Raw genomic sequence first — 144,179 nt, 5'->3', positions numbered from 1 at the left:
AATGTTATGGCATGAATTCAGCATTACAGTATTACACAGAGCAGTTATACTGTCCTAAAGATCCCCTGTGCTGATTGTCCCCAGCCCCCACTTCTTCCCACTAAACCACTGACCCTTTCGTCATCTCTGCAGTTTTGCCTTTTCAGACTGTCTGTTCTGGTTTGGATATAAAGTGTTCACCCCAAAGACTAATGTGCTGAAGGCTTGGTATCCAGTATTGAGTAGTTGGTGCATGAAAGTGCTGACCTCATCAGTAGACCAATCCACCGGCAAGGGCATAGCTAAATGGGTTTGGTAGTTCCTTTTCCCCTATGACAAAAAGCCTGACAGACGCAACTCCAGGGAGGAAGGATTTATTCTGCCTTCCAGTTTCAGGTACTATGGATCCATCAAGGTGGGGAGGCATGCTGCAGGAGCCTTTGAAGATTTGCTACATCAAGTAGGATCAGGAAGGGGCAACACCCCCAAAGCCTACTCCAGGGACCCACTTCTTCCAGCTAGCTTCCACATAATGTAGGCACTGTAAGCTGAGATCATTCAATGTTTAAACACAGGAGCCTATGGCCATGTTTCATATTCAGACCATGACCATACTTGAAGGGTGGACGGTGAAACTAGAACCTTCTCCATTCTTTTGCTTTCTGATTGACCCAAGAAGAGTCTAGTAGTTACTTTTATCATTGTTGTAACAAAATGCCTGACCAAAACAACATATGGTAAGGCTTTCTTTTGGCTCACAGCTCAAGGGCAGAGATGTTAGCAGAGAAGTCATGGAGGCAAAGAGATGAATTCTGATGATCAGCTTGCTTCCTCATTTTTATTCAGCTCAGGCCCCTGAAATGGTGCCATTCACATTGGGGTCAGGGTATGCAGACTTACCTCATTTAACTCAATCTTGAAACATCCTTCAGAGATTTGTCTCCTAGGTGATTCTAAATCCTAGCAAGCTGACAGTCAAGAGTAACCACCGCAGCAGCCATGCTCTTCTACTTGCTGTCTTTGATGCAAGGCAAGTGAGACCTCTTGGGAAGCTGCTGGTTCCATTGGTTGAGCAACTTGGAAACATAAAAAAATATAGTCCTGGCATAGACCTTGATCAATGTCTGACAGGTCCTCTGGGGAGATTAATTTCATGCATATTTACAAAGTTCCTCAGAAGTGAATTCTGATTGCCTGTAGCAGAAAGCAACTGGAAATGCATCCTTATACTGAAATTACCTTTTTATTTCTCTTTTTGTTCCCCAGTACCACAAACTAACTAAACCTCAAGAGGAACTCAGTGAAGCAGACAGTGAAGCAAGAAAAATACCCAAAAGTGCAACTACACAGATGTAATTACTATTAACATTTTGATTACCATTTATTCATGCATGGTATTGCACTATAAATAATTTGTAAAACTGTAGGCTTTATTATTACTTAGTACTACTTAACACTTCCTTCCTTGTTCCCACCTAATTCAGTTCCGTATGTCTTTTACTATTCTTCATGCTCACATAGTCACAGTGACAGCTGCACACACATGAATCATAAGTCAGGTTGCCCTGGAATTATATGTGCTAGTGATTACTGTGCTTATGTATCCCCATAATCTTTTGTCATGACCATATAGGATGGTGAGGCAACTCTCTGGGGCAGCTTTCTTCATGAGGCAGCTCAGCTGTTCAGCAGCTTGAAGGAAAAGTTCCATCATCTCTCTACCCAGGCTTATACTCTGTGTAGGGCAAAGAAGAAAAAGGACAGAATAGCCAGAGGTGTTTCCTTTCAGAACATTTTTGGCATAGATATACTAAAGGCATTGATGTCTCTGACAGAAGAAAGAGATAGTGCCTGAGAGACTGGCTTGTCTGAAGTTATAAAGCTGGCATGTGGGAGACAAAGCTTCCAAAGGACAGAGGCTTTCTCAGTTCTTTTTAAAGCCAAGATTGACACTTAAATAACTTAGCACATCCCTCCAAGCTCTGAAGTGTAGTCTCTCAAACTCAATCTACTCTAGAAGGGGAAAAGAATAGATGGCATGTCACACCATGGAACATTCCTTGAATAGTTCCACCAGGTAAACACATTTTTTCCTAATACAAATCTGCTGGGGAAAAATTATCTTTTTGAACAGTGATCAAGAGCTGTGGCTAAAATCAGAGGCCGATCCGTTACAATTAAGTCTTATAAAAAGCTGTGCTTCCAAGCTGTGGGTGGCATCATGGAAACAAAGGTGATGCTGGAGGTGTTTGTCCCCATCAGAGTTGTGGGCAGCCTGTGCTCTCAAGCTCACCCAAAATGGCTTTAGTAGAAAACCATTGTCTTTTCTTGTGGACTTATATGTGCATTTTGGAGTAGATACATGTAGTTATCTCTATTTTATTTTTTTGATAACAAGTCTAACAGAAAAAAAAACAATTGGAACTAAGTATGTTTCTTCCACAGTCTCAAATCCAAAGACTAAGGAAAGCTGTTCATAGAATGCTAAGTCTATTTGGCACTACACATGCTTGGTTCAGATTAAGTCAGAAAACTGCTGTTTGCTAAAATGTAAGACTGAAGAAATATTGTTATCAAACTCACCCTTATTTTGAAAATATATGTGTGTGTGTGTGTGTGTGTGTGTGTGTGTGTGTGTGTATGAGCTTTCCTGTGGATGCATGAGCACAGAAGTATGCATGTCACAGCATGTGTGTCAAAGATAACTTTCAGGAGTGAGTTCTCTCCTTTTACTGTGGATTTTGGGGATCAAACTCAGGCCATCAGCATCGTTTAGGATGTACTTCTGCCTGCTGAGCCATCTTGCTGGTCCTTGAAAGAATTTTTGTGCCAGAATATCTCATCCAAACCTGTTTCTCAAGCATGGCATCCTCCTTGTAATTAATTCTCAGGATTACAGTTCAGTCCTGTGGCATTTTTGGCTATTAGAATATGTAACCTGGTGATTGCCAATCGTGATTTATACACAACTGAAGCTGAAGATTTTTACTAAAAATATGAAAACAAAGTATTTTTCCCCAGATGGATGTCTGTTTTAAGAACCAGAGTAACCCATGCTCATGGATCAGAATTCATACTGTGAAAGTTGCTATCCTAACAAAAACAATTTACATATTCAAAGCAACATCAGTTAGAATTCCAATGTTATTCTTCAGAGAAATGGAAAAAATAATCTTAAAATTTTTATGGAAAAGGAAAAGACCCTGGGTAGCTAAAACAATCTTGAGCAAAGAGAGTACTTTTCTGTTGATGTGATGGAATACCTCAACAAAAGGCAACTGCATGAACAAGCTGCTGAAACTGCGGTCCAAATAAGTCAGGCTCCACTCAGACGTGGTAACAGAAATTCATCCATGTGGCACACGGTTAGGTTTTTCACACTAACAAACCTACTCTCAGTACTGTTTTCTGCATTGGTTGGAGTTCACCCATATGGTATGAAATTTTCATCTTCTCTAATGTGTTGCTTACACTTCCCAAGTGAAATGTTTCCATTTGAGTCCTTGTCTTTGTGTTTGCTTCTGAGAGCATGCCAGACTCAGTAATATCAGGGTTGCTAGATACTTGGAAGACATAGCTCACAAGTGTGCATGTGCTAACTGCTCAGTGAATGCCAACCCACCTCTATTTTATACTCGAGAACACTGAGGGGCAGGAGAGGTAAGATACTTACCCAAGCTTACCCAAACAATAGATGTTTTTTCCAGGATGCCACTATAATCTACCTGCATAACAACTGGTCCACTGCCTGTATGGAGCTTCTTGATTTAGGCACTGTTGATATTTCAGGCCAGAAAATTGATTTTTGTGGGTGCTTCCCTGGGCAATGTGGGATTTCAACCTGCAGCCTGGCTGCTAGGCAATAGATGCTGATAGTAGCCCAGTCCGTTGTGGAGTAGCGTTTTTTTGTACGCTGTGAATATGTGTCACTCTGATTGGTTTATAAAAGCTAACTGGCCAATAGCTAGGCAGGATTTACTGGGCAGAGAGAATGTTGGGAAGAATAAGGTGGAGTCACCAGCCAGAGACAGAGGAAGCAGGAAAGCAACATGGACAGTACAGAGTAACGGTGATAAAGCCACAGGTAAAAAGTAAATGATAGAAATGGGCTAATTTAAGTTATAAGAGCTCGTTAAAAACAAGCCTAAGCTTTCATAATAAGCCATTTTTTTGTGTCTGCAGCCAAAATAATTTTGTCTACACCTGTACAATAATGTGACAATCAAACACACCTCTACAAATTGTTCAGTGTCCTCTGAGGGGAGAATGGATTCCTATGAGCACCAGAGGTGACAGTCAGGTTCTGTCAGAAAAACCAGTGAAAATCAAGACATTTGTGCTGAGGGAGAGACTCAAGTGACGTGCCCAGAGGCCCTGGCTCAGCCTGTCACCCTTCAGTGTCTTCTGACTCCAGATCTGTCCCACTTTCCATTTTGTCGTACTTCTCAAGAACAGCTGTTCTGAGCAGTGCTTGTTAGAAAGTTCTTTCCTATTGAGCCCAAAGCCGAGCCTGGGACCTTACCTCATCAGAGCACCCTGTGGAGTCCTAATCCTTCATGGGCTGGCACTTGAAATCATGTGTGTCCCAGTCATGTCCCTGGGGCCCCTGCAGACCCCTGGAACACCAAGGTTCAAGCTCAAAAAACAGCTAACTACACCTGTCAGGGGGTCAGGGATGATTCTTGGTCTGAGAATTCAAACCTCTGGGCTCCTTTTCAAGCCTCTGAGCAAGCCTTGCCAGGGATTTTAAGGCTTCTAGAGATTTCTGACATAGTTTCCTTTGGTCCTGTGTTTAGGAACCTCTGATCTAAGTCATTCGAGATCCAGGAAAAGGTGTGATTTAGTTCTTAAAACAGCTACTGAGGCTTTAGAAAAGACTATTACAAACAAACCCTGAGGTGGCAGACATGCCCCAATCCAAACTTTTTCTTCAGTTAAAAAAAAAAACAAGAAAAAAAAAACCAAGTAAACAAACCCCTACTCTATGTAGCTTCAAAAGTTTATGTAAAAAAAGTATAGATGACATTGTAAAAATAAAATGCTAGCTAGATTGTTCTTTTCTTGGTAGTATATTTAATTTTCCTCTTCGTCCCCTTTTCTTTATGTTGAAGCTTTTAGAATGAATGTTTTATTTACATTACATGCATTGCAGGCACTTTTAAAATTTACAAGCTAAACAAGTGCTCTCCCTCTGAGCAACTGCTAACCCTTTATTTTTACTTTGAAATAAAGTGTCATAAATTGCTCAGGTTGGCCTCTGACTTTGGATCTTCTTTTCTTCAACCAGATTACAGATGTGTGATACCGTGTAATCTATTTTCCAAAGTTTCCTATATCTTTTAAACCAAACTGTGATGATCATGCTGATAGTTTTCTCAGAGATGAAGGAAACTGGTAGAAAGAAGTGTAAGAAACAAAGGTGCAGTCAGAGAACTAGATTCACTGAGAGGAAGAGACCATTCGACTGATAAGAGTTGAGAAAACAGCACCACGACTCTCAAGCCACAAGAAAGAAGATCCAGAATGCATGGGACCCCAACAACCCAGTGAAGGATCAGAGAAAGTAACAGAGTAAATAGTGATGATGGTGGCAGAGTAATGAGTACTAAGGTTGGATAGGAAAGTAAACATTGGTTTTTCTGTGTACCCAAGTTAAATCACTGTTTACTCTGGGTAATTCATTAAGTCCCATCTGCCTGCAGCTTTACTTTTCATGACCTGGATTCTATTTTAAGAGTTACTGAGCTTCCTCTTTGAGCAGGGGTTTCCTTTCCTCCTCTCCATAGACTTTTCCAGGAGGAGTCTTTCTAAAGTTCGATTCCTTCTGTTCCCACCCCAAACACTCTGCATACAGGTTTAAACCTTTAACCGTCATTCCTTCTTATGGGTAGATGTTCTTTCTTCCTGGAAAACTTTCCTTTCTTCTGGGCAGTGGCTCCTGTTGTTCTTGGCTGCTAGGTTCAGCATCTTGGGCAGCCTGGCGGCAGGGCAGGAATGCCTCTTGAACCACAAGGAGTGTTTGCAGGACCCTGTGAAATCCCAATCCCCCAAACTACACTTATTTTTAATTAAATTTCTTTTAGGTTAGTTACAAAGTACTGAGTTTCATTATGGAATTTACATCCATATGTGCCACACTGTTCCTACTCATTCCTCTCTCCACTGACCTGTTTCCTTCTAGAACTGAAACAGACATCTCCATTTCACACTGCCCTCAGCAACAGGACACCACAGAGCGAGTCTCTGTTTAGACATTATGGATCTTTGGGGGACATTCCATTTCATGTTGCAAGGGCTCTATGTGTGCTGGATGGGACAGGAGAGCGAGGGGGAGTGTCTAGAAATGTGTCTGTGAATATTCTGGGTAATGATACCATAAATAACTTGAACTCCCACTGGCTGGCTTTTGGTCATAAAGAGCTTATCATTTCAAGTGCAGTCCTATATAAAAAACACTGGGGACTGGCGGCCATGCAAACTGAGATCTCTGTTTCATAAGGTAAAGGCATGTTTTAACTGACAGTCTGAAAAGGTTTTGAGGGTTTGGAAGGCACTAACCAGGAATGCAATGCTTTAAGAAAGATCTTGGATAACAAATACTAATATATGTCAAACTAATATCAGACTCTAAGTAGGTAATAGTAATTGTACAAGATTTTTTTTTTAACTCACAGCTGTTTTTGGCAAAATGAATTTTTCCTGTTCTCCCTCCCCTGCATGTGAAATAAAGAAGTGTCTTAGATTACATGTGTGGCATCCCATGGTGGCAGACAGGCACTTTGTTACAGGGCTATATTGCATGCCTATTCCATAGTCCAGGAGGTGGTAACAGCAGTGGGAACTGCATGTATGAGAGGGTTCGCTGGACTACAGCTCTCAGTCCTCCAGCCCCATGTGGTAGGTCTCACAATTAGCTGCATTTTCAATGCACTTGTGCGCAGCAGGGCCAACATTCTAACACAGGCTTCTCACTACACCAAGGATGCTTTTGAACCACACAATAATCAGTCTGCTACTTTTAAAAGGTGAAACCATTCACTTCCTGAAGTCATTGCAAAGCTGAAATATTAAAAACGAAGACAAGGTCTGCAAAGGGAAGGATGTCCCTGTGAGGCATAAGGGTGGACAGTCTTGGCTAGCTTGTTAAACTTGAGAATTGAGGGAATTACTTAATGACTTGGCCTAAGAGAAGATGAAAATGCCACATCACACCCCTGTGATCTCCTTTCTTTGAAATCCTTTTGCAGAGAGACTCCAGGGTGTCACAGCCTCTTCAGATGTAGTTATAATTGTTGTATGGCTGGAGCGCCTCTGGGACACACTGCTCATTTACGGGCTAGAGTGGCTGAATGTAAGCATGTTCAGTAGTGGTGCCTGGTCACCACCCTCAGTAGCTGAAACAGCAGGGTGGGGCAGACCTTGAGCATGGCAATAAACTCAGGATAGTAAATGCAGATAATGAAAACCACAAAAGCTTGTTAGAAAAAAAAAAAAAGACTACAGTGTGGACTTAACATACACTAAGCATTGGGCATCATTTCAGGAAAGCCACAGGGGAACCAGGCAGCCTCCTGGACATAGTGTGGACTGCAGCTCCATGTCTACTCCAACTTCTGGCTCCGTCATTGACCAACTTCTCCTCTGTCTTGGGTTCTCAACACTAACATTGTCTTAACTGGACTGACCACTGGCTTGGTGCATGTAAGCCAAGTGCTCTACTGCTCAGTTACATCTCAAACTCTTCATTTTGAGACAAGTCTCTCTATGCTGCCAGGTTGGCCTTAAACTTGTGATCCGTTTCCTTTTGCCTTGGCCTCCCAGGGGCTGGGACAGCAATGGGAGTATTGTGATTTTGAAGCTGATAAATGAACACTCCCCGTGCTAGTTCTGTTTCTGTCTTATCACACTAACCTCCAAATGGCAGTGACGGCTTTGTCACTCAGCAAACATCAAGTGCCCTGTATCTTTCAGGTTCAATAGGCCTGTGGCTTTTGTGCCTATCAGTGCAACAACAATTCTCTTGTTGCAAATCAGGGTGTTAAAGAGATGGCAAGTACTGGAAGTGGGGAGCCAGATCAGTCTCCTAGCTAGAGTGCAGTGCTTTCCACAGTGTTCCAACACAGCCTCAGAGTCTCATTCAAGCTGGGTTTCTTATCCATGCTTCCTTTAACCCACAGTTCACAAGTGTCCCAATGGCACCCAATGTTGGACAGGCTTTCTTCACTGGAACTCTGTTCCAAAAGTTATTTGAAATAATTAAAACTTCAGAACTTAGTGATGAGCTACTCAGTACTGGGTTGTGACAAGAAATGGCAGCATTTACTCTCAGGTGCACCTGCTGTGGTTTACATTTCTTCTTGAGCATAGGGGCCTCCTCTCACCCCACAAAACCAGCTCCTTGGGTGGCCGCTTTATTCACCCTGAGGCACCAAGCTGAAAAGCAGAGGTTCTTCTCAACTTAGCAGATGGTAAGGTGACAGCACTACCTTCTGGGACCTTGTAAGGCTGAGTTTGAAGTGCCCTTTCCCTCTCCGCAGATTCTGGCTATGGACCAGTGTCTCCCCACAGCACAACAGCCTCTGTGTCCAGGGACTCCACAGGAGGATGGCTTTGCAGGACCCTCTGTAGGTAAGAACTTACAGCATTTCCTAGCCACAAGAATTTTCATTTCTTCTAAGCTCTAAGTTTCTTTAAACTGTATTAGGGAGTAGTGAAGAAATATCTTTATACAAACAATTATCTTCTATTTTTCATTGTTAACTTGTCACTTCCACAATGTTTTATCTTTTGCACAGGTCTGAGAGTATCGTATGATTGAAACAAGAGCAAAGGAAAATTCAGATTTGTTTTTGTTTTCCACCCAGATGCATTTTTTTTGGCAAATTTCTCCAATGGTGGATGCTTTTCAGGGGTATTTTCACCTTAGAGCCATGTGGAGGTTTAGGATTACACCTGGGCATGGATTCAGAAGCAAATAAATAATAGACATAACAAAGATGTCCTGAGAGCCATTTAAAACAACAATTTAAAGTGGTAAAAATATGCTTTACTTCTGCTAAAGAGTGATATTTTTTCCATATTGTTTTCATAAAATATAACTGTCTCTAAAATAATCTGGTATTTAAAGTGATCCAATAGTTAAAGTGTAATACAGATATTTTTCTCTTTATAGACCTTCAGGGGATCTTACATAAAACTATATGCTCATAAGCATCTTAACTCAAGTTCTGGAGATCTGATGCCTTCTATGGCCTCTGCAGATACTGTATCAAACCCTGTACCCACATGGTACACAGACATATCTGCATACACCAAAGCAAAATACCCATATACATGAAATAATAAAGTGGAATAACTACTTAAATCTCACCTTTAGTCATGGTATGCAGTCACTGTGACCCATGCGTTTCATGTAACTTTCATCTCCTCTGTCACTAGAGCACACACCACCCACCTGGGTGGGTATATTTATACAGGGTCTCTTCCTCTCTGCAGGGACTGGAAGTGAAACATTCCCCATTGTGTTCCTTGGCCTTCTATTTGTGAGAACCAGATTCAGCATCAGCTCACAGTCCTGTGGTAGGAACCTAGGACCTTATCAGTCATTCATATAGATGGGGCTTATTTGTCAGAACACTGAGAGCTGTGGGTCTGTCCCCGTGCAGCTCTAGAGTGGAGAGGATGCCTCCAGGACTGAGTTGGCTCTTGATGAACAGGATCCTGAAAGCTCAGTTGAAGCTTAGCTTTGGGTCACTGAATTCATTTCTCTTTTGAGTGGTGGAAATCAGAACCGTCTGCTTGTTAACAACCATGAGATCATCAGAGGAACCAAAGGCTTCCCCTGCGTTAATTTATAAATGACTCAATCACTCTCACTGTGATCAGAACCTGTCCCTAATATATCCTACATTAATACCATCATAAAATACAACAAACTTCTAGGAAATAAAATGAAAATGTATAAAGGCACATAACCTATGAGCCCTAGTTTATTTTTAAAATTCTATGCAACAGTCACTATCACCTGAAGTCACTGTTAAGCCCTGCCCTGAAGGAAGCTACCACTGAATAGGGTTCTTTCTAAACTCATCTCCTTCTTGAGTGGCTGCTCTGACAGACATCAAATGTTCACTGATTGTTTTCTCATCGATTTCCCAGAGCCCAGATTTTATCGCTCTGTCAAAATCTAGTCATATCCCAGGACATGAAGACAAAGGCCATGAATGTTCCTTCTACTCCAAAACAGAATCCCCATTCTTGGTACCACTTTAGTCCTTGGCTAACAATGATTGGTGGGTCATGAGCTCAACATCCTCATCCTCCTTCCATTTTGCCTCACTGCTCTTTTTAAACTCTGGAAAACCTGTGAAGATTTGTGACTACATGATACCAGCCCAGTGGAGTGCTCTCTTCCTCGTTTTATAGGACATTTGAGAACTGCTAACATGCTTCATGGGGCTAAAGGAGTATTTAAAGCAGTTGTAATTTAATATCTGGAGTTCAGCTAATAGCCTCCCCAGGCTTGGAGAACTGGTTCAACACTGGTTAGCCTGGGCCTTTTAAGGGGGTAGTTGTGGATTTAAGAGAACATGCTCCTGCCAATATGTGAAAATACCTCATCACTCCAATGTGGTGATAATCTTGCTTGTACACATAAAGCCTGTCTGAGAGATCAGAGAGAAGGAGCAAACCACCACACCTTACCTTCTTAGTGTCTTAGCAGACAAGAGAGTAAGTTCCTTGTTTCTCCCTGCTTATATCTTGTTTTCGCCCAGCTACCTCACTTCCCCACTGTCTGTACAAGACCTCCAGACCTCTATGATTAGCTAGTAGCAACCTCCATTCTCTGACCCTCAGACAGGCTTTATTTGTACAAGCAAGATATCACCACACATTCCCCTTTTGTCTAAAAATTTAAAAAAAGGTTATAAGGTTATACCCGAGACCTAAAAAATAGCCAGATGTGTGTTTATCTAGCTTCTCCAAGTTCAGAAAGCTCACTCAGGCCACATTGCATATAACCAGGTAACACTGCTTTCTTTTGGTGGCAAAAGACAGGTCTTCTCTTCTGTCCCCTCCTCAGGAAAGACCAGGGGTATCCTTTGTCATTTTGCCATATTATTTATTAAAGTGTTACATGTGAATTCCAGTCCCCCTCACCCCATATAATTCAGTTTTGTGTTCTATCTAGTTATAGGTGATGATGGTTGCCTTCCCCTTAGAGAAAGTTTCGTCTGTTTTCATCATACTGAGGCCTATCTGATTTTTGTGCTTCACAGAGTCTGACAGGATAGAGTCATCTCTTCATAGTATCCAGAAATTTGTTCCTACAGACTATGCCAGCTACACACAAGAGCATTATCAGTTTGCAGGCAAGAAGATCATCATCCAAGAATCCATTGAGAACTATGGCACGGTGGTGTGGCCAGGGGTGAGAGCTGCTACTTTTATTTGTGGTCAGGCTTTCTGGAGATAAAAGTTATTTGTACATCTGTGTTGTCTAGGACAACATGTGTCTTCTCACCTCTGTGCTTTTCCGACCGATGAGTAACAGTAACACTACCCCGAGGGGTTTGGGTTATGTTTGGGCTCTGCAGACACAAAACGTTTCTTCCAGCAGCACTGGCTTTAAGCAACATCCTCCTCTCCATTTCCTGTGCCTTCCTCCTCCTCTTGCCCCCTGCCCATCCTTTCTCTTCCTTCTCATCATGACAAATGAGTGTGCCATCACTGAACTACACACACACCCCAGCCCTATACAACATTTACTGAAATATTTTCAAGTGACATAAGTAGACCACATTGGAAATGTCATGTAAAACTGATACAACTAGCCGGGAGGTGGTGGCGCATGCCTTTAATCCCAGCACTCGGGAGGCAGAGGCAGGTGGATCTCTGTGAGTTCGAGACCAGCCTGGTCTACAAGAGCTAGTTCCAGGACAGGCTCCAAAGCCACAGAGAAACCCTGTCTCAAAAAACCAAAAAAAAAAAAAAAAAACAAAACAAAAAACAAAAAAAAAAAAAAAAAAAAACCAAAAAAACTGATACAACTATGACATGAAAAAAGTTAAGAATTTATAGTTTAGAATTTGCAATAGGCACCTTTGGGGTCCCCTCATTCTCAGCCATTCATTAATCTCAGACTTTATTTCACAAGGCAAATGGCAGACACTGCAAAGGAAACATTCAGCAGCCATTTTTCTATCTCTCGCTTCCAATCCTTGTGAAGACAGGACTGAAACAGGGGAAAGGTCATTATTCTCAGGTTGTGTGGTCCTAGGCAGTCATTTGTCCATTTTTCTTTGGTTTCCATGATTTCAATTGTGAACTAATGGTAAGAACGAGTTGCTGACATGGTTGTCAAGATTAATGAGGCACTACACCGAGGCCCACATTAGCTGTAGCTATTGATGCAACATCATTCCTACCTCATAGCTGAGAAAACAAAGGCTCAGGAAGTTCAGAGGCTTGGTAAACCTTAACCCTGGGGTGCTCTGGGGTCCAGTATTACCGATCTTCCTAATGCCAGCCTGTCCAGAAGATTAGAAAGGGACCACAGCAGAAATTTTCAGACCTATGGAGTTATATTGAGATCTTATTGAAAGGCAGATTTTGATTGAAAACTGGCTAGGGGAAGGAAGGTTATGACTATATTTCTTAAAAACTGTCTAATATCACATATGACATGGTACAGAAACTCTCAGCTTGGAAGCCATGATGGCTCTGTGGAGCAATGAACAGACATGAAGAGGGTCCCACAGGACTCTCCAGGTATCCTGGGTATTGGTAATAAGTGGGAGGAGCCAGGGCTTCTGGTCTGGGGGCTCTTTTAGGATTTACACATGGGTATGATTTCCTTCCAGCAAAGGTCTTTTCCCTAACCCGAAGTTTGAAAACACCACACCCCCGTTTCCTTTCTTATTACATCAAACAGGTAACTATAGTGTTGGTAAATATTAGGAAAAGAAAGGCCTCAGCCTGTTGTGCACCAAACTGGCCTCTCTTGGGATCTCTAAGTGGGAAAATGGTACTTCTTGTGTGCTTTATGGTGCAGCTGTCCATGAAAAGAAGTTACTTCAGGGTTCACTTGGAAGGATAGAATTGGGGGTTTGAAATGTCAAAATGACACTTACTGGAGGGCAAAGTGTCCTCAGAGGAGGCTGGCTTCAGCCATCGTCACAAGATTGCAGAGTGTGTTTTGGGGATCACTCTAGGTGATAATACTGAAGGTCCAAACAACAACAACTTTTTGCCAACAACAACCCCCTTCTTTGCCTTGGTGCTGTTTGACATCTAGTACTCTCACCTGGATGGCCACCTGCATCTTTCTTCAGCTGGCGCATCTCTCCCTGCATGAGGAAGGGTGGACTGACTTCCCAGTGGCCTCTATCCCTCCCTGTCCCACTTGTATGCCTTACCTATGCCATATAAAACACAGTACTTTGTAACTGGTTTACATGTCTTAGGCCTGCCACCAGAGTACCTTTGACAGCATAAATAACAGCTATTATCTCTGCAGATATCTGTTCAACAGGAACACAGATGCAAAGAAGTGAAGAGAGTTATTGTGCTATTCACCTTATGAACTTTAATGATGGGAGAAGGAATTCCCTGGCCAATAATTACCTGCCTAGCCCAAATAGAAAGCAGAATGCAAACTATAGAACTCAAATGGTTTTCATCTCCTTGTCCACACTGCAGGCCTGGCCTGAGTATATGGGTTTGTTTCTCTCTTGCACATACTTTTAACATTTTAGTCTTCCCCAGGGCATTGCTGACACTTCATTGAGAAATGTGTGCGTGATTCTCTCTCTCTCTCTCTCTCTCTCTCTCCCTTTGTCTCTCTGTGTCTGTCTGTCTGTCTGTCTGTCTGTCTGTCTGTCTGTCTGTCTGTCTGTCTGTCCTGGGGCTCATTAAGTAGGCCAGGCTGGCTTTAAACTTGCAGGGATCCTCCTGCCTCTGTCTCCTGAGTGTTGGGAATAAATGTGTGTGCTACCATGCCCAACTAACACAAGCAACTTTATGTGTGCGTGTGTGTGTGTGTGTGTGTGTGTGTGTGTGTGTGTGTGTGAGAGAGAGAGAGAGAGAGAGAGAGAGAGAGAGAGAGAGAGAGAGAGAGAGAGAGAATCAATGAGCTATTATATCTCATTATAGAAAAGTTTGGGGAGGTAGAAACAAAGACTAAATAATTAAAAGGACATTTGATGTCATTCACAAAAACTAATTTGCTAGCTTATATTATAGTCCAGACTGGCATCATTTGGGCTGATCTAGATAGACATGCAGACCCAGACCACAGCAGCTAAGCATCTGCATCTTCTCTGAACACTTTGAGAAGTACTATTCTGACAGTGTTTACCAGCTAAGGGGAGGAAGGCAGGGAGGGACCCCAAACTGGCCAGTTGGTCCAATGTAACAGTCCTAATTAATCTGAATTTTGATGAAAGAGCTGAGATAAAGGTGTTCAAATTTATGTAACTTACTTGAAGCACTTGAGACCCCGCATGACAAAGCTGGCAGGGATTGCTATTTTTCAATGAACACTGCCCATCTATTCTAAGAGTGGACCTATCTTTTTCCAACTTTTCCTTCTTTGTCCTTTGAGATCAGTGAGGTCTGACACAGACAACAAAACTAATCTGTTTCTCCAGTTCCTTAGCTAGAATTACAATATTCATGCATAGATGGCTATGACATGAAGTTTTTCTTTCTTTTTGGCTGTAGGAGATAGAATCATCCAGTAGCTTAGGCTGGATCAAGTTCCTCAGTGCTGTGCTCATAGGTCTGAGCCTCAGTATCTGGCTATTTTTGTTCTTACAAAAAACTAAGCTGAAAATAGTTATACCTTAATGTTCAACTACAAGTGTACACTGGTCTGTTTCTGGCTAATGATCCAATTCCCAAATGGAAATGTTGTTAATGTCTTTTAGGCTACAGTTTTGTGCCAATATTTGGAAGACCATGCAGAGGAATTAAATCTCCAAGATGCTAAAATACTTGAAATTGGTGCTGGACCAGGCCTTGTTTCCATTGTGGCCAGTCTTTTAGGTTTGTTTTTTCTTGCTCTCATTTCAAAAAAATCTCTTCTGTGACAATACTCATTTCTTACTAGTAACAGGGTATGCCACAATTTCATTGAATTGCTCCCAAATTTCACATGACAGGCATCATCAATTATTCAGAGATAATAGTCTTGGAGAAGCTAATCAACTACTTTAATTCATTTAGTTTCCATGTAAGGAAGTTGAGACTCCAAAGGTATGAAACTGAATCCCTTTGACATTCATGACTGGGGGTGGAGGTTCAAGTTGGGGTGCTACTGACATCAAATGTGGTATACAGAGAGCACAGGTCAGGACTATAAGAGGAAACTGTCCAGCTTATTAATTTATATCAGTTTTCTCAGCCTATACCAACAAAGGCATGGTTTAGAGATGCAGATGATCACTGTCTTTTGTGTCTCCAGGAAGCATTACCATTTCTCTTTCTTTTAGGAGCTCAAGTCACTGCAACAGATCAGCCTGATGTTTTAGGGAATCTTCAATACAATCTTTTAAAAAACACACTGGAATGCACAGCTCATCTACCTGAAGTGAAAGAACTGGTATGGGGGGAAGACCTGGACCAGAAATTCCCCAAGTCAAACTTTTATTATGATTATATCCTGGCCTCTGATGTAGTCTACCACCACTACTTTCTGGATAAGCTACTCGCTACCATGGTGTACCTTTCCCAGACAGGCACTGTGGTGCTTTGGGCAAACAAATTCAGATTCAGCACTGATTATGACTTTTTAGATAAGTTCAAGCAAGTTTTTGATACCACTCTCATGGCTGAACATTCAGAGTCATCAGTCAAGCTTTTTAAAGGGATTCTAAAATGTGACTGACATGTAAAGAGTCTGTCAAAGTATCAGTGTCTTGTGAGCTATCAGAAGGTACACCATACCATACTGGTATAGCTAGAATAAGTGCAACTCAATACGACAACTTCCCAAGATGATAAAATTGCATGGTCAGTCTAAGTGTCTAGAGAGCAACACAGAAAATGAAAGCAGCCTTGCTAACTTCCCAAGAACCTTAGTTGAGTACTTAATACATTTTACACAAAGAAGTTAATGAACAAGTGGGTTCCTCCTTGTTTCTGCTATAGTGACTGGATTTTACATGTGCCAATGTGCTTTTGTCATAATTACTGAGAACTCTGACAGAGTCTGTGTGGCCCAGGGCAGCTTTAAAATAGATATGCACCTGCCTCAGTCTCCTGATTACAGGTGTGTGCCATGGTGATTGGCATAATGTGGCTAGGACACTCATATGGACTGTAGCAGGGAGAGGATAACACTGATTAAAGCAAAGCAGGGAAACTGCAGGAATGAGGAAACAGGTATCTTAAGAACCTCTCTCAAGGTGTTAGAGAGATGGCTTGGCAGTTAAGAGCACTTGGTATGCAATCATGGGGACTGGAGTGAAGATCTCAGTACCCATATTAGCAAACAACTCTTTAGAGCTCTGAGGGATCAGATCCCTTCTTCTGATCTTCTGCATCACAGGTGCACACACTGACACATACACGTGGACACCCGGACACATAGGTATCTTAGCAAAGACTTCTCTAGAGAACTTACAAGTACTTTACCTCTACTGCATGTGACAATTTCCCATTATACTTCTAGATTGCTTGTTTTTCTCCCCACAAGTTTCTGATTAAAATTCTTGCAACATTAGAAAAGAATGGAATTACTTGTTCTCATAAAACATAAAAATAAAAAATAAGTATCACAGGGCTGGGAGGGGGATCAGTTAGTAATGTGCTTGCCACATAAGTGTGCAGATCTGAACTTAATTCTTGAGAACCATATAAAAAGCTGGGCACAGCACCGTACCCCTGCAATCCTGGTGCCTGGGAGATTGAGACAGGAGGATCCCTCGTGCTTGCTGGATAGCCAGTTTTAGCCTAATTGATGAACTTCAAGTTCAGAGATCTCAGCTCAAAAATAAGGCAGACAGCAATTGAGGAAGACATACTCAGTGTTCACCTCTGGCTTCCCCATAAATGTGCACATACATGAACATGCACACTCCCCCATACACTAAAGTCTTTTTTTTTTTTAAAGGAAAAACAAAATTCTGATTATCATTACACACACACACACACACACACACACACACACACACACACACACGAAATTATGAATCCTCTACTTTCACTGAATAAATAACAACAACAACATTAGCTATACTTCCCTAAAAAGGAAGAAGACTTTTTGCAGTACTCGGCTTCAGAATACAGAAATTATAGGATCAAGTCTCTTAGAAGAAACCATGTAGGAAAGGGCAGAGTGATTTTGGTAACTGCACAATATGTGGCAAACACATTTGTTTGGGAACTCTATAATAAAGTTTTACTTGCTGTTACTTCCCTGTTGAGTATATGTAGGAGAAGTCAATCTGGAAATCACTGGTTTTTCAGTGTGAATTTCACTAATTGATAAAGCCATGGTGGGGGGTCAATGGAACAAATTTCAGTTCAGAAATACACTCCCACATACAGTTAGCCATTTCTGACAAAGGTGCCACAGCCATTCAATGGGAAGGTAGTTTTTTAAGTCATAAACACTCTGTACATAGCCATATAGCAACCCATGAATATTATCCAATTTCACAGGCTAAACAAATAGTAATATAGACTGAAATGTAAGTGCTAATAACTATAAAATTGTAATACAGGGCAAAATCTTTGTAACCTTGGATCAAACAAAAATATCTTAGAAATGATATCTAAAGTACAAGTTAACAATTTAAAAAACTACTCTGTGGCAGGTGTGGTAGCACACACCTTTAATGTGTGCACTTAGCAGGCAGAGGTAGGGGGATCTCCAGCTAGCCTGGTCTACACAGTAAGTTCCAGGTCAGTCAGGATTACATAGTGAGGCACTGCCTAAAACAAACAAACAAATAAATAAAAAGAATTGTGAACTGGACCATACCATCCTCAAAAATCTTTGCTTTTTAAAATGTACTAGCAGAAAATTTACAAAAATTACACCTACATAATATAGGGCTATCAAACTACATAAAGAACTAAAATAACAACACAGTTCAAATGAAAAAAAGTGAACAAAATTTGGAAGATGCTTCACCAAAGAAGTGCCACATGTCTAATAAGCATATTATCTGCTATGGGAATTCAGATTAAAACCACAGAGAGATAATACAACCACTACCCTGATGGGGGAAGTACTTCTGTGTATGTTTTTTTTTTATTGTTGAATAAAATACTGTTTGGCCAATGAGACAGCAAGTAGACGGGACTAGGAGTCAAAGAGGATTCTGGGAAACGTATTAGAGAAGTGCTGATCCAGGCAGGAAGTGACATAGCAAGGAGACTCATATTTAAGCAAAGGAGAAACAGGAAGGGCGCTCTCTTCCCCTCTGCTCCTGCTCCAGCAGCACAATGTGATCCACCAGCAAGGAAGGACACCAACAAGGCGTCCAATAAGTCTTATAAAATATATAGGTTTATGATAGTTAAGACTGAGCTAACAGATGAGAATCCTAGTCATTGGCCAAGCAGCACTGAACCTAATACAAGTTTCTATGTATTCATTTGGGCCTAACTTGGGCAGGCGGCTGGCATAAAGCTCACACGTGGTGGTGGGGCTCAGGTAGCTTTTGGCGGAAAGATTTATCGTAACAGAATGGTGTCAGAAGTGGGATGACTCCATGCCCCAAGGTTCCCAGAGAAAGAGGTAAACCTGCCACCACAGTCTGCCCTGTCGGTTTACTGAGAGGCATCAGAACAGCTTCCATATGCTCGCGCTGTCTCGGCGCTTCTGGAGGTTAGACTCAGCACTTCTGAGATAATAAAGACAGATCCAGATAAAGAAAAACCTCTAAAGGTTTACACTACATTTAAAAATATATGTAGGCTTGTGAGAGAAAAAGTAACAGGAGGAAATAGAATAGCCGGTTATGGTGGCCAATGCCAGTAGGATTTGCTGAAGGAAGCAGAGGCAGGCGGATTTCCACAGAGAAACCCTGTCTCAGAAAAAAAAAGAAATAAAAGGAAGTAAAAGTAGAATAGTAAAAAGCCACCTAGAGATGAAAAATACACAGAGAATCTGGATACAGTATGCCATATTGTTGTCTTTAAATTATTTGATTGCCGAGGAAAGAATTACTGCTACTAAAATACATTTGATTATAAATACTGCTAAATTAATCCAACTTATACATTTTAAAAATGCTTTGACTTCAGAATTTAAGTCTAAGGACAGGCTACTTGGAAAAAAAGTTTTTACTTGTGTTTCCACAGAAAATCAAAAGCTGTGGATTCCTTCCAGACTAATATGGTTTGATCAAGCAAGACACCCTGAAGCTGAGACGATACAGCCTTACAGACTACAAAAACAAGAACTTGGTCAGGTTTCTATGTTTTATTATGATCCTAATGGTATGAACATCGCCCCAATCAGTAGGAAACAGTTTAGAAAGAACGATGCCCATATTCCCAAATATTGTTTATAAAAGTTTGTTTTCATTTAAATGGGGTTAGTTATAAATGATAATACACTGTTAACAGTATATTAATCAGCCATGGAGTGCACCACAGGGCCAGCCTACAGTGTGCATTAAACTCAACTATGGCATTAAGGAAGTCTGAAGAGATTTCAAATTTTGTTATCACTTTGAGAACTGGTAGGAAACTCAAAAGAGTAGTGATAAGAAGCAGGCCATGGTTTCTTTAAGGAACAGGGTAGGAATGGAAACTGACAACAAATGGACAAATGATTTGTTTTAAAAGCAGGTTGTGCTAGGTGCTGGTGACATGGCCCAGGGGATAAACAAGCTTGCCTCTAAACCAGATGACCTGAGTTCAATCTCCAGAATCCACAGGCGGATGAGAATCAACTCCCACAAATTGCCCTTTGACCTCTGTTTATGTGTGTGCACATGCCAAATAAATATGAAAAGCTAAGGAAATTAAAATGGAGCCCAGCTTCTTCTCAAATCCTCTACCTTTGAAGTATATAATATAGAGAAATAAAATTATAGCAATGGGATCCTATCTTTTAAATACCTTCTTGGACTTAGAAATGTATCTTATTTGTATTTTCATACTCCATGCTATTCTGTGAAGACAGAAATATTTTTAGAAAGACTGGGTTAACTACAGTTAGAGTAAGTAGACAAACTGCTTCCTGCTTTACCACAGGGCCACCACAGCTCAACCAGGACACCAGGACCCCATCTCTACAGGATTTCAACTCATTGAAAATCTTTTTTTCCTTTAAACCTCCACTTAGTTTCCCACTGCTGCAAATTTGAAGCAAATCACAGGAAAAACTTCTCATTTGCAAGTTTGGCTGTCCTGGAACTCACTCACTCTGTAGATAAGGCTAGTCACGGACTCACAGAGATCTGCCTGCCTCTGCCTCCTAAGTGCTGGGATTAAAGGTGTACGCCACCACTGCTGCCCAGCTAGCTTTTAAAAAATCAAATAACTTAGCAATACATATGTAGTGTACAAATTTCATTGTCTCATGATATGGCATTTCTAGTATCTCAACAGAGACTCTCAAAGTCTCTTTCTTTCTTTCTTTTTCTTTTCTCTCTCTCTCTCTCTCTCTCTCTCTCTCTCTCTCTCTCTCTCTCTCTCTCTTTCTCTCTCTCTCTCTCTCCCTCGGTCTATTTCTATCTACTTGCTCCCATATATTCTTGTTCTTGTAAAACATACATTCTGATGCCTTAGACTTGGAATCAGCTAGGGCAAGCCCAGACTAAATCAGTCAAGTTAGTTATGTGTTAACACCAATTGCTGCTGGAAGCTGAGTTTTGAGGCAGCCAGTTGAAGGAATCACTGCCAGCATGTGCTGTGTATTAACTTGTCAACTCACCACATGAAACCAAAGGGAATTGTTATAGCTCCTCTCTATCCTGTGCACACTGTGTGTAAGAGTGTGCAGGCTATCCCTCAATGCACTTGGTGTGTGTGGCGTGGCTGTAATGCACACAAACTGCCCTCACTGCAGGACTGCCATTTCATGTATGGACAAAGACTGAAGAAACCATACGGATGCTAGCTGCTCAAGCTCTTCTCACACGAGTGGGGCTTCCAGATGAAATTAAACCAGCACCTTTGGATGCCAGTGAGCAGCTAGTACTTTGTAAGAGCAAAGCTCCTATCATACCACAACTGGTGGATCCAGAGGGTCAAGAGAACAGCTGGAAATTGTGTCAGGGAGAGTACTGTCACCAAGGTTCTCTGATAGAGCAGTACTCACATCTTCCTTCCTTTAGTTACTATGTTCAGAGTCAAGTCTAGTTTATTTACTACTTACTTATTCTTCAAAAAGAAGTTCTGTGCGGGAGGTTTTGGGGAATGCTCTCTTACCCACCTTCGTACATGCAGGCTTCTTACTTTACATCCTACATGCAGAGGATGAAAACACTGGTATTTTCAAGTCCTGGCTTATTGAAAGAACAGAGAAGAAAACATGACACAAAAGCTGCAGTTAATTTGAATAAGCAAATTTTGAATGAAAGCATCAGAGTGCATGGACACAGTGATCAACTGAAGAGCTTTTGCATGTCTGCAGGAAGATTAGACAGCCAGGGCATGTTATCCAGCCTCTGGCCAAATCATTAGGGTAATGGGTACCACAAGTGAGGTTTGAGTCTGTGTGTCTAAGGACAGGGCTGGCCTCTTCAAAGTTAAGAATATGTAGTTCTTGGATGCAGGATGCCGCATTAAGAAGATAGGAAATCCCATGACGACAAACTGCTTATAATTGGAAAGAGGCTCAGGAAGTAATTCCTAGTATACTCTGCAGTTCCAATGTTTCTTTAAGATGTTATCTTTCCCTTTTCCTTCAGTTGTTTTCAGTGAGAAGAGTGTCAGCATGTGCTCAATGACTTTCAGTCAACACCTTATCCTTGCATCTTTTCTTAGTTTGTTTTTTTGTGTGTGTGTTTTTTTTTTTTTTTTTTTTTGGTTTGAGGACATGTTCTAATCTAGAGTTTACTTGAGTTCATCTGTCCTTAAGAAGTACAGTATAATCCAGACAAAAACAGTAGTTGACATGGCAGCACCTTGACTCTCCCAGCTACAGAACTGTATCAGTAACTTTACAAGAACAGGTTCAATGACCATAGCTTACTAATCCCTTCCTGATACTTCAGAAGTAGGGGCAAGACCTAGCTGGTAAGACAGATTCTGAAATTAATAAAAGGAATTTGGAATTTGCCCTCATATTTCAGAGCCTTTCAAGTCTGTTACTGAGCTAAGACTGGATGTAAGTACCTTCATGTGTACAGGTGAAAATACATGTAATGACGTGACAGGCTATGCATGTGCCTATCCATAGATGGATGTTAGACTACAGATTTTGCAGAAACTGCATGAAAAATATCTTAAAGCATATTTGTATTTTTTCATAAGGCTCTAATATTTTTATCAGATAAAATAAAAAGTTACAAATGCCAGGCCGGATTAACTAGTACTTTTTTTTTTTCGTTTGTTTGTTTTTGTTTTTTAGGGACAGGGTTTCTCTGTGTATCTTTGGAACCTATCCTGGCACTTGCTCTGGAGACCAGGCTGGCCTCGAACTCACAGAGATCCACCTGCCTCTGCCTCCCAAGTGCTGGGATTAAAGGCATGCGCTACCCACGCCTGGCAACTAGTATGTTTTTTTATAGCAGTAACCCAAGGGATAAAGATCATATAACACATGTATGCACACACACACTTTTCTATAAGATTAACTACACACTTTTTAATATTATCTACTTCTGTCTATTTTATGGAACCAGAGATGCTAGACAAAAAGATAAAAATACAAAAAGTTAAACATACACAGGACTTAGACACAGGATAAGTATTGGAAATATATTCAAATAATTGCAAACCTGTAAGAAAATTATAAAATACATTACCTTATTTTTTGGCCAATAGACTTAATAAACTGTTCTAATGCCAAATTTGATTTATAAAAAAATTAAGACCAACTTTAAGGAGCTTCAATATTTACTTTTATTATTTATAAAAAAATTAAGGTATCAGAGTGCAAACAGTGTACTGTGCCTGTGGTTTTGCACATTTATTCATGTGGTTTACATGATTTCAAGGTTATGAACATACTGTGTGTATCTTTACAATACCTGATAGATTCAGCTGTCTGACACTGACACATGAAATTTTAACGCATTCTGATGCAGTGTACTTGAGGATACTGAAAAAACAACTTGTCTGTTATGACTCCTTGGTGAAGATTTCTGTAACAGGCGTCCTCCCTCAGCTGCCATGTGTTAATGACACCCTGCCTCCCATTAATTGAGTTTCTCATTAGAAAAAAAAAAGTCTGGAAATGAAGTTCTCTTAATTTTTAGTCAAATAAATAATTTAGCTACCCCTAATGCAGCTTTTTTTAAGGCCTTTATATAATTGGCAAAAGTTGAGCATGTTTTAACCCTTTTGATTTATAAAATAAAAAACAGGATTTAACAGTTTTACAGTTAAAATTCACAGATGAAAACCTTTCATGCATGTGAGCAGCTGCACTCAACTCATAATGCTGGGGCTGGCAGGTAGGATAGGCCCTGCCCTTGCCAAGTGTGGTAGGCAGTAGGAAAACAGCTTGATGTCAGAGGTCTAGATTTACATGTATTAAGCCACACGCCAGTGAGTTCTCTGATAAATACACATAGTTTTAATGATCAGTATTGGATAGTGGATGAAAACATGCATTAGTTAGACTAAAAATGCCACACATTTGTTCACTATAAAATTTTCTTTTTGGAAATTTAAAGTCTTGGTTCTCATTTTAGAATACACAATAATCAGGAGGATACATGATGGGGAGCCAGTTTTCAGTAAAAGATGCACAATGGGTCCATCCAAGTAATTTCATCAGCTATAATAAAACAGAGCATTATAAAGGAGATAGCAGTTCAAAGACGAAAATTCAGAATAATTTAATAATACAGTAGCAACACACAGAGAAAACCTTCCTTCTATTGCCCATCATCCATTAATCCAGCCACCCACTGCTGTCCTTCTTAACAACCAATCCTTTTCAGGAGCACTAGAACATAGAAACAATGACAAGAACTCTACAATGAGTTTTCTTAACCTTGTCAAGATCCAAAGGACTTAAACTCTCTTACCATTTGGACTGACTGATGAAGGTAGACAGAAAACGAGTTGACATAAAAATAATTTCTTTTTATATCTCTAACTCATGAAGAAAGTTCCAACTAGTGTTCCTTAGCACACGTGACATATGATAGGCTAATGAAGATGGAAATCATCTTAGACAAAAAAAATATAAACTCCACAAATCAAACCATCTTAGAACCAAGCCAATACACATTAAGAAGGAATGCTTCCTTCCAAAAGGAAACATTGTCTTCTAGCTAATGAAAGTAATTTATTCATTTTTGACCTTGCTGAAAATATTCAAGGTTAGTAGGTCTCTGAACAGCAGTGAGAATGGCTTAGAAATTTGGATGGCTACCAGTGGTCTCTTACGTATTTATTATAGGGTTCATATGGCTTTAGTAATGCTAACAACTGCCCACAATAAAATACATAATGCTTTATAATGAACATAGGAGTTTTTCCCCAGTGTTTTTGTCACTATGCAACATGGAAATGATACACAGTATAATTCAGACATTACTTACTTGAATACAATTTTTCCAGTTTTCCTTTGTTGGTTTTTCTTCTACAAGTTTAGTTGCAAACTTAAGGCCTCTCCCATACATCTTATTTACTAATGCATGCTTATATGCAAATGTCAAAACCTATAAAATAAAATAAAAATTATCAATGGAGTATTACATTTTAAGGCATATAGCTTTAACAATGAAGTAAGGCTTTCACAGAAGTATAGCCTTCTCTGTGTATAGGTATACATGTATGTGCATGTAGAGGTCAGAGATCAACACAGCATATCTTTCTCAATTTCTCTGTATCTTGTTAAGGCTGATTTGGCTAGACAGATGGGGCCCACAGATCATCCTGCTTCTGCTACACCAGCTCTGGAATTAAGGGTGCATATTATGGTGCTTGGCTTTTTTTACATTGGTGCCAGGAATTGAACTCAGGTCCTCATACTTGTGTGGCAGACAATTTACTGACTGAGCCATCTTCTCAGCCCCTGAAGTCTATAGCTTTTAAGTGGAATAGGTTATATCAGGAGGAAAAAAAGTATCTTTTAAGGACAAGTAGTTACATAAAAGAATATAGGAAGTAAATGATAAGAAGTCATAAACTACTAAAACCCATCATTTCTTTGTGGAAAATAAACCACAGTTAACATATTACAGAAAATAAAGAGTAGAAATAAAAATGGCCACTACAAATCACTAAAATCATAAAGGCTAAGTCTTACATAAACATGCTTCTTCTGTAAACTGATCAGTCAAGCTGTTTCTTTCTACATTTTGCTTGAACTGTGGAGTGTGGGAACCATTCTCAAAGAAAGAAATCCTGTTACACTGATTTGTTCTTTAGGGCTAAGCCAAGTATTAAAAAATGTTTAATTAATAGCACAAACAGGCCAGTATTCTCATCAGTGCCCCTGGTCAGCAGTGTCACTGTGAAGACAGAAGTATGCCTAACAATCTTACAAGAGTTATCACCCTGTTACATTTCTCAAAGACAGACACTAGATTCTTGTTATCTTCATGTTTACAGCAGGAAGTAGTGTTTACCACACAGCAGACCTTCAGTAACAGTTAATAGTTAACAGCAATACCACTGAGGACTTTCCATGAACTTAATACTTACTCAACATCCATGGGTACGTAGCCATTGATCATTGATCTTAACAGGTAAGAAATAGGCACCAATTTCAATAACTTGCCTAAGGTCACTGACAAAAATGGCAAAGGCAGGAGTCAAATTTAATTTCAGGTCTCTTGAATACTACTGAAGCCTTCTGTTCTAAGGAGAACTAGAACCGCACAGGAAGAACTTTTCCTAGTTTTAGTTGCTTTTTTTAAAATTAAAATTTACCATGGTTAATCCTGAGAACCAATGATTGATAACTACAATGGCCTTTTCTGGGTGAGGAGAGAATTCATCTATTTTTCCTTCTAATGGGAGACTAATAAAAAACATACAGTTATATAATCTCTACTGGAGAAAAAAGGGATTTAACATATTTTTTTTAGAAACTACATCTAAAAAAAAAAAAAATCAACTTTGCTTTTGCTTTTCCAAACATTTGTTTAAAACTGGCCTCTAAAAACTAAGATATGTAGAAGTTAGAGTTTTGAGGAAAATGAAGTAATAGCTAAACAACTAAAGAACATTTTACCTTGAAAATTAGCATAAAGATATGCAGGAAGAAATGACAATTTCTAGATAATAACAGATTTTTTCTGGCTTCATATTTAACCGTCTTAAAAGGCTACTACAAATGTCCTCAAAATGTTCTCGAAATGATCATTAAACACTTTAAATCAGGTAGGTTACATGCAAGGTACTTGGGCTAAATGCATCTATTCCGAAGTGGAGCCTTATCTTCTTCCTTTTTGGCAGGCAGAAGACAAGCAGGCCTGAGAGATTACCACCAAGAGCTGTACCAAGACCAACAGCAGATCGGCAAGTTACCTTAGTGTCAAAAAGATCTGTCCACTTTGTAGTTTCCCAAAAGGTTTCTGACAGAGAGTCCAAGGTACTTTCTCCTTCCTCTTCCTTCCCTTCTGCATCTCCGGCTGCTGCCCCATCATGAGGCTGTGTGTGAAGAAGGTGGTCTGCCAGAGCACATCCTTTCCTGCACAGGGCATCTACCAGTGTGGATTTCTGCTTGTCCATATCACTGGAGAGGAAATACATTTTTTTTCATGTCAGTTAAAGGTTTTCCAAGGAATGGAAATGCATTTGAAGTACATGCATTCTTTTTCTCTAAGACTTAGCATGCATAAATTTTGTACATCCACGTATATACGTTTGTGTTACACAACAAATGAGATTCTTATTAGTAACCTTCATAAGCTACTGCAGTACACACAGATGAAATCAGCTGGAGTAACTGTATTTGGTTGAAGCAGAATGCCATTGCAACAGATTTGAAAGACTATTCTGTAGTTGTTCTGTCAGCTACACAACTTTTAATAAGGGCAGTATCTTTTAAGCCTTTACATTAAGATATATAGTAACTACATATTTATCTATATGTAATATACAGAAAGACAAAGTTGATTTATACATATTATCATGTTCATGACTACAAAAATCAAGCTATTACTTCATTTTCCTCAAAACTCTAACTTCTACATATCTTAGTTTTTAGAGGCCAGTTTTAAACAAATGTTTGGAAAAGCAAAAGCAAAGTTGATTTTTTACTGTGAATGCACCAATACCTGCTTTACCACTTTAGCACAGAAATTCATTTATAGTCAAAACAATTCTATGGGACCAGTAAGATGGCTCAGTGAGTACCTGTGCTTGCTACCAAATTATGGGAACCAACACGGTAGAGAGAACTGATTCCTTTAAGTTACCCCCTGACCTCCACAGGTACATCATGACATGTATATAGCCATACAAAACACAAAATAAACCCAAAACCAATTCTATGAATAAGATACTCCTATTCTGCACAGGTGGAAACTGAAGCTCAAAGAGATTCAGGACTTGATCAGGACCTCCAGTCAGGAATAGTAGACGTAGGATTCTAAGCTTAGCAGTCTAGCTCTACAATTATGCTCAGTCTCTAGAGTGAATTGTCTTGTTCTGGGAAGTCATTGGTTTTTCTAAATAAGTTTTGCAGCTGCCTAGGTCCATGCTGGCATAGTCATCCATTACTGTTCAGCACTTGTAACCTCCACTCCAAAGAAGGTTACTTAGTTTATTTGAGGCATTATGTCCAATTTATTTGGGGATGTACATGAAAATAATAATGGCTTAAAAGTGCTGAGACAATGACCACAAGGTAACTATGGGAAAATCTGTTTAACAAGAAGCCCATAGTAAAATGTGTAATGTGTCTACTAGGACTGACAAGAATCAGGAAATAATTACCAATTTAACAATCTGGGCCTCTGGGGCTTATTAGCTCCGCAAACTGAAAGGGAACTAACTTGAACAGCTCCCTGGAAGAATACAGGGGGCATAAAATGCAGGTGCTAACATACTGCTCCAGACTAGGATGTTCTCAGAGGCTTCCAAGCCCATTTGATGCTGTGAGGTCATCTAAGAAGATATCTTCAACATCATCTGCACTGAAAATGAAGCTATGCCTTTAATATACCTTATTTTATTACCAAAACAATATAGTTTCCTTTTTTATTTCTGAACTAACAGTCACAAGTCACACAAACTTATGCCTAACTGTCCTATGGTGTCACTAGACTGGCTTGATAGATAGCTGCATTCCAAGAACTACAAGAATGGGAAGGGAGAGTTTGACCTGGACCAGAGTGCTCACTGTCCACATTCCTCATCTACCCCCTTTACCATTGTCAACTGTCAGCCTGAACCATGATGTGGCAGCGGTGCTCTCTTCCCACCCCTCAAGTTCAGGTCACTTGCTTATTCTATATTCTTTTTGGCAACGGCTTTATTCACAAAGCTCACTACTTGACCTGTACCTTGACAGATAAATTAACGCAGAATTTCATGGGCCATAGGACACCTCACTCATCGGTTCATTTAATGACATAATACTTGGCAAGACTCATTAATTTGGTATCCCACATGTCTGCTTCCCTTAGCATATTATGTTAAAACACAAATATGATTCCTCCAGGTCCCAGTTTTAAATATTTTAAGGAGTTTCTTAACATAAACTTCACATTACAGGCTTTGGGATTCTTTTCAATTTAAATCTAATCTTTGTAATCTTCTGACTCCAGAGAGTGTTTTGCTAATCTCCCGTCTGGACTTCAGGATGATCTGAATTCCACTAGTCATCAAGAGCATCGAAGTTTTAAAGAACTAACCTTCTTTCTTTATGTGAAAGTGCCTGCATTCTGCTTTAGCTACTCCAGACTAAGAACAACAGACTTTTGAGTCCCCTCTTGAGGCATCTACTTTCCTGCCCATTTACTGCACTGTTCTCCCATCACTTTTCAGATGCCTGGTACCATGCTTTTCTGCTCTAGGGCAGCTCTAAGAAATACAAGCATCAACCCCAGCTTGTGAAGGAGACAACAGCTTTGGAACAGACCGAATCATGAGGGCAGTTATTATCACCCATGCCAAACCCAACTTACTGCTTCCAACTATCTAGGAAGGCTCTGGCAGGGGGTACAAAATTCAGAAGGAAGCTGGTACTGACACAGGTACTCTATGCTTGCCAGGAATGGATTAAGTTACCAGCAGGATTCTTTTCTGAAAGTTTCGGCATCTTTTGATGCAACAACCTAATTTTCATGTATATGGAAATAATCTGTTCCTCTCTCCTACCTTAGTACTGATCTGTTCAGGCTGAACACCTGATTAAACTATGAAGCTCTGCCCATTCAGAATACAGTCAAGCTTTCTTCCTATAGGCTTTTAAAATATTAAAAATATTTACTATATCTCATTCTATCTGGTAATTTTTTTGTTGTTATTGTTTTGTTTTTTTGAGACAGGGTTTCACTATACAGACCAGGTTTGCCCAAGCTCACAGAGATCCAACTGTCTTTGCCTTTTTAGTGCTGGGACTAAAGACATACACCCAGCTCTACCTTCCAACATAATCTTTTGCATTAGATTAAGTTTTTTAAATTGGAAAGTCTTGTTAATATCTTAATGTTCTTCTTAATGATAACTTACATATACTTACTCAATAAATATCTTTATGAATGAAAACTGGTTATTCCATTGTAGTCATCATAGCTACATTTCAGGAATGATTTGAATCCTATATTTTAATGCCTAAACAAGAAACTAAAATTCTTATCACATTACCTAGAAAATGCCAGTATCATTTTCAAGATAGCAATTCTGTCTCTGTCTCTCTCTCTTTCGAGACAGGGTCTCACTATGTAGACCTGACTGGCCTTAACTCAGAGAGATCCATGTACCTCTGCCTCTGCATGCTGGGAATAAAGGCATAAAGGCATGTGCCAATACATCTGGCCAAGTAATCTTGCCATCTTTTTTTTTTAAACAAAAGTGACTTAAAAAAAAAAAAAGCAATTTGCATGGAAAAGAGACAAACACTGACTTTAAGGAAGTAGAACTGCAATGCAAACTATCCTGACAATAAACCAAGATCTAGGCAAAAGCAGCAATATGCAAGGCTGCATCTTTTCACTGGGTACAGTTATGAAGGATAGAGAGACAGAGAAAGTAGTGTTTGTTTTCAGGAAGGTCAGCCCTAGAGAAGGGAGTCTCCTGACACTCAAGAGGCACAGAGGCAAGCATCACACCTAGGTAGCTTATATGCCTCCCTTTGGAATAAAAATTAGTCCTGTTCATCCTCTCAAGAAAAGGGCAGTGGGCTGTGGTAGCACATGCCTTTAATCCCACCACTCAGGAGGCAGAGGCAGGCCTGTGAGTTCAAGGCCAGCCTGATATACAAAATAGTTTTGGCAACACATAGAGAAACCATCTCAGCACGCCCACCCCCAAAAAAAAGAAAAAAAAAAAAAAAGAAAAAAAAAAAAAAAAAAAGCCAGGCAGGGGTGGTGCACACCTTTGATCCTAGCACTTGGGAGACAGAGGCAGGTGGATCTCTGTGAATTCGAGGCCAGCCTGGTCTACAAGAGCTAGTTCCAGGACAGCCTCCAAAGCTACAGAGAAACCCTGCCTCGAAAAACCAAAACACCAAACCAAAACCAAACCAAACCAAACCAAACCAAAAACCAAAAAGAAACCATAGGCTTTGGAGGCAGACCTTGATATGAATGTTGCTTTTTCCACTTCCTAGCACAGCACTATAGGCAAGCCATTCATCCTCTGTAAGTTTCACTTTTCTCTCTTCTAAGAGCTGGGCAGAAATGATTCTATTTTACAGTGTCTGCAAGACTAAAGATAAATGCATTTAAAGTGCCCAAAATTCCCTGTACATAATCATCATTTAATGAATAGAAATATACTTTCTAATATTACTAAAATAGCAGGGTACGACTGACTATGAACTACCTATTTTAATAAATTTTATTCCACTTGAAAACTACTGCTTTCATGATGATTCCTAAAGCCCTGTAACAAAACTATTGACTAAAATGTAATGCCAAGAACTTTAGCAGTTTTGCATCCAATATGCTATGTAGAAAAATACAGTGACCGAAAAATTTTAAAGAAAATTATAGTTCTTTTAAGTAGTCAAAATAGTTCTGGTTTACTAGCTACAACTATAAAACAATTAGGTATTTATAACCTCACAAGTTAATGAGCCCGCTGTGTTGAAATAAAACCATACAATATAAGAAAAGCGTACTTTGGGAGAGTTAGTATCAGGTGACAGTGGGAGTTCACAGAAGAGTGAAGAGGCTGAATCCCAGCAGCACCTGAAGCTCCTCCATGCACACAGAGCATCAAGCTTTCTAAACGCCAAACTGTAAACGCTCCTCTGCACTTCTCTCTAATATTAGTGACAAATGTCCTCCATACAACTGGGATGACAAAAATCTTTAACCTAATTTGATTACCTCACAAGGCATCACAAACTAGATTCTATGTTTTTCATACTATTGGTCAATAAATAACTTAGCAGTGAATTCATGAGGTAACACCTTCTCTACCTACCTAGTTCATATAACCTCCAAGGGGTAGCACTGCTTCACCAAAACTATGAAGATAGTCTACCTAGACAATACCTAGTGGTGATAAAGGCAAACTATTTTTCGGATTGTGTTTTAACAGCCTGAAGAAAATTATTATAAAGTTTCTGTGGGAGTATGGAAAAAAAAACACAACTCAATCCTGATTGTATGTATGTTACAAAAAAAAAAAAAACCACCAACAACAACAACAAAAAAAAACGCTCAACACTAGTCCCTAGTTTTTAAGCAAATAACTAAGAAATGAGATGCAAGAAAGATTATTTACTGGTTAGGTACTTTTTTATAGTAGCTGCATCAGGCCTGGGGTCAGTCTTCATTGCAATGTAAACTGCTAGAGCAGTTTGATCGATGTGAGAAATGACAGCATTGGCAGCGTCGACGATTTCATTAAGTCTTTTCATTCGTTCCTGGGTAAGAAATGAAGGAGTATATCAGTCAGTGCGTTAAAGAATTTTCATTTCTATTGTCCCAGCCATAAGACTGTAAGGGCCTTGTAGGGCTAAAGCTCTGTGCTATCTTTTAATCTTTTACAATTACAGTATCCCTGGAAAATGGATTCAGATGTGACAATTCCTAACTTGCACTCTATAGTTCAAAACTGAAAATAAAACAAACACATAAAGTTCACCAAAATGTGGGGTTTTTAAGCAAGGAAAATTCCTTTCTATCACACCATTGATTTTAGAGATAACAATCTCTATTTTATCCCATGCCACATGAAAAAACAGGGAAAAAAAAATCCCCAAGTCCTTATTCACTAGCAAATTCTTTCTAAACAATCACTTAAATGAGAAAGATAGGAGTAAACAAAGATTATAGTCAAGATTCTAACTATGACCACCATGGATGGTTTACTTAGTAGTTGTTTTCTCTTTTGTCAAACTGTTTTTGAGAGGTCTCCGTTAAATACTCTATTCTAGTTCACTCCAAACCTTCATGAGTTTTAACTGACCATAGCTGGCATGCTCCTATTGCCATTAACAGGAATAACAGATGGCCCATGATCCATGTTAGACAATATGGAATTATTATAAAATGTTTCCAGCTGTCCAGGATAACTCATCCTTTAGATTAAGACCAAAAATCAGATGTTATGCTTTTTCCTGTATTACAGTTTTACTAACCAATCAAGTCTCATGGTTTCTACACATACATACTGCCATCATTACTAATACTGAACTTAGTAGTGGCTAACTCTTGTAACTATCTTAACAACATATCCAATTGCAGAAGACTGATTTTCAGTAGACAGGAAAGGAAGACAGAGAGATACACCTTTACTCAAAAATGTAAACTTCAGCTACTATATACAAAATACAAATTATTTTAAAAAATGAGCATATTCAACCTTTTCAGCATCCAATTGGTGAAGCCGTGCAACATACAGAGGAAGGTAAGCAGGGTATGTTTCTTTCAATTCATTGTAAATGTCACTAGAATCGAGCCTAAGAGAAACAAATTAGTGATTTTTTAATTAAAAGCAAGTCTCTGTTAAAAAGAATTTTAAATATTGCTTCAAAGTCCTAGTCATTAAAATATTTTATGATTATTAATAAGGACTAGTTACAGATAATAATCCTATCTGAAAATTACTTAAGAATTCTATAAAATGTCCAGATGAAAGTAGATGTCAACTTGGCTGGAGATACGGCTCAGTTGTTAAGAACTCATACTGCTCTTGCAGAGGACCTGAGTTCAGTTTCTAACACCATGTTAGGCAGTTCACAACTGCGTGCAATACCAGCTCCCAGATACACAATACCTTCTAGTCACCACGGGCACTACTACACTCATGTACAAATCCACTTCCACACATAAATATACCTATAACTAAATATTATATGTATAATATATATTATATTATTATTATATTATATTCTTTCTAATAAAGCCTCAATAGCTTGCTTACCTAGCTATACCTAGACTTATTAAAAATGAGGACAAGATTTCTCTTAAAAAGAAGAAAACATACTTCATAAAGAAGCTCTGGCACCATCTAGAAAATTCCAAACTCTAGTCTTAAATGAAGAGATACACTATGATCCTAAATGGGGAACCTGCATAAAACTATGCCAGTTCTTCCTGATTATATTTATCAAGATAAAAACAATCCAAATTAATATCCAAGTGGCAAATAAGTAATTAGCACTACAGACAAATCATATCAGGAGATTCATTTAAAATATTCAGAATTTCACAGAATATGAACAAAGATTAACAAGATTTTTTTATAGTGAAATGTCTCATTTAAGTCCATTTAATTTACTCTAACAAAACTTAAGCCCTCCAACTTAGTACAAAGAACAAATTAAAGCCTGCTTTCTTCTTTTCTTCCCCCAACGATTATCCAAAAGGAAAACCAGTATTTTCACTTTATATTTAAGTCAATTACAGCTTAATTCCCCCGCAAGAATTATTTCAAGTTTCCATAAAGAGAACAAGCAACCTCTATGAATTCTTTGGATTTTTTCTAAAACACTTCCTGGATTAACATCCTATTCCATTTTTTTTTTTCCTTTTGTTTCTGAACAAAAGTCAGAACATAGTCATCTGGCTTTTTGAATGTTATGCTTAGTTCTCTAACACCATTTGCATCAGCTACATTAAAACTTACATGTTCCACAAGACTGCAAATCCACATTTTAAAAACAAAATGAAGGGCATGAGAGATAGATCAGGATTAAAGTGTAAACCCCCTTGCAGAGGACCTGAGAACAGTTTCTAGCACCCATGTCTGCTGTCTTCTTCACTCATGTACATACAATATAACTAAATATCTTAGCTGTACATTTCAGTAGATTTAGACACACACACACACACACACACACACACACACACACACACACACACACACACCAGTCAACTTAAAAACATTTCCCAAACAAAAAGAAACTAAACCATCTAGGTATCAAAACCTTCTAAGAACTCCTTATTTCCTAACCCTAAGCAATCACTAATCTACAGAGTTTTCTAGACCAGACTTTACAATGGGCATAATCATTTAAGAGGTGGTCTTTTGTGACTAGCTACTTTCATTTAGCATAATGTTTTTAAGTTGTAACATGTAAAGTCTTTTTTTTTTTATAACGTCTGAATACCATTCTTGTATGGATGGATATAATTTATCATTCACCAGCTAATAAGCACAGGTGATTTCTACACTTTGACAATGAATAATACTTCTAAAAATTTCTATGTACAAGTTTCTATATATGTATATATTTTCTTCAGTATGTATGGAAGTAAAATTGTGGGGCAATATAGGAACTTGCCATGTGTGTGTTACCTTATGATGAAAACAATTTCAGAAAAATCTGTAGACATACATGAATCTAGAAAGAATAGGCTAATCAATCAATGTGGCCTCTGAGGCACTCCTGAGACATAAAGAGCAGATGTATGAGGCTTCTGACTGTTACAGAAATGGGAAGCATAGTATAATGTAGGGGAAGCTGTAGCCACGCCTACTTAGGGGCTGGCTACAGGTGTGCCTGACCATGCCCTCGTGACTGTAGCCAGCCCCTAAGTAGGCGTGGCTACAGCTTCCCCTACAGTATAATATATGCATGATAGTACATACTTAAACTGGCAGCATGGTCATTTGCTAAGTAATAGGTGGTGCACATAATTTCTGTGTTATACATTCACAGTGGCAATACTGCAGCTTTATACCAGCACTACCATAGACACTTCAACATTATGGGGACTCTAAACATCATCAAGTTTTAGATCTAATGATCTCAAGGGGTCACTCTTGTGAATACCATCTGTGGCTGATTGAAATCCTATGTGGTGGACAAATGACAGCTTTATCAGAACATTTCTTTGCCTTTACTGTTTTTAGAGTTCACTAAGCAACCTGGATGCATACATTTATGTTTCTCAATATACTGTGAGGCCCCACATTTCCCTGAGGATCTGTTACATCTTTTTAGCCCCACCAATCTCCTTCACTGTATTGGAGAAGACTTGGATTTAAATTTATAGATCCTTTGACTTAGATAAAGTGAGTTCTTTGAAGACATTAGGCTCTGTCATTTTTAAAAACTCTTTAATTTTTAAGTTTTTATTTATGGGTGAGTAAGTGGTTGTGTGGATGTCTTGTCACTTGTACTTAGGTACCCAGAGACCAGAAATGCCCTGGAGTTGGAGTTTCAGGTAGTTGTGAGCTATCCATCATGAATGTTGGGATTCCCACTTGGGTCCATGCTCTTAACTCCTGAGCTTGCTCTCCAGTCCATGAACTGAGGACTTTTAATGGAGGGAGGAGGGCACATGAGGTAGAACAGCAATCAATAGGAATATGTGCAGGATAAGGAATGGTACAGCGATTTTTCTCTTTCTAGGAGGTAAGGCACTTTTCTTACAAAAATCTGAGGGTGCATGTGTGTGAAGAGCCACAGTTCAATCTTAGAGCTATTTCTCAGGCACCAGGTACCTTTTGAGACAAGGTCTCTCACTGAATTTGAAACTTGCTTATTAGGCTAGGTCATCTGGCTGGTAAGTCCTATGAATACACCTGCCTCCACCTTCTCAGTGCTAGCATTACAAGCACGTGACACCATGCCTTTTATTTGTTTGTTTGTTTGTTTGTTTTTTTAAATTTGGGTTCTGGAGACTGAACTCAGGTTTCTCATGCTTGTGAAGTAAGTACTTTATTGAGCTATCTTTCCCACCTACTATTTTTTACAAATATTACTGATCAGAAGCTTCTCTGTTTGCATTTGCCTTTAGAACCACTTCCACAGGTTTTAAGCTTTTTTTTAAACAAAAATTTTCACTAAGTTCACTGGATGGCAGACTAAGGAAGAGGCTTTTCAGGCCCTCATGATAGAAGCTATTATTTGTAACTCTGAAGAAATTGTATTGTATGCTAGTTATAACATCCTAGACTGGTCAAGGGCAGACGTGGTTGACTGATGTCTGGTAAAACACCCTCAGTTTAGACAGGACAGCATATATGAATATGGACTGATCCATAATGGTTTAACCCTTTTGAATTCTATTCACATTATAAAGGTTTTTGTTCCCTCTCAGGCCACATATCCACAAATTTCTGCTAATGAGAACTCCTCCAGAAAACCAGAAGTCAAAGAAAGCAACAATGGAAAGAAAACAAATGATTTAACCACAAAGAATAAAGTGAGTTAAAAGCCAAAGAATAAACTGAGAGAAAGCAGTGGTTAAGTAAGCTTTCATGTTAAAAAAGTTTAATCTGGTAATAAAAGTCTAGCATTCTAATGAAGAATGGGCAAAGGGCATACTCAACTGAAACAATAGCTAATCTCTAAACAGGTCAACTGCCAACAACAGCAGCTTTTTCCATCATGTCTAGATATAACATTCACAGCAGAAACCAATTTTGAGAAACATACCAAGATAACTTATCTAACAGAAATTTTAAAAATATCTCTACTAGACTGAGTGTGCTGGTATGACTATTATTCCAACATCTGTTCAAAATGTTCATAGCAGTATTATTTGTAATAATCAGAATCTGGAAGCAACATAGATGCCCCTCAACAGAAGAATGGATGAAGAAAATGTGGTACATTTACACAATGGAGTACTGCTCAGCTAAAAAAAAAAAAAAAAAAAAAAAAAACAATGAAATCTTGAAATTGGCAAGCAAATGGATGGAACTAGAAGAAACCATTCTGAGTGAGGTAACCCAGTCAAACACATTATGTACACACTAATATATGGATTTTAGACATAGAGCAAAGGATCACCAGTCTACAATCCACACCGCCAGAGGAGCTAGGAAACAAGGAGGACTCTAAGAGAGACATACATGGTGCCCCAGAGAAGGGGAAAGTGCCAAGATCTCCTGAGCAAATTGTGAGCATGGGGGGAAGGGGAGAGGGAGCTAGGAGAATGAGAAGGGGGCAAGAGGAGGAGTGAGGAGGACATGAGGGAGCAGGAAGATTTGAGTTGGGAAAAGAATAGAGGAGAGCAAGATAAGAGATACCATAATATAGGGAGCCATTATAGGTTTAAAGAGAAATCAGGCACTAGGGAAATGTCTGGAGATCTACAAGGATGACACCAACTAACCATCTAAACAGAGGAGAGGCTACCTTAAATGCCGTCCCCTAATAATGAGATTGATGACTAACTTATATGCCATCCTATAGCCTTCATCCAGCAACTGGTGGAAGTAGAAGCAGACACCTTCAGCTAAACCATGAACTGAACTGAAATCCAGTTGCGGAGAAGGAGGACAGATGAGCATAGGGGTCCATACCAGGTTGATGAAAGCCACAGAACAGCTGACCTGAACAAGGGAGAGCTCTTGGTCCCCAGACTGATAGCTGGGAAACCAGCATGGGACTGAATGTGCGTGTCAGAAATCTATGGGATTTCTGAGGCCTCCTGTCTCTTGTAGTAGATTAGTATTTATCCCTAGCATAGGAATGGACTTTGGGAGCTCATTCAACATTGAGGGGATATTCCCTCTCAGCCTAGACACATGGGGGATGGCCTAGGCCCTATCCCAGCCCTATGACAGACTCTGTAGACCCCCTATGGAAGGCCTCACCCTCCTTGGGGAGCAGAAAAGGTATGGGATAGGTAGGGTGTTAGTGGTGGGGCAGGGAGGAGGGGAGGGAGAGGGAACTGGGATTGACATGTAAAACAATTTTGTTTCTAATTTAAATAAAAAAAAACAAAAAAAATTAAAAAGTATATTCACATCATATTCCTGAAAAACCAAGTTTAATTTAAAAAGCCCTGAACTTTCTAATATATTCATCCCCATAATCTTTCTTATTTACTTAAAAAGAATGATAAAATCGATTTTGTCAATATTATCTTAAAAGAGAATAAAAAATGAAAGTCAAAAAAAAAAAAAAAAAAGAAAAGAGAAGAGAGAGACTATTATTCCAGCCTTTGAGAGGTGGAGACAGGATGATCAGTAAGTAATTCAAGGACATTCTTGCCCAACTAGAGAACTGAGACCAGTCTGGGATCAATGAAACACTGTTTCAAAAAATTACAACCAAACAGATAAGAAAACAAAGTTAAAACTGTATTATAGAAAGGGTAATTACAAAATTATACAGAATAGCTATAAACATATACTCTAAATAAATTATTAAATATACTGCATTCATAGGACAGTAAATTATACAGTCACTAAAAACGGAACTTTAAACTATTAAGTGACACAGGAAGTGCCCAACAATAAAATTAACTGGAAAAGTAAGATACATAATCATTCATACCACTACATGCTCAGAGAGAACAGATAACAAAGGCAATGGTGATTTTTTAAGAGAAGAAAAAGTTACTTTCTTTTTTATGCCCTCCAATAAAATTCTCTTCAGGAGAAAATTAAGATAAAAAATTATGTATTATCGAAACTATAATTATAAATTTAGGAGTTTAACAACCTGCAATCCTATCATCAAGTCAACAGTTTAAAGTCTAAACATATACACACAAAAGTATTACTTGAGAAAGACTCAGAGGTTTGAAATCCACTGAAAACAACCTACTTCGTCATCCACTGTATTTTAAGATCTCGCAATGCTTCAGTAAACTCTTCTTTCAAATCTTTCTCCTTTTCTGAATCCTTTTCTTTATCTTTGCTGCCATTCTTCGTCTTTGTTGGTGGAGGAATTAGATAGTAATGAACAGGGATCACATCCTAGGAAGGTGAAAGAAAGCCTTAGGTTCATATCCTTCATTTCACACACTTTAAAATCTTTATAACAGCTGAGAATATTGTAATATAGGTTGTGCCTGAATTGTATTATACCGTATTCCAGATCTGAAGGGTCAAAAAGCATCAAAAATACCAATCCACAATTACTGGATTTCCACCACCCCCCAAACTTTAAAAGCTTTTATCCATCCCTTTAAAATAAAAGAGGTAAGAATTTCTCCCTATTAGTGTCTTTAGCATTCTTAGTTGCACTTGACACAATAAGGTCAGTGTATCCTGTCCTTTCACAATTAAATCTGAACAGAGGAATAAACAAGTTAAAACTAAAAAGACAAAATACATATTTTTCTCCTAGGAAGAGGGCATAATAGAAAAGTACCATTTCTGCACTTCTAAATACATGTTCTACCTAGAGTTAGCCAAAAAATAAACACACAAGTAAGTAGTTTCTGATAGTGACATATGACACATACAAAGTGAAACAATAAAAGAACAGACTGTCTATGGGTAAGATAGGGAAACCATGCAAACAAAGCAATTATGGAAAGGTTAGTGAATCTAAATGACAAACATGAATGAATCTGAATAACCTAACTGAAGAGAGAAAGAAGTGCCCTCTACCCCAGGAATTAGCATTTGGAGTGGAAGTTGAACAAGTAACAAAAATCTGAACCAGTATATGGAAGCAATTATGTAAACTGATAAAACATGCTGAGTAGCACTTGGAGAAACATGGTAAAAAAAATATAGATCCTATTTTACATATATAAAGAAGTTTATCAAGTACCTTGAGCAAGACAGTAGTTAAAGACTTTTTAGTTTTTAATGACTTGTTGTATTAAAGTTTGGGCTTCTATTTTTATTTTTATAACTCTTGATGATATAAGTCTTAGGAACAGACCATAGAAGGGAAAACTAGCAGAAAACAAATCTAGGAATCCCTACATTGTACTAAATAACAGGCTGTGGAAACAAAAAAAAAAAAAAAAAAAAAAGTAGATTTGAGATATTCTTTGAAGGCAGAGCCAACATTTCCAATAGTGCTTCAAGTCAGGACATGGATAACATGAGCAGGGAAAAGACACTGGAAGAGACTAGATCTGGCACTCCTGTTTTGGCCAAAGATGCTCTAAGACTGGGACAAACAAATGGAATTTGGGGTTTTGAAAACCTTGAGGAAGACCATGAAGAATGAAATAGCAGGGGTGGCAAGATGAGTGAAACAGTGAAGGGACTGAGCATGATAATTTGAATTTGATTTCTGGGCCCACCCTGTGGAAGGAGAGAACTGACTGCGGCTAGATGTCTACACACACACACACACACACACACACACACACACACACACACACACACACACACACACACACACACCCCACTACTTCCCACACAGAATAAGTGAATTTTAAAAAAAGGATGGAGTGATCAACTGCAAGGAGAGAACTGACTGTGGCTACACACACACACACACACACACACACACACACACACACACCACACACACACCACACACACACACACACACACACACACACCCCACCACCACCACCACCACCACCACCACGTCCCACACAGAATAAATAAGTGAATTTTAAAAAAAGGATGGAATGATCAACTGCAAGGAGCCTGTTGATAATCTTGGCAACAATAGTGTCCTGGCAAAAACATCAAAGAAGAGACAGAGAACAGGGAAACAAGGCTACCGTTCTTTGAGAAAGTACTACTTTTAAGATAGCAAAGAAATACAGCTTAAGTTTATCTATGATATACAAATCTATCCTACAGAAACACACTGCTTGGGAAATGTAACCAAATGGCTAAACTTAGTTTTTGGCAAGGAACTGATTGTCCTCAATTAAGTCATTATTTACTAAGTCCACTCTTCAAATTCTATTTTCAGGTTTATATTGAACTGCTGCTAAGTTATATCTACACTCATCTTAAGTTTCTAACATTGAAAAACAATTTATCTTACTTTATATACTGCCCTCTCACATTCTTTCAGAAATAACATGAGTCAAAAGTATTTAGAAATCCTACTCCCCCAAATAGGACTTTTATATATATATATCATATAAACACATCCATTTAAACAACATTCTGACACTCAGAATTCTAGGGTATATAGTGTTTGAGGAACTACTGCTGCAGCTTCACTGTCACTTCAACACAAAATATTAACCACTATCTTTTCATGACTCATTCAAAGCCAGAAAAACAGAAAGGAGGAAGCCATAGATATCCATTTGCAGCCCTCTGTTATGCTTTCTGAATTAAGGGAGCCAGAGCTGAGGTACAAGGATTCACACAATGTCTACAGTTGGGCTTGCTCCTTTAGGACCCTGCAACCTATCCATCCTTTTCTCCTCAACACTACCTCTGCTTTTATTTTTGAGACCAGTCTTGCAATGGGAGTCAGGCTGGCTCTGAATTCATGATTTTGTCTCAGAGTCCTTCCACTCAACCCCTGACAATGCTAGAATTGTGGGCATGCTCCACCATGCTCAAGTTTTTTCTCCACTGCTTGAAGGTCACTTTCCTGGGTGGGCATTGCCTTGGATAAAGCAAAAAGGTATTTGAAAAACCTGAGCCAAAACCCTAGTATCAATTTCTCACTAAACAGCTTCAGTGTTGTGTATTTAGCACAACAGTCTAAGAAGGATAAAAGGAGTCTCCAGTATTTACTTAGGTAAATATGGCTATATTGTCTTTGGAATCAAGTTCTTCATACAATCAAATTCTTCTTGTGTTACACAGACTGCTCATCACCACCTGCTTGAGAGTCTGATTCATTCTAACAGAAATGTGTATCCCCCGCTTTAGCTTTCCAGGCTAGAAAGAGGGAAATACTTCCAGGTAGAAAAACCTGTTTCAAAAGGCAATTTCTCCTCTGAATTTCAAAGATAAGGCATTTTGTATTACTATTTTACAGATGACAGAAAACAGAATTTAATATGAGTCTATGTTAATGTACAATAAACAATACCTATAAAAATAAGAAACCCTATTACAGAAAATTAAACTATCACTAAAAATGAAAGAGTAAAAAGTTTATGATTTTAGAAAAAAAATCAATAACCAGTACAATTAAAATGTGGGTAAAACCCCATAGAACACTTCATGACAAGAATTTTCTATTATTAAAAGTATAAATGCAGTACTTTAATACCCTAATCAAAAGGAAAATGAGGTTGTTTTAATTTGTGTCACTATGATAGTACCCTTTTTTTAATAAGCATTTTTTTCTAACTCACTTCCTTAAGGGACTAATATAGGGTTAATGTAATAGAGTATAATGACTTTGTACCTTAAATCATGAATAACTGTGATCATGTTTTAAAAAAGGATAGTCAAGAAGAATATTCATAGTAGAAAAGTTATAAACAGTTCTCATAGGAGAAACTTAGTATTAAAGTTGAAAAAACTTTATAACGAATCCTTAAAGTATTTCAATAGTGTTCAAACTGAAGAATATTTTTCAGAAACTTACTGTTACCCATAAAACCAATAACTGCTCAGTGAGCAGCATAATTGCAGCATCATTTGGATCTGGTTAAAAAGGCCCAATTTCTTGTGGGTGCTTAATGCATTCATTTAGTTATTAAATTAAAGGCTTTATACAGGTTCAACTAATTTAAAGATTAATATCATTGATTCCTTTTGTAATTTATTAAAAGTGTCTAATTATTGTATAAGGCTTTCTCTTTGTAACTTTATGTTTGTCTTTTATACAAGAGCTGCAATGTGCCATGTACTTGTACTGATAGGAAAGAATGGACAGAAGTAACTCTAGTTCCCAAATTTGTTACACAAGCTTTATTCGGCCTCCAGTAGTAATAATCTCATTCTTCAGTATTACCTGTCATACCCTGCACAACCTCAGCTCAACAAAACTTTGCAGACCAACTAAAAAATACAAGTGGAAGAAAAGCAATGCTTAAACTCCTGTTGATATGTCCTTCCTATTTTAGTGAGTTTCTGGGAAACTTTTCAAGCTATCTTCATGGCAACTCAAAGAAACACACATCAATACATAAAATAAGATTTTTTTTTTAAAAAATGCTGGGTTATGATCCATTAGACATGTTTAGATGGTGCCCTAATGGGTCAAAACATGTTTAGATGGTGCCCTAATGGGCCCTATTTTAGTGAGTTTCTGGGAAACTTTTCAAGCTATCTTCATGGCAACTCAAAGAAACACACATCAATACATAAAATAAGATTTTTTTTTTAAATGCTGGGTTATGATCCATTAGACATGTTTAGATGGGACCTAATGGGTCCACTTGAGAAATACTGGTCGTCAGGTCCTTAACTAGATGATTCTTGACGGTTCACCAGGGCTTATATCAATATACAACAAGGGCACTTTGGAAGACATTTCAGTACTTTAAAACACAACTGATTCGCTCACAGCAATACTCCTTACATAAAGAGACCGCTGAAATGCTAATGATGTCAGTGGCTCTTCCTCAAAAGTGTGTCCCTTTCTCTATACTTGGAATAGATATCTTTAAGTTAAATGTGGCCCCAGCAGTCAATACAGACTACTCTCATATGCTAAAAGAAACTAAATAGAACCATTCAGAGAATCCAATCTGTCTTATTTTTATTAGACTCGACTTTTAGTTAGACATTCTTATTTGTTATTTCCACCACTCCTTTTTGTATCTGTCCTTCCATAACTAGAATAGATGCAAGAGCTGGGACTAGTTAATTAACAAAACCACCTTCTAAAAAAGCTTTTAGACTTTAACATATTTTTTATATTTTTCTTACATTTAAAAATATTATTTGTGTGTGTGTATGTGTGTGTGCATACAGGCAAGTGACATGGTACACATACAGAGCTAAGATCACAACTCTTTCCATCATATGAGTCTTAGAGATCAGATTCAGGTTGTCAGACTTGTCAGTAGATACCTTTACCTACTGAGTCATTTTTGCCAGCCCTAGATTTTAAAATAATTACTTTGGTTTCTATTGCTATATTATCACATTCATCTCTTTATGGTTTTGGATATGTCAAACTTCAAACTTTTCAACTTGACATCTTATCTATAGCAAGAAAAGAGAAGCAATAAAAATTGTCCATACCATTGGAAAAATAGGGGTTATGGTTTGAAAAACCTTTTATAGAAAGGCAATATGCCAATTCTGCTCATAGGTATTAACTCACAGAACTATAATGCAGAATATAAAGAAAGGAAACTAAGGGAGAGATTCTTTAAAAATAAAGATTTATAATAGTGAGAGAAAAAAAGTTTAACTACTATGTAAATAAGGCTCTAAGACATCGTTTTTAAGAACTGACAATCAGTACCTTTTTAAATTTTCCTTGTCGTTTTGCTGCAGACTGCCCCTGGGAGTTAGAACGACATTCTGTAAGAAAACATGCATAATCTACACAGGATGGAGATACCACCTCTGCCTAACTTTCTTCCAATTTAACATTTTATCTGGATGTGTCACAGTACTCAGAAGGGTCAGATCTGTGACCAAAATGGCATGCTTTAAAGAAAGCAGCACTGCCATACCAATTTCTAAAAATAAAATGCACTCAAATATGCCATTTTAAGGCAAACCTTCTTTTCAGCATTTTATTTAAAAAATGTAGTGATCAAACTCCATTAGCATTAAAACATTTTAAAAAACACTTATGCTTAGCTGACAGTCTGCAGAATCTGACTGTATACAGGAGGTCATGACCATCACATAAGCCTATGGTATTCTTTAAAAACAAAACAAAACAAAAACCCGCAACACTCAGGGTTACAATGAAAGGCAAAGTGAAGTAAAATCACACTTCCTTTCCAACTACCAAAATGTAAGAAGTGTAAAACTGCTGAGGAAAGTTAAAACAAAAAACTCAATAACAGTTATACTAACTCAATAACTTTAGATTATTGTTATCTTCTTATAAATGACCTTTCTAACTATAGTTAGTTAGGTAAAGTCAAGTCCATGTACTTATAATTTCAAATTTTTCTCTAACAGTATAGCCAGGAAGTGCTATTTTCTGAATTGTTATAAGAATACTTCTGTCAATAATTTTTTTTCTGTTATATTTTTCATGAGAAGTGGACTTCTGAGATGAGCCACCTATCATCTGGGTGAAATTCAGTTGCAGTTCCACAGAAGGAGCTACCTAGGTAAATCTATAGTAAGATCTGAGAGTTGTTTTTTTTTTTTTTTTCCTTTTTGTAGACAGGTTTTTTTCTGTGCAGCCCTGGTTGTCCTAGAACTCACTTTGTAGACCAGGCTGGCCTGTATGTCAGAGATCTACCTGCCTCTGCCTCCTGAGTGTTGGGATTAAGTCATGCGGCACAACGCCTGGTTATCAGGATTTCTTGAATCAGTTCAAGAACAAAGTCCAGTATCAAGTGCTGATTTACTTCAAATGACACTGAGGTATGTATGTGTAAGGAGTACACACCGAAATGCATCCTGAGAAATGTTAAGGTAAACAACTTTTTCTAAGCACAAACTCCCCAAATTATGCTTCAATAGCTGTGAATATATGGCCTTGATGGAACAATGACAAACAATAAAAATAAATTTCAAGATAAATGAGATGAGCTCATTCTGACAACAGCATTTATAGATCCCAGTATCAGGTTAAACAGACTTGAATAGTTTTGTATGAACTTATGCTAATGAGAAATGCAAAGATGTAAGAATGACAACTTTGACTGGTTTTAAAATAAAAAGACCCACAGGTCATAAAGGGTGACAGATCCACAAAAACATTCTATGTAACAAATCTGTAATGAAAACAGATGGAAAAACCTGAAACAAATGCCTATAAGGCTTTAATAGCAGTTATCTCTAAATTAGAAACAAAAGCATCTTTTTGAAACTAAAAAACACAATATCAAAAGAAACATCTTACATCTACCCACATAATTATACAAGACCTCAACAAGTTTTCACAAATGTGAAAGCCAATATCCATTAGTAAAAATTCTTCAGATTGGTTTTTATAAACAGTTAAAGAGAATCTGACATTGCAATCTCTGTAATATGTTGACCAAAATTATAGGGTATGCTGTAATTTTACATTTATTTCAGCAAATTATGATCTGGATCTCAGGAAGATTAGGTACTAAGTCGGGATAGATTCAGGACATGAGGTATAGGCTTGTGGAAGAGAACATAAAATATTTTTCAACGACACATTAAAAAAGACACCAAATATTAAGTCAACTTTACTAACAGCTCAAGAAAAAGAAAAACAATTACCCTGTGCCCTCCCTGAGGGCATTTAAAGCCCATCTTCAAAGGGACAGGAAATTTTAAACAGGTACTTTTAGTGTATAACACTAGTACTTACAGCTTTCTTTCCAAGCTCAGTCTTTGACAATGTCAAGGAGCCTGCAAGGTAGCATCCGGGTCCTGCCCCCTTAGGTATTCTAATGAGAGAATTAAAAAGGGAAAAGAGTAACAAAAGAAAAAGTTTCACAAAAATACTTAGAGGAAAACCATAAAATAATTCCATAATGAAACATTTCCCATGTCCATATTTTCAAAAAATAAAACTCAGAAATAACTTCAGACTAAAATGATAGTAAACTATAAATTTAGGCTAACATATGAACCACAATGTCATTTATCAGCAATATCTTCACTTACTTATCATCAGGTAAGGAAGTAACAAAGAATGGCTGGTTATATTTGGGTGGTAATGTCAAACTGCTTGATTTCTTCTTTCCTAGAAGTGCAAGGCTATGATTTTCATGAATATCTAAGCTCAAGGTATTAGACAACCTATGAGAAACAATAAATGGAAGATCTTTAAGACGATCCAAATCACTGATTTGCTCATGACGAATCTGTAGTCGAATTGTATAATCTCCTTTCTCCAGTTTCAAAGAATACTAAAAAAGAAAACATTTGGAAAGAGTAAGTTTAGCTCAAAAGACAGTAAGAGGATAAAAGAGACAGTTCATTTACAGAATGTGTACAAAGTGCAAGACATTGTCTATACAAAAATGTCTAGGGGACTAGTGAGCATCAGGAATATCAAGTGGCTTGCCCAGAGTCACAGAGAGCAAAGAATGAAGAAGCTCAGGCAAGGTCTGACCCCAATGTCCTTGTTCTTTCCACCACAGAATATGCACACACTCACATAATCAATACATATATACAACTAAGAAAAACAACATTTTTGTTCATGGGTCATCAGAAACATGAAGTAATAGTCAAAAAGTCAAGTTGAGTTTTTGTATATTTTCTAAAATAAACATTCATATATACGTAAACTTAGAACTTTAACTGTGAAGTGTCACACCCCTTTATGACAAGCAGGGAAAACAGCCAGTAGAGTTCAAGGAATATAAAGCTACTACATTCAACCTTGCTAACATGCTCATGGAACAGGGATGCTGTACTCTGCAGAAGCAGTGTATTCTGAGAAGATTTGAAAGGTGCCTTCCAACATTCCATTCTATAATGATGAGACTGCTGCTTGGTTGAGGGTGGAAGACTGGGATCATTCCTTAAATGACCAAATGCAAAAACTTCCATGAATGATTTTCATTACTAAGCAAAAAATCACGAGCATTTCAAGAAAAATATCCCATTTCTTCAAACACAATTTGAATTAGAGATGAAATTTCCAAATAGTTACATGTCAAGAGATTCTTTGCTTTCCTTCAGTGACAGTGGAAAACACAGTCTGGCATGCAGTTCAACGCTCAGTACAATTTCAGGTATGAAGGTATTAATAAACTGAAATCACCAGGCTACTGCCTTACTAACCCCAGAGTTCCATTCAGACCTGGGATCACTTTCCAGTCTCACACACCTCATTCACTATCCATCTTTAAATAGGTACAAGCAGTGTGTAGGAGCGAGAAATATTATTTAACAAACCACTATATTGGGACTAGAGGCCTAATCTCATGGTAGAGTGCATGCCAAGCACATGCAAAGTCCTGGCTCCAGTCCCTTCTCCTCCACTAAACATGCTCTGCTGGCCAGTGCTTGTAAGCAACATTCTCTAGTACACGGCAGAAACTGTGTCAAGTCTGTTCCTTCATAACTACAAGAGCACAAGACATCTCTGTAGGTATAAAAAGATTGAATGAGAAATCATGATATCTTAAAAAACTTTTCACAGTTTACCTTAACAAGAAATTTGGGATTTATTAATTCTTTTTACAACTTATACCTGATGTGGATAGGCATCGCCTGAGCCCATCTGTCTTTTGTTCTGGTCAAAAATAATCCACAGTTGGCTGTCAAATTCTGACTCATATAACAATTCACAAAGAAGTGGACAACTAGGTGTTACTTCTCCACTTTTAGGCTATTGAAAAAAAAGAAGAATTACTTGACATGGTTTATATATACTATATAATACCATTACACTTTTTCATTAAAAAGTATTCAAAATACATTCTTATAATTTTTTTTTCAAAGTATAGGACAGCTACTATCTTGGCATTAAATAAACTTTTGTAAACTTTAAAAATGAAAACCTAGTGCTCCTCCTACACACACACACAGAAACACACTCATTCCTAACAAATATATAGTTCCAACATATATACTCTAATTTCTTTATAAAACTGGAATCTAACAATTTACTGAAATCTACCATTCTGTAACATTACGACTAAATTTACATTACGTTTCAATAAAGTAATCCCCTGGATCCAACATTTACAATGGTCTCAATTACGTTCACTACTGATTCTATTTTCACCACTGATTCTTCAAAGAGGGCAATCAGGCCAGGTGTTACAGATGTAGAATTGTTGTGGCCAGGATGTACAGTATCTCCCACATACGCCGAAAGCTTGGTACCCAATTGGTGATGCTGTGTTGTTTGGGAGATAGTTGAAATTCCAGGAGGTAGGGCCTTGTTGGAGGAAGTTGGGTGGCAATGGGCACACTCTAATTTTAGTTTCTGGTCCCCTCCTCTCTTCCTGTCCTCTCTCTGTGAGTTGAGCTGCCTCTGTTAATTTTCCGGCTGCCATTGTGGCATATTGCCCAACTACAGGCCCAGGAACACAGAGCCCAGTGAGCACAGGGCAAACCCTCTGAAACAATGTGGCAGATTAACAATTCCTTCCTTTATGTTTATTGTCCCCCCTCTCCCGTTGTTTCTGTCATAGCAACAAAAAATTCCAATAAACTATAAAAAAAACTAAGTCTCAAAGACAAGCGACATCTTTTCATCTGCGATTTCATAGTATATAAAATGGTAGTTTACTGTACAGGTATATTTTACTAGGAAACCCTTACCTGATGAAAGTTGTATGTCAGAATCATCTCATAAAGTTGGCGATTATTTGGCAAAATATCTCTTGATCCTAAAGGTCTAGTTTTTGCACTTACTGGGCTGTAATATAATAAGGCAACTGTATCACTGAATTAATTCAAGACTTCATTTAATGATACAGAGAAAGCAGCTAAACGTGCCAGGTGAGAGATCACTCCTGGAACTGCATTTACAGTAAACCATATAATATTTTAATTAATGTATGTCCCATACTAAGTCACTGCAATATTACAAAGATAATCTATTTATCATCAAAAATATTTTAAAATATTACCAAAAAGCTCTTAGCATAGTCAAATCCCAACGCTTGGGTGCTGACTACCAACAACAGTTAAAGAACAGCTCTGACATACACACTCCCTGCTACCCTCACCTATTGGTGCTGCTACATAGGTGTGGCATGTGTGACATCATATGCTAGGGATATAGCTAGTCCTTGTCTTGAGTAGATGACACTGCCAAGGTATTATTAGCAGACAGAACACTGAGACTGGAAATGCCTCCTGCCACAAGGAGTTATGGCATGTACTCAGGAGACAAATTTCTTCTACCAGTCAATGGGATTTTTTGGTATTGAATTTTTACCAACAGTGAACCATGTATTCACAGAATAAAAATTGGATACTGTTAACTTGCTTTGTTGCCATAGCTGAGATTAAACTGAGAGTTTTATGCATGGAAAGTGAACATTATATGGTTAAGAAGAGACAGGGTCTCACTAACTTACTTATCCAGGCTAGACTTGAACTTGTTCTTCTCCTGCCTCAGCCTCAACTGTTAATTTGTTTATATCAAGAAGTGAAATGGTCAACATACAGTGACACTAATGGTGATGGGATCAGTGAAGGCAGAAAGCAATGCTGATCCACCTTTTGGAAACCCAAGAGGATTCCTAGGCTGCAAAATCAAACTGGATTTTTTTATTGCTAGTATCACATAGATAAAAATTAGAAAACAAACAACCCCCGCCCCCCCAAACCTCACATCCTTCCCATTAACATTCAGCTTTTGTAACTCTTAAAATAGTGACAGATACCGCAGTGTTTGGACCCAGCTCTTCAAAGTAATGCAAGGAGCCAGATCTTCATACTTTAAGGAGGACTGGACATCAAAACGATTGATTCCTTCAGATGCATGCTACAAAAGATATTTAAAAATTGATTTCTCAAACTTTAAGACAGTATTTTATATCTTAAATAAGTTTATGAAATACAAATATTTAAATACTCATGGACAAATATATCCAGATTTATTGATTAGTTCCCCATTAAGGTTTACATCTACTACAGAAATTATTTTTCATAACAAAAATGACGCTAAAAAGGGTGAGAATGTTATAATACTTACAATGTTTAACTGTGGCGCAGTACACACTATCCCATGGAATGATATGGTATAATCAATATTGACATCACTGAGACTTGCCCACCAACGAGCAATACAAAATTCAATTGTTTTCCCACCCTTCAAATAAAAATAATAATGTTAAAGAATTAATCTGTTTTGTAATTCTTCATATCACCAAATATTACCTTTCCAAAATAAAATTTTTATTTGCAGAAATAAAACTAAAGATTTTGTTATTTATGTTAGTAGTTCAACAAATAAAAATTGCACAGATGGATATAAGTAAAGCATTTAAATAGTTATTAATAACCCAACACTTTTTTAAATCATAAAAGATACAAGACAGCTATAGAAACCACACACAGTAAATTAATAATTAAAAAGTCCTAGGACCAATTAAAAGATAATTCAGATGAATTATGTGAAGGAATGTTACAAAATTTATAGGGCATATTCAATAGTCAGGAATGAATTTTGTTTTCACAGCCACCTGGAAACTGAAGTAGCAAATTACGGTCATATCCTTCTCTTAAGAAACAAATGTAAAAGGGTGTCCTAGCACTGCTGTACTAGTACATTTAAAGAGACAAATAATGTCAACATTGCCCCATATAAACTAAGAGAGACACAGGAGATACTAGGAAGAGAAAACCCAAAGGAAAAGGGAGAGGAGCACATTCACCTACCATGATGGTAGAACCAGTCATTCCTAATATGGGCGAAAAATTGAGACCTGACAATAGTTTTCTCTGTAATTCAAACCACTTCACAGATTCTCAAAAGGAGGACATTAGTAAGGTAACTAGAAACTAGAAAAGTCTCACATCACAAAAAAATCTGCAGTACTATGTGCGTAAATGAAAGTCCAAATTATAGAGAGGCACAAGATTAGAACTTTTTTTTTTCCTTGAAGTATTTTAATTAAAAGAGATGTGCATATTGGTTGGGGTACAGTTCAGCTGTAGAGCACTTGCCTTAGGTGCACATCATCTGGGTTCCAACACAGCATTTTAAGAATGAGAGAATAAAGGCATAAAATTCACTCCTTAAACACAGCTTAAATTTTATTTACTAGCATAGATTCGCACTATGTAAATCAGGCAGGTATTGAACAGTTAGAGATCTGCTTAACTCTGCCTCCAAATGCTAGGATTACAGTTAAGCACTATGCTGGCTTGGTTTTCAGTTCTCTTTTCTTTAAACATTGTTTATTTTATGTATATGAGTGTTCTGCTTGTATATGGTGCTTGCCCAGTGCAAGGTGGTCAAAGAGGGCATCAGATATCTTGGAACTGGAGTTACAGATGGTTGTAAGCTGCCATGTTGGTGTTATGAAGTGAAGCAGAGTCTTCTACAAGAGCAGCAAGTACTATTAAACCCCCAAGCCATCTCTCCAGTCCTGGTTTTTGGTATTCTTCATTAAACTACCTATCATCCTACCTCAACTGATAGATATGAACAAAACATGAATCTCTAGTATGCCCTAGGCATACTACAGCCCATACCAAAAGAAAAGGAAGTGCTCTGAATTTTAATCTGTCAAATAAACTTACCAGGACAGGAAAGGCTTCAATCAGTGTTCCTTTTTCTGGAAGGGAACAAAACTTATAAAATTCATGACTTCGATACGCTCTCTGCTTCACAAGCTGTACTGCATGAAGAACAAACTTTGCTGATACCTCAGAAGAACATGAACACACAGTAACTTCTAAAATGAAGAAAGAAATTAAATTTTATTCTGATAAGAATTAAAATGATCACAAACTTTTTAAAATAACTTTTACCTGCTTAGGGAATAATAAAAAATAAAAATAAAATTATATATTTTACTATTTTTTTTTAGATTTATTTTTATTTGATGTATATGGGTGTTTGTCCTCATGTCATGTGCATGTCTGGTGCCTGCAGAGACCTAAAGAGGTCATTGGCTACTCTGGAACTGGAATTATAAATGGTTAGGAGCCTCCATGTGGGTTCTGGGAATCAAATCCAGGTCTCTCTGGAAGATCAGCGAGTGCTCTTAACCATGTTTCTCTCCAATCCCTAAAATGGTATTTTCGAATGAAAGCTACAAGCTTCCTCAAAACAGAGTATTTGTATACATGATATTCTGTAAGAAATAAACCATTATTAGGTGAACAGAATCTTAACTTCAGACACTAGGAAAGAACAAAGATACTTTTGGATCTACACACTATTATCCAAACCAGGGCTTTCAAAATTGCTCGTTTCTCTCATTTTAATCAGAAAACAAACTAATTCCCAATAAAAGGATTATAATTTTAGCAACCCCTATTTATTATACCTAAATTCTCTTCCTATTCTTTTTCTCTTGTATGTATTCCTAACAGTTTCTCCAAAGTATCATCATCACAACCACACCTGCTTAGTTTTACTGCACTGCATGGCTAGAGGTAAACCAAACCATGAGGGAAGATTATTAAAGAATACTTGTTCTAATTCAAGGGTACTAAAGCAAGGGTACAGAGGGGAAATCAATCAATACAAGTACATATATGGCATTCTGACAATATTTTGAATAATCTGAAATAGAAACCACCAGAACACTTGCAGTCTAATACTGTGAAATGATGTGGAAACATGTTCATTCTATACCATTCAATAATGTTTTATAACAATAACTTCCACCCTAACCCCTGCATATTTTCAACACCAAGTACATAAATCATAAGGAAATTATATTTACTAACTTATCACTAGTCAAGTTTCCCCCCTCCTCCTTTTTAATTAAAGAAAACAGACACTGAGTAATTGCAAAGGCTGGGCAGAAACAAGAGTAATTTCTGTGGGTAAGATTTTTATTCTGTAGTACTATTACTGAATTTTAACAGAGCCTTGAGCTATAACCCCAAGGGCCCTATGTAAATACTGCAGTATTATGCAATGCCACAACTTGGCCTTAAAATAGTGCACACTGACAACTCACAATTACAGCCCCAAATAGATTTCTGTCACCCAGTACACCAAACTCTTAAGAATACAAAGGTTGACCTTAACATAGAGGAAGTACTTTATAATAGTCTATTCTTATAAACAGTATCAGTTAAGATATTTCATGCTACCTATTTCTCAGTAAGTTGGTCAGAGTTTGGATAAGGTATTCTATAGGAGAAAAGGCCTTTACAAGCAAGAAAAGTCTTCCACTAAGGGCCCAGCACAGATAGAGTGCAAAAAGATAGTAGTTGGGAATAACTCCTGAGAACCCTCAGAAAGAAATCAGCACAGCAACAGTGAATGCATTATTACCAGTGTGCAAATTCTCAAATAGATTAACAAAAAAAAAAGTCACAGTCAAATTTTACTTACCAGCCCAAGTCGCACCCTCAGGAACCTCAACAAAATGTCTTCGAATCTGACCAGGTTTAAAATGTACATCTGTAAAGGCTAGATCATAATGTGATGACTCATTTACTCTGAAAAGTAAAAAAAAAAAAAATTAAAAAAAAATATATATATTAAACATGATACTCTAAGCGTAAAGCTATATGTAAACAATAAACTCACTGGTACTCTAGATGCTATCTAACATATGCAAGACTCCAGTGCGCTAGAAATAAACTCTGGGGCTTGCTTGCAATAAGTCCGTGATAAATGGTAAGCACATTACTACCTCATTCTGTAACACAGCACCAGATATAACCTTTGACAGCAGCCCACAGATGATTCTACTCACCTACTTTTACACCTTATAACAGAAATACTAAAAAAAACCTTATGCTGTCTCCTGGTTTTTTTTTTTTTAAAGGAAGTTTCCAAAATTCAAAGGATTTTCATTACCAGATTCTCAACTAGTGATTTCTTAATATTAAAATCAAATTATATTTGTGTCAGTAATAGTCTTACAGATGTACAGGTGAAACAGATAGTAAATTAAACCCTGCTTAGTTTCAAAATGCTCCAAAGACAAACTACTTTCATAAGAAATCAAGGAAACCTAATAGCCAGAAACTGGAAGCAGCCTAGATGCCCCTCAACCGAAGAATGGATAGAGAAATTGTGGTACATTTACACAATGGAGTACTACTGAGCAGAAAAAAAAACAATGGAATCTTGAAATCTGCAGGAAAATGGATGGAACTCGAAGAAACCATTCTGAGCGAGGTAACCCAATCACAAAAAGACAAACATGATATGTACTCACTCATATGTAGACCTGCTTTATGATACACAGTAGTGACCATGCTTTATCAGAGCTGTTTTTAATGATGTTGCTCAGAATGGTTTCCTCCCAGATGATGACTGAGAAACTAATTAAAAAAAAAAAAAAATGGTGCCAAGTACCACAAGAGTAACAGAACTGTGCTGTCTTCTGGGATTTTGTTTTTTACTTTTTTGTTGTTGTTGTTTGTTTTTTTGTTTTTGTTTGTTTTTTGTTTTTTTAAAGATGGAGTGTTCTGGCAGGAAGATTTGGTGTACTTGGTGGAGCCCCACTTGGGGGCCCTACCCTGCCTGGGGAGTGGTGGGTGGATGGGGTGGGGGGTAGATTGGAGGTGGGGGAGAAGGAATGGGGGTAAGGGGAGGGAGAGGGAGAGGGAAAGGGGAAGTACATGTGAAACAAGCCTGTTCCCTAACTTGAATTAATAATAATAAAAAGAGAGAAAAAAAAAAAAAGGAGTGTGCTGGATGTCTCTACAATTTTGTTCAAAGGACTACAGAACCTGGAAAAGCTTTGCTGCTATTGATGCATAACATATTGCCATTATTGCTCTTTTTATATAAATACAAATATATACATATATAAGCTAAAAAAATAACCATTATTGCTCTTTTTATATAAATATAAATATATACATATATATAAACTAAAAAATAAAAAAAAGATAAGGATTTTCTAATGCATGAATTTTGAAAGGTAAAATTATCTAAATTTATTATGAAACTAAAGAATAATAGACCTGAAAACTGCATAGACATGATAAGGTTAAATGGTACAGTCATTTCTATTCATAGTTATAAATTCAGTACTGAACTCTATATGAAACACCATTTCAAACAATAATAAGATCACTTATAAATTTAAAACATAAGTGTACCTTGAAATATCTGGATGTACAAGGATTTTGCTAAAGCATAAGTAACAACACCAGTGCTATGCATACATAAGTGTCTGCATCATCCAGCACACCACGTCTGAATGCATTATTTGGGGAGGAGTGTTGGGAAATACAAACATGACATCAACCCATAGGCAGATAAAAACCCTACTCATCTCATACAGGATCAAAACACAACGACAAGGCACATGCCAAAGCGTTTCTTGAGGGATGTGGCACAAATACACTCTGGGAACCTGGAAAGTTTTAGCTGGAACTTTTCTGTAGACATCAGTGTTGACAGAAACACATAATGTCCAAGAAAGCAGACTTGGCTACCATGAGAAAGGAATGTCTTTTTATAAATGTAGTACTGGGGTGGGGAGAACTAGAAAAGAGAGAAAATGAGAAATAAAATATAAATACAATATATGTATTTAAATGAATTATTTTAACAATGGACTAATCTTTTTGGTTTTGTTTTGTTAATAAAATGGATTTATTTAAAAAAAAAAAAGAATTCAAGGAAACCTAAGCATCAAATGTATAACTATATATACTGGAAATAAAATACATGCTGTAGTCACATTGTCTTCAATTTTACAAACAAGAAATGAGTACGTACTATGTATGAGGTGCTGTTATTTGTAGCTAGAAATATACCAATGAGCAAAACATGACCTTTTGCTCTATAAAAAGTGATGGGGAGAGAAAAGTCACTTAATACAGCAAGCTTTGGAAAGTAATTATTAGGGAAAACAGAAGAGGGCTTAGATCCTAAAAATGAGCCTGGGGGAAATTCCTAAACTGCATGCTATTGAAAGTCTTGTCTAAACTCCCATTGGACTTACACAAAATGTATAATGAAAAATTTAACTAAGATGCAATTTTCCCATGTATTAAATTTAATGTCCTCAATTTTATGCTATAGACCTCATTGGCTGAGGCCTATTGCATAATTAACTCAACCCCTTTCCCCCACAGAGGACTCACAATCAAATGATATAAATTAAATAAAAAAAATTGAACACATCTGATGGGGTAGGTCCTTCTGTGTATATGTTTGTGTTATTGGTTAATAAATAAAGTACTGTTGGCCAATAGGAAGCAAGATAGGTGGGACTTGGAGTCAAGGAGGATTCTGAAAAGTATAGTAGAGATCCAGGCAGGAAGTGACATAGCAGCCAGACTCAGAATATAAGCAGGGAGAAGAAAGAAATCTCTCTCTTTCGCTTCCACTTCCTCCTGCTCTCTTTTCTGCGGAGTCTCCATGTAACCACCAAGAGACAGGATGCAAGGCCTGCATTCTCCCTAAGTCTTATAATTATGGTTGACAATTAAGACTGAGCTAGCAAGTAAGAAATCCTAGGGATTGGCCAGCAGCATTGTACCTAATATAAGCCTCTGTGTATTATTTGGGGCCATAACGCAAAGGGCTAAACTCAGGCTCAGGCAGCTCCAGCGGAAAGACTTATCGTTACACATATCAGACAAAGACTGTCCAGGAGCTTGTAAAAAGTGTTAATGTGCAGAGAAAAGGAATCCCTTCACCTGGAATGCCCAGAAACAAGTCTGGGGATTTAACAGACAGGCAAATGAGGCAAAGGAACCAATAGTACAAATGCATTAACACTGAGGAAACCAGGAGTATCAGGGCAGGGAGCTGGTTAAAAATGTGCAGTTTGGTACAGTCAGTGATAGGAAGCTATGTGGGACTGTAATTGTAAGCTGTTATTGTGGGCTTCTTAAGGAATGTAAACCTGATCCTTAAGGACTGCCCCTGCTGTATTTGAAGCACAAAGTAACTTTGAGTTCCCTGATTCCAGGAAGGATGAAATAATTCTGGAAACTGAAAGTTGTTGTGGGATATTTGCACACTGTATGAAACTGTATTTGCTGTAATTGGTGTGATAAAAAGCTGAACAGCCAATTGCTAGGCAGGAGGTCTAGGCAAGATTTCCAGGGAGAGAAAGGAAGAGGAAGAGAATCCAGGCACACAGGAGACACCAGGAGAGGAAATAGAAGGGGCAAGATGGAAGAGAAGTAATGCCACGTGATAGAAAGGAGATTAATATAAATGAGTTAATTTAAGTTATAGAGCTAGTTAGGAACAAGCCTAAGCTAAGATCAAGCTTAGGTTATTGGCTTCTGGGCTGCAATTCCTTCAAAAGTCTACATTATATCGCATATAGGCATTAACAATTTATATGTAATAATAAGTTAAACATCTTACTTACTTTGCTGCTATAACTGCAGTGATTGGAACTCTGAATAGAGGACCTGCATTGGGGGATGCTATATCATAGCCACATACCTTGAAGATAGAACAGTTAAGTTTTAGCATCCATGAACAAAGTGGCAAAACAGGAAATAAAAGGTGTAATGTAAGCACAGAAGAATCCAATCTTAAAATTTAAAGGTCCTACAGGTAATTCAATGCCACATTACTGACATTAGTTCACATAATAACGGAAAGTCCAAACAATCACATAAGCAAACCATGACTGAGACTAATAGGCAATAAGGCATCAAATTAAAAAACAAACAAACCACATTTTAATTATTCTCTATTACAAATTAAAACTAGTGTTATAAATACACTGGAGGTAGAAAGATGCTAGGACACTAACTGTGTTTACTTACAGCTACCAAATGTTTTGTCTAAATAACAAAGCTAACTACACTACAGATTTTTGTATAATTAACAAAGTAGAGAGGCCTGATCAAAACAGCTTTGCTATCTATGTCTTCCCTAACCTTCTTCACAGAAGGATGCAACACTATAGATCTAACTGCTTAAATGAACACAAAAAAGCTAGAAAATCTGACAAGTGGAAAGATATATAGTTGCTTTTTAAGGAGAAAGAAAACACACCAGGAATTGTTCACTTTTACCTCTTAAAACATTGAAAAAAAGAAAAACAAAACAAAACACAAATATGATAATACCTCTGTATAATGCAACCCTTCTCTTAAGCCCCTGGGATCCACACGTATATTTATGTGCCGACACTGATTCATGAGTTCCAAATGGCTGGGGCACTGAACCCAAGATGAATTTGATGTTAAAGCTAAATGAAGCTGAAGGGATATTTTTTCAGAGTTTTCTGGCATTAAAAAAAAAAAAAAATTAAAATTAACATTTCCCTTTTCTGGGGAACCATTTTAAAAGTTCTATGTTCTCTTAAGAAAATTTTGCAACTTAGCTTGGTTAGCTATATAATGTATTAGACATGACATCTAAATTACAACTTAAATAAAAGCATAGGATCTTCCATATATCTCAGTATCCTTTTGTGATTCATATGTATGCATTCCCACCCAACAACCTTAAGAACAGGAGTTTAGTGGTTGTTTCATATTTCTGCATTCAGAGAACAGCATCTCACTAAAATAAACTGCCAGATATATAATGACAGTTTTAATTATACCCCGGTGAGCTACAGTTTATGTGTCCCGCTGTCCCCCAGCTAATTCTAACATTAACCTAAAGCTCTGTCTTCTACTGAAGAAATGAGATATGGACAGAAAAGTAATCTGTAATTTTATTACGAGTTTAACATAACTACAGGCCACTGAAGGCCTGTTAAACTGTTACTGCCTGAACTGCCACGGTACTGGGATCCCGAACTAATATTTCCCATGAAATCTATTAAACTTTAAAACAATCACTTATTAATTTATAACTTCTCCTTAGAGCACTGGTTCTCAACCTGTGGGTTGGGACCCCTTTGGGTCAGCTAAGACCATCGGAAAACAGATGTTTACATTATATTTCTTTACAACAGGAAAATTACAGTTAGGAAGTTGCAACGAAATTATTTTATGGTTGTGGGTCATCACAACATGAACTGTATTAAAGGGTCACAGAATCAGCAAGGTTGAGAATCACTGCTTTAGACAGTAGACAGCAGCCTTCTTCTTTTATTTACCGTTCATTTAAGCCACAAATATGAATGCTTCTGCTTATTGCCAGCCTACTACTCACCTGTGTTCTCTGGAAATACAGGCTCAATGCCAACACCATGATCTGAAGGAGCAGCCACCTGAACAGGATCTCGGAGGTAGATGCCACGGTTAGTTGCAACTGTAACTGTAAAACCTAATCTGTTAGCAAATGATGTATTCTGAACGAGGTAGTCATAGGCTTTGTCAACCTAAAAGAATATAAATGGCTACGTCAAGAAAAATATTTTATTACAAATTATGAATCAATTTCATTAGAGCTGTAGCAAAGCTAATTTCTAGATTCACTTCTCCAAACTAATCACCACGGCTAAGACAGCAAACCTATGCTTAAAAAAATACCATTCTACTCATGACTTGATCACTTTCCACTTCTTTCTGAACAGTTGTTCTCATGTGATCCAAGGCCACTCACTAACTTATGCCTGACCAATGCTTACTTTTACCATTTTGAATTTCCAATCTATACATGCCCTCAATGTTCCTTTATTTCAGTGCAGCCACAAAGTGACTCTGTACCCCTTTTGCTTATAGTTCTACAATGGCCATGTCTATAGCTTAGACTGACTGAATCATTGTCACAGAGCAATCTTTACAACATTATCTTGATGCATCATCATTGTTTTGTATACAGGCAACAATACCTGAATAATTCCATGTCCTTGGGCAAATACTTCTATATTGTCAGCTTTTATTGCAGTATTTTCTAGAGCTCTTCTGACTGAGTGAACAGTATAGTCAATATTATTTGCTTTCAGACCTAAGATTAAAAAGCAAAACCAGGAAATTAATGTTAATGAACTCACTAGTTGAAATACACCTCCTTCACTAAGATGATAACATGTACCCTCTTCTGCTATATCTCCTTTTAACATTCACTTCAGAACGTTTTCTTAAAAATTAACTTAAATTGCTTGCATCCCATAAATACTATACTTGGAGAAAAATTGATTTCATGCCAATCTGCAGTCCCATCAATGCAGGTTATGTAGATAGGACATGGACGCAGACATGTTAGGGGCATTCAAATAGCATTGTCTCTAAAATATTGTAGGTTCAGCACTATGGTTGGTGACAGCAATTTTCAACCAGATTATATGTTACAATCACCAGGAGAACTTAAGCAAACCAAAGTCACCAAACAGGTCTCACTATAGCTCCGAATCTTTAATGATTAGGTACCAGGCAATTTCAGTGTATGAACATAGAAGGGTATGACCAACAATCTGCCAGCCTGTTAAAGGATGAATATTACACTATTTTTGTCCTCCCAGAACTCATCAAACATGTTATCAGTAAAATATTGTAATATGCAAACAAAACAAACAGGTAGGCTATGATGCAAACTACTAAGACAGCTGTAATCGTGCCCACGAGAATCCATTAGAGTGGTAGATGAGTTGAGTTGTAGAATGCATCAGTTTCCTGATCCAAACCATGACAGAAAGGATTTGCAGGTAGAGATAGCTGACTATTCAGAGAGAAGACATGCAACCTTGAAATGTTTGGTGAGTTTGAAGGACTAGAAATGAGTAGAGACCAGGATCTATTCTGAGGTCTGACTCACCCTAGCAGGTGATGTAGCACTGAATGGGGCATGGAGGCAGAATATTTCTCCCCAGTGTGGCTCATCCAAATTGGGTAGAGAAGAAAGTTACAAGAGACAGAAAAGGAGTGAACAACAGAGGCCGGTGGCAGGTAAGACTTGGAAAAAGGGATACTTTTTGAGGCAGAAGCCTGAGGCAGAAGTGACCTAGTGATACCCAGTTTAATACTACACATCATCATCACCTGGTAAAGTAGCACAAACATTCTGAGTTTGTTTACTTACAGTCGGCCTTTTGCAATCAACTCCACACCAGCAAAGTACTTTTGATGTTCTACCCATGGGTTTAGCACCAAAACTAAAATATTATTTGATAAGCATTAATAGCAGTCAATAAATTATATTTTCTGAATGGCTGAATACCCACTCAAAGGATTGTTATCCCATGCATCACTTTCTACCTTACACCTTATTTTGTGTCCAGGACATCACCAATTCTATCCATGCTCTCAACATGAGAACTGCAGAAAACATGGTCTACAATAAAGAAGACAGCAGTAAATACTCTTACCTGAAAGTACCAGGGCAATGCCCCCACAGGCATTGGGGGAAGACATTGATGTTCCATTCATTAGTTGAGTCCCCCTCAATGTCCAGTTAGGCACAGAAGCAATGGCACCTCCTGGTGCACTGATGCTTACACCAAGGGCCCCATCAGCACTAAACAAAAAGCAGGGAGGTTTACATAGAATAAGAATGGCTGGATATGCACAATATTTAAAAAGTCACAATTATAGTCCAAAATGATACAATATTTGCAGTCATTACAATAAAAAAGAAAGAAAAGACAAAGGTAGTATTATGGGACAGCAATGGAAAGAAAATGACCAAACACAGGTAATTTCTCACCACACACTTATATTTCCCTTTTAAGTGAAATTTCTGTGTATATGTATCTATGTTTATGTGAAAAAGTCAAAGGTGTCAGCTATTTGAGTGCTGGAACTCCTTGATAAGGGTATTTCTTTTGCCTATACTAAACAATTTCCACTCTGTCCAACAGAAATGTAACATGGGCCTTATATGTAATTTAAATTTTCTAAAAGCCACACTAAAGAATTTTAAAATCATACTATATGTGTGTGTAGGCATATTCATGAGTATGTGTGTATGTGAGAAAGAGGTGGTGTGGGGAGGGGGAGAGGAGAGAGAGATTGAGAGGATGAAGAGGGTATGGGAAGGAGAAGCATCTGCTGGAGTCATAGCATGCCTGTGTAGGTCAGAGGACAACATGTAGGATTTAGTTGTCTCTACTATGTGGGGCCTAGAGATTAAGCACCTCTGATCACTTATCCTACCATCTATAAAATCACACCCAACTCTAGTCTCTTTCCCAAGTAAAGCTATAAGGGCATGCTGTTTCCCCACAGAGGTTGTTGGATATCCTATTATGACTCTTCCCCCAAGTGAGTGATTTTTTTTTTTTTAACTCCTGACTAAGAATTCTAGGACAATTTGATTTCAGTTCCACAGAAAGCAGGAGCATTGTGCCTATCTTCCTAGTGAAAGTGTTGTGGATAGGGCTTTCAGAGCCTGTCTGAAATATGATTAGGCTAAGTGTCAGTTAATCTTTAAAAACATTCACATTCTATTACTGAGAGAAAACAGTGTTTGAATTGTATTATCTCAAGAATAAAGTATATTCTTCAAAAATGACACCTGTAAATTATAAAATGGATGTGAAGATTTAGGGAGAATTTTTATGTTCTTGTTCATAAAATCTGTAATATCAACTAAGAGTCACAATGAGCACTAAGTGTTTAACAACTGGAAAAATGAGAAACTACAGAGTTAAAACTTAATTCTTTTAAAAACTAACTTCCCACTTTCCTTGTAAAATAGTTAATCATAAAGTAGCTTTAAATGTTTAAATTGCGATTCTAAAAATGATTTTAATGAAGCACCAACAAATGTTTAAAATTCGGAAAAATATTTTCTGTGCTTAGGTTTGTCACCTGAAGTCTTAATAGGGAACTGTCTAGTTTGGGTTGGCCTATAAGCACATTTGTAGAGGACTACTTAATTAACTCATATGGAATACTCAGCCTAAAAGTTCAGATGGTGTCAGAAAATAAACACTTGTCATTCAGAATTTGCTTGCTTATAGGTCTTACCCAAAATTTTCAAAGTAGATTATAACTTCAAAATGAATATAAGATGTTACTGTGATTTTTTACAAAAGTAAAGCATGTCTCACCAAAGTTTTAACATCAAACTTGCTGAAAACAAGTCTGTCACTACTTCTTATCTACAAGTGCTCCTTCTCCCAACAGTATAAGGTTTAATCAAATTCACGTATTATTTCCAAGAACTATTTGTACTTACCTTGGGCCTCTAGAAGACCATGTGTATTGATTTGCAGGCAATTTCTCTCTCAGCGAATACTCTGCAACCATCATATCAGGAGAAACATAAGCTCCAACACCTATAGGATGAATCAACCATTAAAAAAAAGGAACACAATTTTTTTCATGTATCCTAGTTTTTGGGTTTTTTGTTTTGTTTTGTTTTGTTTTTTCAGGAAAATACACTGTGCATGTAAGTACTAAGTACACACTGCTTTAGTATATATAAAGAAAGAACTTCCAGGATTGTTATTTTCACTAAAAAACAGCCTGAAAGTGTGCCTGAAACTGCTCCTAAACTCCTAGATAACAGCTTCTTAGACTTTCCTAGGAACACATTTAAGGTCTATGTGAAGGTGTGCCCAACCAACATCCCACAGGACACATGCAGCCCACTGTAAGCTTACTTAAAACATTATGAAGATTAGTTTCTGTGACCTGACCTAAAGAAAGCAACCTGTCACAATGTAAAATGACTGAACACACTCAGGCCTCCAGTGTTTTATATAAAGAGTATAATACTCGAATAAACTGACTTATTGTTTAATTTATGTATTTTTGGAAATGGGGGTCTCTGAAGTATCATAGGCTGCCCTCAAACCTGTGATCTTCCTCCTTCAATCTCCTGTTTTCCTTGTATTTAAACAGACCTTTTTCTGAAACTTTAAAGCTTACTAACCTATCACACTGGACGTAGTTCCACCTGGACAACCCACTGTAGAAAGGCATGGACCATTATTTCCCGCACTTGAAACATAAATTATATTATGTTTCCATACTGCTTCATTAATTATTTCACAAATTCTCCTAAAAAATAAAGAATTCCTTTGAGCAAACACAACTATTCCATATTTAACTTATAACCAAACAAATCACAATGATTCAAACTATGTAACTGACAGTAGCTTTAAATGAGGTGAGTACTTACTCAGTTATATGACTACATACACATTAGCAGATAGGATTTTAGTAGGACACAATTCCAACCGATATACCCTAGTTGAGTTTCAGGGAATTGAGAAGTCATTAAAATGCAAGAAAAACATAAGATAAAGCATGGCTGGTGGCACACACCTTTAATTCCAGCCCTTGGAAGGCAGGCAGAGGAGTAGCTTTGTGAATTCAAAGCCATATCTGATCTACACAGATACTTCTAGGCCAGCCAGTCAAGGCTACATAATGGGACCTGGTCTCAAAAAACAAACAAAAAAGCAACTTGGAAAACAAATACCATAATGTTAACAAGGTTTGTGAAGTGGTATGGTTGAGAGAAAAACAAAAACCAAAGAAAACACCAAAGTGACTCCTGCATGTATTTTGACCAGGGATTACTTGACTAAAAAGCCACTTAGTATCTTTCGTGATAAAGTTAACTAGGGGAGAGACTAAGAGAAAACCTAAGAATTTGAAAATCAAAGAAAGCTAGTTAAAGACTTACAGCAATTAAGCAAGTTTACCAGCATTAGTTAAGGAATATGAAGAAAATGGAGATTATAAAGGTCTAGCTCCAAAGGGTCCTGAAAAATCCGATGTGTGACATCTAACAAGAGATTTAAATTCAGTTACCAAAACACTAACATTGTGGCTCAGAACTGCCTATGACTCCAGGTCCAAGGGTTCTACTGCCCTCTTCTGACCTCCATGGACATTGTGACACAAGTAACACACACACACACCAGACATGAGAGAGAGAGAAAAAATTAACATGTAACTGACAAAGGAGAAAAGAAGATAATGAAAATGGTAATGAGATGACAGAAAGGGGAAGACTGCACTATAGAAAGAAATTACTGAAAATGACAGGGTACATATTAAAAGGGCAATATATAGTAACATTTCACAAGAAATCCAATTCTTGAAAAAGGTGAGCCATCTGGTAACCGTATAAGCCTCTAGATTGTTGTTAAAGCTTGCCTTTTGACAGGACCTTAAATAAAGCTTCAGATACCAGATAACTGGCATATATTAATACTTTGGTGATGAGAGCAATGGAGACATTGATCACTAAGTAAATGCTCGAAATATTTCAGCTACTTATTCATATAAAGGAAAGGAGCTAAGGTAAACAAGTTAAGGCCAAACTGGAACTGAAGTAGAGGAAAGTATGTGGATGACATATGTTGTCTAACAGTTTCCTTTGAGATTGAAATAGTTCATCCTGCAGGGAAGCCTCTTAAGGAGGAAAGTAAATAACTTAACATTGGCTTCTGCAAGTCCCTGAAACTGAGTACAAAGACTAGGCCCCTCCGTGCCAGAGTAAGCAATAAAAGTTGAGAGAAGCAAAGATATAGTGAAGACTCTCAGAACACCAGCTGCCTGCAAGCAGCAGAAACCAGCTGTTCTGATCTACCTGGAAGACATTTCAACCAACTGAGACACCTGGAAAAAATACTCTCCTGCCTGTTAAGCTGCCTGCAGACTGTGCGATGTGCTCCAAGTTCCCAGCTTTTGGGAGATGTCACTCATGCTGGAGTTGGCTTTGATGATGCAGCTGTCTTTTGAGTCATTTCTGCTCCTGCAAATAACCTCTCACCCATAGTCCTGTAAGTAACCCCAATAAAACTCATTGGTTCACCAAGTTAGACTTTAGTAGTATCTGTACTTTGGTCTGCTGTGGGCTTCCTATCAGGTGAGTAGATATGTGTGTTTTATCTCCCTAGGAAAAGATTTGTTACAATATTGCAAGAAGGAAGGGGATGCAGGAGAGAAAGTAGCATAGACTGAGGAGACAGGGAAGCTTAGCAAGTGGAGCCAGTACGTGTAACAACAGCAAGGTTGGTAGATAAGGTCAACAGTCACTGAAGGGAACAGCAGGACTGAGCACATCTGGGCACCTGTCAGGAAGTACCACTGACAAGTCCCAGGACATCTGTGAATGAGCTATTTTGGTGATGGGTAGAGGGATGGCCCAATAAATCCAAACTGGCTGGGAAGGAAAATATTGAGGCAGGGACCAATCAATGCCAGAGGGTTTGGCAGCTTGTGAGTCTCAGAAGCACCATAGCAGAGGAGCAACCCCAGCTACCTGTGCTTGCAATGGTTTGGCAAAGTGCAGTGATTGCAGCTGACATCCAAGACATGACATGGGAGTAAGGGTCTGACTTACAAAACACAATTATCTGCCCATCAGAGTTACATTTCACTGCAATTGCAATTCACTGACTTAAACCATTTGATGCTCTTAATTAGGTAAGATTCTATGATGTAACAACTGCCAAAAAAGACTTACCCAGAATTTGGCCAGTGAGTTGCTTCTCCATAGCTGTAGTTGACAAGATCACATTTATGATTTATAACTTCTATCATCTATTAAAAGAGTAAGAATCTAGTTTAGAAAGTCATTTCTAAAAATGGATTAGCTAGTAAATAAGTTTTATGATAATTATACAGTGTCTAGACTAATTGTATCCTAATTTATAAGGTATTTCTAGGCATACTGTAATTAAAGTCAAAAGGTAGCAGAGGAAAGAATACAGGAAAACATCAATTAAAAGTGTAACTATTCTCTCTAGAATGTGGGAATCATAGAAGGAAATGGGGAGGCATTGATTCTGAATAGATTTAAAGGCACTTAAGTTACATAGCAAAGTGAACCATAGAGAATATTAAATTTACAAAAGGTTTTAATTTCCTTTTAGAGTATTACAGCAAGTTATATATTTATAAAAACTATCTTGAGAAGATTACTAAGAGATTTACTACCATGAATATGAAGTATTTTTTTTTCTACAAAGACTTTTTAAGACAAACTTTTTCCTGGTAATTTTAACTTTACACTGAATTAATCAGCACTGGCTTCTTCTAAAAAAATACTGTTCTGTATACCAAAATACTGCTTAGTATACTCTTGAGAAACCAAGAGTGCTTTATATAGGTTTCTAAGTCTTAAATTATTAATCTATAACACGAACTCCCAGACACTCACAGCTCTGATGAGGCCTGTGCCTGTTTCCATGGTGCTTAGCCTTGTATCACCAATCTTAATGGATAGAATTTGAGCACCAGGAGCAACTCCATTCCGTTCAGGCTCCTCTGGAAAATGCCCGGCAGCTATACTTGCTACATGGGTTCCATGTGCTCCTATAAACAGAAACAAGGCATGTGTACGAAAGATGAAAAAAGTCATCACATGTTAAAATTATAACCATTTCAACATGTATATTATGACAAAAATAATTTAATAAAAATAACCACCTGATCATATTTTATCTCATATTCCTACCAATCACACAAAATAAACTTCAATTACATATTTTTTTTCTGTACCTTGGATACTACTCTGTAGTAAGAATGTAAGCCCAAGAAGGCAGCCAATATTTGTAATGCATACAACTCACAAGTAACTTGTATCCAAAGTACATAAAATATATTCTATACCCAACAAAGTAGAGAAAGGAGTTAAAGATACCCTGTCCACCAAGCAAAATGGTGAAACATTTTGCACAAGACAAACACATATAGAAACACATTTTACTTCGTTAGTCATCTTGGAATTATAACTTATTGTCACAACAAATTATCTGTTTTTTAACATAGCTAAGATATTGACAGTTGACAATAGTTTAGAATATACCATACACTGTCTTTGTTCGAGAAATATGAACACAGGCATACTTAGCAGTCTCCCTTTTACCCCAGTAACCAACAGAAAAGTACAAACATGTTTACCAAGGCAAATTATTTAGGGTTCACTGATTAATTTAACATATCAATCCATAGAACTGATAAGAATTAATTAATATGAATCAAAGTGAAGCTTATAAAAATAAGGTTGAGTTAAAGTCTCATATAAAAACTGGGTTAATTCCATTTTCCATTTATGGAAAAAGCATAAACTATGTGGAAACAGACTATTTTTATCACTTCTGACTCAACATAAACATCCCCACATGGAATAAAGTAATAAATGTAGTAATGAAGATCAAAACAGTAGTTAACTTGGGAGAAAGAGGTAAAGATTATTAGTTTTTCTAATGTTAGCACACAAAATAATGAATTCCATTATGAAATTTTTATACGTTTATCGTACTCTGATTTCATTCAGTCCTCATATCTTTTGAATCCTCATTATCTCCAGTCTTTCTCAACACAGTCATACCTTACTGCATTCTCTTTCTGTCTCCTCACCTGTCCAACCCTGAAGGCACGAGTATGGTATTTCTACTTGATTTTATTTCCTCAACATAAAAACACCCAAGCTTATCTACAATATTATTTGGCATGCTCTTCCACTTTATACAAGTGTTTTATGATAGATATATTTCTACTAAGACATTTGTATACATTATTTTTAATTATGTAACATTTTATATCATAACATGCGTATTTAAAATCTGTCTTGGATCATTTTCCAATAGTACACTATCAAGCAGCCAACTAATGTGAACTTACACAGAATACTATGATAATCTTTTTACTTAAGTCTCTGTACTTACAGGCAAATTTCTCAAGAGTTAATATTTGCAAGTAAAATCACTGCATATTTACTAATGGGGTTTCTGATGTCAAGACTTTGCTTTTAACTATCTCTACACAGTTACAACTTTAAACAAGAAGAGAGTTAAATCACATCAAAGTTTCTAGGCTTGGTTGTTCAATTTAAATTTCTATAATGAACTCACTAGCGCCTCACCCTGACCTGCAGGAATTTGTCATTCAAATTCTCTCACTAGCAAATCTGATAAACCAGATACCTCCACTGGTCACAATGGAGAGTAGGTTTCCATCATCATAAATATTAACAGAATAATTCAACATCTCAGCTGTGCCAAAAGAGCCATATTCTTGGGCCTCTTTGTAGTTTCTCAATACAGTAGATTTACTCAAGTCTCCATTTTCATTTGAATCAACACAGGCTCTGTTGGGAAGGAGAAACAGATGTTAAAATTTACCCTTCTACTCCTTGTTCTAAAGACCACACAACACAGTTTCTCAGTCATCTTCTCCCTGCTTACTTCTCCCACCACTGGAATCCAATAGCGAGATCCCTTTGTTTCACAGAGTAAGCAGTAAGGGTTAGGTCAGAAGTCTCCCAGAAGCCAGTGCCAAAACCATGCACAAGGACACTGATGGTCACAGACGGTTTAAAAAATCATCAGGGCATGTGAGAAAGTAAAACTGAACCTTGGGTTGGAGTGTAGGCCAGTTTAGGGCGGTTCAGACACAAAGGACAGCCCTTACTTCCTGATGCCATTTTTAGTGGTGGCACTATGAATACAGCAGCCTCTACAGCTTCCTGATACCACATGACTATAAACTTCAAACTTTAGTCACAAATAGCTTTAGGAAAACATAACTTTTATAACAAAACAAAATTTCCACCTAATTTTATGGTTCTCTTCCTACCTGCTATTTACCCATTTTATTACTGTTTTTTTTTTTTTACTGTTAAAATTTAAAAGATATGTGTTTTAAACATATTATTAGCCTGTTTAAATCAATCTAATTAAAAAGCCCAAAACGTTATGTAAAGATCAAACCTTTGTGTATATGTGTTTGTTTGTGCATGTGTGTGTATTTTGAGACAGTTTTGCTACACAGCCCCAAATAGCTTTACAGTCACTATGCACCCCATGCTGGCCTTGAACTTGTGGGCAATCCTTCTGTTTTAGCCTACCAAGTACTGAGACTGCACATATCCACCACTATGCCTAACCCAGGACTGAACACTTAATTACTGTCTTATGTTGCCAAGTTAATTTACCAATTTAGTTAATTTAAATAGAGAGATCTCTATTTAAAGCATGTCTGCCCAAATTTTCTTCTTTTACCTTCAACATTTTTTTAGTCAATGACCTACTACAATATTTGTGGTTACTTTGCAAACTGTCCAGTTTTAATAAGGAGCATTTTTTCCACATCTCAGTGATCAACCTGCCAAAATGTGGTTAACTAAGTAAGATTTTAAATAGGTAAATATACTGTTTAATGTAAACACTACTAAGTTTAAAAGGCTTGTCTATAACTACCAAAGGCTGATTTGATTTTCACATAATGTTAGGTGACATGGTTATATAAACCAGAATTTTGTACAACTTTAAGGGTTTACGGTTCTCCAGAGTAGATAAAAACATTTTTAATGAAGAAGATCTACAAAATACTTGAGATTACCTCCAGGTCTCACCATCATGCCACACCAAGCAATCATATACAGGGCCTGGATCACTATACTTTTTCTCAAAAGAATTAAGTAATTCCACTTGACTTTGCAGCTCCTCTTTGATTAGTTTATTGGCCTATTAATCAGAAAAGATTAATATTAGAATATATTTTATGTACCTGAAAGTTGTAGTAACATATAACCAAAGACAGTGTTGAACAAGTAGAAAAAAAAAATCATTTCACTTTGGAAAAATATTAAACAACAAAATACTACTTTTGCAGTGTTGGAAACTGAGTCTAGGACTGGAGTATGTAAACCAAGTGCTCTACCACTGAGTATATCCTCAGTCTATAAGTCCAGCTTTGATTAAGAAATGGTATATATTCATGATAAAAGAACAATTAAAAAGGATAAACACTAAATTGTGACTTTTTCCTGGGATGGGAAAATGAAAGCTTTTCATTTGTTACTTATTATGATGCCTGGGTTGTTCAAAGTTGCTGCAATTAGCACATTACTTTCATAATAAACCAAGACAAAATGCTTACTGATAATGAGTTCACATATGTGGTAAACTTCATGGAAGACTTTGAATGCATTTTCAAGGAATAAAAAATTTTCAATATTAAAGTAATTATTCCATGAGAAGCTGTGACCTTACTGGGAGACCTGAATTTTAAATTATGTTTTCATTGAATATTTCCACAGGGTATAGTTCTTTATGATAATTATTAAAATTAATTGTATTTTATTCTTTAAACAAGAACTGTCATTCAAATTGTAGTATGACAATGGCTAGAACTGTTAAAAATATAATCTTGAAAAGTATGAGAAAAACTTTAGAATACTGATTTATTGTCCCTGAACCTCAGTAACACACAAGAAAGTTGAATACACTGAAAAACTTGTTTGTATTTTCAATTTGTAAATCTAAATTTTAACACTGTTGATTAATAAACATACTTTGGATTTTTCTGTTTAAAGAAAATGCATAAAAACAGAAAACCTACAAAGACATTATTTTTACTTATGAACTGAATAAAAAATTAAGGTGAGGGTTCAGTGGTTAAGAGCAGTTGCTACTCTTGCAGAGGACTTAGCTTTATTTCCTAGTACCCTAGTGGCTCATAACTGCGTAACTTGAATTCCAGATAATTCACCGTGCTCTTCTGTCCTCTGAGGAAACCATGCACACATGGAATAGACAAACATACACATAAAATAAGAATAATGATTTTTTTTTTTTAATTTAAGGGTACACTTGTATGTCTCTGGTGGGAATATAAACTAGCATAATCATTACTTGCAAAAAGCTATACCCAACAATGTTTTAAATATTTTCTTTTTTTTAAAAAAGGATTTATTCTGTGCCTTTAATCCCAGCACTCCTAAGGCAGTGGTGTCAGACTTCTGTGAGGTTGAGGCCAGCCTGGTCTACAAAGCAAGTTCCAGGACAGCCAAGTTACACAGAAAAATCCTGCCTCAAAATCAAACAAGAAAAGATTTATTTTGATTTATGTATGAGTGTTCTGTATGCATGTTGTGTATCTGCACCACGTGATGCCTGTAGAGGCCAGAATGCATTGGATCTCCTGGAACTAGAGTTACAGACTAGTCTGGGTCCCCCTTGAAAGCACCAAGTGTTCTTAACTGCTGAGCCATTTCTTTAGCTCCTAAAATGACATTATTCGTAACACTCAAAACAAAAAACAAAGTCAGTACCAATCTGCAAATGAACAAATTGTATTATACCACAAAAACAGACAATCATAATAAAACTGCACTACCTAGGACATAGCAGATATCCTAACATTCTCAGCAAAAGAAACTACATAAAAACTCTGTATGGTTACAGCTTACAAACTTCAAAGACGAAAATCATTCTATAGTATTAGAACACAGAATGATAACTCTCTTGTGGGGGAACAAATGGGATAGTGGTAGAAGAGGCACAGAGGAATTTCCGTGTGCAGTTGGTAAAGACTTCATTGCTATGTTTTAAAATATTCACAATACACATGTAAATTTATGTGGCATAAATAATGATGTCAGAACTTTAACACACTGAGAAAAAAAATTGTCAAGGGATGAACCCTATGAAAATGCAATTGACTAATGAGATGATCATGTGGCTTTTTTTCTTTCAGTTTGTTTACATAGTGAATTACATTGACAGATTTCCATATGTTGAACCAACTCTGAATCTCTGGGATGACACCTACTTGGTCACGGTTCATGATTGTTTTGATATCTTACTGGATTTGGGTTTGCCAGTATTTTATTGAGTATTTTTACATCAATGTTCAGGAGTGAGATTGGTCTGTAGTTCTCTTTCTTTGTTGCATCTTAGTGTGGTTTGGGTATCAGGGTTACTGTAGTCTCATGAAAGGAGTTTGGTAATATTCCTTCTGTTTCTATTGCGTGAAACAATTTGAGGAGTTTTGGAATTAGCTCTCATTAGATATTGAAAAGGCCTTCAACAAAATCCAACACCCCTTCGTGATACAGGTCTTGGAGAGATCAGGGATACAAAGAACATACCTAAGCATAATAAAAGCAATACACAGCAAGCTGACAGCTAACATCAAATTAAAAGGAAACTCAAAGGGATTCCACTAAAATCAGGAACAAAGCAAGGCTCTCCACTCTCTCCATATCTATTCAGTATAATTATACTCAAAGTCCTAGCTAGAGCAGTAAAATAAAAGGAGATCAAGATACAAACTGGGAAAGTAAGAAGTCAAACTTTGACTATTTGCAGATGATATGATAATATACATAAGTGACCCCAAAAATTCTACAGCCAATAAATGTGGTAGGATACAAGATGAACTAAAAGCAAATCATTAGCCCTCCTATATACAAATGATAAATGGGCAGAGTAAAAAAATCAGAGAAACATCACTCTTCACAATAGACACAAATATAAGATATCTTGGCGTAACTCTAACCAAGTAAGTGAAAGACCTATATGACAAGAAGTTTAAGTCCCTAAAGAAAGAAATTGAAGAAGGTATCAGAAAATGGAAAGTTCTCTCATGTTCTTGGATAGGTAGGATCAACATAATAAAAATGGCAATTCTACCAAAAGCAATCTATAGATTCAATGAAATCCCAGCACAATTCTTCACAGACCCTGAAAGAACAATTCTCAACTTCATATGGAAAAACAAAAAACCCAGAATAGCTAAAAACAGTCCTGAACAATAAAGGAATTTCTAGAGGCAGCACCATCCATGACTTCAAACTCTACTACAGAGCTACAGTAATGAAAACAGCTTGGTACTGGCACAAAAAACAGACAGGTAGAACAATGGAATAGAATCAAAGAACCTGACATTAATCCATACACCTATGAATACCTCATTTTTGACAAACAAGCCAAAATAGTACAATGGAAAAACAAAAACATCTTTAACAAATAGTGCTGGCATAACTGGATGCCAACATATAGAAGATTGAAAATAGATCCATATCTATTGCCATGCACACAACTCAAATTCAAGTGGATCAAGGACTTTAACATGAATCCAGCTACACTGAACCTGATAGAAGAGAAAGTGAGAAGTAGCCTTGAATGCATTGGCACAGGAGACCACTTCCTAAAAATAACACTAGTAGCACAGACACTGAAAGCAACAATCAATAAATGGGACCTTCTTAAACTGAAAAGCTTCTGTAAGGCCAAAGATACCATCAATAGTACAAAATGACAGCCTACAGAATGAGAAAAGAGCTTCACCAACCCCACATCTGACAGAGGGCTGGTCTCCAAAATATTTAAAGAACTCAAGAAATGAGACATCAACATACAAAATAACCCATTTGAAAAATGGGGTACAGAGCTAAACATAGAATTCTCACCAGAAGTATCTCAAATAGCCAAAAGACATTTAAGGAAGTGTCCAACATCCTTAATCATCAGGGAAATACAAATCAAAACAACTTTGAGATACCATCTTACACCTAACAAAATAGCTAAGATCAAAAATACTGAGGACAACTTATGTTGAAGAGGATGTGGAGTCAGGGGAAGACTCCTCCACTGCTGGTGGGAGTGCAAGCTTGTACAGCCACTTTGAAAATCAGTATGGCAACTTCTCAGAAAAATAGGAATCAATCTACCTCAAGACCCTGCAATACCACTCTTGGGCATATACCCAAAGGACGCTCAATCATACCACAAGGACACTTGCTCAACAATATTTATAGCAGCATTATTCATAATATCCAGAACCTGCAAACAACCTAGACACCCATCAAACGAAGAATAGATAAGGAAAATGTGGTATATTTACACAATGGAGTACTACTCAGCTATAAAAAACAATGACATGAAATTTGTAGGCAAATGGATGGAACTAGAAAAAAAAATCCTGAGTGAGGTAACCCAGACCAGAAAGACAAACACAGTATGTATTTACTCCTAAGAGTATATTAGATATAAAGCAAAGAATAACCAGACTACAATTCACAGCTCCAGAGAAGCTAGGTAACAAAGAGGACCCTAAGAGGGACACATGCATCGCCCTGGGAAGGAAAATTAGATGAGATCTACTGGGTAAACTGGTGCTTCCAGTGGGTGGGGTGGTAAGGGAGAGGAGAAGAGTGATGAGAACATGAGGGAAGAGGATTGTGGGGGGAGGGAGGGATGCAGTGGAAGAGCAATGAAAGGAATAGAGAGAGCCACTATGGGGTTAGTGAGAAACCTGGTGCTAGTGTAACTCCCAAAAATCCACAAGGATGACCCAAGCTAAGACTCCTAGCAATAGAGGGTGCTGGAACTGGCCTTCCCCTGTAATCAGATTGGTGAACATCCCAACTATCATCATAGAGCCTTCATCCAGCAATTCATGGAACCAGATGCAGAGATCCACAACTAAGAACCAGGACTAGCTCTGGGAATCCAGCCAAAGAGAGGGAGGAGGGAATATATGAACAAGAGAGGTCAAGATCATGATGGAGAATCTACAGAGACAGCTGAACCAAGCTCCTGGAAACTCCTGAACTCTGACAGACAGCAGTAGAGACTAAAAGGGACCGAACTAGGCCCTCTACATATGGGAGACAGTTGTGAAGCTTGGACTATCTGAAGGGCTCCTGGCAGGACCACTATATAAAACTAGTGCATGAGCTAGCTTGGTGGAGCCCATTCCCTATAGTGGGTTGCCATGTTCACCCTTAATGTTTGGGAGAGGGCTTGGACCTGCCTCAACTTACTCTGTCAGACTTTGTTGACTCCTAATGAAAGCCCTTACCCATGAGAAGTGGACTGGGGTTGGGCTAGGGAAGATAGGCAGGTGGAAGGAGGGGTGAGAAGGAGAACTGTGGTTGGAACGTAAAGTGAAATTTAAAAGAATAAATAAACTATACAAAAAAAAAAAAAAGAAAATACAGTCTACTGAATCCTTTAGAATACTAATATAATTATTTGAAACTTTCAAATAAAAATGAGTAGCACCAACTTGGGAAGAGCCATTGTTGGCAATATCAAATTCTTCTTGTTTTCTACAAGCTTCTGCAAGCGCAACTCGGTGAATTGGATCCCAGATTTTTTCCTTCCGTTCTTTCTGCAAAGACACAAAATTCATCTCACAATCAGGCAGACATAGAAGTCAGGTCAACCTACATGGTTACGTTTCTACCTTGCCTGCAGTTCAGATACTACAAAATGCTCAAACAAAGGCTTATAAAATCATTCTAGTGAAGGTAATAAAGTAGTAGATCAATTAATGAAGTTGGTCGGGAGAACAAGTTTATCAAGTCACACAAAATATTTTTATATTGTTATTCCTCAATTTATACCCACCCTTCTTTAAAATGTAGTGTATCATACCAGGAACCCTGTCATAGAGAGTAGAAAATACTCACTCCTGGACCTACACAAAGTTGGAAGATGCAGATAGGCAAGTACAAAGTGATGACTAAACAAAGACTGTAGCTTCACTGGGAAGGGCAGAAATCCTCAATCATTCCTGTCCAGGACTCCCCATCCTCTTTCATTGGACAGGGCTCCATGCTTCTGAAATTGGTCTTAACCTTTATGTCCATTCTTCATCACATAGTATCTCCTAACAAAAGTCTTCTAGATAAAAGAATCCTTTCAGTAAACTAATGAACTGAACTATCTAAGAAGAGTCCACAATATGATCTATATTCATATGTCAATTAGTTCCTTATAAAGGTTGACTGAATATATTACACCAATTAAAAATGCCACAACATCTGTGTGCTGATGTTCAATCAAAGCTATGTGCATTAAAATAAGTTGTGGCCCGTGGATCTCAAACAAAGAAGAATATACTGTGATTAGATGACAGTACAACACATGCATCAGGTATCAAGACCTATACCTTGATTTATAGCTGAAGTACTGGACTCACATCAGCAACTACTGTCATAGCAGTGTTCAGAAATGGCAATGCACAAATATAGTAACCCATAGCAGTTCCCTTATTAGAGTAGATATTAAACACTTCAAACATTTGCATCATCACAGAAAGTTCCACTCAACAGCAACTCTTTAAAGCAAATTCCTAACTACACTTAATATTAATATTTGTGTGTGTGTGTGTGTGTGTGTGTGAATTTATGTGAACTATGTACATGCTGATACCCACAGAAGCCAGAAGAGGGCATCAAATTCCCTGGAACTAGAGTTACAGGTAGTTATGAATCATCTGATGTGGGTGCTGGGAACTGAACCTGGGTTCCATGCAAAGGCAGTAAGTTCGCTAAGCTGCTAAGTTATCTCTGCAGCCTAACTTGTGTTTCTTATACACATACTTCAAAAGCCTTAGATCTGATTAAGGTAAATAATGACAATCTGAGAACAAGAAGACTAGACAAGATTTTCTTAACACAAGAAAAAAACAAAGAGGTCTACACATTAAGAAAGTTCTTTAAATATTTAAGTCTAAAGCTCAGTTTATGTCATCTACCCAAAAGAACCCAAAAGCCTAAGCTTTAATTTAGTTTTGTTTTAATCCTCCTTAAAATTTCTTGTATAGTCTTTCAAAGCCCAAGTCCCTAGAAGATTTAAGACCTCATGAGAGTTTACAAAAGTTAAAAAAAAAAAAAAAAAGTCCCTTTTTCTTCAAGCAGAAATCCAATCTAAGCATATACATATGCAAGCAACTGATACTGGGTTTCTCATTACCTGTATCCTTTCCTTGAGAGCCTTTGGATAGAAGTCATAGCCATTTTTAATGCCAATATGATATTTTCCCGAAGGATTTGTCCAGCTTGCAGGAATCTGTAGGTAAAACAAATTGTTCACTCATTTCCCAATGCTAACGATACACCACTGTGAGGTCAAACTATTTCACATCTACTCTACTGGCTCATATTGGGTAGAGGCTGATATATATGTCTGAGAAATACTCTTCATATTCTAAGTGGTCACTTAATGTCACTATAGCTTTATAGTTTATAAAATCCTTTGAAAATGAGCCGGGCATTGGTGGCACACGCCTTTAATCCCAGCACTCGGGAGGCAGAGGCAGGCGAATCTCTGTGAGTTCGAGGCCAGCCTGGTCTCCAGAGCGAGTGACAGGATAGGCTCCAAAGCTACACAGAGAAAGCCTGTCTCGAAAAAACCAAAAAAAATAAATAAATAAATAAAATAAAATGAAATAAAATCCTTTGAAAAATGTATTGCTTCACTAAACCACTAAGATTATTTTTAACAGTTCTTAAACATTGCTGACACCTCATCTTTCCCTGTATCACACTTGTGCCAATGAAGAACAGGGAGGAGAAGCAATTTTCAGAACTTACTCCACACTCAGATTTCCTACACCTCATTCTTCTACTACAGCACCATACAGATAATGCACAAATACTAAACAGGGCTCCTTGAATCCTTATGGACAAAGCACTATAAAATCATGTAAATTTCATTTAAGATCTATCTGTAACAATATCTCAAGCTATCTCATCATCTTTAAAGATAGCTTTTAATATAGAAAGATGAAATGAAATTACTTATAGAAACAGTAAGGCAGAAAATTGGAATCTTGTTCCATCACGAAATTCAGTTCAAAAGATACAAGAATTTAAACCAGATAAACAAAGCTGTGATTCTAAACTTCACCACTAATGGAAGGGGGTACACTTATTTATTTCCTCTTGTGTGGAAGGAAAAAAATTCCACAATCCTATCCTTAGGACTGCTTTTTGGGGATGGTGAGGGGGAGATGTATGGGATCTCTCTATTCTTCTTTGAAGCAAAAACTACCACAGTTTACGCGAAGCTGATTCAGGAAAAGTAAGCAAGAAATCCAAGGAGAGGGAGAGTGAACGGTCTCAAAAGTGAGGAGGCAGCACTGAGTTCTAACACATATGCCTTAGAGACATTTCTATGAGTATTTATGTGGGTGACATGGTCATGAGACAAATGAATACGTCATTTACCATCTTCTCTTCCCAAATCATAGGAGGAGAATTCAAAACCACAGAGTGAAAACATGAACCCAGGTCTTTTGAGGATGTAGGCCCTTCATTAGTACATGGGTGGGAAAATACCCTGGCACCGTAGCCTCTGACATACTGAGAACCACCAGTCTACCAGCAGCCTCGAGCCATTTGACCACAAAGGGGCATTATGAAAAGGCAAATGCCAATATACATCAGCAGTTTCCCTTTGAGAATGGCTCAAGGTTCATGACTGTTCTCATGATCTCTGTTGGTTGACACATTCTACTTCTCCAGGATTAAGATTGCCTGTTATTTTAAAGCGTGATTTATCAGGAAAGCTGGGAGTTGCAATAGACAAGCAGGCTGCTCTACCACTTACATCTGTCTTCTGGGAGCATAACTACTTTATGATACTTATGCATAATAAAATGCAGTAAGCATCAACCAAATTAAAACATCAAAATTTATTCTGATTCATCCTATTATGGAAAAAAAAATCTGTTAGCTATGGACTAAACACAAGGTTGAACTGTCAACAACTCACATCTGGCTGGCCTATGCCTTTAATCCCAGCACTCGGAGGCAGAGGCAGGTGGATCTAGGTGAGTTTGAGGCCAGAATGGTCTATAAAATGAGCTACAGGGCAGCCAGGGTTACACAGAGACCCTATCTCAAAAACAAAACAAAACAATAACAAAAAACCAAAATTCTCACTTGTCTCACATATACAGTATCTTTCCCTACCTCTTTCCACATTCCATAGCAATTATTTCCCACATAGAAAACCTTTGTGTGAAAATTTCATAAAATTGGATATATGAAAATTATTATTAAAGGCCTGTGTTTTAACAAATAATTTGAGTCAACTGGTTATCATCCATTGCCAGAAAATACATTCTTCATATTCTTGTGATGCCTTGATGTAACAAAACAATGACAAAATTTTGCAACAAAATGCCACTACCAGGCAACACAAGTGCCCACTGTACATGTACCTTTGTAAACTTTGCCTAGTCATGCTATATAAACTTGGGAAATTATGGAATGTCATTTTATGGAATTAAGTAGCTTGCACTTTGAAGTCACGTGTGATATCTCTGGGAAGCAAAGCTTTACATTTACACCATCTTAAGAAATATTTAAAATAGTTCAAAATACATATAGCAATTACAATGATTTTTTAATGAGTGTGTTGTATGTCTGTGTGGGTGTATGCACATGTTGCAGATACACTGCACATGGAGGTCAAAGGTTGATGTAGAATTCCTCTCCTACTTCCCATCTTGTTTTCTGAGACAGGGTCTCTCACTAATCTGAAGTTAAGATAGTTGAGATCCAGGGATCCTACTGATTCCACTTTCAAGTGTTGAAGTTACAGGGAATGCTACCACACCTCAGTGCTAGATTGGTGTTGGGGATCTGAATTCAGGTCTTCATGCTCACACAGCAGATACTTCATCTACAGAGCTATCTCTCCAGGTTTCCATGGAGATCACCTTTGTCTCTTTTTACAGAGGATATTGTCATGTAAACCCACTTTGCCTGGAACTCAAAATTCCTGTGTCTGTAGCACATAATCTCACTAATTAGGAATTACAGTTCATTTCTGGAACACTCAAAGAGAGGCTGCCTAACAAATGGGACATTTTTCTTATGAGCCAAACGTCTCCCTGAGTTATTTCAGTCATGCCAGCTTCATAACACATATCTCTATACTAACACACTATTTGCTCTGGCTATACTACATCTACTACATTTAATCACACTCTTCTGCATGCCTGTATTAACTTTTTAGAAGATTTTTCAATATTTGAGACTAAATATAGATTATTTTTTAAAAAGGTTTGACTTAAATGTGCTAAAGTGAAAACAGCATGGTGTTCCATTATGCTACCAAAAATAAAACTACTAGAAAACCACAGGACCAATAGAACAACGAAATAAGACTTAAAGGTAAGCCCAACCTTTTGACATTGCTAACAGGACACTATCTTACACAAAGTTCATTACCCAGTGACTCTGTCTCCCCCAACCCCCATGTCTTAAATAAGTTTATGATTTTCTCTTGGACCACACCAATAGCTCTTGGCTCAAATGTCTCCTGCGAGCCTCAGGTTGGACATAATCTGCTAACACACTTTGAGGATTACAAAGTAAAAAGAAAGACAAAAAAATTGGGTAACCAATGGAATGTTAATGTGTGATATGGGCACACTAGGTTTCCTTATGAGAAAAATAAGACTCCTACTTCAAACTAAGCATAAAAAAATCCAGTCAAATTCTCTAGAACAAATAAGAAAAAAACCATAGGATACAGGGAATATCTTCATATTCATAGTCATACGCTTAAATATGTTTTAAGAGTTTTCATTATGTATGTATATGTAAAAACTGAAAATTTCAATTATGAAATGGATATATAAAAGAACGCTGCAGACGAGTAAGAAAACAATGGACGGTTTACTAGCATTTTAAAAAAATTTAAAAAGGTAAATGAACTTTTAGTACTTCATAAGAAGAAACCCAAAAGCTCAAATCTGTGAAAAGACAACTGATCTCACTAGGCAAATGCAAATTAAACCTTGTCGGGCCCAAAAATTATCGATTATAAAGTTCATATGACTAATTTAAAGCTTAGGTTATTACAGTTTAAGAATAATTATGTAAGTCTAAATCTACAGTGCTCACTAGAAGTATGATCTACGTTCTTAAAGTACATTAATATATTTCAAACTAAGTCTGCTTGCTTTATTTATTTATTTGAGACAGGGTTTCTCTGTGTAGCCTTGGCTATCCTAGAACTCTGTAGACCAGGCTGTCCTCGAATTTAGAGATCCACCTGCTATATATGTAGCTACTTTCTCTATTTATCTATTCAAAAATTAAAACCTTATGTTGACCTCAACTGAAAATAAAAATCCCAATTACAAGTGCTTTTCTGAAAAAATAATTTCTAAAATGACCCTCATGATCCACACCTTACGGTATGCACGCTTTTATGAGATACCCTTCCATGTATCTGCTTATTTATTGACTGACTTCCAATAAACAAACTACAGTGAAGAGATGCACTGTCACTTGTAAGCTAACCTTATAAAAAACCATGACTTTCACCTTGACTATTCTCTTACATCTCTTGTCCTGAGAGAAGATAGCTACCATGCTATACTATAAAACAGCTATGTCAAGAGGGCATGTAGCAAAGAAACTAGGTGTAATGTTGAAGCTTTTAATACCAGCACTTGGGAGGCAAAATCAGGCAGAACTCTTGTGAGATGGACGCCAGCCTGGTCTACCTAGAGTTCCAGGATGACAAGGATTACATAGACAGAACCTGTCTCAAAAACAACAAAATAAAACAAACAAAAACAGCAAGGTATGTCCATAGAACAGCCAATTTCTCAATGCTTCCTATCCAAACCTTTAAATGAAATCACAACCATGTTCAGCAATTTACATCTTTATGAGAAATTCACAACTATAAGCTGTTAGGAAACTCCACCCAGCCCCATTCTTCCCATTCCAGACCCAGCACCTGAGAAAGTCCACCAAGGAACTCACTAAATAAGAAGAGAACTATTACAACCTTAAGCACTCTTCCAGAAAGACCAATAATTTCACCGTCTTTTGGTTCCACTTCTGTAGCAGTATTCACATCACCACTTCCTGTGGTATCAATGATATCAATGATTTTTGGTTTTCCATCAGATGTAACCTAAAATTTAAAGCAAATAAAATGAGTTAGTTTGTGTCTTTAAAAAAAGTAATGTAAACTGGGCGTTGGTGGCGCAAGCCTTTAATCCCAGCACTCAGGAGGCAGAGGCAGGCGGATCTCTGTGAGTTCGAGGCCAGCCTGGTCTACAGAGCGAGTGCCAGGACAGGCTCCAAAGCTACACAGAGAAACCCTGTCTCAAAAAAAAAAAAAAAAAAAGTAATGTGTGCATACACTATATATATATATACATATATATATATATAGTTGCCTATGAAATTTTCATTTTTATCAAAAATATAATTGAATTAATTCAAAATTCTAACAAATAAACACTAATGAAAAAATTAGTCATGGAACAATATACAACCCTTCAAGTGGTTTCGTATCTTTCTTTACTATTTACAACTTTTGGGTGTTAGACATACATAGCAGTTGTCAGTACACAAAAATCCCTTATCTTACAAACAGCAGAGTGAGGAAGTAGACAATAAACATGAAAATACTGAGAAACTAAGCAGAAGGGAGGAAATAAGAAGTACAGATAATCCATTTTAATGTAGTTGGGCAAGGAAGGCCTTTCTGAGAAGGCAACATTTGAGCAAATATCTGAAGAAAGTGAGCTTTGGGCTGGGTAGAAAACAATAAATAAAAATTTTATTAGTGAATGTTACACCAGTACTTCAAATTCAGTAAATTCCAAGTTCAAAGGTAACACACTCCCAAACTTGTTTTTCTCCAAATGTTGTCTTTTCGGGTATCATCATATACCAATTGCTCAAACCAGAAACAATCTTTCTCTGATTATCTCATTTATATCTTGTACCACAGCTATAAGGAAGTACTTCCTCTAAAATGGAATTCAAATCCATTTTTTCTACTTTTCATCACCATTGTGCCAACTTGCCAAACCACTAGCATCTCTTCCTTTCATAATGTATCAGCTTCTTAATCTGAGTTGAGACTATTTATTTATTGAAACAATCTTTTCTCATTTTACATGCCAATCCCAGTTCCCATTCCTCCCCTCCTCCTGCTCCCACCCCTGCTCCATGAATTCCTCAGAAACGATAAGGCTTTCTCATGGGGAGTCAACATACTGTGTGGCACATCACTTTGAGCAACCCCCCCTATTTCTAGCTGTATCCCTCCAAAGAGAATGGGCTCCAAAAAGCCAGTTCAAGCACTGGGGATAAATCCTGGTCCCACTGCCAGTGGCCCCTCAGACTGCCCAAGCCACACAACTGTCACCCACATTCAGAGGGCCTAGTTTAGTCCTACGAAGGTTCAGTCAGGATTCAGTGAGCTCCCACTAGCTCAGACCAACTGTTTCTGTGCATATTCCCCATCATGGTCTTGAACGCTTTGCTCATATTATCACTCCTCTCTCTCTTCGACTAGACTCTAGGAGCTTGGTCCAGTACTTAGCTGTGGATCTCTAAATCTGCTTTTATCAGTTGCTGGATGAAGGTTTTAAGATGATATACCCAGACCCCAAAAGACAAACACAGTATGCAATCACTCATAAGTGGAAATTAGATGTAAAGCAAAGGATAAAACTCACTCTTTATGAGGGTCCTCTAACTTAATGCTGTGTGATCTCACCAAAAACCTGGCAACAGTAAAAAGTTACTGAATATGCAGCAAACAAAACTTAATTCAAAACTAAATGTGTAATGAATCCAAAGAGTTTGTGGCAGCACTTAATGCCAGCTACACTGTATAAACACCGTGGCCTTGGTTTTGAACATTCAACATGCATATTTGCACTGTGCATGCCTTCATACTACAAAATTCATCGAACACTGTTTGAAACGCCCCAGGCTGACTTGATCCTTTTGTATTCTACGGACTGCAGTAATTTTATTGCATGAAATTTCTACTCTATTAGAAACCTAATAGGTTAATTCCAGAAATCAAAACTGTTAATATTCCCCCCACTACTCCTGAGCATGTTTATCTTTATATTGGATTGTGTTAAACAAGTTTATTTATCTCATTGAGTATGCACATTTGTTTTGACTTTAATTAATAAACACTATATGTTACCAAAATTTTTCTAAATAGTTAAAAAGATTTTATTTTTGTTATGTGTTTGTGCATATATATGCATATGGTATTTTTGTGTGTATGTATGTATGTATGTATGTATGTATGTATGTATATGCATATATGTATGTGTGTGTGTATATGTACCAAGTGTGCCTGGTGCCCTCAGAGGCCAGAAGAGGATGATGGATCCTCAGAACTGGAGTTGAAGGTTGTTGTCAGCTGCCATGTGGGTGGGAACTGAACTCGAGTCCTCTGCAGGAGCAGTTTAATCACTGAGTCATCTCTCCAGCTCCTAAAATAAACTTCTTTATGATTTGTCAGTAAATGCTTGATTTGCATACTTATTTTGCTTATATCCCTGGGGTTGTGTAAAATTTCATGGGCAAAGAGAGGTCAGTTACAAGTGAAAGCCTTGAAGAAGCCCTGCATAAATCATGTTCTTAAAGGTGTTCCTTTCACAGCTGGCCCCAAATGAATGTCCTATTAAGACAAACTGTGTTTTATTATTCCTGTCCTTCCACAGATTCATAGTGCACTCAGAACACAAGAATCTCTGTGGCACTACTTCCTGAAGAATGCTCACCATCTTTGCCTCTACTGTTTTCATACAATCCTCCTCTTTAGAATTCTTTATTGCTTCAGTTGGACATCAGCATTTGATCATACACTTCTGTTTTCTAGTAAAGCTATTATCACCCACCCCTTCAGAAATCTCCCTAAGTGATCTCTTTCATGTGCTCACCACTCTCAACTTCATACTGCATACTGTTCACTTCACAGGACATAATCCAACTTTCAACACAGGAGGGACTCTCATTAGTTTTGCTCCATAGAGCCAAACTTGTTGGGTATTTACATTTTTTTTTTATTACTGAATGATCCAACTTAGCATCAGCTCTCACAATTTTGGAAAGGTATGTTTCTTTAGTAGCCATAAAATTTCATGTGAGCCACAATAATACTGCTAAAGGAAACTGTAGTAGTATATTTTCATTGAAAAATAGTTGCTAAGGCTCTTCAGGACTAATTTTACAAAAGCAAGTCTTTGCATTCAATATATACTTAAGGAACACACATACACTTAAAGAACCTCAATATGGGTGTTCTACTATATATTTCCACCAAGAGTTTCTAAGGATCTTATTGCAATCCTCAAACTCATCCTCCCCAGCATCTGTTGCTTTCTTAATGATAGAAATTCTGAGTTGGTTAAGCTGGAATCTCAATAGAACATTGACTTGTGTTACCCTAATGGCTAAGGATGCTAAACTATTTTTATGTATTTATTGAATAGCTGTAGATTTTTAAAATTAAAATTTGTTTTGTGAGTACGTGTATCTGTGAGTACAAGCATGCCACAGAGTGTGAGGAGAAGTCAGGGGACAACTTATAGGAGTTGGTTCTCTTTCAACCAAGTGAGAGCATGGTAATTCAACTTAAGTTGCAAGGATTGGCAGCAGGCACCGTTACCCTTGAGCCACCTCGCAAGCCCTGTTCTCCTTCTTTTGAGAACTGTCTAATTCATTTTCCCATTTATTCTTTATAGCCTTTTGAGATATACATGTAGAAAAATGTCATAAGAAAACCCATCATTATGTACAATGAATATATACATGAGTTAAAATTATATTTGTGTCACATATATATATATACTTATACATACATACATACATACATACATACATATATTCAAATATCAATACACATCCCACACACACACACACACACAACAGGAAGGCATGAAAACACAAAGTCTGAAACAAAGAGAAAGAAAGAAGAAAATAACAAATACCAGGAATGTAACAACCACAAAGTCTTTAGCCTTGAAAATTCATAAATCTTTAAGACCAAGGTAAATGGCCATTATTACTGATCTTTTTGACCATCATGAATCTTTTTCCTAACACAAAGTATTTCCTCTATAGCATATGCAAAGTTTTGTATTTAACATATACTTCAGGAAATGTTACTCTTAGAGGAAACAAGACACATTTTTTTCTTGATAGGACTCAGAAGGCACAGGTGGTGGATCACACATCAAACTCGGTCATGTTGCCTTGAAAAACAGAAAGCTCGGTGGTGTGAAGTTCCAAAGGGCCTGTCATGTTCAGCTATTTTTTTTTTTTGAACAGCAATTTGTTAGTTTTTTTTAGATTTTTATACTAGAGGAATGAATGCTGATAACCAGAAATCTCAATAAGACAATTTAGAAAAAAGTGACAATGAAAAACATGTCGAGCTAGTAAAGTAAACCCTCATTATCAGTATGTGAGCAGAGGAAAAGCCAAATGGGATTTAGTGCATTATTTCTCTAACTTTTACTAACAGGAAGTGCTCGAGGTCTCTGTCTGACTCTGTCTCTTACACACACACACACACACACACACACACACACACACACACACTCATACACGGGGGTGGGTGGTGGGGGTGGGTGTGTGTGACCACAGACAGACAGACAGACAAGTACAGGCAGACATAAAAATACACGTGTAGAAAATTTAAATTTCTTGTTAACTGTATTAGAGATTTTCAAAGAGACAACAGACTTTAGAGCTGGAAAAAATATACAGGCAAAACCACATGAGAATTTTGCAGTAGAGGTTTAGAATAAGAAGGGAATTCAACTGGTAATAGTGGAAGCATGCTGTCCATCTGAGAGGAAGAGAGGTGCCTGGGTGAAGGCTGCCAGGCTTGGGAAGTAGAATTATGGAGAAAAACCACAGTAATAAGCTGGAGGGGGAGACAGGAAAATGTTTCCTGAATATGGTAGCAAAATAAAGAGAGCCTGCCTAAAGTTTCCCTTAAATGTCAGGAATACAAGTTACTTATTTCTCCACTATATCTATTATGGAACAGGAACTAGTATGGGTAGAAACCATTCATTAAGCGCTTGTACAAGAGGGGGTAGTTTGCTAACCATAAAAAACAATGGTTCACTAAACAAAGAAAAAAATGCATTTACTTGAAATTTCAAGGGAAATACTGCAAATGTACACTTAAGTATGTGATTACTACTCAGTAACTTCTATTCCAAGAGCATGATCAAGTTCAAGGACTCCTACTTTTAGAAAGCTTATTATCAGATAACAGATGAGTAGAGCTAATAGTGCAAGACAGTGAGAGGTTAAGAAATTGACATGAAATACCAGAGGAACACAAAGCTGAGCTTGAAGAAACTAAACCCAAAGAAAAGACAGTTACTACGACTAATATATTACCAATCAAATATATTTGATTACTTATTAATATTTTAGTGAATGAGCACATTAAAAATACTTTTATGAACTGGGTGGTGGTGGTACACACCTTTACTCCCAGCACTCCGGAGGCAAAGGCAGAAGGATCTCTGAGTATGGAACCAGCCAGGTTTACTGAGTGAGTTCCAGGACAGTCAGGGCTATTACAGAGAGAAAGCTTGCCTCAAAAGAAACACAAACAAAAAATCCCAACCAAACAAAAAAACCTTTAATGTAGTTAGTTGCATCCATTTGCCTCAAACTGTTTTTGTCTTAGTATGCATACATGTCTTTTTCAACAAAATGTTTATTATCAGTAGCAGATTTCATACCAAATAAATTTGATACATGCTTTCCAAGAATTTTAACCAGGAACAATGTAAGGGGAAGTAACAAAATGAAAAACTGGAAGCAATATTAGGGACATTGACAACTCTAGAGGAGAAGAAAAGGGAGAAGAACTAATTCACTGTCAGCACGGACTGACAAACCTCATTCATCTCTGAAGCCACAGACTTAACAGTAGAGCTAAATACCTGGCAAAAGGCTGAATTAAATCAGTAATGCCTTCAGAGGATGAAGCGGGAGTTTGCAGGGAACTATAGGAAGCTTTTGGGAAAATGAAGCACCACATGCAAAGGCATGTATTAGGACCTGCAACAGCTAGGTGCCTAGAGAAGATGGAAATCAGAGGTTCAAGAGAGAAGTATGGAATGAAGGGCAGTGCTCAGGCTATATATACCCAAAGGTTACAGTTGCAAGGTGAAAGGTTTGTAATAGAATTCAAAATTTTGGAGTTTTATTCAAAAGCAAACAGTTTGTTTTGAACAAATACTCGATACTAGGTTTGCTTTTGATGGGTAGTAAATTTGGAAATGTGAAGCATGGATCAATGATGAGATTGGTGGAAGCAATAATTGCTTTTGTATATATGATCTAGACCAAAGGTTATCTTGTCATGAAACCCATCCATGTTCTCAGTCAGTCTTCCTGATATCCTACCTCTCTATCTTTGAAACACTCAGTTTGCAGGACTTCATTATATAATGGAAGAGTAGACACCTATCAGGTGCTTGAATGCTTGCTGGGGGAATATATTTAATCATCTCTATAAGTATTACTCTCCTCAATCTGTCTGCACAAAGGAGTATGCCATCATACCTGGCACTGCCTCTGCTTGGAATACACCCAGAAGCTGTGACCAAAAAAAAAAAAAAAAAAAAAAAAAAAAAGACTTGGCCTAAGGCAGGCTGTGTCCCTCAAAGTTCTCTAGTACTTTGGTATCAGTTGGTATCCCAAACAGCTAGGTCAGCCTTTTCTTCTATTCTTTGCTTTTTATTTCTGTCTTACCAAAATGATGTATACACAGAGCTACAAAATAAATTCATCAGGTGAGGAAAATACTGAAGTCACTCATGTGCTAAGTTCCTTGCTGAATTAAAAAAAAACTGATCATGTTTACAATTTGAGCATTAATTCTTGATGCTCTTATGTTTCCATTTGGTTTCAATATTTTATTGACTGAATATTCATGTAATATGTAAATATCAAACATATTTTTCCTTCAGACAATTCATAAGTATAGACCTACTATAAATGCCTCCTAATAGACATTTATTGCTTATTTAGGACTTTAAAAATAGTATTTAAAACTTTTCTTCAGCACTTTAAAGTCACGTATATTTAATGATCTTCTCAATTATTAAGTAATTCTACAGGGTAAAAACTGTTACTTTACAGAAACAAAATACTTTGATAAGCAGATCTGGAACTTCTACAAATGTCCACTGAGGAGTACTACTTCAAAATTGTCTGACCTTTAACAAAACAACCAGTGATTCACTTATCCTAGCTGTTCTCCCACACATCCTATAAAAATTAAACACACACTGCTGTGTAATGGGCAGCATTTCCACTGTTATAAACCCTTAATGTGGCATTGCTGTCACAATGCTTTAAGCCTTAGCAATCATCAACAATAAGATAACAATAACAATTGTAGTCACCTGGAGGGAACTCATTACCTGAACTTCTAATCAGAAGCTCTGCCAGACAGAACCACCACTATATGAGCTCCAGAGAAGAAGCAACAAACTTTCAGAATCAGGACTCCCAAGGGGATCCATAGAGTGGTCACACAGACTTCCTTCCTATCCCTTGACTAATTCCTAGCATCTATGTCAATTATCTCACTATCCATTTATCTCAAATATCAGGCAGCACAATGAAAGAACTAAACACAGGAGGAAAACCAAGCATTAGGAATAAAAGAATTATTAAGCATCCCTCTTTTGTGAGGACAGGTTTAAGATATTACCTATGTAATCTAATGCATTTCTCTGATACACAGACACAGGACCAAAGAGGAGGCAAAAAGTTAGTTGGGGAAAATCTTCAACAATGGTTGGTAAGCATCTATCAGTGGGTTTTAGTAAAAGGCTAGTTTAGTTTAAAAACAGAATGCATTTTACCCAGAGGCTTTTTTAAAATCACTTTTCATAAAAGTGATTTAGATCCCAGCCCTAAAGATTTCCAACTAGCATAAAGAAAAATGAAGCCATTTGGGGAAACCATTGCTTAAATATGTTCCCCTATGTTTTGAGGCGTTTAAAAAGCATATTTTCATAATGCCTAAGAAGTTCGCCCCTGACAAATTAATTGTGCTTTATGTAAAAGGATGAACCGGGGAGATTGCAAGGACCCTAAACAAACACACAGCAGATAACTTAAAAATATAAAAATATCAGAAGAAAACACTCCGGAAGAGGACCGGGTTGTCTTCTGGGAACCCCGCTTTGCTGGTTTTGCCAAAACCAATGACTACACCACATCCCTAACAAGTGGCTGCTGCCCCATCGGTGTCACCACCCCACCCCGCTGTGCCCCAGGGTTAAAAACTGTAAAATCCTCGCTGGGCGAGATCCGGCGAAGACCCTTAGGTGTGAGGCCCGGCACGCCCGGATGACCACCAGGGCTTCCCAGCGGCCCCGATCGCGATCAGCCACGCCGACCACGCCGCTTTTGTGTGGACCGGAGCGGGAACACGGGGTCCTGCGGTCGCCCGGAGCTGTCCGGGCCGTCCCCGGCTTGGTCTTAGATCCGGCCTCCCAGCCGTGGCCCTCAGCGCCGCCTCACCTGCATGCCGGGAGCCCCGGGATCGACCCCCGTGTCCAGGACGGCGATGAGCACCCCGCGCCCGTCATACTCCGGGTAGCGGCACAGGAAGGAGGCGGCCCCGGTCTCTTTTTTCGGCAGAAGACCGTGGAAAGGGAAGGGCTCCTCAGTTGCGGCGGTGGCCATGGACCCGAGCGGGAGGACGAAGGAGGAAGAGGCAAACTGCCAGAATGCTCGCGGACCGGCAGCGCGAGGACACCGGGCCGCCGCGGGCCTGAGGCGGGGGAAAGGGCGGTGCCAGGCCAAAAGCACCCAATCGCATGTAGTTACAGATGCTCAGCCAATCATGTTTCGCAACGTAAGCAAACGGCGCCTCTACAAGGCGCTTGATAGGAGAGTTGCCCGGGCTGCAGCGCAGGGGTGGAGTCTACGCTGGGGCTGAGGACTCTGTGCTGGAGCCAGGTTCTTAAAGGGACTGTGTTTGGGGTGCGCAGACAGCCGGACTTTCTCCCAAGCTCTCACTGTTTGTGAGAAGCCTTGAGAGGGACAGGCCGCCCGCCTGAGCCGCGGGATCCCCGCCACGCGAATGTTGGCCCTGGAAAGTCAGGTTCAGAGGTCTCAGATTTGGCCGGGGAGTCTCTGTGTCCCCCGCGTTCTGGGGGTGAGGTGGATGAATGGAGTGGGGAGAGGCAGCCATTTAGTCAACAGGAAGAGGGGTGTGGGCTGTTCTGTCCCCAGTGTTTCTGAAACAAAGCATGGGACCGAAATGGGTCCCTGCTGTCTTCATGGCCTACTCGTGGCATCCAGGATTCCTTAAAGTATCTGCCTGCTTTCCTCCATCGAAGTTCCTGTTGTCTCCTTCAGGCTCAACACTGTTATTGAGCCATAGTTTGCATTTTTCTCATTACAATGTCCAGTGATGGTGACCAACTTTGGCGTTCTGTGCTTCCTAAATGAGCTGACTGTGCCTATGTCTCCCAGGGTAATCTTAATTGCCCCATTGACAATCTTATGAGACCCTCTCACAGCAATGTTTTTACATGCATTAGACGAAACCTATAGGACTATACAAGAGGTAAACTTAAAATAGCTTCTAAAACCCAATTTCTGTTGATAGCTTCACATGTAAATAATTATGCATGTGCTTTGTTTTGATTAAATAACAAGAGCCAGCGTCAAGTCTCACAAAGTATTCAAAAGTCTACTGTGATATCTAAATCGGGAAGCAAGTGTAAATGACATTTGAATATATCCAAACTACACAGATTAGTTTAACTGGTAACAAAGCAGCAGTGTCTAGTTGTTGCCTACACTCATAATTAGGAAGAAACAATTTCAGAGGTGAAAATAATTTTTCCTATGCAACATGGGCCCTTTGCATTTCTGTGGACTCCAGTTTAAGAGGCAGATGAGTGGAATACCTTATAGGCCAGTTTTCCAACCACAGCACTCCCAGTGACTCCTGGAACTTTGCTCTAGTGTCTGAAGTGATTCCTGCTGATTCCCTTTGTTTTTCATTCTGTAAGGGAAGAAGAGTTTGCCCTTGGTGCTGAGGGAAAGGGAGCAAGGTGATTCATTACCTTTAGGACAGAACTGGAAAGCACTTGAGTACTTGAACAGTACAGGAAAGAGAATGACAGACTCTCCAGGGACTTTCAGTATTGAGCATGCAGTGGCAGAATGAACTGACTTGCAGCTTCCATGAGCCCTGGCCCCACCACTTCATTTCACACAGAGGAAATGACGCTGAAGGCCATGGGTTACAAAACAAGTCACTGCTGAAACTAAGGTCCTTTTGTCATGGTCTGCCTGCAGTGCTTTCTACCCTACTGTTTTGTGCCCACCAACCAGAGTATGAATGCCTACTCAGTGAGTGCTTAGAAAATTACTGTTTATATGAAAAATAAGCAGCAGGTTTCTTAAGGTGACATCTAATGCCATATGAGAGACTAGGAGATTTAAAGGACATTATTTCTGGTGTACTCAAGTACTAGCACTCTTCATATCACTCATTTCTGTGTAGCCAGCTGACTGTCTAACATCCTTTATTTACAAAACACTCAAACACTGAAAGTCAACCACTCTATGTCACTCATTTTGCAATTATATCTTCATTCTGTACAGAATTTAATCATGATGTGATTTATAGTTTTGAAGATGTGAATTCCATTATAAATACATCACAATAAAATGTCTTATAACTACATAAGATCATAAAATGTATTAAATTGTAATTTTAAAGGATTTCTTGGGTTCATAATATTAATTTTTCTTTTAGACTATTAGCTTATAGTTGCAAAGTTGATGAAAACAATAGGAATAAATCCCAAGATCAAAAATGAGGAAAAAGAAAGGGTTAGGGGAATGAGGGGAGAAAGATAAGACAGCTTTTACAAAGATGTGTGGCATGAATAAACCATACTTCCATTAGTAACAGGCTGCTGGATAATATTTAATAAGGATACGATTTTCATTTGTATGTATGTCTCTTGTAAAACCAGAGCAATCAGCTGCTACCTTTTAGGGAGCAAAACCAGGATACAGGAGTATTATATAACTTCCCCAAAGGTGACATAATAAGATCTGAGAACAGAGCTACTCCCATTTTTCCTTTTTTTTTTTTTTTTTTGTTGTTGTTGTTTTGAACCACCCATGAGAAACATCATCTTTTGCTATAACCTTTGCCTAAATTAAGGCTAAGGTGGATTTAATTAAATGGTGAAAATTAAATACAAAACACAGCAGATGACTACATGCTGTTGTGCTTTCCTGACCATCCAGCACTTGCTCCACAAAGGACATCCTGGGAGTATGTTTGAAAGACTAACATTTAAGTAATGTGGTCCCTGGTTGTGACACCTGCAATCCTCAATCCTAGAAGGAAGAAGCAAAGGATTGTGAGCTGGAGGCCTGTCTGGGCTATACAACATGACTCATCACAAAAAAGAAAAACTTTATTATTGATTTAATTTTTTTTCCTGTGGTATAGGACATTTTTTAATTTTACAGTATTTCAGTTTGTTCATTTTGTATGCTTCCAAGCCTCCTACACCTGTAGGCAATAAAATGCAACATTTGGGATATATGGCACCCCAACTTAAAAAATGGAAGATCCAGTCATGAAATGGGAGGTGCAAAGGAGAATAGATATATCCTTCTATCATAGGCACATTTGCGTTTAGAAGATGTTCTAGATGTGAAGCATCTGGAAATTGTGCTAAAACAATTTGTGATTTTGTACTATAGTTCAAAGTCATCTATTTTATGTAATGCTGAAGTTACTTTAACTCAGTTCGAAAATAATTTATCTTTCATTTACAAGACATAGAATTGCACATTTACACATTTACATTTTTTTTCTTCCTTTGGTGCAATAGCATTCTTAGATAGAGAGATTTGGGTTTTCTTTTTCTACATGTTGAGTTAGTTTGTGCTCTTGACCAATTGACCATTGGTTATAGGACATAAGCAAGTAGAGGCTATAGTTTGGGTGGGGGAAACAATGAAAATATAGGTAAACAAAATGAGGCTTAGATGTGAGAGAAGAAGGAAGAGGAGGATATGTCAAACAGGTCATTAAACCAAAGCATCTGTTTCCCAATGTGAGGTTAAGTAACAGGCTGGATGCCCAGAAACTCCCAGGAAGGATTGTTTAAAGCAGGAAGTGCTGAGTCAGATGTAATGGGCCTTCTCCCAAAACCTGTCCCATATGAGAATGCAAGCTCATTGCATTGCAGTATCACTGTACCTTATGCTTTACAGAACATTTTATAACCAGATTTCCTCAAATAGGTAGAGACAAAGCATTTAACAACCTCCAGTCCTACAGGCTTTGAAGTCCTCTTCACCTCCCTGGGATGGCTCACAGCCAATGACTGACTGCAGTAGAGATCTCAAGGAGACTGGTTCCTAGGAGATGAGGGATTTCTTTGACTCTCCAAAGTCTTTGTCAAGTGTTCCTTAGAAAGCATGACAATTTAGTATACAACATCTCAACCTTCTTTCCTTCTGGATTCAAAGTCACAGGTACAACATAGCCTGAAGCCTCTGCCAGAGGTGTGGATGTGATTTTAGACTGCACAACACTTAGTAGAATCTTGCATATTTGATTGTCTTGGCATCTGAATAACCAGACTGACATAAGATATACATATCTCATATATGTATATGTTATACATATAACCCAGAAATCTACTGTCATGTAAATCAAAGCTTCATAGGTGTAATTATCTTCCAAATCTCAGCCTAGGCACTTGGCAATGGTGCCTCCAGAATTGGTTGCTACAGGCATCAAGGAGATTCATTCATTCTCTCTAGGATGATATTCAGACATTCTCATTTTCAGTAGATGTGATGATGTAAACCATAATAGGGAAATCTATTTTGAAGGAATCTAATAACATGCATTTTAATTGTTCCCTCCGTGTGTGGAAATCATTTAAAACCAAAGTCAGATAGAAAAATTATTCGATAGATTCTGTAATTTAAAAATGTATCACTTAAAAACTTGTGGAGCAAAATAGCTTATAATAAGTTCTCCCTCTCTCTCTATTAGTTCTTATTAGTTGACTTGCCTGAGGGTTTCCTTTACCCTACTTCAGTTTTTGAGACAATTTTTGCTTATGAGAACCTGTATGTTCACTTTGCATGAGTTCAGTTTTGAAATAAACAATGTTTTACTGACAAAGCCTGATGAGATCATTTGTCACCATAACCCGTCTCTCTTGAGCCATGAGTGTCCCTTTATCCAGTATATCTGCACTGGATAGACAACCTACTTACTAGTTACTCAATAGCAGTCTTAATTAACAGTACGTGATATATAGAGTTCAGTATTATATATAAATTCAGGTGTATGTGAAGGTCTTGGGATGGGGACTATGACACTGGTAAACTAGTATGTATATAGGAGCTGGTATTTTCTCATTTACTGAGGAGAAGTCACATAGTTGTGCAGAATTGCATGGCATGTATGAGTATGGTGCATGACTTTTCTTGTGATCTCATGAAACAATGAACCCTGATAGGAACACTCATGACAGACTAAAGAGGAGATGCTATTTGATTCAAGCTTGATGAACTATGGAGCTTATTGAGGTTACTACAGAGACATGGATGAGGTGTCACTTTGAGAAGTGTGGGTGATCTAGATAGTTGCACCACCAAAAGCTCACACCTGCAAAAGCAAATGACTCATGAATGTTACAGCTGTGGAGTTCTCCACACAACTTGCAGGCAGCCATTTTCCAGCACTGTTAAAGCAGTTCTCCTTTGCCCCAGCCATTGTTCACTGTTCTATATAAACTTGGAGAGAGGCCTTGTGGCAAGTTTCTTGTGGATTTTATGAGGCTGAGAATACCACTTCCATAAGAGGGACTTTTTAATCTGAAGGGGAAAGCTACACAAAAACCTGAAAATTAAGACTGTGGTCTGGGGATAGAGCTCAGTGGTATAGCATTGGCCTGGTATGCACAGGGTGCTGAGTTAAATCCCCAGCACTGGAAAACAATCTTGTAGAAGCTATAAATGTATTAGCAAATAGCCATCCATGTCTACGAGTGCTGCTTCTTACATTATGCTTAGTGTGTGCCTATCAGGTGACATTCTCTGTAGCTTTGCTAGTTTGGGGGTAAGTACTTTGTGAATTCAAAATTTAGTCCTAGACTGGGAAAACTGTGCATGGAGGCACATGTCCGTGATACTAGTGCCAGCAATGCAGACAGGTGCATTCCTGGAGTTCGTTGGAAAGCCAAATAGTGAGCATCAGATTCACTGAGAGACTCTGTCTCAAAATATAAGGCAGAAAGCAATACAAGAGAACACTCAACAAAAACACCTAATGTTTATTTCTGTCCTTCAAACACAGACACACACACACACACACACACACACACACACACACACACACACACACACACACAGAGTTCATCAGTTTCACAGAGGTACACTTAATTGCCATTTCATGTGAAGAAAAAAATTAAATGTCGTTTAGGACAAAGAAGGGAAGATAAATTCTTAGTATAAAGCTAGCATTATTATTTTTAAAAAGCCAATGTTATGAGAATAGAAAAAAATATTTTGTGTGTGTTGCACAAATGAATGCCTTTGAAAGCTTTGCTATTACTTGGGGATTGTGAGAGGTCTTTGGTGGAGGGGAACAAATTGCACTGACTACCGTCATGCCCCATTCTGTGGAGTCAGAACTGTTCTTTCTCTTTCTCCAGACAATAGCTCCAATCCTTGTTCCTGAGCCCAAAGATTCATCTCTTTCCTCTGAAGAGTAGAAGAAAAAGTGGGCATGATGGTAAATCTATTGACTACCAACCAATATAAGTTGGTTTATAGGTTTAACAACATCAGACAGTACTCAGCAGACTAGCTTGTTTGCATACGGTCAATACTGTGCCCTGGGAAAGCCAGAGGAAACTTAGATAGTAGGCTACTCTCTGTGTGCAACACAAACTGTCAAGCATCCCATGATGGGCAGCGGTCAATTCCCACCCCCCATCTCTACATAAAAATTCATGGCTCTTCAGGCTACAACTACATTGAATCCCTAGTTAGTCAGGATAATGCAGGCTGTGTTGTAGAAACATGTAAGTCCAAGTTTCTGTGATGTAAAAAGTATTTCTGATTGGTGGTATATCTCCATTCCAGGTTGATTGGAGGCTCTGACTCTAGATACTCTGTCTTAGTGCCAGGCTGAAAGAGCAGGGTTGTCTGTATTGTGGCTGAGGGCCATGTTGAGGAATTAAGAACATAGGGAGCATGCACTGGCTTCTAAAGCTTTCATCACTTCTGTTTATATCTGCTGAGCATAGTATAACAACCATGCCCAAATTTTAAGAGGGATAAAAGTGTCTTTCTATCGTGTGCCCAAGGGAACACTCTTAATTTTGGGGGGCTATTTGAAACTGCCATGGTATAAGTGGTTTATAAACAGCAGACATTTTTCATAATTTTAGAAGCTGAGAAGCAAAGTATCAATTTTTAGAAAAAATACAGTGTCTGGGAAGGTCCAGTTTCTGTATCTTGGGTAGTTGCATTTCCAATATAGCCTTACATTGGGAAGGGTAAGGGAGGTCACCAGGGCCTATTTTACAAGGACATTGATATCATTCATGGTGGCGCCATCTCACGACTTAATAAACTCCCCAAGGTTCACCTCTAACTAGTGCTTTTTGGTGGATTAGATATCAAGGTATGATTATCAGGGATACAAACATGCAGCCTATGGCAGGGATAATGAGCAAGCTATTTGAACAGTCTTAGTAGTGCCACACCTCCATCACCATTCCTTTGTTTGTACTTTAGTGAAACACTGATGGTGTGAAATCTACATCGGGAAGCAACCTCTTCCTGTGGTCAGTGCTGTTGTAATTTAACAAAAGTAGCATGAGAGAAAAAGACACCATGCAACAGAGCTAATGTGGACGGGTTTTTATTATTATTATTATTATTATTATTATTATTATTATTATTATTATTATTATTGGAAAAGGGAATGTGGAAAATGGGGGAGGAGAGGGGGGAGATGGAGGAGACCGGCCTCTGGGGACAGGATCAGCAAAAGAGAAGAGAGAGGCAGAGAGGGGGAGAGACAGAAACAGGGAGAGGGAGAGGGAGGGAGAGAGTGAGGGAGGGAGGAGGGAGAGAGAGAGAGAGAGAGAAAATAGAGAGAGATGGGAGGTGGGCAGGGCCCTTTTAAAAGGGAACACAGTGAATGAGCACAGGTGGTGCTCTTAGTGGCTGCAGCTGAGGATGTATCCTGTCAGGACCCCAAGGGCAGGCCAGTACAGATGCCTGAATACTTACAAATGCCCCTGTATTAACTTCTAGGCAGACAAATACTCCATGTCTCCCACATCATACATTTCTAAATATGTACCACCTAGCACAAATGTTTCAGGAATAATAGGTGAACTGTGACAGGTCTTCCCTGGGTAAAGACTTGAGTTCCGTTAATGCCCAAGTGTCTCTCACATTGCTTTGACTCTGAATATGTTCTCATATCTCTGTTCACAAGTCAACTTCGCACTATTTGGCTATTACTGACTTATTAGTCCCTTGAGTTTCATTTCTTTGGTGTTTTTTCATAATTGAGAAAAATTAATGTATTATAAAAATTTAAAAGCTTGTAAGCATTGCCCTACCATAGAAGGATACACTTTGGCTCAAAGATTAAAGATAAATTATATAAATTATAATCTTTCAGAAACACCTTACACACAGAAGGAACATGTGTTTTTACACAGATGATGGCATATTTTAATATTCTCACTGACTTCATTTTTACTTCTCAATACTGCTGTAAAATAATCCTTCTGTACACTATGACTATGTATTAATCTCATTGACTCAGTAGCCAGGCAGAAAGTATAGGTGGGACAACCAGACACAGAGACTTCTGGGAAGAATGAGGGTAGAATCAGAGAAGCGTTGCCAGCCAGATGAAGGAGTCAGACATACAAAATGAGATAGAGGCAAAAGCCATGAGCCTTGGAGTAGTGCATAGATTAGTAGAAATGGGTTAAGTTGTAAGACTGAGCATTTGCAATTAGTATAAACCTTTATGTGATTATTTTGAAGTGGCTGTGGGACAGAAAAAACTTCCAACTACACAATACCTCATTTTTCTCTGAGTTTTTAATTTTTATTTAGATTTTTTGAGAATTTCATATGAGTACTATATTTATATAATTTCTACCCCTATCCTACCTCTCCAAACTTCCCCATATCCTTTCCTCCATTACATTTCAGATTCATGGCCTCCTCTTCTATAATTATTGTCACATATATACATACATACATGCATACATACATACATACATACATACATACATACATACACACATATCTACTGAGCCAATTTAGACCTGCTGTTATACACCTGTGTTTAGTGACCATTTGAGATTGGATAACCTACAGAGTGCTCATCCCTGGAGAAAACTGCTTCCCCTTCTCTCAGCATCTATTGATGGCCTACAGCTCTACATCTAGGAGTAGAGCCTTGTGAAATTACCCCCATCCATGTTTGCATGTTGACTGTTATCGTTGTTTAGGTCTTGTCTAGGTACCCATATTGTTGAAATCTCATGACTGTGGCATTCCTGTCATGTTTAGAAGAGACTGTAGCAAGCTTTCTTGGACTGTTAGCCCCAAAATCATGACACAGAGACTTGATATTAATTATGAATGTTTGGACTTAGCTTAAGTTTGTTTCTAGCTAGTTTTTAAAACAGGATTGTAGTCCTGTGAAGATTTTCACATAATATTATCATTGATCCACACCTTATAGAAAAACATGTTTGGCTTGTGGCTCCGCTTAAAAACTCGTCCCAGAAATGATCCAAGCATCCTAGATTGAGCAAGAGTGGCAAGAAGTAGGTTGCAAAACATTTAGACAGAAGTTGAAGGGCGTGGTCTTCTGAGTCTAGTTCTGCCACTTATTAGTTACTGACCTATAATAAGGTCCCTGTTTCCTCAACTACAAGTTGGGGGTTTATAACAGGGAAATGCAGAATTTTCACACTGACATTATGTAACTGTTATTACTGTCTTGCCTCGTATATGGTATAGACAATAAACAAACCACTCATTTAGCATTCTGCTACTCCAAGTTTAAGACTTTGCTAAACAGGCAAGGTGATTTTTAAGGGATCACTACACTTGCCAGAAATTATTTTAAAAATAAGTTTAAGCATATAGTAAAGCCACTTTACAAGCCTCTTTGAGTTAAATCAATTATATAATTTGTGGGGCATAATTGACAAATGTTCAGTTCCTAGAATTTAATTTGTTAATTTCACAAAAGTTCTCTGATTTCATAGAACTGCTCCTTTTCCTTTAATAAAAGAATGTCTATGGTTGGAGTGATGGCTCAGTGGTTCAGAATAGTGTCAATTCTTCCAGAGGACCTACATTCGAGTTTCAGAAACCACATGGCAGCTTATAACTGTCTCTAACTCTAGTCCCAGGGATCTAATGCCCTTAAGCCCAAGGCACACACACAATGAACAAACATATATGTAAGCAAGATGCTCATACACATAAAACAAAAAATAAAATATGCAGAAGAAGCCGGATGGTGGTGGCTCACGCCTTTAATCCCAGCATTCTGGAGGCAGAGGCAGGTGGATATCTGTGAGTTCAAGACCAGCCTGATCTACAAGAGCTAGTTCCAGGACAGCCTCCAAAGCAACCCTGTCTCAAAAAACCAAAAAAAAAAAAAAAAAAAAAACCAAAAAAATATGCAAAAGAAAAGAATGTCTAGTTGAGAACTGGAGAACTGGTTATAAAAGTGACTGTGTGTGTGTACATGAAATATATTGTCAGTGTATTATGGTAAATGAGGATTCTCCAGTTTGTATTTGTAGGCAAATCCAATTCTAATAAATCCATAAAGCTTTTTGGAGTACTTTGGAAGATGAAAGATCAGTGAAAGGTAAAAATGAGATAAGAGACTGACTTTAAAATAAATGAATTTTCAATTCCTAATTAACAAGTTTCTCAAGGATTTTAAAACATAATTACTGATTTCACATTAAATTATGTAATGAATTACATACACATGCATATCACACATATCATTGAACTTAGATTATTATTAAAAATAATGCAGTACAGCTATGAAACTACTACTACTAATTAGTAGTTTCCTCAAATAATGTTTTTAAACTTGCCCTTATTAACAGCACAGAGCAGGGACTTAGATATTTTCAACTGTGAAGAAAAAGGCCATCAATTTCAAAGATAATTAAAATTTACTCAGGCCCAGAGCAAGCACTGCAATATTGGACACAGGCATGGAATGATGCTAGTGTTTTTTTCTTCCCCTATGAGAGCTTTGCATGTACTTCATATACAAGTTCCAAGGATAGAGTAAGACTGGGCATTATCAAAAACATAAAACACCTGTTCATGGTCAATACTCACGAACTGTCAGCTCCTTGTTCATTATTAAAAAATCAGAGAGTAAGGAGTCTGGTGAGCACTGTCCTTTCCTCTTCTTAATGTTCCAGCTTACAGGAAAAATCAGAGCATACCTTTACAAACAGATGTGGACAGGAAAACTACAGTAAATATCAGCCCACAAATGCAGTCAGGAGTACACATGAGAACAACAGAGTTTAATGCCACAAGAAGGAAAGAAGACACACCATTTTTTTTCCAGAACAAGAACAATATGATCTAGCATTGCCTCAGAAGTCCCATGATTCTGTACTGATATCTGAACACCTGGAAGAAAGGGATGAAACAGATACAATCTCTGATGTAAATCTGAAGCAGAAAACACTAGAAATGGACAGCAACTATACCATGAGTCAGAAAGACACCGTATAGACTTAGAAGAGGACAAAAGAGACATGCAGAAGAGCTGTATTGGCCATCCGGAGAAAAAAGCCAGGGAGAAAACCAGCAGCACTACAAGCCATGCTCTTCCTCCAGGAACAAAGGAATCTGAGATCAGCACTGAGGTAGTCACTCCCAGAGAGAACAACTACCCACTCCAGGAAAAGCTTAAAAAGGAAATAGAGTTATCTACTGCAAAGAAAAACCTTCAAGGACAAAATTTTTTCAAGCAAGCATTCTCAATGCATTGTATACCTATATTCTTTATTTGTTCCAAAATCGAGAAAAGCAGATTCGCAGTAACAAATATGAAAAGAGAACTGAAATCCAAATATTTAACTATAAGAATCTCAAATCACCCAATTTCAAGATACTTGGTATCATAGGATGTGGTAGTCCAAGCATTAGGAGGAAATTAGAATATGCCTTTGAAAAACCAAAAACCAAGTAGTAAATATGCCTCAGGGATCACTATTAGAAGTGTTTGTGTTTCCATGCTAAACCCATCTCACACTGAAGGAACAGCAGAATCGAACACAAACCCAAGAATGGGAAAAAGTCTGTCATTCTAAATTCCAAGGGAGAAATTGCCAGATGCTAGAGACATTAAGGACATCTTGACAATTGTAAAAGAAGTGAATTTTACAATTCCATTGCTGCCGGATTCTCAGCCCTTTGTGGTGAATAATCAGGAAATGTGGAAACTTCCTGATGTGGAGCCAGAAATTTCACGAATGTGAAATAGACTACAACTTATGTTTACAAAAAAAAAGAAGGGGTTGTTGAACATTGTCAGCAGATTTGGTAAGTTTATTGGGAATTCTTAAAGGAAGGGATTAGCTACTAAAAAATAGAAAACACTATCAAAATGGAGAAAATTGGGTCTATGTATGATTACATAATAGATGGCTTAAAATGGAACGTGAAGAGATAATCAACTTAACTGGATTTGATATATTGTTAATTGTTATTTTGATAATCTTTGTTGTCCTTTTGATAATTCTTGGTTTCTTGGTTTATCTATAAAAAAGTTGATTAATATGAGTGCTAAGACACAGACCTTAAAAATACTTAATGAAAACAGATTATAGAGATACTCAAACCCACACTGAGAAATTAAATGGAGAAACAAATTCAGCACTGCATTTTCAGGTTTAAAAGGAATACACTAAGGTCTTAAGAGAATCACCTTTAATATATCCAGTAACCTTACAGGAAGTGCCAAATAAAGCAGAGTTTATAAGAGCTACTTGGAAGCAGGTAACAATGTTAGATTTGGGGAAATTCAAGGAAGCTGTAGTCTCATGTGGCATCCATTCACCATTTGTGAAGCAGATTATAAACACGTGGTCTGTTTGTAATAGGGTTATCCCTGAAGATTGAACAGATTTGATTAAAGCTGTCCTAGAGTCTGAACCACAATTACAATGGACTTCCTGGTTCATAGAAGAGGATAAGAATATTGAATGAAAAGCTAAAGCTAGAGGTAGAAATATCTCACAAGATCAAATTATTGGAGGAGATTATGCTACTTTAGAAAGGCAATGTCAATATGATGATAATCTCTTGGGTTTAATCTGTGCAGTAGCTTTGAATGCTTGGGACTGAATTAGTGAAGCAGGAAAGAAAATCAAATCATTTACAAAAGTTATTCAGGGCCCAAAGGAAGCATTCACTGACTTCTTACAAAGAAGTCAATAGAATTATCTAGAACAATAGTAATTGAAACTATGATTTATAAAAAATGCTAATGCCCAATGCAAAAGGATAATTAGGTCTTTAAAAGCAAAATCAGCACCTTTAGAGGATTGGATCAGAGATACAATTAATTTTGAAACTCATGATGATGGTACATGAATAGGAGAGGTGATTTCAAAAGGTTTAAAGAAAAATGGAAATGTCAAAATGTTTTAATTGTGGTAGACAAGGTCAACTGAAAAGGGATTGTGAGCAAGCATTTCTAGAAAGAATTCTTTTTATAAAGATAATACAAACAGAATGCCCCTCCCTTCTGGATCATGCAAAAGGTGTGGCAAAGGCAGGCATTGGACAAAGAAATGTAGGTTGACAAGGGATTAGCAACATAATCCTTCACCTTCAGGACAGGCCTTGAGGGACCACTCCAAAGTCCCTATACCAAAACCGGTTTGTTTCCTGCCACTGTGGATGAAACTCCTTCCCAGAACAATTAAATAACCTAATGCCCATTGAAAGAAAACATATAGTTCTGGATGAAAGAAGGGTTTTAGAAGCTCAAATAAAAAAAATCAGGAGAAACCATAGATCAATATTGATAGGGATTAGATTAGAAACCTCCCCAAAGTTAGGGTTGGGGAAGGGTTTTGTTTTTGTCTTTCCAGGAAAATAAAAACAACCATCTTGAAGAATTTAAGACCTTTGGACAAATAAGCATTCAAAGAAGAAGGGAGAACTACCTGGAAAAAAATTACAAAGAAAAAAAAATAATCTGACCTAATGTGATCTCTAAAGTCTTTAAAAAGAAGATTGAAACCAATCTGGGTGTAGGTCACACACTTCTTTAATACCACCACTTGGAAGGCAGAAGCAGCCTGGTCTACAAAGTGAGTTTCAGGACAGCCAGGACTGTTAAACCTGTTAAACCAGACAGAGAAAGAAACCCTGTCTCAAAAGAGGTGGAGGTGGGGGGGGGGCACTGGGAAGGGGAGGAGGAGGGGGGTTTACAGTGACATTTTTTTCAGGATTATAACAACACCATTAAGCTGAACAACTCCAACTAAAGATCAGCTTTGGACTACAAACTGCTCAGAACAAATTTCAACGAGACCAACTGAGATGATCCAGCCTCATAGACACTGCTCAGAACGATGTCGAGTGGGCTAAGATGATCCAGCTCCACAAACTACTCTAGCCAAGACTTGAGACAAGCCCTGCACTTTCCCATTATGCAGAGACTGGACAAAAATTATACAGCTTGACAGTTAACCAAAGTTTTCTTTTCAGGATCCCTTAAAGATGTCCTTGTTATCCTCACCCCTCACCCCCAGACAGCAGGAAGTAACTTGAAGAAAATGATGCCCACATTCCCAAGAGGTGGGGTGGGTGTTTCTTTGTCATTCAATGGATTATGGATATTTGACATTGTTTAGGGAGACTGGTTAGAAGATGTTGTTTGTTATGGGGATTAGATTTAAAGTTTTTGGTTCAAAAAAAGATACTTTATATGATAGAATAAAAGGGTATATTATTGACTCTACTCTTGAAAAGGAAAAAGGGGAGGATATAGGTATAAGATAAGAAGGTAGATTATTGAATCTACTTTTAAAAAGCAACTACTAGTTTTAGGTATTTTATATTTTATTGGAATTTTGTATATTTTATACAAATATTACATATTGATATGAATTTGAAATCCATTGGTTAAAACATTGTACATATGTTTCTAATCTTATTCAAGTTATTGTATCTATACAGCTCATTTATCAATGTAGTCCTTGAAAGTTATTATTACAAACTATATAATAAGGAAATGTAGGTGAGTAATTAGTCACCTATTACAATCAAATTTGTACTCACATTACATATGTTTTCATAGACAGACATATTTTAGAAAGATAGGTTGTCTTCAAAAACTTCAGAGATCTACAGAATATGGCATTTAAAATATTTTAATAACATAGGTTTTTTTTTTATGACAATGAGACATGTCTTCTCTTGGCAGCACCAATATACTTAAAAGAAGATGCTGGGCATCAAAGAAACTCACATGGAGTTTATTTTCTTTGTGGCAAAGGTAAGCAAGCCACTGGGCAAGAAAGTGTCCTCAACTGCTGACAGTATGCTGTCCAAAATGGACAAACAGGACACAAAAGACAGTGACTGCAAAACCTTGCCAAGACAAGGTGAGACAGCCCTTCAGAAAATTCTGTCATAGATGCTAAGCCTATAGGCCAAAGATGGATTGCAGAGGAACCTTGGGTGGCCATCCAGACAGCCCGCTGTTTTTGTCATTCCTCACATTTTTTGGAAGTCGCTTGATCACACTTCCTGTTTACTCAGTTAATATTATTTTCTTCTCTGGTCTCTGAAGGAGTTGAAGACTAGATAGAATAGTAATAGTTTTTATTGTTTACCAGACTCAGAAAAGAAACTCACTAAAGATGTGTAAAGTGTAAATGGTTTGAGAGATATTAAAAGATAATTTGATAATGCAAATTAGAATAGGAAATAAATTAGGTACAAGATAGGATAATAATTTTCTTTAAATGTGTCAAACGCAAATTGACTAGATATTTTCTCTGAATGAGTCAAATGCAAATGAAGTAGACATTGTTGACAAACTTACTGCCTGTATATATTGTATATACTTATTTTACTTGTTATGTATAGTTTTTATGTTAGTTGTAGCCTTCTTTTTTATTAGACAAAAGTGGGAATTGTAGTGATGTTACTTATGACTTATTAAAGCTTGACTGGGGATTCAGGAAGGCAAAATCAGCCTCAAGCTATAGAGAGCAGGTAGTGGTAACCTTTAATCCCAGTAGCTAGAGCTAGGAGGTGGTGGTTCACACCTTTAATCCTAGGACTCAGGATTAAGAGATAGATGGATCTCTGTGGGTTCAAGGCCACACAGATTTATACAAGAGTCAATTAGTCTAAAAGAGAATTATAGCTCACACCTTTAATCCCAACATTAGTGAAGTATATAAGACAGAAGCAAGGTCTCATGGAGGCATTCATTCTCCAGCCATACTGAAGAGAGGTTACAGCCTGAGGCTTGATGGGAGACAGGATCAGCCCTTTCAGCCTGAGGTAGAGGTGAGAAGCTGGTGGCCAGCTGTTTTGTTTTTCATATATTCAGCTTGAAGCTTGAACCCAATATCAGTCTCTGGGGCCATTTATTTTTCATGTTACAATATCACCCATAAATTATATAATGGATGTGAAGATTTAGGAAGCATTTTCACATTGTTGTTTATATGTCTGCAGTATTAACCAATAGTCACAATAATCACTAGGCATTTAAAAACTGGACGAAAGTAACTACAAAGAGTCAAAAAAAATGTAACCTTTTTCAAAACTAAATTTCCTCTATCCTGTAAAGAAGTTAGTCACAAGGCATCTTCAAGTGTTTAAATTGCTGGTCTAAAAATGAAGCATTGACAAAAGTTTGAAATTTGGAAAAATATTTTCTGTGGTTAGCTTTGTCACCTGAAGTCTTAAGGAGAAACAGTCTAGTTTGGGTTGGCCTGTGGTCACGTTTGTAGACATCTGTTTTAATTAACTGATAATGGAAGACCCAGTCTAAGAGTGGGTGGCACCATTCCTTGGGGCAGAGCTCTTGACTTAATGAAAAGGAGACAGTGTGCTGATCATTTCAAGCAAGTGCACACTCCATTCTGTTCTTGACTGTGGATATGATGTGAATGTGTCTCCCAAGCTTCTGAAGCTATGACTTCCCAGCTCTGATGGAATGTAATTGGAGTTGTTAGCTAAAATAAACCCTTTCTCTCCTAAGTGGCTTTTGTCAGGGTCTTTTATCTATCAACAGAAAGAAAAACAAAGAAACTAGCACTGAGAAGTGGTGACAATGCTGTGGTAAACCTCATCATGTGGGTTTTAAACCTTTGGAATTATTATGATTGTTGTTGAAGAATGTGTAAGATTTTGGAATTTAGGCTAGAAAAGCCACTGAATGCAACTTGCAATGCATAGTGGGACCTTCTTGTGGGAGTTTGGAAGACAAAAGTGCTGAGAAAAATGTGGACTATGGAGGCCTGGAGTTTTCAGAAGGGAACAAATATTCTATCAAGAACTGGGATGGGCAGGAGGCAGAGACAAACGATGTGTGAGTTCAAGGCTAGCCTGGTCTATAGAGTGAGTTCCAGGACAGGCTCTGATACAGAGAAACCCTGTCTCAAAAAAAAAAAAACAAAAATAAATTTAATAATAATAAAAAAGGACTGGGATGGGGCAATTCGTGTGTTACTTTGACAAGAACCATGCTGTAATTTGCCAGGGAATGGAGAGCTTCTGTGGGGTAAATTCTGAAGGTGATGGCCTGCTGTTTGACATAGGAAATTTCAAGGCAGAATGATATTCAGGCTGGTGCTAATGTGACATTTGTAATTCCTAGAGATTAGCATCTTGATAATGAAACCTATGCTATAGAAGTACAAGAGGAAGGATGCTCTGAGAGCAAGACCGCACCGCTAAAGCCCTATTTTATTGTGATTTGAAGAAAACCTAAGATGACATGGGGTTGAGGGCTTCCACAAAAGCAACTGCATGGGAGAGTGTTTCTCCAGAGTCGGCACACAAGAGGCTGATGAAGTTGTGGTCCAAGGACTGAGCTACATCTCTAGAAGACAGCACAACTTGGCAGTGTTATAAATGTGGTCCATGAAGACAAAAAATAAGCAACAAAAGACTGAGGGCATTATAGAGAGGACCTGAAGTCAGACACTGTGGCAGGGATGAGATCCCGATAGGCTGCTGTGTGGAGCTTCAGTTGCAATAGAGAACACAGGAAATCAAAAGCAGGTCTATGTATCTGATGTTCAATGCTGAGGGAGAGGCAGGACAGTTTTTCAGGGAATACTATCAAATATGTTCTTCATAGTATCATTAGTCCACATCTTATATTTCATACCTTGGTAATTTAACCAAAGATCTGCTAAGTTATTTCATGTGTGTTATAAAGTAAATGAAGACAACTTTAAAAATATCAAAATCTATTCCTACTCATCCTAATCATGAAAAAAAATAAGCTGTTAGCTATGCACTAAATAGAAGGTTGAATTGCCAAGAACTAACATCTGGCTGGCTAATAGCTTTAATCCCAGCACTCCAGGGAGAGGCAGGTGGATCCCTGTGAGTTTAAGGCCAGCCTCGTCTATATAATGGGCTCCAGTATAGCCAGCGTCACACAGACCTTTGTCTCAAAAACAAAAACAGAAATCAAAGAAAAATCCTAGCTTGTCTCACTTACACAAACAGTATCTTTCCCCAACTCATTCCCATGTTCCATAACAATTATTTCCCACATAAAAAACTTTTGGGTGAAAATTTTATAAAATTAGATATATGAAAATTATTAAAGGCCTATGATTTAATTAGTAATTTGTGAGTCAATTGGCTCTCTATGCAAAGTCATCCATCATCAGAAAACATGTTTTTCATATTCTTGTAATGCCTTGAACATAGCCAAAACAATGTCAAAATGTTGCAACTAAAAGGCCACTACCAAGTAACACAAATGCCCATTGTACTTTTGTAAATTTTGTACCTTTGTAAATGTTGCCTAAAAACTTAGGCAGTTATGGAATGCCATTTTGTAGATTTAAGTAGTTTACACCTTGAAGTCATGTGTGATACCTTTAAGAAGCAAAGTTTACACTATTTTCAGAAATATTTAAAATGGTTCAAAACACATGTAGCAATTGTAATGATGTCTTATGAGTGTGCTGTTTGTCTGTGTGGGTGTATGCACATGTTGCAGATACACTGCACATGGAGGTCAAAGGTTGATGTAGAATTCCTCTCCTACTTCCCATCTTGTTTTCTGAGACAGGGTCTCTCACTAATCTGAAGTTAAGATAGTTGAGATCCAGGGATCCTACTGATTCCACTTTCAAGTGTTGAAGTTACAGGGAATGCTACCACACCTCAGTGCTAGATTGGTGTTGGGGATCTGAATTCAGGTCTTCATGCTCACACAGCAGATACTTCATCTACAGAGCTATCTCTCCAGGTTTCCATGGAGATCACCTTTGTCTCTTTTTAAAGAGGATATTGTCATGTATGTAAACCCACTTTGCCTGGAACTCAAAATTCCTGTGTCTGTAGCACATAATCTCACTAATTAGGAATTACAGTTCATTTCTGGAACACTCAAAGAGAGGCTGCCTAACAAATGGGACATTTTTCTTATGAGCCAAACGTCTCCCTGAGTTATTTCAGTCATGCCAGCTTCATAGCACAAGTCTCTATACTCACACACTATTTGCTCTGACTATACTACATCTAATCACACTCTTCTGCATGCCTTCATTAATTAAGATTTTTCAATATTTGAGACTAAATATAGATTATTTTTTATAAAAGGTTTAACTTAAATGTGGTAAAGTGAAAACAGTATGATGTTCCCTTCCATAATGATACTAAAATTAGAATGGAATAGAGAACTACTAGAAAACCACAGAACGAAGAGAACTAAGAAATAAGATTTATGCTAGGCGATAGGCTTGGGTCTAACTGCAGTCTTCTACATGTCTGCAACCAGTTATGCCAGCACCATTTGTTGAAGATGTTCTCTTTGTTCCATCGTATAAATTTCGATTGTCAAAAATCAGGTGATCTTAGGTGTGTGGGTTAATATCAGGGTTTTCAAGTCTATTCCATTGGTCTACCAGTCTATTTTTGTGCCAATACCAAGCTGTTTTCAGGACTATAGCTATGTAATAGAACTTGAAGTCAGGGATGGGATGCCTCCAGAAGTTCATTTATTGTATAGGGATGTTTTGGCTATCCTGGGTCTTTTGCTTTTCCATATAAAGTTGAGAATTGTTCTTTCAAGGTCTGTGAAGAATTGTGTTGGGATTTTGATGGGGATTGCATTGAATCTGTAGATTGCTTTTGGCAAGATTGCCATTTTTACTATGTTGATCCTGCCTATCCAAGAGCATGGGAAATCTTTCCATTTTCTGTTATCTTCTTTAATTTCTTCCTTTAGAGACTCAAAATTCTTACGGTACAGGTCTTTCACATTTTTTTTAGTGTTACCCCAAGGTATTTTGTTTGTGGCAATTGTAAAGGGTGATGCTTCTCTGATTTCTTTCTCCACCAATGTGTCATCGGTATATAGTAGGGCTATGGATTTTTTTGAGTTAATCTTGTATTCTGCCACTTTGCTGAAGGTATTTATCAGCTGTAGGAGTTCCCTGGTAGAGTTTTTTGGGTCACTAATGTAGACTATCATATCGTCTGCAAATAGTGAGAGTTTGACTTCTTCCTTTCTGATTTGTATTCCCTTGATCTCCTTTTGTTGTCTTATTGCTCTGGCTAGGGCTTCAAGGACAATATTGAAGAGGTATGGAGAGAGTGGACAGCCTTGTCTTGTCCCCGATTTTAGAGGAATTGGATCAAGTTTCTCTCCATTTGATTTGAGTTGGCTGTCGGCTTGCTGTATATTGCTTTTATTATGTTGAGGTATGTTTCTGTTATCCCTGATTTCTCCAAGACCTTTATCATGAAGGGTGTTGGATTTTGTCAAAGGCTTTTTCGGCATCTAGTGAGATGATCATGAATCTATTAGAAGACAAAGTGGGAAATACCCTTGAATTAATTGGTACAGGAGACCACTTCCTGAACATTAATTACACCAGTGGCACAGACACTGAGGTCAACAATTGATAAATGGGACCTCCTGAAACTGAGAAGCTTCTGTAAAGCAAAGGAGACAGTCAGCAAGACAAAACGGCAGCCCACAGACTGGGAAAAGATATTCACCAATCCCACATCTGACAGAGGGCTGAACCCCCAAATACACAAAGAACTCAAGAAACTAGTCCCCTAAACACCAAACAACCCCATTAAAAAGTGGGGTATAGAACTAAATAGACAATTTTCAATAGAGGAATCTAAAATGGCTGAAAGACTCATAAGAAAGTGTTCAACATCCTTAGCCATCAGGGAAATGCAAATCAAAACAACTCTGAGATACCATCTTACTCCTGTCAGAATGTCCAAAATCAAAAGCACCAATGACAGTTCATGTTGGAGAGGATGTGGAGAAAGGGGAACACTTCTCCACTGCTGGTGGGAGTGCCAACTTGTACAGCCACTTTGGAAATCAGTATGGCGACTCCTCAAAAAAATGGGAATCAGTCTACCACAAGATCCAGCAATTCCACTCTTAGGCATATACCCAAAAGAAGCACATTCATACAACAAGGACAAATGTTCAACGATGTTCATAGCAGCACTATTTGTAATAGCCAGAAACTGGAAGCAGCCTAGATGCCCCTCAACCGAAGAATGGATAGAGAAAATGTGGTACATTTATACAATAGAGTACTACTCAGCGGAACAAAACAATGGAATCTTGAAATTTGCAGGAAAATGGATAGATCTAGAAGAAACCATTCTGAGCGAGGTAACCCAATAGCAAAAAGACAAACATGACATATACTCACTCATATGTGGATTTTAGACATAGAGTAAGGATTACCAGTCTACAATCCACACTGCCAAAGGTGGTCCCTAAGAGAGACATACATGGTCCCCTGGAGAAGGGGAGAGGTTCAAGATCTGCTGAGAAAATTGGGAGCACAGGAAGGGGGGGAGGGAGCTAGGAGAATGAGAAAGGGAGGAGAAGAGGGATGCCGAGGACATGAGGGAGCAGAAAGTATGAGTCAGGGGAAGAATACACAATAACAAGAATGGAGCTATCATAATAGAGGGAGACATTTTTGGTTTACAGAGAAATCAGGCACTAGGGAAATGTCTGGAGATCTACAAAGATGACACCAGCTAACTATCTCAGCAACAGAGGAGAGGCTACCTTAAATGCCCTCCCCTGATTATGAGATTGATGACTGACTTATATGCCTTCACCCAGCAGCTGGTGGAAGTAGAAGCAGACACCCATAACTAATCACTGAACTGAACTGGAACCCAGATGCAGAGAAGGACCAGTGAAGAGCACAGAGGTCTAGACCAGGCTGGTGAAACCCACAGAAACAGCTGACCTGAACATCTGGGAACTCTTGCTCCCCAGACTGATACCTGGAATACCAGCATGGGACTGATCCAGACCCCAGGAACATGGGTTTCCGTGAGGAAACCTCAGAAATCTATGGGATCTCCTGTAGAAGCCCAGTATTTATCCCTAGCATAGGTGTGGACTTTCTGAGCCCATTCCATATAGAGGAATACTCCCTGAGCCAAGACACACGGGGGTGGGCCTAGGCCCTATCCCAAAGGATACGAAAGACTCTGATGACACCCTATGGAAGGCCTCACCATCCAGGGGGAGCAGAAAAGATATGTGACAGACAAAGTTTTACTTGTGGGGGGGATAGGGGAGGACGGGTGGGAGAAGGGAAGTGGGATTATCATGTAAAACAATCCTGTTTCTAATTCAAATTTTAAAAGTTGGAAAAAAAAAGAAAAGAAATACGATTTAAAGGTGAGCCCAACCTTTGACATTGCTAGCACAACATTGTCATTCAAAAATTTCACAACCCAGAAACTGACCCCCCCCCCAACCTGCATGTCTTAAATAAGTTTCTGACTTTCTCTTGGACCACACCAATAGCTCTTAGCTTAAATGTCTCCTGTAGCTCTCAGGTTGAACATGTCTGCTAACACATTTGAAGGCTGCAAAGTAAAAAGAAAGACATGAGTATTATGGGGAACTAATGAAATGTTAATGTATGATGTAGGCACACTAGGTTTTCTTTTTTGTTTTTTTGAGACAGGGTTTCTCTGTGTGGCTTTGGAGCCTATCCTGGAACTCACTTTGGAGACCAGGATTGCCTTCAACTCATAGAGATCCAATTGACTCTGCCCCCCTCCCATGCTAGGATTAAAGGCCTGCACCCCCTCTTGACTTACACAAGGTTTCTTATTGGAAAGATTCCAATAGAACAAATAAGAAAAAACAAAACTTTATAGGGATACAGGGAATATCTTCATATTCACACCCATACACTTAAGAGTTTTTCATTAAGAACATATGTACATGTGAAAACTGAAAATTTCAAGTATAAAATGGAAAATGGATATATAAAATTACCTGCAAACCAGCAAGAAAACAATGGAGTTTACAAGTATTCAAAAAAAAAAAAAAACCAAACAAACAGAAGAATGAAAAATGTAAATCCAAAAGCTCAAATCTGTGAAAAGACAACTGATCTCTTTGGGCAAATGCAAATTAAACCTACATGGTGATACTACTACTGAGATTCCCATCTTTTTGAAAAAATGTTTAAGTCCTGAAAATACCAAGTATTTGAAGTTAAAAGATGGCCAGGCTTGGTGGTAGACACCTATAATCCCAGCACTTGGGATGTGGAGGCAAGAAAATCAGGAGAGTACAGGGCCAGCCTCAGGTGATTGATAAAGATGCTAGACAACACCTAGTAAAGCTGTACCTCCATGACTCAGCAACTCTACTTCTACTTCCGGCATACATCCTGCAGACTTCTGCATACATGCACAGGAAACATGCACAATGCTTTCAAAAGAACTGTTAGTTAACAGTCCCAAACTGCAAGAAACAGTTCAATACAGCAGAGCAGATAGAATGTGCTGCACAGAAACCATACATTACTTAGCAAAGAAACTGAGCAAATTATTATTACACCAACGGTAATAAAGACCAGTCAATCTCAAATCTTGCAAACACCAACAACAGGAAGAAGAACTGATACAGAAATGAGGGCATTTATGAAAAGTTGAAAAGTAGGGAAAACTGAATAATGTATGTTATATACCTGCACAAAGGTGACGAAACTACAAAGAAATGATTATCACAAAACCTGAAACAGGTTGTGATCTGGAAGGAAGGACTAAACACTGTACAGAGGATTATCATCCCTAGACAATGGCTACGATGTGGTCATAGTATTACCTGTACCTGGTCTTAAACCAGAAGAATGGGGCTCTGTTGCTTGTTTATGAGATATTTGGAAGAAGGAGAAATGAAGACAGATATTGACTTCACTGTAACACATGGCTAAGTCAAAGAAACTTATTGTGCTACTTTCAGAAAATGGTGTCCTAAAGAGCTAAGGAGAGCCAAGAAGCCATGGTACCAGTGACTAATAATTATTCCTTCCTGACTACTGAAAAACTTCTCAATACCTCTGTAAGCACATTTTATGCATGGGTAGAGAAGGGAAAGATTGGCACAAAGGCTGTATGGAGAGCAATTAATTTTCCACAATCATATTCCACAAGCTATCCAACTTAACTGATCAGTAGTTCCCTCAATGTGGATTAGGAGGCTGGTCCAGATGTCAACTCCCTGGAGAATGTGCATAGCAAAGGAAGCAATGAAACTTACTGAAGTGCAGTCTGCATGTGTGTAACAGGCAAAACTATCAGTCTTAATTGTTCTATCTTATTTATTATGGAATAATATATTACATATAATTTCTACCTTTGAGCACTAGTGACAATAGTTCATATGACTAATTTAAAGTTTAGGTTATTACTATTATCTAAAAATAAGCAACTAAGAATATGTATTGGGGAAGGGACAAAAGCTCCTGAGCAAATTGGGAGCATGGGGAGGGGGGCAGGGAGTTAGGAGAAAGAGAAGGGGAGAAGAGGAGGGGAGGAGTACATGAGGGATCAGGAAGATTGAGTTGGGGGAAGAATAGAGGAAAGCAAGAAAAGAGACACCTTAATAAAGGGAGTCATGGGAAATCTGGCACTAGGGAAATGTTCAGAGATTCACAAGGATGACCCCCAACTAAGAATCTAAGCAATAGTGGAGGGGCTACCTTAAATGCCCTTCCCCTATAATGAGATTGATGACTACCTTCAATGCCATCCTAGGCCTTCATCCAGTAACTGATGGAAACAGAAGCAGAGACCCAGAGCTAAGGACTGAGCCAAACTCCTGGAATCCAGTTGTAGAGAGGGAGGAGTGATGAGCAAGTGGGAGCTCATGAATCCCAGTTTGACAGCTGGGGAACCAGAATAGGATTGAACCAGGACCCCTGAATGTGGGTGTCAGTTAGGAGGCTTGGGCAGTGTATGGGGCCTCCGGCAGTGGAACCCGTATTTATCCCTAAAGTACGAATGGACTTTGGGAGCCCATTCCCCATGGAGGGATACTCTCTCAGCCTAGATACATGGGGGAGGGCCTAGGCCCTGCCCCAAATGATGTGACAGACTTTGGTGATCCCACATGGAAGGCCTCGACCTCCCTGGGGAGTTGATGGGGGCATTGGTGGGGGGGGGCTTAGGGGGAAAAGGGACCTGGGATTGATATCTAAAATAAGATTGTTTCTAATTTAAGTAAGAATTTATATATAAAAAGAATAATTATGTAGTTCTAAATATATAGGGCTCACTAGAAATAGAATCTACTGTCTTGGAGTAAATTAATGCACTTCAAACTAAGTCTGCTTGTTTTGAAAGATTAAAAAAAATTACTCTCATTTTTTGACATCCTCTAGCCAGTAAGTCGTGAAAGCTTTATGCTTGTTTTATAGCTATTGTCTTTTCTTAGATTACTCATGCCTTTCTACCAAGGACAAAATCAAACAAAGCTGGCTATTTAAGTTGGTAGGTATCAGAGCCTAAACATTTCTTCATGGTCAGGTTCACTGAGAAAATGATGAAAGCAAATTATTTAAGTGGTTACTTTACTTTTTTCTATTCAAAAGTTAAAACCTTATGTTGACCTCAACTGAAAAAAATCCCAGTTACAAGTACCTTAACTTATTGTAACTTAACAAGTACAAATAACTTCTAAAATGACCCTCAGGTTCCACACCTTACAGTATGCACGCTGTTATGAGATACCTCTTCCATGTGTCTGCTGATTTATTGACTGAGTTCCAATAAACAGACTACAATGGAAGAGATACATTGTCACTTGTAATCTTAGCTTATTTTTTAAAAAAAAGCATAATTTTCACCTTGACTATTCTCTTAGATCTCTTACCCCGAGAGAAGATAGGTACTATGCTATACTATAAAACAGCTGTGTCAAGAGGGCCATGCAACAAAGAAACAAGGTGTAATGATGCATCCTTTAGTCCCAGCACTTGGGAGGCAAAAGTAGACAGATATTTGTGAGACTGAGGCCAGCCTGGTCTACCTAGAGTTCCGGGACCACAAGGTCTACATAGAGAGACCCTATCTGAAAAAGAACGAGAGTGAAAAAACAAAACAAGTTATGCTCATGGAACAGCCAACTTTCCAACACTCCTTTTTCTAAGCCTGTAAATGAAACCTCAAGCATAGCCAACAATTTACAGAATGGAACATCTTTTTTTAAACCTCAATACTGATTTTCATATATATTTCCACCAAGAGTATATAAGGATCTTACTGCAGTCTTCACCTTCATCCTCTTCTTTTTTTGGTGGTGGTGGGGAGTGGTTAGAGACAGGGTTTCTTTGTAGTTTTGGAGGCTGTCCTAGAACTAGCTCTTGTAGACTAGGCTGCTCTTGAATTCCCAGAGATCCGCCTGCCTCTGCCTCCCCAGTGCTGGGATTTAAAAGTGTGGGCCACCACTGCCCGGCTCATCTGTTGTTTCTTAATGTTAGAAATCCTGAGTTGGTAAACTGGAATCTCAATACAGCATTAATACAGCATTGACTTGTGTTACTCTGTTGGCTAAGTATGCTAAGTTTTTCCATGTATTTATGCATAGTTGTACATTTTTGATTTTTTTTTCATTTTGTGTGTTCGGGTATCTGTAGGATTACAAGCACGCCACAGAGTATGAGGAGAAGTCAGGGAACAACTTGTAGGAGATGGTTCTCTCTGTCCACCATGTGAGGTAATGGCAATTCCACTGAAATTGTTAGGATTGGCAGCGGGCACCTTTACCCATGAGCCACCTCACAAGCCCTGTTCTCCTTTTGAGAGCTGTCTAATTCATTTTCCCACTTATTCTTTATAGTCTTTTGAGATATATAGATAGAAAAATGTGTATGTATGTATGTATGTATTTAGAAATATATGTATATGTGTGTATACACACAAATATAACATGTCATAAGGATACCCATCATTTTGTACAATGAATTTGATATATACTTCCCAAGAATTTTAACCAGGAACAATGTAAGGGGAAGTAACAAAATGAAAAGCTGGAAGCACTATTAGGGACATTGACAACTCTAGAACAAAAGGGAGAAGAACTAATTCACTGTCAGCACGGACTGACAAACCTCATTCATCTCTGAAGCCACAGACTTAACAGTAGAGCTAAATACCTGGCAAAAGGCTGAATTAAATCAGTAATGCCTTCAGAGGATGAAGCGGGAGTTTGCAGGGAACTATAGGAAGCTTTTGGGAAAATAAAGCATCACATGCAAAGGCATGTATTAGGACCTGCAACAGCTAGGTGCCTAGAGAAGATGGAAATCAGATGTTCCAGAGAGAAGCATGGAGTGAAGGGCGTTGCTCAGGCTAGACATAGCCAAAGGTTACAGTTGCAAGGCCAGGCCTGTAACAGAATTCAAAATTTTGGAGTTTTATTCAAAAGCAAACAGAGTTTGTTTTGAACAAATACTCGATACTAGGTTTGCTGTTGATGGATAGTAAATTTGGAAAAGTGAAGCATGGATCAATGGTGAGACTGGTGTCGATAATTGCTTTTGTATATATGACCTAGACCAAAGGTTATCTTGTCATGAAACCCATCCATGATCTCAGTCTTCCTGATATCCCCCTATCTTTGAAATACTCAGTTTGCAGGACTTCATTATTTAATGGAAGAGTTGACACATACCAGGTGCTTGAATGCTCTCAGAAGGAGCCTGCCCTTTACTTTGAGTAAGCCCAGAAGCTGTGACAAAAAACAAGGCCTAAGGAAGATATTGGGGAGGAGACAACTGGCTCTGTCCCTCCAAGTTCTCATTTTTGTCTCTAGTCTTTTAATTAGATACCATTTTGTAGTATGAATATTAAAAACCGGAGGCAGTTATTGGGGTTCAAGCTGAAGTTCAGAAAAGCAAATCAGCCAAGAGTTCTTACCTCTACCAAGGCTGGGGAGATCCTGTCCTCAGCATGGCTGGAGACTGAATTAACCATGAGACTCTGAGCTCCTGTCTTATATAACTCTATAGTGCTGGAATTAAAGGCATGCACCACCACTGCCCAACCTCTATGGCTACCTAGTGTGGCTGCTGGGATTAAAGGTGTGTACCACCACGGTCTGGCCTCTATGGTTGTGGCTACCTTTGCATTCTGATCTTCAGGCAAGCTTTATAACATCATAAACTATATATAGCAATACCATTTGGCATCCCAAATGATCAGGTCAGAATCCTCTTCTTTTATTTCTATTTTCTGTCTTGCCTTAATGATGTATATATGGAGCAACAAAATAAACTCATCATGTAAGGAAAATACTGAAGTCACTCATGTGCTAGGTTCCTTGCTGAATTAAAAGCAACTGATCATGTTTAGAATCTTAGCATTAATGCTTGATGATCTGATATTTTCATTTGGTTTCAACATTTTATTGATTATTTATGTTGTATGTAAATGTCAAATGTATTTTCCCTTCAGACAATTCATAAGTATACCATAAAACATAAATGCCTATTAGACATTTATTGCTTATTTAAGACTTTAAAAAATGGTATTTAGAATTTTTCTTCTGCATTTTAAAGTCACATACATTCATTTTCTCAATTGTTAAGTAATTCTATAGGGCAAAAACTCTTACTTTACAAAACAAAATAATTTATATAAGCAGAACTCCAAAATTGTCTGACCTCTAACAAAACAACCAGTGAGTCACTTACTCTAGCTATTCTCCCACACATCCTATAAAAATTAAACACACACTGCTGTGTAATGGGCAGCATTTCCACTGTTATAAACCCTCATGTGTCATTGTTGTCACCATTCTTTAAGCCTTAGCAATTACAGTTGTTAATAAGATAACAATTGCAGTCACCAGGAGGGAACTCATCACCTCAACTTCGAATCAGAGGCTCTGCCAGACAGAACCACCACTTTATGTGCTCCAAAGAAGAGAAGCAGCAACAAAACCTCAGAATCAGGACTCCCAAGGGGATCCATAGAGTGGCTGGCCACACACACCCTTCCTTCCTATCCCTTGACTAATTCCTAATATCTATGTAAATTATCATACTATCATCCATTTATCTCAACTATCAGGCAGCACAATGAAAGAACTAAAGACTCAAAGAAAACTAAGGACTGGGAAAAGACATTATTAAGCATCCTCTTTTTGTGAGGACAGGTTTAAGATAGTACATTATCTATGTAATCTAATGCATCTCTCTGATACACAGACACGGGACCATAGAGGAGGCAATAAGTTAGTTGGGGAAGATCTTCAACAATAGTTGGTAAGCATTTACTAGTGGGTTTTAGTAAAAGCCTAGTTTACTTTAGAAACAGAATGCATTTTACTCTAAGGCATTTTAAAACAAGACAAAACAAAACAAAACAAAACAAACAAACAAAAACACATGACTTTTCATAAGGTCCCTGCCCTAAAGACTTCTAACTGGAATAAAGGAAAATGAAGTCATTTGGGGAAACCATAGCTAAAGTTTGTTCTTTTATGTTCTGAGGTGTCTAAAAAGCATACTTTTATTTAGGCCTGAGAAGTTCGCCCGTAACAAATTAGTTGTGTCTTATGTAAAAGGATGAACCCCGGAGATTTCAAGGACCCTAAACAAATACACAAGGACCCTAAACAAATACACAAGGACCCTAAACAAATACACAGCAGATAATACAAAAATACAAAAGTATCAGAAGAAACCATTCCGGAAGCCCCTCAGGTTGTCTTTTGGTCTTGCTAAAACCAATGACTACACCACATCCATAACAAGTGGCTGCTGTCCCACCAGTGTCACTGCCCTTTACCCCAGGGTTAAGGATCCTGAGGAGGTGTGGGGCCTGGCACGCCCGGATGACCAGCGCAGCCCGGATGACCAGCGCAGCCCCGATCCCGATCAGCCACGCCGACCACGCCGCTTTTGTGTGGACCGGAGCGGAAACCGGGTCCCGCAGTCGCCCGGAGCTGTCTGTCTCGTCCTCATATTGGTCCCGGCCGCGGCCCTCAGCGCCGCCTCCCCTGCATCCCCGCATCGACCCCCGTATCCAGGACGGCGATGAGCACCCCGCGCCCGTCATACTCCGGGTAGCCGCACAGGAAGGAGGCGGCCCGGTCTCTTTTTTCGGCAGAAGACCGTGGAAAGGGAAGGGCTCCTCAGTCGCGGCGGTGGCCATGGACCCCGACTGGAGGACGAAGGAGGAAGAGGCAAACTGCCAGGATGCTCTCAGACACGCCCACCTCAGGCTTGAAGCGGGAGGGGGCGGGGCCAGGCCGGCAGTTCCCAATCGCACGCAGTCCGAGATGCCCAGCCAATTACCTGCTGCAACGTAAGCGCAAGAGGGGCGAGTGCCCGGGCTGCAGCGCAGGGGTGGAGTCTGTGCTGGGGCTGAGGACTCTGTGCTGGAGCCAGGTTCTTAAAGGGACTGTGTTTGGGGTGCGCAGATACCCGGACTTTCTCCCCAGCTCTCACTGTCTGTGAGAAGCCTTGAGAGGGACAGGCCGCCCGCCTGAGCCGCGGGATCCCCGCCACGCGAATGTTGGCCCTGTAAAGTCAGGTTCAGAGGTCCCAGATTTGGCCGGGGAGTCTCTGTGTCTCCCGCGTTCTGGGGGTGAGGTGGATGGATGGAGTGGGGAGAGGCAGCCATTTAGTCAACAGGAAGAGGGGTGTGGGCTGTTCTGTCCCCAGTGTTCCTGAAACAAAGCATGGGACTGAAATGGGTCCCTGCTGTCTTCATGGCCTACTCTTGGCATCCAGGATTCCTGAAAGTATCTGCCTGCTTTCCTCCATCGAAGTTCCTGTTTTTTCCTTCAGGTTCAAAACTGTTATTGAACCCTAGTTTGCATTTTTTTCTCATTACGATGTCCAGTGATGGTGACCAACTTCTGCGTTCTGTGGTCCCTGAATGAACTGGCTTTGTTTAAACCTCCCAAGGTAATCTTAATTGCCCCATTGGCAATCTTATGAGACCCTCTCACAGCGATGTTTTTAAATGTATAAGATGAAACCTAGAGGAAAAAGTTATGAAAACCATTTTTATAGCTTCACATATATGCATATACTTTATTTTGCATTAAATAACAAGAGCCAGTATCAAGTCCAATAAATAAAGTCTTAAAAATAAAATCTACTGTGATATCTAAAATAAAGTCTACAATGGGAAGCAAGTGTAAATAACTTTTGAATATATCCAAACTACACAGATTAGTTTAACTGGTAACAAAACAGCAGTGTCTAGTTGTTGCCTACACTCATAATTAGAAAGAAACAATTTCAAAGGTGAAAATATTTTTTTTTCTATTCAATCATGGTCCTTTTGCATTTCTATGAACTCCAGTTTAAGAGGCAGATGCATGGAATACCTTATAGGCCAGTTTTCCAACCACAGCACTCCCAGTGACTCCTGGAACTTTGCTCTAGCGCTTACAGCAATTCCTGCCGATTCCCTTTAGTTTTCATTCTATAAGGTCAGAAGAGTTTGTCCTTGGTGCTGAGGGAAAGGCGTCAAGATCAAAATTATCTTGTTTGTTGTCAGAAATTTCTGTCTCAACCAGTCCTGTGGCTGTTTAGTCCAAAAATCACACAGAGGCTTATATTAACTCTAAACTGTTTGGGCTATGGCTCAGGCTTCTTATTGGCTAGCTCTCTCTTAATTATTAACCCATTTCTATTAATCTGTGTATATCCACATGGTCTTGTCTCACCAGTGATGCCTGTGTCTCTTTTCCTTTCTCAGCTACTTGGCATCTCTCTTGAGACTCACTCTCTCTGTTCTTCCCAGAATTCTAGTCTAGTAGCCCTGCTTATACTTGCTGCCTGGCTACATCCTGCCTATCCATTGTCCAAAACAGTTTTACTTATCAATAAATAAGCGAAACATATTCACAGCATTCAGTAGGACATCCCCCATCATCTCCTCTTTTCTGTCTAAATAAAAAGGATAGTTTTAATTTTAGCATAATAAAATTACATATAACAATCACAGAGCAGCTCCACACTGAGTTGTTCCTTGGACTCTTAGAACAGCTCTGAGAGTAGCTACCTTGTTTTCATCCTCACTTTCTCATTCCAGGCTGTCCTAGTTCTGCCTCGAGTTCAGGACATGGTGTAGTGCATGCTATCTATGTGACTTTCTTTCTCCTTCCTGGCAGGTAGGACTTACTTACTGTGTGTCTACCTTCATCCCAGGAAGGGTAGATCCATGCCTGTCCCTATTTCCATGGTGAGGACCATCTTCCTAGTTGTAAGGGCATCCATGGCCATAGGTCAGTGGGAAGCTGTGACCAGCTTTCTAGCAGGGGCACCATTCATGAAGTCTTTCCTATACAGAAGCATTGTCCATCAATGTTAAAGGAGATTGATGCATAGGAGCCATGCCCAGGATCTGCTTCATGTTGGAGGTGCACTCCCATAGTGTCATCACTCAGGAGGTACAGGCAGGTGTAACACTTGAACTTTAAGGTCATCCTGGGCATTATAGTAAAACCCTGTGTCAAAAAATTCACATCAGAAACTTGGTGTTCCCAATGACAGTTTATGCTGGAGAGGATGTGGAGAAAAGGGAACACTCCTCCAGTGCTGGTGGGAGTGCCAATTTGTACAGCCACTTTGGAAATCAGTATGGAAATTCCTGAGGAAAAAATGCAATCAGTCTACCACAAGATCCAGCAAGTCAACTTTTAGGCATATACCCAAAAGAAGCACATTCATACAACAATATCTCATCAACTATGTTCATAGCAGCATTGTTTGTAATAGCCAGAACCTGGAAGCAACCTAGACGCCCTCCAACTGAATAATGGATGGAGAAAATGTGGTATATTTACGCAATGGAGTACTACTCATTGGGAAAATAAAACAATGGAGTCTTGAAATTCACAGGTAAATAAATGGAACTAGAAGAAACCATCCTGAGTGAGGTAACCCAGTCACAAAAAGACAAACATGGTATGTACTCACTCATATGTGGGTTTTAGACATAGAGCAAAGGATTACCAGCCTACAGTCCACACCAGCAGAGAAGATAGGAAACAAGGAGGACCCTAAGAGAGACATACATGGTCCCCCGGAAAAGGGGAAAGGGACAAGATCTCCTAGGCAAATTGGGAGCATGGGGGGGGAGCTAGGAGAATGAGAAGGGGAGAAGAGAAGGGGTTAGGAGGATGTGGGGGAGCAGGAAGGTTGAGTTGGGGGAAGAGTAGAGGAGAACAAGATAAGAGATACCATAATAGAGGGAGTCATTATAGGTTTAAAGAGAAATCTGGCACTAAGGAAATGTTCAGAGATCCACAAGGATGACGCCAACTAACAATCTAAGCAATAGTGGAGAGGCTACCTTAAATGCTCTTCCTGGATAATGAGATTGATGACTGACTTATATGCCATCCTAGATAGAGCCTTCATCCAGCAGCTGGTGGAAGTAGAAGCAGACACCACAGCTAATCACTGAACTGAACTGGAATCCAGTTGCAGAGAGGGAGGAGTGATGAGTAAAGGGGTCAAGACTAGGCTGGTGAAACCCACAGAAACAGCTGACCAAAACAAGGGGGAGCTCATGGACCCCAGACTGACAGCTGGGAAACTAGCACAGGACTGATCCAGACCCCATGAATGTGGGTGTCAGTGAGGATGCCTCGGAAATCTATGGGGCCTCTGGTAGATCAGTATTTATCCCTAGCATACAAATGGACTTTGGGAGCCCATTCCACATATAGGGATACTCTCTCAGTCTAGATGCACGGGGGAGGGCCTAGGCCTTGCTCCAAACGATATGACAGACTCTTAAGATCCCCATGGAAGGCCTCACCATTCCTGGGGAGCAGAAAGGGGATGGGAGAGGGAGTTAGTTGGAGGGGGGAGAGGAGGAGGGGAGGAAGAGGGAACTGGGGTTGGTGTATAAAACAATCTCATTAAATTTTTAATTTAAATTTTAAAAAATGGAAAAAAGAAACTTGGTGGGCATTTAAAATTTTTCTTCATATTTTATGTTTCTTCCATAGTCTAGGGATGTAAACTAATTGGTAGTGTTTGCCTAGCATGCACATGGTCCTGGGTTCCATCCTTAGCCCTCACACAAATAAGGCATGGTGCTGCCTGCCTGTAAGTGAAACACATGGGAGGTAAAGGCTGAAGGATCAGAAGGTCTTGGTCATCCCTGTTACACAGTGAGTAAAAGACAGAAGTACACGAGACCCTGCCTCATTCAAACAATGTACTGTCTCTCACACGTGTATCCTAACTTTGAATATTTTCTTCTGGGTGTTTTGATAGTACATGTGGAAGCCAGATAATTAGATACAGGTCATTGGGGAGGGACTCATGAAGGGAGGTGCACTTAGTAAACTATAGATAAAATTAATCAAAGTAGAGAGGGGGAATGCTTGGAAAGGTTTGAAAATGAATGGGGACATGACAAAGTCAGGAAAGACAACCAGAATGAAGGACATATGGGCTACATGGAAACCTACATCTTGCAGCCAAAATAAAAACTATAATTAGAGGGCATATTAGAAGACAGGTGCCATGAAAAAGGGGAAGAATACTCCAGGCTAAAGCGTTAGTGGGGGTGGAGGCAGACTGGTAGAGGAGAGTGGGGGTGAAGTGGGTGGGGGTGAGTTACTAATAACTAAAAATGTTTGAAGAAGCCTTCTGACAATCCAATCATTTAAAGCTAATTAAAAATAAAATAAAAATAAAAGGATGTTGGCAAGGATATGGTTGCTGTGTTATTTACATGCCAATGCAATAAGAGGCTGAGCTGAGAATGAAGCAGACACTGAAAGAGTTAACTGTTGGGAGTCTCTGGGGGCCCCCTGGGTTGAGGTCAGAGAGGGTAGAATGCACTGTTTGCCAGTCTTGCAGCCTCCCTGAAACCTGGAGTCAGAGGCGTCAAATCAATCCAGATGGGATTACATCGATATTTTGTTTGTTTGTTTGTTTATTTATTTATTTATTTATTTATTTTGGTTTTTGGAGACAGGGTTTCTCTGTGTAGCTTTGAGCCTATCCTGGCACTCGCTCTGGAGACCAGGCTGGCCTGGAACTCACAGAGATCCGCTGGGATTAAAGGCGTGCGCCACCAACGCCCGGCTTCTATCGATATTTTGAACATCTCCCATAGATGGGGTTTGAGCTCAGCCTGGGCAAGGGGACCCGTTCCACCCTAATGGGGCCCCAGTGTTGGATCCAACTAGCTGTCCCCATCTTTTCACATCCCCTGGAGGTGCAGTAGAAGGCCTCTGCCCCTCTACATTGCCTGACTTGCTCTATGCTTCGCTGGCAGACATAAAAAGGGGTGTTTAACACGCGGTTACCCTTCATCAAGTGGGAGCATCCAGGCTCAGAGGGGCTCCCCACAGCGGGTAGGGTACACCACTGCTTTCACCTGCATTTGGGACGCCCCTCCATACCGTGTCCCCAAGCCTCCACATCTCATGATCTTCAAGTCAGGTGGCAGAGGTCGAATTCCAGGTCTGGCCATCAGGTCCCAGGCACTGTCTCCTTAGTTGTGGAGTTGAGGATGTTTCCATTGCCAGAACTGAGGACCATCCAGGTGACCGTCTGTGGTTGGTGGGGGTTGAGCTTCTCCTGGGTGACTGCTGTATATGCAAGGATGGCCATTATCCAGATTACATTTTCCAGATTAGCCTTTGTCTGGAACCTCCATCTCCATCTGAAATTTTAAGGTGAGAGATCCGCTCCTCAGAGCATTCCCTCCCCTGGGACATGTTAGCCTCTCTCTCCTTAGGCCTTGGGAGACCCCGGTATTCCACCAAATCCTCGTTCTCTGTTTGTTGATCCACTTGGGAATCCAGAGGATTTGTGAGAGTGGACAAAATCTTAATGTTTCAGGCTGGTAACCATATGGGTTAGCTTTCCCCTATTGGGGAAGGGAAAGATGCACCCATGCCCTGGTTCCATCATTAGGAGGGTGTCTGGTCCTTTCCATTGTGAAGTCAGGAGGTCCTTCCATCGTGCCAACAACTTGGCTCCTGGATCCTGCTGTCCCCAGTGTTTTTGGAATCTATTTTGTGGTTTATCCTTTTGAAAATGTAAAATATTAATGGCTAGCATTACTACTTGTTACTGTATATGGGACCTAGCTCCCCCTTTTTGTTAGTTTAGTTGTTCTTTGAGAACTTGATTATGTCTTTCTATTATGGCCAGTCCCTAGGGATTGTAGGGTATGCCAGTGATATGTTGGATATTTCAGCCCTTGAAAAAGCTTTGTGAAGCTTGGCTGGTAAAACATGGCCACTATCAGTCTTAACTTGAGCAGGTATGCCCAGAACGGCAAAGCATTGTAGAAAGTGTGAATGGGCATGTCTGGCTCTCCCCCTGGTATGAGCAGTGGCCCACAGGCTCCTGAGAAAGTGTCTATAGACATGAATGTGTATTTTAGTTTCCCAAAAGGGGGAAAGTGAGGAACATCAGTCTGCCAAATAGTATTTGGCCTAAGCCCTCTGGGATTTGTTCCCACCGGTTGGCTAGGTGGGTCCCGAAGTAAGGGGTGGCAGGAATTGCATGAATGTACTATTTTCTTTAGGTCTGAGATAGGTATAATGGGAAACCTATGTTGAAGGCCTCTCCAGGTGATATGAATTAGTTCATGAAGTTTAGAGGCCTCCTGAAGGGTAAGTACCCTGGTGCCCGAGGCAAGTTGGTCGGCCCAGGCGTTTCCCTTGGTTATGAAGCCAGGGAAAGAGGTGTGACTTCTTGTATGTTGTACAGAGAGAGGCTTATCACGGGCCTCCAGGAGGCTCCGTGTGGACAACATTAGGGCAGTAATTGGGGTTGCCATCCAGCCTTATGTATGCCTGAACAAGGGAAGGGATCAACCCAGTCACATATTGAAAAAATTGAAGGCCTGAAGGTGGCGCTGTAGTATGTCCAGTTAAAAGCTCTTTGAAAGGTGCTGATCCCTTAACCAGCATGAACCCCTTTGAGATTGGCACCTCCTGACCTTTGCAGAAGCCTACAGACAGTGGTCTCTAGGATTGGTGGTAAACCTTAATGGGCTGCCTGGGCTCCTTGTGGTAATTGTGTAAGTTGAAGAAATCCTTGGGAGAGATCTTCTGAAAGTCATCCGCGAGCCTATTATGCCTTTCCTCTTCTAATATGTCCTCACAGAAGGCTCGGTGGGCTGTGGTGAGTACCGCGTCCATCTGGCCTAGCACATCCTGTCCCTGGAGGTTATGAAGCATGCCTTTGATCACGAGGGGTCTGAAGTGTCCTCGCTCCCCATCTGGGCTAACCCATGTTTTTAGGGTGACCATCTCCTGTGAGGGGGTTGCTCCTGCTAACCCCTAAGACTGTGGAGCCCGCACCAAGCTCCCAGTCAGCGGGCACCTCTTCCTTACTGAGGACGGGTTCTGACTGCCCCTCAGTCCAAGATGCACTGGAATCTTTTACCCTCTATAAACATGGTCATCTAGGGCTGTAGCTCTTTGACTACAGACCACGGAAGAGGATAAAAATATTGAGTGAACCGGATATCCCTGTAGATTGGACAGATTTGATTAAAGCTGTCCTACAACCTGAACCACAATTGCAATGGACTTTCTGGTTCACCGAAGAGGATAAAAATATTGAGCAAAAGTCTAAAGCTGGACATACAGACATCCCCCAAGACAAACTCTTGGAGAAGGAGATTACGCTACTTTACAAAGGCAATGTAAGTATAATGAACATACCACAGGTTTAATCAGTGCAGCAATTTTGAATGCTTGGGACAGAATTGGAGAAGCAGGAAAGAAAACTGAATAATTTACAAAAGTCATACAGGACCCAAAGGAAGCATTTACTGACTTCTTACAAAGAATTTATTAGCATTAATAGAATGGTATCAGACACAGAAGCTAGAAAAATAATAATTTAAACATGGCTTTTGAAAATGCTAATGCCCAATGCAAAAGGATAATTAGGCCTTTAAAAGCAAAAATCAGCACCTTTGGAGGACTGGATCTGAGATATAATTAATATTGTAACTCATGATGATGATACATGAATAGGAGAGGTGATTTCAAGAGGTTTAAAGAAAAATCAAAATGTCAAAGGTTTTAATTGTGACAGACAAGGTCACCTAAAAAAGGATTGTAGACAAGGTTTTTCTAGAAGCAATTCTTTTTGTAAATATAATCTAGACAGAAAGTCCTTCCCTTCTGGATTATGCAGAAGGTGTGTCTAAGGCAGGTAGTTATAGAAACATCAAATTAAACTCTAAAGGAAATGCTAAAGAAACAGGGATGATAAAAAACAAGAAAAATAGATTGCAAAATGCTTTATTAACTTTGAATTTTTGAGTGCTAATGAAGAAGGAACAACAGCTGCTGAGAGACATTGGATAATATTACGTAATTAAATCAGCTAATATAGTTAAAAGTTGTCTTAATCTCTGAATGGAACCAGGATATATGTTATGTTGGGAAGAGGTTTTGCTTTTGTTTCCACAGGTGAAGAAAAGCTATGGATACTATCAAAATTGATAAAGATTCAAATTGAACAAGACACCTCTTAATTAGAAGAGATGATAGTTCATCAAGTAGCATGGCTGTTTAATCTAAACTAACCTATAAAACTAACAAATGTTTTTCATTTGATAAGATATAACTTTCCAAAGAAGAAACTCCCAAAAAACTTAGGGCTGGGAAGAGTTTTACATTTGTCTTTTCAGTAGAATAAAGGGATCCAGCTAAGGAATCCAGAGACCACTGAACAATTGAGACATCTGAAGAAAAGGGACAGATAATCCAGAAAAATTGTCCCAAGAAAAGGAGTAAATTGTCCTATTGGTATATCATATTTCTAACAGTATACAATTTCATAAATCTTCCCAAATGTTTGTTTCTGCTTTTCTCTACAGACATAATGCAAATGGTTCTTTTGTAGTCTCCATCCAGTTAAAGATTGAAGCTGGCTTTGGAGTAGGAGTGTGGCTCTCTCCTTCTCTAAACCCAACCATTCCTGTTAAAGAAAAATCAAAAATCTCTGTCTCATGGCAAAAAAGCCACCTAATATGGAACAGAAGAAAAACAAATATTAAGGACTATTGTATTGCTACTGAAATGTCTTGAGGGATTTATCGAAAGTCCCTATGCCTGCCTATGTTCTGGATGAAAGAAGAGCTTCAGAAGCTTGAATAAAAAATTCAGGAGAAACTGTAGATCAAAAATGATAAAGATTAGATCAGGAACCTCCCCAAAGTTAGGGTTGTGGTAGGGTTTTGTTTTTGTCTTTTCAGAAAGAGGAAAACAACCTTCTTGAGGAATTTAAGACCTTTGGACAAATAAGCATCCAAAGAAGAAAGGAGAACTGCGCAGAAAAAAATTATGAAGAAAAGAAATAATCTGACCTAATGCGATCCCTGAAGTCTCCAAAAAAGAAGATTGAATCCAAGTTGGGTGGAGATCACACACTCTTTTAATACCACCACTTTCGAGGCAGAAGCTTGCAGATCTCAGTGAGTTTCCATGATCCAGCCTCACAGACTACTCTAGCCAGGACTTGAGACAAGCCCTGCACTTTCCCATTATGCAGAGACTGGACAACAAATGATACAGTTTGACAGTTAACCCAAAGTTTTCTTTTCAGGATCCCCTAAATATGTGGTCATCCCCAGAGACCAGGGAGAAACTTTAAGAACACTACATCCACATTCCCAAGTGGTGAGGTGGGTGTTTTTTGTCATTCAATGGGTTATGGATATTTGTCATTGTTTAGGGAGATTGGCTACAAAATGTTGTTGGTTACAGTCAGAAATAAAGTTGAACACAGGGGATTAGATTCAAGGTTTTTGTTTCAAAAACAGATATAGATAGGATAAAAAGACAGATTATTGAATCTACCCTTGAAAAGAAAAAAGGGAAGATACAGATATGACAGGATAAAAATGTGTATTATTGAATTTACTTCTAAAAAGTATAGATATGATGAAGTAAAAAGGTAGATTATTGAGTCTACTCTTTTTTTTATTATTTTATTAGTTCTAGTTAGGGAACAAGCTTATTTCAAGTCCCTTCTCCCTCTCCCTCCCCTCCCCCAACCCTCCTCCCCCACCCCCAGTCTACCCCCCACCCCATCCACCCACCACTCCCCAGGCAGGGTAGGGCCCTCAACTGGGGCTCTGCAAAGTCCACCAAGTCTTCCTATGCTGGTCCTGGGCCCTTCCCCATGTGTCCAGGGCCAGAGTGTAACCCTTCATATGGGATGGGCTCTCAAAGTCCCTTCTTGCACCAGGGAAAAATACTAATCCACCACCAGAGGCTCCCTGGAGTGCAGAGGCCTCCTTATTGACATCCATGTTCAGGGGTCTGGATCAGTCTTGTACGGGCCTCCCGGACAGCATCTGGGGTCGATGTGCTCTCCCTTGTTCAGGTCAACTGTTCCTGTGTGTTTCTCCAACCTGGTACAGACCCCTTCGTTCTTCATTCCTCCCTCTCTTCAACTAAATTCCCGATTTTGGCTCATTGTATATCTGTGGATGTCTGTCTCTGCTTCCATCAGCCACTGGATGAGGGCTCTAGGATGGCATAAAGAGAAGTCATAAATCTCATTTTAGGGGGAGGGCTTTTAGATTATCCTCTCCACCGTTGCCTGGATTGTCAGATCGTGTCATCCTTGTAGGTCTCTGGAGATCTCCCTGGTTCCAGATCTCTTTTGAGTCTACTCTTAAAAACATCTACTAGTTTTAAACATTTTACATTGGATTAGACATCTGTATATTGTATACAAATATTGTACATTGATACAAATTTTAGAATAAAAATATGATATATATGTTTCTAAGGTATTAAAGGTATTGCACTTATACAATTTATTTATCAATGTAATGCAAATTTCTAGTTCTTGAAAATTATTATTATTAACTATATGAGATAAGGAAATGTAAGAGAATAATTAGTCACCTCTTACAATTGAACTTGTAATCTTATTAGGTATGTTTTCAAAGACAAACAGATATATTTTAGAAAGACACGACATCTTCAGAGATCTACAGAATATGGCATTTAAAATGTTTTAATAACATAGAATTTTTTTTTATGACAATGAGACATGTCTACTCCTGGCAGCACCAATCTACATCGGAGAAGATGATGGGTATCAAAGAAACTCACATGGAGTTTACTTTCTTTGTGGCAAAAGTAAGCCATTGGGCAAGAAAATGCTCTTGCCTCAACTGCTGACAGTATGTTGTCTGAAATGGACAAACAGGTTGGTTTATTACTGGGAACTCTGTGTCATTAGTCTGTGTGCTTCTTCTATACACAAACTACACTGTTACTATGGCTCTCTAGTGTCTCTTAGGATCAGATATATTCCTGTGTCTGGCTTTATTTGTATGGGTCACGACAGCTTGAGCTATTCAGTGTCCTTTGATGTTAACTTTCTATCCTATGAAGAACATTATAGACATTTTGATGAGGATTGCTTTGTATTTGGGTTGTTTTTTTTTTTTTGGTAATATTAATGCTTTAACAATTGTAATTTTGTCAACCCAGGAACATGGGCTATATTTCTGTGTCCCAATGTCTTCTTCAAATGCTCTTATAGTGTTTTAGAATCTTCACTTTAGGAGTCTTTCACTTGCTTAATTAAGTATATTTCTAGTTACATTTTCAGATACTGGAAATGAGATTGATTTTGAGATTTAATTATTTAACAAATCCACTCATAATGTATTGAAAACTTACTGTTTTCCTTTTGAGGACATGTGTCCTTGTAGTTAACTGAATTAAATTATCTATTCCAAGAATCCCGTTAGAATTTTTAGGTGTTTATATATAAAGAATCATATTAGCTGCAAATACTTTATTTCATCTCATTAGTTTTAACTTGCTACCATTTTAAAAATTCTTAAATAGATCCTCTAGATAAAAGTTCTGGTAGTATTTAAATATGAGTAATGGGATTTGAGCAGAGATACCTGGCTTTTAGATCTAACTTTTCCAGGGCTTATTTCATCAAGGGATATTAAATTTTGTTAAATTATCTATTATCATCTACTAGAAAGCTTTTATTCTTTTTTAAAAAGATTTTATTTTTATTTATTATGTATACAACATTCTGCTTCCAGTACATCTGCACACCAGAAGAGGCCACCAGATCTCATAACAGATGGTTGTGAGCCACCATGTGGTTGCTGGGAATTGAACTCAGGACCTCTGGAAGAGCAGTCAGTGCTCTTAACCTCTGAGCCATCTCTCCAGCCCAAGCTATTATTCTTTTCATGTTGTGCTGCATTTATTGATTTATGTAGGTTGAACTATTCTAGTATATCTGGTATTTCTGGGATAAACCAATTGTATCATCATGAATGATCTGTTTGATGTAGTTTAATTTGCTATGTACTTTGTACTGGTGTTCATCAAGAACTATTATTGGTTTCTGTATCATTGTTGCTGTCATGTCCTCATCTGGTTTGGGTAATGGGGTAAACTTGACATTCTAGAAAGAGTTTTGAAAAGTCATCTTCCATTGAACTTTAAAATAGGTTGAGTATATTTGGCACTAGTACTCTAAGGATTTGGTAAAATCCAGCAGCAAGGTCATCTGATCCTGGCCTTTTCTTTGCTGTTAGACTTGGGAATTCTTGCTATTTTCCTACTCAGGAGAAAATCCACAATACCCCAATTTAACTGAAACTGTAACCCAGACTGTAGAGCACACACATAATCTTTTTTAAAAAAATTAATTTATTTTTATTTTATATGTATGAGTGTTTATCTGCAAATGTATATGTGTCCCACAAGTATTAGTAGTGTCTGCAAAGGCCAGAAAAGGATGTTGGAACTGGAATTACAGATGGTTGTGAACCACTGTATGGGTAGTAGAAACCAAACCCAGGTTATCTGCAAGAGCAGCAAATGCTCATGATCACCAAGCCATCTCTAGCTCCAACAGTCATAGTTTTAACAATCATAATGTGTCCTAAAGAAGCATCAACCAACTTAATGCCACTAAAGTGGCTAAGCAGTCAGACTAATCTGTGCATTGTGATCAGCAAGTCAAAAGTAAAGATACAGCCTTCAAAGTTGCAGAGGTAGGGTCCTGGGTACAGGTCCAGAAAGACAGAGGGACATTGGTAGACAAGGAAAGTGAAGATAGGCTCTATAAGATGTTGGTTTCTTATTTCCAGAAGACATTGTAAAGAGAAAGGGGGGAAGGCATGGGAGCAGTTATCAAATCAGAACCAATAGGAGAAAGGGAAGAATTAAGGGGCCCAATAAAACACCCAATCCAGAGACTGTTACCAGATACCTGTTTTATGGCCCCTCCCATCCAGATGGGAGCTGTTGACAATAAATCTGTTACCCTTTGTTTTTCTGTGTCTGGTTCTTCTGTCTTTCCCAGGCTTTAAACTCTATGTCCATATCATGAAATGAGCTCAGTATTTCCCTCGACTACTACTAGCACAACCATGACAAATGACGAATGATTCTAGTCAAGTCAAGAAAACAAATAAGGGACCAAGATATTATCATCATCACATAAAGCACCTATCCTAATTATGCATTTTGGATCAAATCTTGCCATGGTGACTACAGGAGGACAGTTAAATCTGAAAAAATCTGGGAGACTTTGTCACTTTAGTCAGTAAAGGAAGTAACACACTGGTAAAATTTTCAGGGAATGTGAGCTTTTGTGAAAATATTAACATAGCATTTGTTCTTGAGTCAGGAAACACGAGGAGTAATCAGGGAAACAGGCCATTTCTATGTATTCAATACTTTTTTGGTGTGTAAACAGTGTTAATATCTGGAATTTTAATGAGCCTTATCAGGAAAGAAGGTAGTCAATGAAACAAAACCTGTGATTGGTGCTGGAGCAGCGCTCACTGATTAGCTGAGAGAGAGGGATGTTTGATGTCACACATTAAACTTGTTTGGTACTCGAAACAAAACTGTGAAGTAATCTTGTCATTTTGTCTCATTTACTCACTGTCACTGAGGGATTCGATCTACTGATAGTGTTTCATGAGTTTGATCAAACCCTAGAATTCATTTGCTACCTTGACTACAAGCTCAGGCCTAAGACCTCCAAAGCCTAGTTCCCTGGTGTCAGGCCTGTAGTCAGATTCAGGAGCTTATTTCATCACTGTCACCTCTAACTCACTGCAGAAAAGGAAAAATAATTCAGAAGAATCTGGAGGAATAGAACTGAACACTTAAACCAAGGAAGTGGTTAGTTAGTTTGTTAATATAGAAAAACCCAGGCATCTAGTAATATGCCTAATATCTATGTCTTATTTGAAGAACATAAAAGAATCTTTCAGATGAAATTATAGAAAGTCCAACTACTAAAAAGAGCTCAGGGACGTTTCAGAAAATAGTGTGCATTTCCAATGGATTGCCTAAACAATATAAAGTTATCGCCTTTCCATACATGAAAAAAACAAACCCTTTTTTGGTTCTGCTCATAACTATCATTTATTTCATAGACAATAAAAGTTATGGATGAGGGAGAGAGAGTAGGCAGGGTAAATAGTTGGAGGAATCAAATCAAGGAAGTTCTAGTGTGGTCTGGAAGTATCAATAGTAGAAGATATAAACTCATCCCAGCATGGATATTTTGTCTTTAAGTTTTCCTACAATATGATTGACACCTGTAAGAAAGAGAAAAAATAAGAAGTTACTTTGAGATTTCATGTTTTCTTTTAACCTGAAGTGGGACTAGTAACACTACTTAATCAGCAGAAGCAAAAGAAACATGAAATTTTCATCCTTTAAAGGTAAAACTCACAGAGTGGGGGCAGAGGCCAGGAATCCCAACCCTCAGGAATTAGAGGCAGGAAGATGAAGAATTCATGGGTAGTTTGGGCTACATAATGAGGCACTGTCTCAAAAAGAAAAATGCCAACCAACTTTCATTTCCCATCTAAAACATTTGGATATGCAGCCTAGGATGGAGTCATTAAGCTGGACAGTTGCAGAGGTCAAAAATAGAAAAGTTTGTATTAATTTTCTTCTATTAATACACAAAGCAATCCAGCTTCTCTGATAAGAAAATTATGGCCATACTCTCAGTCAGCATCTGCCTAGTACAGATCAATGAGCAAGATGTCAAGCAACATCCTTGACACGACAGAGGAGAAGAAATTCTTGGAGACGAATCCTCAGCACCTCATCCTCTGTGGGCAGACACCATCCTCCATCTCTGCCCTTTCCCCAGAGAAAAGCTGCTCATTGGAAGCCCCTCATTCCTTTATTTTACACAGCTTATTTTACAGGATAATTTCTTAGAGATTTGAACACCATATGAATTTTATAAATATGAATTTTATAAATATAAAATAAAATAATTGGTATTACTTTAAAGTTGAAGGGCTAGGGAAAATCCCAAATAGAAAAAATGCCCTCAACTTAAATGAAGTTTTAAACTCTTAGGAATCTCCTGATTTATACCACAACAGTCATCCTTGGAAGACCTCATCTCAAAGCTCTTTTCTATTTCTATTTTTATAATAGTCTCCAAAGAAAATATAACTTTTATTTAAGAAAAATAAAAGCCCTTGCAGAGGGGACACTTTACACTTTCAATGTTCTCTGCTTAATATACAATTGCTCTAATGAATCCTACTACCGGAGTGATGTAGTTACAGCTGATAAACTTCTCAGTTTAAATTGATAAAATTGATAGACTTGTCAACTTCATGTTTCTGGCACCTTTATATAGACAATACAATGGATTAGAAAAGAGGAATGAAATAAAGGTCTCTCCTTCTCCCTCTTCTTCATCCACCACATCTTCCCTGACTCACAACTAGCTCATTGTGACCATGAGGAACCTAAGGAATCTAAGAGTCACATAAAGAAGGAAATTAGATGATAATTTTTTTTACCCTCTTCCAGTATGTGATTTAAAACATCTTTGGGCTTTACTGTAGTGTCTTCTTTTTCCTCTTCATCACCGGTCGTTTCCTCTTCTTCCTGGTTTTCTTCTGGGGACACTTCAGTGGACTCGCTACTTTCCTCGGTTTCATCACCAGACTCAGTATCTTGCTCAGCATTAGCAGAATCATCTTGTATCTCAGATTCAGAGTTTTCAGTGTCTGCAGAGGTGCTGTCTGCAGAGGTGCTATCGGCAGACGCAGCTGAAATTAGGAGGAAAAGCTCCAGGTGAGATACTGACCCTTTTTTTTAGAATAATATTGGTCCTAACCAGGATTTCAATTCATTTCTTATCCCCAATTCATTAACTCTGTCATATATTTAGTCTGTTTACAGGTTTTTGCTTCATCTTTCATGACCTTATGGCTTCCTTGGGCAATGACTCTGACCCAAGACACAATCAAGTACCTTATGACAGGAATGGGCCCCAAACTAAAACTAGTCACAGGAACTATTGCCCAAGATGCATAAAGAACCCCTCCCCCAATCAACAGCCTCCAGTGTCAATTCCAAGAACGGAAACAAACATCATTCTGAGACTTCCATGGCTTTGCCATTGTACATACAAAGCATAGACCCTTACTTCTGCCTCAGCCCACCCTGGCATATGTTCCCATACCATTACTCCACAGCACCTTCAGGAATTTGTTGTCTGTTCTGGTGGCAATTGATGTCTTTTCTATGCACGAGCTACATAGGCCTTCAACTTGTGAAAGCTTTCCATGCACTCACATATAATACTCAACCACAGTTTCAGACCTCGTGTCCTTGTGCCTACTGCATAAGAACAATAAATGACTACAGTTCATCTAAGTCCATGCCAGAGACTTAATTATCTTTATATAAGGAATGAAATGATATCATTATATTCAAAATAATTTTATAATAAGGGATGCAGCTTTCTGTGGATTTTGCTAAAATTTTCTCATAACTCAGAATATCCACATGACATTGGCTTTCTTGAGGCTGAGAAGGGAAAATGGAAAATGTAGGAAGGTGATGAAGGGTATTTAAACTCAGGCTCACCAGTATCAGAACTGTCAGTGTTGTCTGTAGTGCTCTCTGTGTCTGCCTCCTCTGAAAGAAAAGAAGCAAAATAAGACAGAAGAACTCAAGCAACAATTCGATGGGATGGAGAATGTGAACACTGTTACAGATATTCACAAGTGGAAAGCCTTTGTCCTGAGCAGACAGATTGAGGGAATCACATGCCAGAACAGAGAAGAACTTTTGAAGTCTCACATGTGTCCATTTTGCTTCCCTGAAAGAAGCTGTTAATCACCTTCTCAAATGTAACTTATTGACACTAACAATTCATTTGCATGCCACATATAGAATAAAGACTGGACTGAATTAGGAATCCTAGTGCAGTCAACTTACCTACAATGACATGTCAAAATGCATATGGGTGCCTGTAAGATAGCTTAGTGGATGAAGCCCTTCTGTTACAAGTTGGATGAAATGAATTAAATTGCATAGTTGAAGGGGGGAATAAATCCTGAAATTTGTTTCTAACCTCCTTTCATACACCATGGTATATTTGAGATCCTGACACGATTTCTCTGTCTCTGTCTCTGTCTCTGTCTCTGTCTCTCTGTCTCTGTCTCTGTCTCACATACAGTACCCTACATACAATAGTAATAATAACTATAATGATGATGATAATAATAATAATAAATAAAAATCACATAAGTTTAAAATTTGAAGGTAGAACCAGGTACTAGATAGGACAGGCAGTAGTGGCATGCAAGCATCCATAAATTATGTCTCACAGAGTAAGCACGTCATATATTGTAGCCCCCATTTTAAGTTAAGTAAGAATCTTTACTTACGGCAAGAGACCAGGATAGTGGAGACACCAAGCAACACAAGGAGTACCAGGAGCTTCATGGTGGCAAGTTAGAGGAGCAGGAAGCACACAAGATCAAGCTCCAATACTAGCTTGATTCTGGGATCCGTGTCATGGGGTTATATGTGTAGAGCGCACCAATCAGAAGCTGCCACAACCTGGTAAGGAGTAACAGGGAAGGATGAGAAGGAGAACAAATGAGAATTAACCACACAGCCCGAGGCCATTTAGAAAGGTCATGACTTCCAATGTTTGATGAATCCTTGATTGAAAACTTAGGTGTCCTGTCAAGCTATTGTCTAATGAGTAACCTCTGCTTTCTCTTGTGTGAGACATACTTTATAATCTTCCAACAACTTGGATATATCCAAAGTCTTCCTGTTGTCTGAACTGCTCTTTTCAAAACAGGAGAAGTTAGAAAATTTCAGAGACTTCACGTCTATGTCTCTTTCAAGGGAGTAATTGTGGTAGAGCAGCTGAATCCAAATATTATCTATAGTCATCAGGCTGTAGAGTTTTCAAACCACGGTTTTCTTACTCTATATTCAGTAAGGGTCATTTGATCACACAGTGAGTGTGAGCCCAACACTCTATTTTGGCTATTCTTGTACAAAATACAAAATCTAAGAGCAAAAGGACAGAAAAACAATTTAGGGTTTTTTAATGACTGTCTCTACTGAGTCAGTTCATTATTAAGCTTTCTTCTTCTTTCTTTCTTTCTTTCTTTCTTTCTTCCTTCCTTCCTTCCTTCCTTCCTTTCTTTCTTTTTCTTTCTTCCTTCCATTCCATTCCATCATTTTTTGACTTCTTTCTTTTCTCCCTTCCCTTTTTTCTTTGTTTTGTCTTTAACATGGGATCTCTCATAGCCAAAGCTAGTTTTGAACACCAGACCCTCCTACTTCTACCTCTTAATGTTGAGATTAAAGGTGTGTGTCACCATACCCAGATTTAAAATTATGTCTAGGCACTATGATAGGCATTAGGAAAATTGTATAAAACCAATCACAAAATACTCCAAGCTAGATATACTTTAAATAGTAATAACAACAGCAAGAATCCAATAGCCAAACCAAATCAAAACTAAAACAACAGCAAGAACAAAAACTCAGACATTGGAAGAAAGAAACAAATATTGAAATGCTAAACAATCCAATGGGACAAATATGAAGGAAAGTTTTTCACCAGAATTAGGTGTACGGCTTTAAAGGAAGGAAAGGACTATGTGAGGAGAGGAAATATCTAGGAGGGGAGGAGGGAAAGAGAGGGCCTGGAATCTGTGTGTTATGAGAGTGTAGGTGGGAACTGTGTGGGAGAAGGGCAGGCATCATTGAGGGGGTCAGAGAACAGTGGGGGATGTGAAAAAGAGAACCAAGTACAGGACTTCTGAGTAAGGTGTCAGATCAGGAGGCCCAATGTGGGTACCATGAAAGAGAACAGGATTATTTGCAATAGGTTTTATTCCTACAGGAAACTGAAGAGAATAAGAATCTTGCAAAGACTCGGGTAGGAATGGAAGTGAACCATGCCCAGCTGCACCATGCACCTTGGGTTAATTTTTTATGGAAACTGTCAAAGTGGTGCTTCAGTTTTCCTTCTTCCTCTTCCTTTCCATACCACACCACTCAGCAGCAACAGATGCTACGGGGACCAGCTGGAGAGAGACGGAACAGGCTGTGGAGACATGACCCGGAGCTGGAATCGCCATGAGCAGGGAGAGACAAGATGAGAAGATGGAAGCTGAAGTGAGCTGTGCAGCCTGAAGCTGTGGCCCTGCCACATCTCTCGTTCTGCTCCTCTCCACAGCACACTGCTCCGTTCTGCCAGCTTTCCCCAATCTGGCTTAGTTCAATTAGTATAATGTAGTCTAGCTATTTCTATTGGCACAGATAATACAATTTTTTATGGTGAAATAATATTCCATTTTTTATATTTTCTTTATCTACTTATCTGTCAGTTGATTCTGGATTGTTTATCTTAGCTATTATGAACAGAGATTCCACAATAAGAGTGCAGGTATCTCTGACTCACAGATTTAATTTCCTTTGGATATGTTGCAGTAGTTTGATAGCTGGTTCATATGGTATTTGTATTTTTAGGTTTTTGAAAATCTTCCAGACCACATTCTATCATGGTTATACTAACTTGTAATTCTTTGCATGTATTATAGTCCCCTCCATCCCCTGCCACCCCCCCCCCGGTACATCCTTGCCATAATTAGGTAATTTATTTTGTTGATATTATCCATTTTGAGATGGGGTTATGCCTCACTGTGGTTTTGACTTTTATTCCCAGCTAGGGATATTGGCTATATTTTAATAGTGTTGACCACTGTTATATCATCTTTTGAATATACCTATTCAGATCATTTACTAATTTTTAGTATTATTTTATTATTATTGATTTTCCAATTCCTTTTATAGTCTCTATGTTACTCTTTTGTGAGATAATTTAAAAATATTAACTTGGCAGTGGTGGTATACGCCTTTAATTTCAGCACTCAGGAGGCAGAGGCAGACAGATCTCTGTGAGTGCAAGGGCATCTCGGTCTACAGAGTGAGTTCCAGGACAGCCAGAGATACACAGAGAAACCGTGTCTCAAAAAAAGGCAAATCAAAAATATTTTCTCATATTCTGAAGTGAGAAGGCATTCTGCTTGATGTCTCTGCTGGACATAAGATTCTCCATGGTATATATTTTCTTCACGTCCTGGCTGTCAAGCTTCAGTCTTGACACATATTGCACTCCTACATTTCTTCTGCTTTTGTCTCAAATCTTGTCCAAAAGCCTGTGTGAGGTTTTAGTTTATTTTCTTCTTAAACAACAAGGAATTCTTATTGGCTTTGAGACATTAAAACCTGAGCATATGCATATGTCACTCTTTAGCATTAAATATTATTTTAAAATTTATTTTATTTTATATAGTGTGTGTGTGTGTGTGTGTGTGTGTGTGTGTGTGTGTGTGAAAAGACAACTTACAGGAGTCAGGACTCTCTTACTCTATGTACCATGTGGATCCTGGGGTTAAAACTTTTGTTATCAGGCTTTCGAGGCAAGCATTTTTACCCTCTGAGCCATCTCACTAGACCAGAGTCGATCACTGTCAACATGTGAAATCTGAATTTTCTATATGAAATAAGATGCTATTATTTTTATAATCTACCTTTGGAAAATGTTCACAAGATGGTAAAAACTAAATTAGCATTTATTGTAAAGTTACAATTATATCGACATATAAGCAGTTGAAACTGCTATTCTTTTAAAGATGTATCTATATAATATATAATAGCATTTTTATTTTTTAAAAATTATGTGTTTGTGCACATGAGTGTACGGGTGGCTGCATAGGACAGAAGGGGATGTCAGACTCTGGAGCTGGATTTACATGCAGCTGTGAGCCTCTGACTTGATTACTGAATCTGAACTCCAGTCCTCTAGATGAGAAGTACATTATCCTAACCATTGACACGTCTATCCAGCACTGAAATTGTTATTCTTAAAAAATAAAAAGCAAAAATGAACCAAACGAAAAAAGCAGTACTGATAATGTCTAATCCACAGACTGTTATGTTTAAATAGAATAGTCTTAAGTTCGATTTATTCTTTTTTAACAATAACAGTTTAGAAATAAAACCTAAAACATATTGTACTTATTTATTCTTAGTGCAGAAATGGGCTTTGGGAGCCCATTCCCTGTGGAGGGATCTTCTCTTGGACTAGATACATTGGGGAGGGCCTAGGCCTTGCCACAAATGTTGTGACACTTTGATGATCCCCCATGGGAGGCCTCACCCTTCCTGGGGAGTGGAGGGGGCGTGACAGGGTGGTGGGTAGGTGGAGAGGCATGGGCGGAAGGGAGAGAGAAGGAACTGAGATTGTTATGTAAAATAAGATTGTTTTTAATTTAAATAAAAATTCATTAAAAAGACTATATAATAGCATAAGAAAAAAATCAATGTACTGTGTGAAATGCTGTTATGACAACTAAACACAGTTACTCCATAATATTAGTGTGGAGGTCAAAACTGAGGTCCTGACTTACAGCAGTGTGCATGGGGTCAGCTGGCACACACCTTTACCTCCAAAATGAACACGGAAATAGGATTTGGAAAGCCAGATCAACATGTTTTGAGAACATTCTTAATGAAGAGATGACAACAGAACCCTTTCTTCATGGTTCATGAAGAAAGCTTTAAGTTATTGAGTTTGCCAGTCAGAACAAATTCAGGTTGCCTAAGGTCAAGCAGACTCTGCACTGGCATCAGGAGACATAATTCTGATATTCTCTCCATGATGAAGAGAAATTTATTTCTAAGAAAGACATTCTGCTAAGATCAGCTCAACCACTGATCTCATCTCATTGTTCCAATGTATGGAAACAATGATCGTTACCATCTTTCTGCCTTTGCTTAGGTGGGAGAGCAGGGCCGTAGTCAGATCAGCTTAGTGGCTTAAAGCCTAGGAGACCCATCTCCTGGTAGGCAAAGCAAACACAGCAGACAGCTTAGGCTGAAACACAGCAAATTAGAATAAAACACTCTATCCATTCATTTCCTGTATTTATTTTAAAAAAACTTAAGTATGTACTGTTTATTAATTTGCATTTAAATACTTGACACTTTGGGAAAGAGTCTGCTCAATTCTTTGTAAAGTGCTACCCAGGTATCAGCACTATAGGCAACAATGCTATGAAAATG

General features: G+C 38.4%; 2 protein-coding genes across 5 annotated transcripts; one reads left to right on the top strand and one right to left on the bottom strand.

Annotated features, from left to right (window-relative positions):
* The first annotated feature begins 8,525 nt into the window (after window positions 1-8,525).
* On the top strand, window positions 8,526-16,702 carry LOC100751500 (protein-lysine methyltransferase METTL21C). Its single transcript, XM_027396798.2, has 4 exons — window positions 8,526-8,607; window positions 11,259-11,410; window positions 14,910-15,027; window positions 15,474-16,702. The coding sequence occupies exons 1-4, from the start codon at window positions 8,526-8,528 to the stop codon at window positions 15,866-15,868; spliced, it is 747 nt and encodes a 248-aa protein (XP_027252599.1). The 3' UTR covers window positions 15,869-16,702.
* A 6,287-nt stretch (window positions 16,703-22,989) lies between these two features.
* Tpp2 (tripeptidyl peptidase 2) lies at window positions 22,990-91,906 on the bottom strand. Of its 4 annotated transcripts, XM_027396797.2 has the most exons (30): window positions 91,646-91,904; window positions 83,094-83,222; window positions 78,249-78,344; window positions 76,555-76,659; window positions 71,098-71,222; window positions 69,681-69,844; window positions 67,913-68,067; window positions 67,217-67,293; window positions 64,667-64,794; window positions 63,968-64,067; window positions 62,154-62,302; window positions 60,681-60,796; window positions 60,059-60,227; window positions 59,020-59,177; window positions 58,308-58,384; window positions 54,344-54,450; window positions 52,570-52,724; window positions 51,017-51,133; window positions 50,706-50,806; window positions 49,633-49,729; window positions 48,554-48,691; window positions 47,014-47,258; window positions 46,715-46,793; window positions 44,705-44,743; window positions 39,212-39,363; window positions 33,061-33,157; window positions 31,989-32,119; window positions 26,602-26,809; window positions 24,666-24,785; window positions 22,990-23,893 (listed from the first exon to the last, which is right to left on the bottom strand). In XM_027396797.2, exons 1-30 carry the CDS (start codon window positions 91,808-91,810, stop codon window positions 23,804-23,806), a joined length of 3,789 nt encoding a protein of 1,262 aa, XP_027252598.1. In that variant the 5' UTR covers window positions 91,811-91,904; the 3' UTR covers window positions 22,990-23,803. The 4 variants fall into 4 exon arrangements, 3 of the variants coding, with proteins under 3 accessions (XP_027252598.1, XP_027252595.1, XP_027252596.1); XM_027396794.2 differs by lacking the exon at window positions 44,705-44,743; XR_003481462.2 differs by lacking the exons at window positions 22,990-23,893; window positions 24,666-24,785 and adding an exon at window positions 30,821-30,951 and having other exon boundaries at window positions 26,680-26,809; window positions 31,978-32,119; window positions 91,646-91,906.
* Window positions 91,907-144,179: the final 52,273 nt, after the last annotated feature.

The sequence above is a fragment of the Cricetulus griseus genome, chromosome 2, assembly GCF_003668045.3.
Source record: "Cricetulus griseus strain 17A/GY chromosome 2, alternate assembly CriGri-PICRH-1.0, whole genome shotgun sequence".
Taxonomy (NCBI): domain Eukaryota; kingdom Metazoa; phylum Chordata; class Mammalia; order Rodentia; family Cricetidae; genus Cricetulus; species Cricetulus griseus.
Note: the sequence above shows the minus strand (reverse complement) of the source record. Positions and strands in the feature narration are given on the sequence as shown.

Coding starts and splice junctions, on each gene's coding strand:
- LOC100751500 (XM_027396798.2), top strand. CDS start 8,526: ATGGACCAGTGTCTCCCCACAGCACAACAGCCTCTGTGTCCAGGGACT. Junction 11,411..14,909: donor GCACGGTGGTGTGGCCAGGG/GTGAGAGCTGCT, acceptor AATGTCTTTTAG/GCTACAGTTTTGTGCCAATA. Junction 15,028..15,473: donor CATTGTGGCCAGTCTTTTAG/GTTTGTTTTTTC, acceptor TCTTTCTTTTAG/GAGCTCAAGTCACTGCAACA.
- Tpp2 (XM_027396797.2), bottom strand. CDS start 91,810: ATGGCCACCGCCGCAACTGAGGAGCCCTTCCCTTTCCACGGTCTTCTG. Junction 49,730..50,705: donor AGCTGGGTCCAAACACTGCG/GTATCTGTCACT, acceptor ATTATATTACAG/CCCAGTAAGTGCAAAAACTA. Junction 46,794..47,013: donor ACTTCCTTACCTGATGATAA/GTAAGTGAAGAT, acceptor TTCTCTCATTAG/AATACCTAAGGGGGCAGGAC.